General features: G+C 48.6%; 3 protein-coding genes across 3 annotated transcripts; 2 read left to right on the top strand and 1 right to left on the bottom strand.

Annotated features, from left to right (window-relative positions):
* Positions 1-51,612: 51,612 nt before the first annotated feature.
* Positions 51,613-88,417, top strand: KIZ (kizuna centrosomal protein). Its single transcript, XM_065631987.1, has 13 exons — positions 51,613-51,698; positions 55,920-55,979; positions 57,201-57,357; positions 58,756-58,848; positions 62,405-62,723; positions 65,086-65,290; positions 69,167-69,298; positions 70,367-70,531; positions 71,845-71,989; positions 73,196-73,358; positions 80,860-80,959; positions 87,948-87,991; positions 88,202-88,417. Exons 1-13 carry the CDS (start codon positions 51,616-51,618, stop codon positions 88,303-88,305), a joined length of 1,770 nt encoding a protein of 589 aa, XP_065488059.1. The 5' UTR covers positions 51,613-51,615; the 3' UTR covers positions 88,306-88,417.
* A 4,003-nt stretch (positions 88,418-92,420) lies between these two features.
* XRN2 (5'-3' exoribonuclease 2) lies at positions 92,421-130,878 on the top strand. Its single transcript, XM_065630967.1, has 30 exons — positions 92,421-92,547; positions 97,187-97,314; positions 97,397-97,508; positions 98,250-98,361; positions 99,451-99,509; positions 99,589-99,678; positions 100,762-100,834; positions 100,932-100,982; positions 101,318-101,475; positions 101,920-101,994; positions 102,090-102,223; positions 102,312-102,369; positions 102,460-102,567; positions 103,647-103,691; positions 104,407-104,538; positions 104,918-105,036; positions 107,743-107,878; positions 110,769-110,876; positions 110,952-111,041; positions 111,562-111,634; positions 112,275-112,358; positions 112,533-112,630; positions 112,721-112,800; positions 114,414-114,470; positions 116,432-116,500; positions 116,599-116,733; positions 117,513-117,640; positions 121,130-121,190; positions 126,064-126,205; positions 130,087-130,878. The coding sequence occupies exons 1-30, from the start codon at positions 92,473-92,475 to the stop codon at positions 130,147-130,149; spliced, it is 2,853 nt and encodes a 950-aa protein (XP_065487039.1). The 5' UTR covers positions 92,421-92,472; the 3' UTR covers positions 130,150-130,878.
* A 2,642-nt stretch (positions 130,879-133,520) lies between these two features.
* Positions 133,521-134,659, bottom strand: NKX2-4 (NK2 homeobox 4). Its single transcript, XM_065632371.1, has 2 exons — positions 134,287-134,659; positions 133,521-134,179 (listed from the first exon to the last, which is right to left on the bottom strand). The coding sequence occupies exons 1-2, from the start codon at positions 134,657-134,659 to the stop codon at positions 133,521-133,523; spliced, it is 1,032 nt and encodes a 343-aa protein (XP_065488443.1).
* Positions 134,660-141,036: the final 6,377 nt, after the last annotated feature.

The raw sequence follows: 141,036 nt of genomic DNA, 5'->3' as shown, positions 1-141,036 counted from the left end.
AAGCACTTTCAATAGCTGTAATCCTTGACATGCAAGGACAAATAGGAATGCTTTTGTTCTCAAATTCAGATTAACTTTCCGCTCAGGAGTAAAACTCCAAGTAAGTTGGTGCGCCCACACCTCCTGGTGCCCCACCATACACCAGTCGGTAGTTCATTGCCACTGACCTCCCAAAGTGCTCCCTACTCAACGGCCAAGGAAACGGCGCAGGCAGCGGCATGGGGCTCAAATGTGAAGCACAAAATGGTTTTCAAAATTATCTTTTCCTCCAATTCGTATTGGGGTGGCTCTTCCTCAGCTGCAGTGTCCCCAGCCTGGCTGTTTGCACCGAGCAGAACTGGAAGCATCGTTTAATACATTTCTTAGTGCACTTATGGGAAGGCAGGCTTCAACGAGAGGGCTTTGCAAATCAGGCAGTTTGTATGGGCACAGGGCTCCTCAGGACAGTCTGAGGCAAAGGGAAAAGGGACTTGTGTGGAGTGGTGACATTTTTATGATAATTACAGATGTTACGGGGAGTAACAGTAAAGAGAACTGCATAAAATAAAAATAGAATCCCTTCAAATACAACTTATTTTTGTCCAAATGGCTTTCTGATAGAATTGCAATACTATGCTGCAGTGCTACAGACACTTTAATCAGCTTTTCTTGCCTGCTGACAGGCCAGAATAAATGTCTGTTTACCTGTGCTTGGGTGTTTGGAGTGCGAACAAGGGCCTGGAGAGGAAAAAATGCTCCCCGGATGGCAAGAAGCGGGGTGTTTGAGATCTTCAGAGCAAACTGGGGAGAGGAGGAGGGTCAATTCACTAAAAATCCCTCTGAAGGTAACCAAGTGCTGCTGGGAATACCGAGCACGGCTTCTCCCCACGGCTGCGAAATAAACCGCGGCAGAAATGGGCTGTGTTCCACCCGGGAGCAGAGGAGGATGCTGGGGGGCTGGCCGGGGGTCCAAGGCGGGGGCCGGCCGGGGTGCGTGTCCGCGGGTGGGCTCACAGCGGCTCATCCGCCCGGGGCACGCAGCACGAGCTGCTTTGCCTCCGTGAAAATATTACCGCTTTTTTACTGGCCTCTCACAAGATAAGGTTGAAACATGCGGTCCTGCAGTTGAGAAGAGAAAATAAAGAGGATCAGACACAACCCCCATGTACACATGATAATTTCTAGCCTTGGCTTATCTTGTAGGAATTACAAGATACCGAGTAGGAAATAAATCATAATGTCAGGACCATTTTCTTTCTTGGTGCGATTTGAGGCACCCCAGTCAAACAGATTTCATTCCCTCTCATAGGATTCTCTCCCTTAATTGAATTATGCCCCGACTAGCAAGTGGGATTCATTCTTTGCGATACAGGGAAATTGCCATTTGCCGAAACAATGCTTCACTCCTTTCTCACCTGCACGAACATCCTTCAGGAAAACTATTATGCAGATATCCTTGATTATAGACTATTGTTCCTTTTGATCTCTGGCTTTGTTTATCATAATCAACAACAATGTAATACCGCATCAATATTATACAGCGAGTGCACAGATGCATTTGAACTGTCCTCGACAATTGTTTGCTGGCTATTTTCTTAGAACTTCAAAAGAGTTTTTTGGTTCTGTTTAATTAAAATGCTCTCTGCTGCAGACAGCTAATTGACAGGCAGACAGAGCATCAGTGAACCGCTTGGTGTATCGTGGCATCTTTATTCACTTCTCAGGGTGGGGCATTCCAGAATATTAATGCTAACGACCACCAGGAACCTGATTTCCTGATAAATGATGGATTTCAGTAATCTGAAGTGATAGATATTTCTATGCCTAGGTCTGCGTTGCTGCCACCAGTGAAATGGTGAGTATTACAGCTGGAGATTTGGACTATTGCCTCGTAACTACAGCCATAGCCCTTTTGACGTAGTTTTTTCAGATTTGTAGTGTTAAGTGATCTTTGTCTTGAATTCAGACTTCCTCTTGATTCTCCAAGTGGAGAAGTTGAGTGCTTTGAGTTTAAACAGCAGAAGGCAAGTGAGAGAGGCCAGCCTGTGTAGTTGTTAGTTGTCAGCTGATGTGGGTTTGGGGGGTAAGGCTGGTCCGAGCCTGGTGTTCCTGGGGCCGGCAACGTGGGGTGGCTCTGCAGGAGCCGTCCTGCTCTCAGCTGGTTTGCGGGGGAAACAGGGGAGGCAAGGGGAGAGACTTGGTAAGTTTGCACTTCTTAATCTTTGTAATTAACTCCGTAGTGCAACTTCTTAAACTTGCTGGAGTGTGTTTCTAACGGAGTTTGAAAAATGAGCCGGCAAACCTGGCAGGGTTGGTAACAAAATCTGTCTCAATCTGCAAGGTGAAGGGATGGTAACTAATCTGATTACAGTAGTGCCGTTTCTAATTAATTTCCTTGAAGCAGCGGCTGTTGATCTGCGCTGTTATTAGCGAGCTGATGCTGTTTGCAGGAGCTGCAGTAATTACGCAGAAATGGGCCTGTGCGGTACCGGTTGGAGCGGTGTGCGCTGTGATCCCCGTGGAAAGCGCCCGAGCTCGAGGAGCTGCCCGTTCCGCGAAGGTTGGTTCACCCGCCCCGGAATTACTGCCTCTGTAATTCCTAAGATGGATTTGTTCTTTAAGACGTTCAGGCAGTGAATTTACCAGCCGAGTACGAAGCGTTACAAGGAGCTTTGAAGCACAAGCTCTTTCCGCGGCGCTCTGGGCCCCGGGGTGCGCTGCAGGTCGCCGTTCCTCGCGCACCTCCCAGCACCCGCGCTGAGCCCGCGGCCCCGCGCTCTCCCAAACCAGATGATGCCATTTCATTCCAAGCATAAAATCGATGCTTACTCTAGCAATATGAGAACCAAGAGGAAGAAAGCAGAAAAATAATTATTTACTGACTCAGTGGCCAGTTCCGTTTATTAGTTTCACATCTCTTGCAGGGCTAATTACGGTGAATCTCATTAAGTGCATGGAGTGGGTTGCAGAGTGGCTTTCCCGTGGCTGGCTGCTGACGCAGGCTCAGTGCCTCTGTACCCGTGGCCGTCATCAAGAAATCCTGATTTCCCGAGGCAACAGCTTGGTGCTGATTTCCGTGGTCCCTTGTAGCACGTGCTGGTGTTCAGTGGTGAAGAGTTAGAACTTTGCTTGTCCTGTCGGGTGAATTCTGTGTGCTCCTCTAGCAATCCACCCTTCCTGAAGCGCAAATCAAGCACCTCCTGGTGACGCCAGTGTTGCATCGGGAATGAATCCGAGCTGATTTGGCCGCTCGGGGAGCGGGTCTGGCCGGGCTGCCAGCCCCCGACAAGCTGTTTTGATTCAAACCAAGGTGTCTGTGCCTTCCAGGAGCCGCGTGGCGGGTGCAAGATAGCGCAGTGCTGTGGGAAGGCTTTGATTGCCGCCGCTCGCCGCACATGCCCACGGCTCTGTTTGATTCCCCACAATAACACCCGTGTTTGACTTCCAGTCTAGAAACCACCTTTGGCGAGAGATCGGGCTTTGCCTGGGGGCCAGAACATGAATAGCAGCTCCAACCAGCCTTCCAAGTGAGGAAATTACATTTTGAGGCTGGATGGGATTACAGTAACAGCCTCTTTGCAGCCTGTACTCTCACAGAACTCAGGCAAACTTTCATTTATGCTCCTTGCCTTGACTAAAGCTTAAGGGCTTGTCGCTGCTCACTCCTCTAGTGCCTTTTCGTGCTGACAGGGAGAGAAGCTGCTGCAGAAGGACTGTTGTTTTCTAGCTGTGCAGCGGGCATGCAACTTACAGTAGGTAGCTTATTTTCTTATTTTTATCTGACACAAGTAAAGACTACATTTTGGCTGGATGCACAAGTCCTGCAATTAATCTTTCAAATTAATCCGAGATCAGTAAGGGCTGATCAGCCAAGGGTGAGTCCACTTCATTTGATCCCAGAACCCAGGTCCGGACTCAGAAAATTTCATGTCTCCCTTCCTATCAATGCCTGCCGAGCGTGACAATGTCTGCAAGGGTCTGGGCCGTAAGTAGTTTGTAAATGACTTAGCGAGTTGCCATGTAGCAAAACCCGTAGTCAAAGCCCTGCCGGCTGTGGCCAGGGGACGCTGGGCTGGCACGGCAGCCCCTGCTCGCAAAAAGCCGTGTTTTCCTTCAAGGCTTTTGGTGGCCGTGGAAGAGGCGAAGCCCGCGGCTTGGCCCTCGGCTGCGGCTGCATTTGCATGTTGCGATGGCTCCCAAGACTTGGGGCGCTGGAAGCGCTGCATGTTAATGGCAGCAGAGCAGCCATTTCACAAGCAAGGTCTGTTCAGCAAGGAGTGCGTTTCGGAAGGAATACAAATTGTTCTGCTGCCAGGTTGGTTTTTTTCTTGACCGTACAGTAACTTTGTAATTAATCTGGTAGCTGGTTGCCAATTAACAAGCAAAATTGTCTGGGCTGCTGAATGCTTTCCCACTCCCAATATATTCCCTTTTTCTCTCCTGCCTTTCATCTCCGTAGCACCGCTCGAGCCATCTGCCCTTCGCTCTGGGAGTCGCTGCCGCAGCTTGGCTCCCTCCCCGTGTCAGACCCAGGGCTCTGTGCTTGCCGTGCTGCTCCCGATTCTCTGCCCCCCGTCCGACCCTGCTCTTCTCCCCCTGGGCTGCCAGCCTGGCTCTCCGGGGCCCTTTCCCTGCACCCGAACCCGGGTGCTCCCTCCCGGCCTCTCCCCCCGCTGCCTTTCCAAGCAGCCTCCCGTGCAGTGGTGGTGCTTGAGGTGGGTCTGGTGTTTTCCCTGCTGCTCCACGGGCATTCCGAGCTCTTGGGGGACGTTTCTCTGGTAGGCAGATAGCTGCCGGCTCTGCTGCGGGTTTGGGGGGGGCGGTGGGGAGGGGACTGTCCCCAAAAGAGGTGACGCAAGCAGATCAGGTGAGTTGTGCCCAGAGAAGGGCTCTGTGGGTGCCGCTCCCCACGGCTCGGGCTGAGCTCAGTGCAGGAGCCACCCTGGTCCCCCCACCAGCCCCCTGGGGACACCCCGAGCCCTCCAGCTCTGCTCTCCGCTTGATCACGACACTGACAAAATTCCCTCAGTGCGTCTCATTCGGTTACCTATTTATTCTCTCCATACGTGTTGTGTGTGTCTCTGGCGTGTGTATTTATATAAATTCTTATTTGCCAGCTTCATAAAATACCGGTTAGGAGTGGGGCTGGGTGGGGTGACCCAGATGCACAAGAGGAAATGTTTCATATCTCGAGGAGCGCCGTATGTGCCCCCCGGCAGCCCCTCCCGCCCGCCTATCAGATGTAGGGCTTAATGGGCTTAAGAATTAGAGCAGCTGCTTGGTGCAGAATTTATTGACTGCCTGTGCATAACAAGGGGAATTAAAACCCTAATTGGCTGAGCTGTTCCCTGTCAGCTTGAGAATTTTTACTTCTCTCGTGGCTTGATGTTTTTATCCAGGCTCCTGGACTCTTCCCTTCCTCTCCAGTCCTCGATTGATGGTACCTGACTGGCATGCAGCACTGCTCATCAGCGTGCGTGGGGGGCTTCACCCTCAGATCTGCTCTGAGACTGGGTGCCCTGGCTTTCCGTGGCGAGGCTGGTGTTGCGGGACCGCTCCCAGGCGCCCTCGCTGCCTAAACGCTGCGGGACGTCGCTGCGAGACGTCGCTCCCTCGAGGGACGGACGGGGTGTTTGAGATTGGAAGGAACTGCTTTGCTTTCTAACAGGGTTCTTCCTGGGCTGTCTCTGGGGGCGAATGGCGTGGTGGTGCAGAGGAGGCTTTAGTTAATTCTGGTGGTGCTCCAAGGGCTGTTCTGGTAAGGCAGTATTGCAGTAAGACAAGTGCGTGTGGTGTCGCTGCGGGCACGGGGCCCCCCCTGCACCCCGAGGCAGCCGCAGCTCTGCCGCCCGGCTCCAGCTGACGGCGGCCAGGGACGCTTTTCCTCCTGCGTCTCTGGCAGGCTGAATGGGCACGGAAACAGCCTCACTTAAGGCCACGTCTCATTACTACATTAAGTCAACAACCACTTGAGTATCCGAGGATTTTGATCAAAGCTAGATATTGAAAGGAGGGACAAAGAGCGGCAAACTTATTTGACTTCCACTTATTTCCAGAGCCTGTTGAGCGCGGGGCTGTGCTCCCCGCGGGTGAAGTGTGTTCTGGCAGAGCAGCCGTCTGTTCCTGCGTCCCGCGGGGCCCCAGAGCCGGGACAGCCACCGCCTTGGCGCTGGCACCGAGAGGTGGGCACAGTCCCCTCCCTGGGACAGGGACCCTCTGGTGCGGCCATCGGGACCCGGTGGGCACGTAGGGATGTACTTGGGACAGGCATCGATGCTGCTGCGAGCTTGGGTGCAAAGAGTCAGAAAGAAGCAAACCCGCGTTACTGGTTGCTGCTGGCGTTTTGTTCAGGTCTCTGTAATTCGCTTTTTGTAGCCTGAGGAGCGCACTACAGCTCTCTGGCTTTCTGTGGCCTTTTTGAAATGTGGAGAGTAGAGTTCAAGGTATTTCCCAGGGTGAGCCTCAAAGCCCAGGTCCAACACAGAATCCTCGGGTGACCCGTTGCTTCCTAAATTTGGGGGTTTCAGGCCTTTGTGTTGCCCAGTTCCCCCATCTTTAATACGGATCCTCCAGGGGACAGCCCTGCTTGGTGAGACTGCGTAGTGATGCAAGGTGTGGGTACAGCCCCACGTACCACAAAGCTGCCAGCATAGCAGCAAAAAGACTTTGCGTTTTTTACGTGGAAATTATGTCAGTGTCTCACTTTCTAGTGGAGGCGAGACCGAGGGTTTTACTGCAGCCGGGCTGCTCGTGGTCACCCCTGCATCCTCAGTTCTCTGTACCTAACGATGCTGTAGTAAAAATAAAAGTAATCTACAGTAAATGTATCCTGGGTACCTATTTTGTGATAAAAACACCACAGTGCAATGAAAATAAAGTGTTAGTGAGTCTCAGTAGTGTCTACAAAGAGGGTACTGTCTCTTGAATTAATTTTAAGTCCCCTCCAACAGTTCTCAGCATTATTTGCAGAAGGCTGGAGCACAGTAGGAGCAGCAGCAGCTTTGATGCAATGTTTTTTCTCTTGCAGACGTGTCTGTGGGCATCATCACTTGGGGCCGAACGAGACCTGTCTGGCTGCTCATGCTCCTCTTGCAGAAGAAGCGAGGGATGTAACAGCGCTGAGAGGTACTTGCATTAAAAACCACTGTTGTTAACATCCTAGTAACCCTTTGGAAATCCAAAAGCAGAAGCAGAAACCCGTTTTTGCTGTGGCTGAAAGGGTGTTGAAACCCCCAGAAACCCCAAGTTTCATATGGGAAGTCATGGTGAAGGAAGAGCCGAGCATGGGAATTTGCATTCAAGAGGGAGGAAAATGAGGGATTTGGGCAGAGAATAACTGATAGGTGCTGTGAATTCATTAAAAATAGGCTATAAAAGATACACTACAAGGTTCTGGTGACAGACCAACAAAGCTCTTTCTTCCCCTTCATTGTTTATATTGTCACAGGATCCTCACAATAGCTGATACTTTAGCCTTGTACTCCATGGTTCATTATCTATTATTCTATTTATTAATGCATTCTTGGGTCTTAGTGATGTGATAAACCATCCGTGCTTTTCTTTTATGGTTTAATAAGATTCTTCTAAACCCCCCTCCATGTTTACATAACCTTGCAATTCACAGTTATCTATCATTTATTTCCTACTTTACATACACTCCATCAAGCCAAGGCAGGCGAGGGGTGTTCCGGCCACGGTGCGTTGCCGGTTCGTGTTCTTCATAACAAACCTTTCCGTGAAATCAAGTTCAGGGTGCTTGTTTTGGGAGGGCGAGGGGATTTGCTCACTGCAGACTTGGGGCAGAAACCCCTGTTTTAGGCACTGGAGTGGTGTCCAGAACTCTCTTTTTTTTTGAGAATGGAGTGACCAGCATCACTGTGGGGCCGCTCTCCATCAGAGGCAGAAAATCATCTAAATATGACACCGAACCTTTATTAACAATACCGGGGAACGGGATGCAAGACCTCATTTATGATTTCATTCATAATCCCTTCAAAATGAGTTGGTACCAGTATGTGATAAGTGGATTATGTGTTAGGCCCAAGTAAAGCCAGACACAATTAGTGCTTTAATAAACCGGTTGTATGCATTACTAACAACTAAGTCATAAGGGAATTGGTGTATTTACAAACCCTAATTAGTAGTTTGTTACTGTGATACCAAATTTAAACAAATCTGTAGCATCACTGACCATCTGGGTTAGAAATCTCTGTTTTGAATTTAATTAGGAAATAGTTGTGACAGAAAATTGGTCCTTATTAGTTAGCTAACGATCAGCATTCCCCTAATTGAAATGAAGAACTGGCTGTCGGGTTTGTGAAATGTTTAGGTACAAGCAGAGACAATCAAAAAATATTCTCTCACCTAGGACTTTGTAAGCTGCGGCGATTGATTAAGTACCGCCCCCCTCTATTTTAACAACAAAAATGCAAATGGCAACTATGAATGTGCATGATAAAAAACTGGCAATTAGAATGAGAAGCGTGCATTTCTGGTTTGCTTTTCAAAATGATGTTGCTTTTGGCAGCAGTCAGGAGGAGCTGGGCAGGGTGGGCACGGGCCCCTCCTGAGCATCCCTGCAAAGGATGTTCCCCATCCCACTTTGCTTGGGGAAACCCTTTAAAACTCACTGCAGTTCTTAATTAATTTTCACTTCCTCCCTTTACTCGATGTTGTAATAGGATTCCTGGTAAACTTTCCAGGTTAAGGAAAACGCAGCCTGGCAATAATAACCAGCCCGCCTGCTGCTGTTCTAGCATGGCTTGGTGCTGGGAAACTCTTTATGTATTGGAACAGACAGGGAAGTTTCTGTAGGGGCTTTAAATCACTTAATGTTGAAAGGAATTCCCAGACGGCTTTATCAGTCACTGTGTAAAATTGTTAGAGATCTCCACCAGCTAATAAATTTGATTTGGGGTTTGTTTTGCTGACATTTGCACAAACCCTCTGAGAACTATAGTTACTGTATTCCTATACAGTATTTGAATTCAAAATTGAAATGCCTGGTTCCCTCTCCTCTGGGACGGGAAATAAAACTTTGCAATAGAATATGAATGTCGGTTGTTTTTCTTTTGAGCCGGTGCATTATTATTTGAGGAGATATAGTGTTTGACAAAACCATTTATTTTGCTTCAAATATTTTATTGAGTAATAAAACTAGTTTACATTGCTGCCACATATGGGGATTTGTGCCTGTTAATATGTAAGGGAGGTGAGTGAAGCATTGGGTACCCGGCCGTGCCGTTTTTCGCTTTATGGCCCTGGCGTCCCTGCCCCGTGCCTGCAGTGCCGAGCCAACGCGACTGATAAAAACACGGCTGATAAAGCTGAGCCCTGGCTGGGGCTGCCGCGGGAGCTGCCCAAAAAATAAAGGCAATGCTGTTTTCTGGGCTGATTTCCGCCCACCTCCCCAGCACTCACAAATTTATCATGAATGACCCCTTTTCATGGATGTTCCCATTTGGAATGGGAGAGAAGCAGCGTTTTCCTCCAGCAAAGCCCGCGTCAGTGGGTCCCTCCCAGTGCATCGCCACTGGGGTTCAACAAGTCTCGCTTCAAGCCCCGGGTTGTTTTGCTCCTTGCTTGGGCGCCTGCCCTGGCACCTCCCGGGTCAGAGCTGCTCCTCTGGGAACCGGGCCCACACCGCTTCTCCTCGTGCCGCTCGGGGAACCCGGGCAGGGCTGGCAGCAGGAGCCGGGCTGCCCGAGGTACGAACTGCCAGGAGGAACCGGCAGCACCCACACACTGATTTTGCAGCGCTTTGCGGCTTTATCACGTTGTTTTACGGAAAGGTGCTATTTGAAGGGGTCAGCACGTGTCGGAAGGCCCGAGTTCAGTTGTTTAAAGCAATCCGAAGTGTCCTTTCCTTGAGCCTCCCCACGACAGCGCATGGGAAGCCGTGTGAGCCCGTACAGATGTGCACACACAGCTGTGCTGCTGTAGCTCTGCACAGCGGGGCCCGGTGCTGCTCTCGCAGCCGTGTTTTGGGCAGAGGCTGGCCCACGCGTGTCACCACCGTGTCACCTTTCCTCAGACCTTGGTCTCAACCCCGATAACATGACACGTCCTTGTCCTGCCAAGTGTCGCTCGTGCCGTTTATTTCTGGGAGCTGCATTCAGACACTGGGGAATGCACACGTGTTTCTGCTAATGATGAGTCCAGCCACAAATGTTGCTCAAGTCATTTCAGTGTTCCTATTGTATACATTCAGCCTCATTTTTAGGTTGGTGAACTAGCTTAGTAAACTAGTGTTTGCTTCAAAGTTGGTTTAGCTTGCCGTATGATGCGCAAATGTGAGCGAACGGGGCTATGCCATCTGGGCAGCCACTCATCCTTTTTGGTGGATTTTGTTGTTTAGTTTGTTTGTTTTTCTTGTTTTAAGAACATTCCTCTAAAGGGGAGGTTTGGAATTGCTTCCTCGGTTGGCGCCCTGGGCAGTGTGCGTCCCCTCGGTACCTCCCTGCCCGCGGAGGTGGCCGGGGGCACGTTGCGGCACCGGGGGCACGTCCCGGCACCGGGGGCTCTCATGGTTGTCACCGGCGGGCGCAGGGACCCGCGGCTCGCCCTGGAGATGGATGGAGGCGCAGGTTTCCCTCAGCTCGTCATTAGTCCTTGCTCTGGAAAGGCTGAGCGATTCCTACCCGGTAAATTATGTGCCATTCCTCAAAAAAGTGGGTTAAATAAATGGGGCTAGAGCATGTCTTTTTTGCTCTTAGCTTTAGCGTATTGATTTGGACATATTTTCAGGCTGAGAGGAATCAATTCTCGGGTAGATGGGCAGAATAAAATCATTTCCGGCAAACTCTTTGAACGACTTGTCATTAATTTGCCTTTTGCCGGCGCCGTTTGGGGCCCGGCGCGGTGCGCTCGGCTCCTCGGGGCGCTGGGGAGCCGAGCCGGGATCCCCCGGGGCTGCGGGGCTAATGAATGCGCTGTGTTTGCTCATCTTTACAGAGTCACTTATTACCGCTAATTGGGAGGGACAGTTCAAACACGCACAGAGGAGCAGTCGAGCAGAGCGTGCCGCGGGTGTAAAGCAGCGCCGGGGAGGCCGCGCTGCCCCGGCCCCTGCGCCTGGCGTGTCCTGCCGGCGCGGGGACCCCTGGAGCTGCTGCTCCCCGCGCTCCGGGCAGGACGGGCAGCGATGGGTGCAGCCAGGGAGCGGAGAAGATGGTGCGTTCCAGGGGAAGTCCGGGGCTGCTGGAGGTGACGTGGTCCTTTGCTCACCCTTGGCTGCTGCCTTGTTTTGAGAAACAGGGTCAGGTTTGAGTCGGTGTTTCTAGTTTCACTTTTGCCTTTTTTTTTTTTTTTTTCTTTAAATGTAAAAACGAAGGTTGCCAAAGTGAAACTGAAAGGCTCGGTTTTTTTCTCTGAATAATTCCTCTCCCTTGTAAAAAATCCAGCCCTCCATGTCTCCTGTTTGTAATGCAGGAAGACAGAGATTATGTGCATCTGCAGCCCAATTTTAAATATGCTCTAAAGGCGTATTGTACACACATTGTCACTGAAGAGGACAAACCTAAGGAAACAATCTTCATCGAAGAAGTTAGCATCAACTGCTAGAGCACCGGCAAAAAACTCTCCATGTGTGGCTTGAATTGTAAGCGCCAGTCAAGAGGCATGTGAGCCAAAGCCGCGGTCAAAGAACGCTCTAAGCAGAACAGCTAACAAGAGAATTTTTTTCTTTTGCATGTGTGGCGAAGATAAATCGAGTTTGTTTTGCAGCCTATTCTGTTTTAGATTTCCTGTGTCATAACAGAATGAATTTGTTGTTCATTGATACCTTAATGTATAGGTTGTTGGGGATTTTTTTTTTTTTCCCCGAGGAGGAAAACAATGTCCCCTTCACTTTTGCATGAATGAATTCATTTATTCCCTGCAGCCTCCGGAAGTCATTTATTTCTGCCCGCGGCAGCTGCGGGGTCTGTTTGTGTCGGAGGCTGCGGGTGCTGGGCCAGACCCCGGCCCTCCCGCTCCCCAGCGCTGCTTTTTGGAGGATCTCGCAAGAAAAGGGCACTTTGGGTCTCAGAAGGGCTCTGCGGTGCAGCGGCCCCGCGCGATGCTGCGCTCCGCTCCCGGCGATGCGCCTGAGCCCGCGTCGGTTCCTCTCCGTGGACTGTGAATCACTGATGGCTTCTAATCAACAGCAGGCTAATTAATATACATGCTTTTGCAGTTCCTTGTAACCCAGCGGTAGCCAAGGTCTGTGTGATGGGTACCTGGGTGTTTTCCCTTTGTTCAAGAGGGAAGGAGCTGACTTCAGTGTTGGTCCAGTGCAGCCCACAGCGAGTTCAGTGAAACTCAGCACACGGGTTTATGTATTTAAACAGTCAAAATCAACAGAGTCTCTCACTTCCCCCAAAACCCTTCCAAACACCCCAAAGCAATTTCGTAAGAGAAACTCTATGTTTTTGCAGGCTTGCGCGACGCCATGGCCCGTGGGTTATCCTCCCCAGCTTGTACCCAGCTGTCGGATTTGATGGAGCGATGGGGAGGGAGGGACTGGCGCCGTGTCAGGCGCAGCAAGGCGTCTTCTGCTCTCCTCACACACCCTAAAAGCACCTCTTAGCATCTCTTCTGCGACTGCAGTTCAAGGTAAGAAATGCTACAGTAGTCATATTAAAGTATGGAAATGAAGAGGAGGCTCACTAGCTGTGACAGACTCAAAGCCACGGGTCCCTAGTGGGCGCAGCGGGTGACACCTGCCGGGCAGGAGATGCTCCCTGGGCTCTCCCATCCCAGTGGGACCCTCAGCACGCGGCCGGCTGCCCCGAAAGCGGGGTGCAAGGCGGGCGTGCGCCAAGCGGCCAGCCACACTGAGACATAGTTCCTCCCGAGGTACAAGGCGGCAAATCACCCACAGCCCAACCAAAATCACCTTCCTTCCCCCCGACAGCTCCTCCCCTGGCGCCCGGGAGAAAGCCCAGGCTGCTGGCGTCTGGGCTTGTGTTGCCAAATTCAGAGCAAACTCCTCTCGTGGTGTTTTTCCCCACCCGTGTCCCGGTTGGTGCACCGCGGTGTCTCCTCCAGCCTCCCGCCGCCCCCGGGGTGCTCAGGGCTGCTCTTGTTTTCCCGGGGCAGGGCGGTTTGGGGGCTGCCCCCGGCCCCCATGGCGGTGCGGTGCGGTTCGGTTCGGGTCCGCGCGGCTGGCGGAGCTGGGTGGGCTCGGCCGTGCCTCTTCCCCTCCTGCGTGGCCGGGCTGCCGGCGCAGCAGCACTTACGGCCGTGCTAATCAGAAGTAACGCCTGGCTTAATAGAACTTCTCCATTAAAAGGTTTTGGCCATAATGTAGGAAATGAATGGTTTCAAAGGGCTGGGGAGGGAGCGAGCCCCGCAGGCCTCCGCACCACGCCTAAAACCGAGGCTGGGAATCGGGTTTGATTTTTATTTAAAATTCAAATGTCTGATGTTCTTAAATTGAACAAATGATATTTTAAAAAAATATATCAGGCTCCAACATCTGCAGATTATGATTTGCATTTTGAAATTGGCTGCTTGAATTGAACAAGGATGAATACTGTCACTCTTCTTTTATTCGCCAGTTTGTTTAATGAAATGCTAGAGGTCAACCCTTTGTCCTTAAATTAGTTACTATAAAAATCTTTTTGTACTTTTCTGCTTGTTATGATGTCTTCTAAGCAGAAGAAAAGGTTGCCATTAATTATGTCTTTGTTGAATATGGATATCTATTCATAGTTAGTTAAACAGTTTCAAACAAAATTAGCATTGAGCAACTCTAAGGCCAGCTTTAGGTTGGTTATCAAGAATTTTTTGCTAAGAGAATGCTCTTCTGCAAGTGTGCATTATCTAATATATTCAGCTTTCAGTTGCTAATTTTTTTTCCAGATGAAGATGGGCTTAATTGAGGTTGTGCTTTTAAGTTTGTAGAGCTCTTCAGCATCTCATACAAAAGCATCTAGAGGCTTTTCATTTGTCTTGAGTATGTTTTAGATGTACAAATATTATTTACTTTAAACTCTAAATCAAAAGGCGCACTGTAACTATTTTAAATAAAACATTATTCTCTGCTGAAATATATATAAATTCAAAGCTGGGACTTTTTTCGTTATCACTTAATAATTTATTTGAAAGCCGCTATTAACAAATTTTAGGATAATATTGAAATAGCGGTTTAGTAGCTGGTCTCAAACAGGCATTTAGTAATGTAATTTACTTGTCAAAGCCAGAGGATGTATATTACCGTTAAGATATAGCTCCGGTCTCATGTCTAACTCTTAGCTAAGTGCTATTTGGAATAGAGCTTCAGAGATTAATCCGCGGTGGTTTTTGGGAAGGTCTCGGTATGACGATAAAGCTGAATTTTTCACTAGTGCCCGTCTCATTTGCAACAGGCTTGGGTTGATCTGATTGTGGTGTGCTCCGGCCCCGGTGGGTGGTGTCACCCACAGTTACCGGGGCAGCGACGCGGGGGTGCGCCCGTGTTTTGGGGCTGCACCCCCGTTTTTGGGGGCTGCAGGGAGTGGCTGGACCAGCGTCGGCCCTTGGTCGTCCGGCCCCAAGCCGGACAATAACGTGCTGGGTATTTGGCAACGGGGAGGAGCAGGGGATGGAGAGAGGAGAAAAAGCCATGAGCGGAAAAAAAAAAGAAGATAATTAGAAAAAATATTAAGAAAATATAAATGTGGTAGCGGAGGATTAGTCCTAGTCATTGGAAATGCAAATGAACTCCGTGCTCGCTCCCAACGTCTTTTTTGTAAGCTTGTGTTTCAGACAGGATTTTTGTCTCTTTTTTTCTTTTTTTCTCCCCCCTTTTCCCTCCTCCTCAGCGCATCAGCATTGCTTTCCCAGCAGCATTAAATATTCTTGGAGACGAGACTGTAACCTTGTAACGCTTTTAGGTATAATATACATATTTTTTCATTTTAAATGCTAGCTCATAATGACATTGTGAAGTAGGGATCCCGAGTCAGCCTTATTATCATGGTGTCTCCTTGAGCTGAACCTCTGAGAAATGTGAAGGGGAGACCTTTTGGAATGAACAAATCCTTTAGCTGCCTATAATTATTTATTAAAATAGACGAGCAGGATAAAGGCCGGGGAGAGGGAGGGAGGAGCAGCATTCCTTTCTCTGTACATCCCTCCGTGCAGACGGACGGATGGATACGGATCCAGCCGCCAAGCGAAGCTACTGCAGCGTCCGCGCCCGGTAGCTTAGAAATATAAAATACGGGTGTGCAGAAAGCAAAGATAAAACGTGAGCAGGCCAGGCTTTCTTTTTTTTTTAAATGAACTGAAAGACAAGTGCTGCATCCTGAGGCCGGGGAGAGCATCCCTGGTGTGGGGCTGGCGCGCAGCAAAAGGGAGCAGGAGGATGCGATCCACGGTTCTCCCACAGAAACCAGCCTGCTTCCTTTGCTGGGCTGGGAAAAGGGGAAAAAAAAAATATATGCATATGTAGCCCGAGCTAGCAAACAAATGAAACAAACACAACCCAAACAAACAAACAAAACACCACCAGAGGAAAAAAAATAATATCCCGAACACAAACCTGGCTGTCATTTGTCTCTGTCATTTTGTTTAATGAATTGCGCTGATTGCTGCGGATTCGCCTGACTTCATTAAGTGGCCGCAGCAGCACGTGTTAGCTGTGTGCTGTCGCTGGTACGGCCGGACCGTAACCCTCTCTACAGCTGCAGAAATTTTATAAACTTAGCAGGCTGTTAAAGAAAAAAAAAAAATATCTTTGGGGTCAACTTTCCACTTGTGCCTTTAGCTCTTGAACAAGTACTTTTATGGTTTCTTCTAATATATAGGATTTATCTGCAGCTCTGTGAAGAGCTTTTAAATTTAATCCAGCGTTGAAGTAGTAATTTGTTGCCGGTGCTTTATAACCGGCTTTTCTTTTAAGTTCCCCGGCGCCGGGCTCTGTGTGCGGGCTGGTCCGCGGCACACAGTGGATCCCGGTGCGGGGATCGGGGCTGCGATGGGATCTCCCGGGTCTGTGGGACGGTGTCCCCAGGGGACGGGTGTCCCCGCACCGTTGCGGCCCCTTCGCATGGTGTCCCCGTCCCCGCTTGGGGCTGAGCTTTGTTCACGTGTGTGCGCGGAGCTGTCGCTGGATGGGATTTATAGGGGCTCCCGCTGCTTTGCTGGAAAGTCCGTGATTTTTTTTTTTTTTTTCCAGTCCACTTGGATAATCGTTTGTTAAATCCATTTTTAAATTCCTCTTACCTTACCTCTTCTTACCTTAGTAACATGCTTGGGGTTTTTTTCTTTTTTTTGAGGAAACAGTAGTGTAGACTGTCCTTATTTTTTTTTGTTTTTTCAGAGAGGGGAAAAAAATCATTACAGTAGAAAAGTATCTTTTACCAACTGTTTATTTTAATTGAAGTATACGCAACTTTAAAAATAATTTTTAGAGCAAGACTTTCATCGTTCTGCCTTACAGATGCAAGTCATTATCTTTTTTAAAAATTAAAACCTGTATTTTTTGATCCCAGATGGTTGATGTATATTTTATTCCAGATACAAAACCGTATTGGGGATATGTTGGGACACAGTACAAGCATGTGAAATAGCGCACAACAACTATGCAATAGTCTCTCATAAAGATAGCGAAGGCACAATATTAAAATGGGAGCGGCTCTGCCCGCCTCCCCTTATCGGGAACATTTCTAAACTAGACTGATGCTACTTTTTGGCAGCTGTGGCTCAGGCAGAAAAATGCTGGTGCATTTACCCGAATTATATTTGTGCTTTATGCTTTTGTCTCGGGAAAAACGGATCCCTTGTGCACATGGTGTAGCTGTGTTCCTGAGGCGCGACGCACCTCGGCAGCTCTTGCTTCTCCTACGGTGCTGTTAAAAAACCCCCTTTTGGGAGCTCCGTGCACCCCGGTCGGTCCTGGTCCCTCCGAACGGGGACAGTCACCTGTCGTCGCCAGGCCCTTCTGCCTTTTTCCTGCAGCTGCCGTTGCACGGGCGCTAATTAATTACGGCCCAACCCGTGCGTTTCCAGCAGGACGAGCCGCAGCCCAGGGATGTTTCCGAGCCGTAAAGCGGGAGCTCGCAGGTACGGCAGCACGTGCGGAGCTTTGCAGGGTGATTTAGTGGATATGAGAACATATTTTGTGCTCCATTGTTTAGACTCAAGAAGGCATAAAATCTTTAACATCTATTTATCATGTAGCTATTTTAATGTAAACATTTGTCTATTTGGATGAAGTGTTTTCATTATTAAGCTAATTTCCACATGTTTCAGATAGACTGATGAGTTGGAAGCAGAGCACTTGCTGATGAGAAACGAAATTCTGCCTCGGCTCAGCCTGCTGTCAGATACATCTTCATTAGTTTTTGTCATTCACCGATGGCAAATGCTCTATAAATGAGATGACGATCAGGTCCGCCTTGATAACTTGCCTTATCTCATTAGTTTTCACATCAAAGTTAATCAGCAATGTGAATTGTAATTGCTGGAAGAGACAATGCAATAGATCACTCGGCCTTTTTTTTCTGTATGGCATCTTGAAACATCAGCAGGCTGGTGTGAGTAGATAGGCTCAGAAAGAAAATGATGTGGAAAGCATAATAAGCAAGCTGCTCAGAATTAATGAGCTTACCCAATAAGAAAAGAATAACCAATCAATGTGAGTTGGGCAAATATAATTTAGGAATAATTGCTTGATTGGTTGTCTATAGTAGGCTGATTTGACCACACAAAAGGATTAAGAATTAAGATGTCAAGGCAAAAAAATAATTTGGCAACTGAGGGCATGTAATTTTTTGTTTCTGTCCCTTTATGACCAAAAGCGATTGCTGTTTGATATGTTATTCCCCAAGAATGAAAACATTAGACAGACACACACTGGTGGGTGGGTGTTTTTTTTTTTTCCTTTATGCTTCTTTTGTAATACAAGCTCTTTTAAACCTCAGTGGGGGTATTTCAGTATGGGACATTAAAAATGAATAAAGTTTAAAACCAATAACCCCCCCAAATGTCTCCGTTTGTAGGCGTTGCATTGCAGAGAGCTGGAGCGGAAGGTGCTGCGCACACGGCGCTGGTTTCTGGCCCAGGGCTGCCGGTGTTCGCAGAGCCCGGCCGGTACGTGGTCCCAATCCCACCGGCAATTCTTGCCGTACGCACGCTTTTAATATAATTTTCCCCACAGCCATTGGCCCATTAGTAAAGAACCCTTATATTCTTCTATCTAAACTATGGGGAAGGTTTAGCCAGAAGGTAAATTTGCTTTGATCTACATTACACCTAATTGAGTCACCACCAATGTCTCTATCCCAACATCAAGAAATGTGAAAATGTTAGATTATTTCACTGGGGATTAAACCTAATTTTCGCGTGTTCTGCATTAACCTATTAGGCTGACTCATCTGCATTGCTAATGCGGCTCAGGCAGCTGTCACCGCTAAAGAAAAACATGATCATGCAATCCTTGAATGAATGATTCCAGCTCTGATTAGTGTTGCTGAAGTTAGCTGAGCCCTGGTGATAAGGCAGGAAAATTCCCAGGTTGCCAATAGCTTTGAAAATTATCAGACTGTGGGCAAAAATGTACCTCGCGGCCCACGGGCCTCCCTCCTAAGGCCACGTTATTTAAGGCCGGCTTTTTTGGCGGCTGGTGTAAACGCGCTTGCTGCTTCTGAGGGGCCTGGGCTGGGTGCGGATCGAAATGCTAATGGGAAGGACCTGTGGAGAGCGGGGTTTGGATCAGCCCTGCCTGGAAACGCCGTTTCCAGTGGGGAGGTGCCGGCCCGGGCAGCATCGCCCATCGCACCGTGGCCGTCCCCGTCATCTCGAGCCCTTCCTCATTTCAGAATTAAACAGCAAAAAAAGAAAAAGCAACGGTGACACCTCCCCTTGAGATGGGAAAAATTTGAGAGTGAGTTAGCCTGCTAGCAACAGAGCCAGGAGCCAATTTAATCCGATTAGTGCCTGCCAACAATAGATGCTCCTCACCCATTGTGGACAGAAGCTTTCACTTTGTTTGTTTCTATTAGCCAAGGATCCCAGCTATCAGTAAAGTGGAATTTGGCCCCATCGGATTGCTCGGACAATCAGCAAAAAAACAAATTGAGGAAAATAGTCTAATGTGTCAATATTTATCTTTTGGCCCCGATTGTGCGCGGAGAGGACTTGTCGAGTGGGCGCAGCGTGGGGCTGGTGCGCTCCCCCTCGGCGTGGGCGCAGCGGCACCTCCGCACAATGAGCCGCGCGAGAGGGGCAGGAGCCGCCAGCACAATAGAGGCGCCGAATGGGAAGAGCCGTGCAGCCGTCGACCAAGCCGCAGTGCTTGAGAGAAATTGCAGAAGGGCTTTAAACTGATATCCCTGTTTGTGTAAATTTACAGTTCCTGTGTGAATACGCTTGCTGCTGGTTTAGGCAGAGCTCCTGTCCAATGTGATGGCAAGAAACTCATTTTCCAATACTTTTGAGTGCGTTCTGGTCTGTCGCAGCCCGAAGCCCATCACGGCGTTGATGTCATTCACTGTGAATCGGCGTCGCCGGTGGCTCCTGTCCCCGCGTGCGTGTCTGTGGCACCCCTGGGCGAGGAAAGGCTGGGATCCCAGCGCGGCTGCCGCGATTTCGGGATGCTGGGCTCCAGGGAAGCGCCGAGCATCCCCACGCCACACTGCGATTTCATCCCTCCCGTCCCGCCACAGGCACCCCTGCACGTCAAACAACAACCGGCCTGCCGCGCGGAAAGCACCGAGGTCCGAGGCTTTAAAGGAAACCACTTCTGTATGGCAGCAATTCGCTTGTGATGCTCACACGGTATCTCTGGAGCAGAGTTTTGTAGGATTTTTAAAAAAAAAGGATTAGATTGTTGTACTAGATAGAGTTAAAAGCGTTACAAAACCGCATTGTTCTGGCAGTCAAGCAGCCAGCAATCTCCTTCGGGTGGCTTATTTTATAATTGTCCTCTGTGGAATCTGTCACGGCTTTAGCCTGTTCTGGCGGGTGTTTCCACAGTGGGATGTCCCCCTGCCCTCGCCCCACGCCCTGCTCAGTCCTTGATTCTGCGGGTGGATGGTGGATGTACCGCGGGTCCGCACCTTCCCTCTCCTCCCACGGGGATGCTGCCTGGGGAACAGGCTCGGTGTGAATGGCTCCCTGTAGCTGCCCCAGGAAAAAGCTCCAGAGGCAGGTACCCTTACCCTAAAATGGGATTTTTTCCCCACACCTCTGTTACAGGGATTGGCTCCAAGTGTCGACTGAGCAAACTCAGGAAGAGCTGCCATTACTCCAGAGTTACGTGTCCACGTGCAGAATATTCTGGAACAGGTATTTCACTTTAAATTCGTGCCCCATCTTATTCCAGAATATTTTCCCATGTGGAGGAGCACTTAGCTGGGGTCTCCGCTTGCTGCCGTACCGGTGATAAGATGGATTGGCTGATCTAATAGGTCTTTTCAATCTCTGATTTTGAAAGCTAAGATTGGGAAATTAATTTCAGCGAGGTCAAAACAGAGCAAGGCTATCCTGCCGCTGTGTGATGGATCCTGGGCTTTTTAAAATCTGTCTATTGAAGAAAAGGTTAGTTATTCAGCATCCTGAAAAAAAAAAAAAAGAAAGAAATAAACGCGGCGGAGGGAACACAAAAAGTGTGTAGATCTGCTGACCCGTTCGCAATCTTCAGTTAATGAACCTGCCGGGGAAGGGGAGCGGGGAGAGCCCGCGGAGTGTGCCGAGGGGCTGGGGGGTCCGCGCTGTCCCCATGGTGTCCCCGTGGTGTCCCCATGGCGTCCCCCCACTGCTGGGGGGTCCCAGGGGCTGCGCAGGCCCTGGGCAGACACAGGGAGCAACTCCAGTGGCCTCGACTGGAAAATCCAGCTGGAGACATCGGGCTGTTGGGAGCGCTTGGGGCGACATTCGGGGTTCGTTCAAGTCGTGGGGAGGTTCAGAGAGTCCTGTCGTGTGTTAGCGGAAAGCTGGTCCTGTTTTTTGGAGAGAAACAAAAGAAAAGGGGGAAAAAGTCAAAACCAAAGGCTTCCCATAGGTATTTCCCTTCTTTTTATTTGCTTTCCTCCAGTGCGCAAACAAACCAGTAAAATTACAAATAAATTGCTTCGGGGTTTTTTTAAAAACAGGAAATCATGGAGAGAGAAAGTGGGTCACTCGTGGGGGTAATCACTTCTTAATTAAAAAGAAAATAGATTTTTTCATTTATTGGCCCTTTTTTTCTTTCCTCTGCACCTGGTGTATTCAGTAAACTGCTGAGCTGGCCCTTCCTCTGCCCACTCTTCTCATGATGAGTAGGTGACGCTGCAGGTTTTGGAAGGAGGAGAGACGGATTGGTTTTGGTAGCACTGATTACCCCTGTCCCGTCCTGTCCTGATGACACGTGGTACGTCGCACCGCAGCCACAGTCCTTAGCCACGGCAACGGGAATTAACACGCACTCCTCAGATTTAATTCACCCTCGAACCTGTATAGGCTAGTCTCATTTTAAAGTTCGCTCTTTACAGACAAATATTGAACCCATTTCTGTTTGGGCTTGGACCCATCTGGTAGCATTTCACAGCCGTTATTGAAACTCTCCATTTCTATCTCTTGCATTTTCCTGTTGCTTTCTGCAGTCAGTTATACAAAAACAATACAGCAATACATGGGGAAAATAAACAAGTATCTCCAGTTGAGGATTATGTTAACAAGTTCAGTAATAAATGACAATTATTAGTCAATATATACAAATGACTTAATTCTTTTAACACACCAGGCAGCGCTGGAGATAAAGTATAACTTGGGAAATTGGTTGCGTATTTCATTCTGAACAGAAGATGTGAAGAAAAATGTCAGAGCAAGCAAACACATCTGGCTCATTAGCGCGATTATCTTTTCCCAGTAAAGAATCTCAAGCAGATTTGAATGGACACCAGAGCATCCCTATAAATCAGATTTAGCTCCTGCAGCAAGTGCTGGGGAAGCTGCCAGGCATCAGGTAACCCGTCCCTCGCAACGCCTCTCTCCCTGCTCATTCCAAAAACGCTGGCGCCGTTCACGTGGAAAGACGTTTCCATGGTCCCAGATACATCCTGCTTCCCCAGCCTGACACTGGAATTAAGCACGGCTTAATCTTCTGGTGCCTGGTGAAAAATTAGAAACTTGAGTCTCTGGAAGGAGAAAACCAGGTATTTTACTGTATGTTGGCTTCAGGGGAGGAATCTGCCTCCTAGGAGGAATGAGGGCACACACGTGTTGGTATATCTGGTATATATGGTACCGTGTAGGGCCCTGGTGCCGCGCTGGCGTGGGAGCCGCGGGTCTGTCACCTCCACAGACCCCGGGAACGCCGGGGAATAGCGCCAAACCCCGTTTAAACAGGGAGTGCGGGGGGAGAGGGGAACATTTATTAACATCTAATCCTGTTAAGATTTTCTACACCATATGTCTGAGCAACAGAACATGTGAAATGTGTACTAATTACTCCTGCCTGTCATGTGTGTATATTTTATATGCAGTCCCTGACCTTTTTGTTAATAACTTCACATTATATTCATTGACCTGAAACAAATTGAATTCAGTGGCACTCACTCAAGAATTGAATTACATAGTCTTCTTAATTGGTCTCTTATTTAAATGTGGAAAAGTAACAGTTTACCACCTGTAATTTTTTTTTCCTTAAGAAATTCCTGTGTGTGTGCGCACATGCGGGGGTCGTGTCCGGGGGGGAATTATGCCAAACCCGAGCCTGGCGTGCGCCGCAGAGTGGAGCTGCCCTGCGGAGAAGTTTTGTCGCTTGGAACCAAAACCACTTGTAAAGGCAGGTAAAAGCACCGAATAATCTCTGCTCCTGGGGGCAAGGGAGCCCCCCGGCCTGGGCCAGGTGCTGTCATGCGGTTGCCTTGGTGTCCGTCTGTCCGTCCGGGGAACGCCGGCCTGCCGAGGGTCCTCGCCCACCACGGAGCAGACGGGCCAGCTGGAATTTCTCCTTTGCTGTTACTCTGCCAGCGCCGAGTTAATTGCCAAAGCTGCCAAGAGGAGACTTACTCTTTACTTACTATATTTAACTTAAAAATGCAAATGTTATTAGCGTCCCGATGGCGGGTAAGAGAGCCGGCGTGCCATGCTTTAACCTCCATTAGGGGGATTAGGAGAACAGCTCCACATTGGCATTTTCCGAGCGTCACTGTGACAGCACTTGCTGCACAAATGCCTGGCTGTCACACTGAGGTTTATCACCGGGTTTTTTCCTCCGAATGCAGACTAATAAGCCCAGAAATTACAATTGCCTCCCTGCCGAATCTGTGATAGGCGGAAATAATGATATCAGTGCCCTGCTAATCTCCTTGCCTCCGCGCTTGGCACCATCCTATTGAGTCACCTGTCACACGCCGCTTTGATGAGGCGAATTCAATCTCTCCGCTATAATGACAATGGAGCCATTTTAATGTTTGGAAATGATTATGTGAAGGTTTCTCTTTGCTGTGCCTTGGCAAGCAAACCAGGTCACTGTTCAGGCTGTGTCTCCCGCCGCCGCTAACGACTCAGAAGGAGCCGGGCTGTATTAAGTGAATATGCCAAGTTATTAGAGAGGAGGCGCCGGAGCCAGTTGTGTGGCAGGAGACTCTTTTTATTTCCTTTTCCACAGCAAAGCCTGAGCCGGAGAAGGTGCTTTATACACGTGAGCATCCCACTCACCGGCGTGGTCCCAGCGCACGTGCCCCGCGGCCGCTGGTGGTGTCCCTGGCACCTCTGGCCGGGCCCTGTGGGCCGTGGGGCGCGGACGTGTCCCCGCGCTGCAGACGCTGCCTCTCGCGCGGTCCCCGGCGCTGTGCCCCCGCGGTGGCGTCCCCAGGTCCCAGCCCGGGCGAGGGGACGCTGCACCCGCGGGCCGGGGGCTTCTCCTCGTCCTCCTGCTGGCGCTCGCTGCCGGGTTATTAGTATTTATTAATATGACATTAATTTTCTGAAATCTTGATCAACTCCTTGATAAGAGAGGAATAAAGAAGTAGAATTTCAGATGTCAAGCTTTTATTAACGACCGTGTTCAAGGCCATCTCTGGATGGATATTACAGGCTGCTTTCACTCTGCTCTCCAGTTTATGAAAAGCAATTGTTTAGCTGTATAGAGAGGATAGAGCAGAATCAAATTGACCTGTGGGATACAGAAAGTAGCACTGAGCCCATTTAACTAAGGGTCCTTTGAAAGAAATCTTTTTTATTATAGATGAGTGCTGAAATTATTTCAAGGAAGTGATTATCTGTCTAATAATTTTAAATGCCTGAGTGACTTCCACACATGAAATTAAGGCAGCCCAAGGCAGCAGGTTTGGAGCCAGGCTTAGCAGGGGCGAGCAGCATGGTGACATGGTGACACCAACGCTCACAGCTGTGCCCCCAGGACTTGTTTTGAGGGATGCTCCTGGTACGAGCCTGCTCTGCGCAGGCAGCCGGGGCGGGATGATGCTGGGGGGATGATGTTGGAGGGGATGGACGCTTGGATGGGATCAATGGTTGGATGGGATGGAGGTCTGGACGAGATGGACGCTTGGAGGGGATGGATGTTTGAATGGGATGGGTGCTTGGATGGGATGGAGGTTTGGACAAGATGGATGCTTGGAGGGGATGGACGCTTGGATGGGATGGATGCTTGGAGGGGATGGATGCTTGGATGGGATGGAGGTTTGGATGAGATGGGTGCTTGGAGGGGATGGATGCTTGGATGAGATGGACGCTTGGAGCTGATGGACACTTGGATGGGATGGATGGTTGGATGGGATGAAGGTTTGGACGAGATGTACACTTGGAGGGGATGGATGCTTGGATGGGATGGACGCTTGGATGGGATGGATGGTTGGATGGGATGGAGGTTTGGATGAGATGGACGCTTGGATGGGATGGATGGTTGGATGGGATAGAGGTTTGGACGAGATGGACACTTGGAGGGGGTGGATGCTTGGATGGGATGGACGCTTGGATGGGATGGACGCTTGGATGGGGTGGACGCTTGGATGGGATGGATGGCTGGATGGGATGGAGGTTTGGACGAGATGGACGCTTGGAGCTGATGGATGCTTGGAGCTGATGGACACCTGGATGGGATGGAGACTTGGAGGAGATGGACACAGGTCTGGGCAGGCCCAGGACCCACGAGCCCCACTCTTGCCTGTGTAACAAGGGGCTCAGCACCCCCAGGCATCCCCACATCTCCCTTAATTAAGGCAGCCAAGCTAATTAGGGCGGCGCCCGGTGCAGCCGCCCCGTGGGGGTGCATCAAAGCCCGCGTGGGGCGTGCGTGGGGGCGGCGCGCGGGCAGCGCAATTACCCCAGTTAAGAAAACATCCCTGTAATTAGCCAGGCAACTCTGAGCACAAGGAATGGAAATTAGTCACAGCGCAATAAATTAGTCGGTGCATACATTACGTGGCGCGAGCGCCCCGGGGGCCGCCTGCTTGCAGGCTTTGGTGTGCAGCCCCATGCCTCTCCATCAAGCAGCCGTCCCCAGGTGATTATGTTTCAGCAAAAGGAGTTTTTAACTGAATTACAAATTTTCTTTTCTAATTCTTTTGTAGGCAGAATTGGGATCCCTCACTTTTTTCTCCTTTTGTTTTTTATTTTTTTGTTTTCCGAAGGTCCAGGGAGCAAAGCCACTTCCCTCCCCCTTCAGCTAATAATTAATTTTCCGCTTTTCAGGGTGCTTCAAGACCCTGCATTGTTTGCTTTAATTAGGAGCAGTAGTTAAGGAACTATTTCAAAATCCCTCCCCAATTTTGAACTATTTTAGCTGTCGTTTCTTTACTGGGGGAAGAAAAGGGGGGGCCGAAGCAGGAAATTGGACTGCACCAGCACATAACATTTGCATCAAAATAATACAGCCGGCAACAGAAAATCACAATCACATCACTCAGAAGGAAGGAACGGAATACAAATTAAAGGAATAATGTAAATTTTTTGCCATTAAGCTTCAATGACCATTTGAAATGGTGCAAGGCACAAAGGTTTTGATGAGCATCATCCAGTTTGATTATTCATACTTGTGCTTCTGCTTGAATTAAAGTAGGAGTGCTAGAGCCTGTTAAAGCAAAATATTTGAATTGGTAGTGAACTCTCACCTTTACTTGCATCCATTTACTTTTCAAATGAATACCAGATAAGTTAGTGCATTTTATAATCGGCCTGTTTTCCAGTGAGTGCTGTCATTACATACCAATTTCTTTTAGAAGTGCTTCCTAAGAAACATTAAATACTCACAAATCAGGCCATGTCCGTCCCCGGCAGCAGCGCGGTGCGAGCGGCGCGGGCGGCCCGGGTTCCGTGCCCTCCCTGGGGGGCTGTGGGCACCACAGCCCCGGCCCCGAGTGACGCCGGCTCGGGGCAGCTGCGGTGGGCTCCGTGCGCACAGACACTGCTCTGCAGACAGACAGACACCTGCCCTGCAAACAGGCAGACAGACACCCGCTCTGCAGACAGACACCTGCCCTGCAAACAGGCAGACAGACACCCGCTCTGCAGACAGACACCTGCCCTGCAAACAGGCAGACAGACACCCGCTCTGCAGACAGACACCTGCCCTGCAAACAGACAGACAGACACCCGCTCTGCAGACAGACACACACCCAGCCTGGCCAACGCCTGCCCTTGCCTTGCTGCTTGGGGGAAGACCTACTTTCAATCCGTAGTGATTTTTATTTTATTTTATTTTATTTTATTTTATTTTATTTTATTTTTATTTTTTATTTTGTTTTATTTTATTATTTTATTTTATTATTTTATTGTATTTTATTTCATTATTTTATTTATTTATTTTAAAATTTTTATTTTAAAATTTTTTAAATTTTCATTTATTTTATTTTGATTTTAATTTATCTTTATTCTATTTTATTCTATGTTTTGTTGTACTTTATTCTATTCTATTTTACTCTCTTTCATTCTGTTTCCTTAGGCGGCATCAGCACCCGCTCTGAGCCCAGCCCCGGCGGATGCCGCTCTCCGAGGGCCGAGCCGCGCGGGCTCGGGGCGGCCCCGGCGGAGGCTGCGCAGCCGGTGCCGCTGCCGCACGTGCAGGTGTTGCTGAGCCGCGCACAGGAACATCCCTGGCTGGAGCCAGCCGGGTTTCCCGTCAGCAGGTCTGAGAAGAAAGGGGGTTTTGTCCCGCGGGTCAGGTCTCTGGTTCTTGTCGCGGGGGTGGCACAGCGCGGGGACGGGGACAGCGCTGGCAGCGTGGGCAGCGTCACCCTCCCTCCCGCTTTGCTGCCCTTCCTCCCTTCCACCTTTCCTCCCTGCGCCATCGCTGCTCTGTCCCGGTTCTAGCGCTCGTCATCGAGCGACACCGACCCTCTGCAGTGGGCAAGAGCAAATTTAGTGTGGATTTGAGGCACTGGGGGGTGAGCAGAGCCCCGCGGGGCAGCAGAACCAGCGCAGGGACACTGCCCGGGGGCTGGCGCTGGCGGGAGAGCTGGCGAGTGGGCTGCTGGCCCAAACCACAGCACAGCTGGCCCAAACCACAGCACAGCTGGCCCAAACCACAGCACAGCTGGCCAGCTGCTGCGTAACCATGACCTAAGGAGATACGGCAGGTTCGTAACATCGAGCTGTTTGTAAAAGGAACGTATTTTAAATTAACTCGGGATCTCTCCTTTAAGAAAAATCCGACTGGGTGTATTCCAGTGCTCAGATTTCAGGTTGCCCGTGTACAAATACTGGTCAGGGTTTACAGGGAGACACGCCAGCCCCGGGAGTGTTCTCGCTTTGTGCGTTAGGTGCACGCACACATCTAGCAGCAAAGCAAAGGCCTAGGGGATGTGTTGGGTTTCCCAGGGGGCCGCAGGGGCCGCGGGGACCCGCTGCTGCGTCCCACGTTTGCACCTGCACCGGGAACACACCGGCTCCTGCACAGGCAGCTGCTGAGAGCCAGCCCAGCTAACGCCTCTGCCTGCCCGCAGTGCCCAGCAGCGGAACGACCTGAGGGAATTCTAGTATTCTGAGGCACTTTTTCACTGCGGGAGGGTGCTGTTGGCCAGGGGCTTTGGGAAAGCCCAGGGGTTTGGGGACAGCCTGGGGGTTTTGGCACAGCCCGCTGCCGCAGGGAGCAAAGCCCCGGGTCCCTGTTTGCCCGTCGGTGTTGGCAGTCCCGTGCTGGTGCCGTTATTTGGGTTGTTTGCTGTTCTGCCCTGGTGCAGCACGAGGAGCCCTCAGGCCGCGGCGCCCGCTGCACGGTTGGGGCGCAGCCGCCAACGCGGGGTCTGGCTGCCTGAACTCTGGGCTGTGGGGAGCGTGTCTGCCCCTCCGTGGGGTTCGCAAACACCCCGCTGTCCGACAGAGCTGCGCTTGGCTGGGGCGCTCTGTAAAATGCCTTTTATTCGAATGAGGAGGGGGAAAAAAAAAAAATCAATGCAACTACACATCAAAAACAAACAAGGCTCCGTTTTAGCGATTTTAAAGCAATCCATCAGAAGCTAATGAAGGCCAGGTTATTTAAATGAGAAAAGACAGGGAGTGAATGCATGCCATTGTCCCTGCTGCTTTTTCCAAGGTGATCTGGGTTAAAACTGTGCTCTCGGGGTTAATTTTGAGCTGCTTCTCTTTTAAAAATGTTTTTTCCCTTATTGACAGAGGGGGTTTGATTTATGTAACATCCATCATAATTCCCAGATTTCTATAGATTACAAGGTTATCCCCGTGAATGGCTGTGCTGGCAGAGGGACAGGGTTTTCCTGGCTCGCCTGGGGGGAGAGCGGGGGCTGGACACCCCCACTTCCCTCCCTCATTAAGGACCCTTAATGCACAGTGCTCTGGGGTGCAGTTAAAAACAAAAAAAATTAAAAAACAGCATGGAAAAGTGCAGCCCTGTTCTTTCCCTTCCACTTTTTCCTCTTCTCTGTCTGACCCGGGAACATCCCGAGATCTGAAACACATCTGTAAGAACTGAGGTGTCCCCGAATGCATCTGTAAGAACTGGAGATGTCCCCGAATGCATCTGTAAGAACTGGGGTGTCCCCGAATACATCTGTAAGAACTGGGGTGTCCTCAAATGCATCTGTAAGAACTGGAGATGTCCCCAAACGTGTCCGTAAGAACTGGGGATGTCCCCAAATGCATCTGTAAGAACTGGGGTGTCCCCGAATGCATCTGTAAGAACTGGGGTGTCCCCGAATGCATCTGTAAGAACTGGGGTGTCCTCAAATGCATCTGTAAGAACTGGAGATGTCCCCAAACGTGTCCGTAAGAACTGGGGTGTCCCCGAATGCGTCTGTAAGAACTGGGGATGTCCCCAAATGCATTTGTAAGAACTGGGGTGTCCCCGAATGCATCTGTAAGAACTGGGGTGTCCCCGAATGCGTCTGTAAGAACTGGGGATGTCCCCAAATGCATCTGTAAGAACTGGGGTGTCCCCGAATGCATCTGTAAGAACTGGGGTGTCCCCGAATGCGTCCGTAAGAACTGGGGATGTCCCCAAATGCATCTGTAAGAACTGGGGTGTCCCCGAATGCATCTGTAAGAACTGGGGTGTCCTCGAATGCATCTGTGAGAACTGGGGATGTCCCCAAACGCGTCCGTAAGAACTGGGGTGTCCCCGACACATCTGTAAGAGCCGGGGGTGTCCCTGTGGCCGGGTGGAGGGGAGCAGGCACAGGGTGGGACCCGCAGGGTGGGTGCCAGCCATGGGAACAGGCTTTTGGGAAGCTGTGTCACCCTGGGCTTGGCCGCTCCAGAGCAGTTCTCTCTGTATTTTGGGTATTTTCCTGCTGCTCCTGGGTTTCTGCTCCGCCAGCCCTGCGGGCGCTGCAGCAGGTGGGTTTGTGGGGACCGAGCCTGCGTGTGGGCAGTCGCGGGGTGTGATGGTGCCGAGGCTCCGCGGGAGGAAGCCGGGCGCGTTTCTGCCGCAAACCGCTGCTTTCAGGGATCATTCCACTCGACTGGCTGCGAAGAAAACCGCTCTGATAGAAACTATGTTGTAATAGTTGGGAACGGGGTGACAATGCCCGCGCGGCATAGCGTTCTTGTACGCCAGCGCAGGGAATTGGTATGCACCAAAGCAGAAAATGGAGCTGGCTTTTCAGAAGCGTTCAAGATCAAGCAGCTCCGGAGTCACCAACGGATTATTTCAGTAACCTTTCAGCAGCCCAGCCACCCCGTTTCGTTAAGGGCGGTGCCGCTCTGCAAAGCAAATACTGCACAGGACGGAGGTGAAGCCGCTGCCTCTGCCCCGTCGCCCCGCTAAACGTTAACTTTGCTCGTCAGCTCCCTGCAAGAGCTGCCGGTACGGGAGTACTGGGGGCACTGGGGGAAACTGGGGAAGCTAAGTTCAGTGGCCTGCGGGATGGTGAGAGGGATAACATATGCTCTGGATTCACTCAGAAATTAAGAACATCTGCCTAGGTTCGCTTTGGGAAGGAAGAAGTGAGGGCTGGGTGACAGCGAGGGATGGGTGACAGTGTGGGCTGGGTGACAGTGAGGGATGGGTGACAGTGTGGGATGGGTGACAGCAAGGGCTGGGTGACAGCGAGGGATGGGCGACAGTGTGGGATGGGTGACAGTGAGGGCTGGGTGACAGCGAGGGATGGGTGACAGCGAGGGATGGGTGACAGTGTGGGATGGGTGACAGCAAGGGCTGGGTGACAGCAAGGGCTGGGTGACAGCGAGGGATGGGCGACAATGTGGGATGGGTGACAGTGAGGGATGGGTGACAGCGAGGGATGGGTGACAGTGTGGGATGGGTGACAGCGACGGATGGGTGACAGAGAGGGATGGGTGACAGCGAGGGATGGGTGACAGCGAGGGATGGGTGACAGTGTGGGATGGGTGACAGCGAGGGATGGGTGACAGCGAGGGATGGGTGACAGTGTGGGATGGGTGACAGCAAGGGCTGGGTGACAGCGAGAGATGGGTGACAGCGAGAGATGGGTGACAGTGAGGGATGGGTGACAGCAAGGGCTGGGTGACAGCAAGGGCTGGGTGACAGCGAGAGATGGGTGACAGCGAGAGATGGGTGACAGTGAGGGATGGGTGACAGCGAGAGATGGGTGACAGCGAGGGCTGGGTGACAGCGAGGGATGGGTGACAGCGAGGGATGGGTGACAGCGAGAGATGGGTGACAGCGAGGGATGGGTGACAGTGAGGGATGGGTGACAGCAAGGGCTGGGTGACAGCGAGGGATGGGTGACAGCAAGGGATGGGTGACAGTGTGGGATGGGTGACAGCGAGGGATGGGTGACAGCGAGAGATGGGTGACAGCGAGGGATGGGTGACAGCGAGGGATGGGTGACAGCAAGGGCTGGGTGACAGTGAGGGATGGGTGACAGCGAGGGCTGGGTGACAGCGAGGGATGGGTGACAGCGAGGGATGGGTGACAGTGTGGGATGGGTGACAGTGAGGGATGGGTGACAGCGAGGGATGGGTGACAGTGTGGGATGGGTGACAGTGAGGGATGGGTGACAGTGAGGGATGGGTGTCCTGAGGAGCTGAGCGGGGACGATGTGACGGTGCGTGCTGGGAAGGGCTGAGGGATGTCACGGACACGTCCTGGCAGGACTGCATGTCGGGTTTTGTTCGCCATAATACGTTTTGACAGGTCTGAAATTGGTCCTAGGGAGGCCAACAATGAGGGCGAGGAGAAAATCCCGCCGGCCCCGCCTGCCATGGTCCTGCCGCTCAGCCAAGCTGTCACTGCCGGCCCGGCGCTTCGGCTCAGCGCGACAGGAGCGGGGGGGTCACCTCCCTTGGGAATGGGGAGAATCGGGTTAATTCTGGGTCTCCGGTTTGGTTTTCTAGGGGAGGAGGTGATGTCCATCGCACCGTGGACCTCCCAAAGGCAGCGCAAAGCACACATGTCCCCGTGCGTCCCGCCAGCGTCCCAGCCGGGTGCTGCTCTGACAAGCTGCGGTTTGCAATTCTTCAGGCGCCAATTCACCCGGATGCTAAAAAGCAATTATTGCATAGTTTTTTGCAACTCTGTTTTCCCCGGCGTACTTTGTGCAGCTGGAGTTGGCTTAGGCGATAAGTGGACGAGGTTCAAAAATATGACTCCTCTGAACTTTTTAACCTTACACGAAAGGGAGGAATTCTGAGAGCAATGGATAAAATTCAATTAACTGAGATGACAGAAAATAATCTACTAAGCGAATACATCAGGCAATTGGAAGCTTTCATACCTTTCAAAAAGGAAATAACCTATTTCTTTCCTTGTTATCTAATGACACAGGAGTTTATTTCTCTGGAAGCGGTTACAAATCTACCTAATGGGGCCTAAACGCTGTTGCCAGGCAATTAGGGGTTTATTGTGTGGCTAATTCTTTCATTTCCGTCGCTGGTGATTGCCACCACGAGACGCGGGGCGCGAGCTGTCCCCTCGCCGAGAGCCCGCGTTTGCACGAGGGCACACGCGCGTGCAGCTCTGTGTCCATCCATGTACCTGTCTGTGCGTCCGTGCTCATGTCTGTGCGTCCATCCGTGCACACGTGTGTGTGTCCATCCGTGCATCCGTCTGTGCGTCCATCCGTGCACACGTGTGTGTGTCCATCCGTGCATCCGTCTGTGCGTCCATCCGTGCACACGTCTGTGTGTCCATCCATGCACACGTGCGTGCTGGGCGAGCTGGGGGGCACAGCCCCTGTCCCCACGCAGACTGGACCCGCTCTCCTTTGCCCCACTTGTGCACGTATGTTTTCATCCCGTACTCGCAGCCGCCGCGTCTGTAGGGGCATCGAAACCCCGTGGAGCTGACCCTGCAAACCCTGTCCAGCGCAGGGAGGGGTTCCTGAGCTCAGGCCCGTGGTATTGACAATGACGATTGCAAATAATCCTCTGAGTCAGTCTTAGGGTCAGGCCTTCTGTGTAAATCTTCATTTAGGCACCAGGGACATCTCCTTTTCAATGCCATAGGCTGCAGTAGCTCTTTTATAATGCACAGGGACTGTTAAGTCACTGGATTGAGGCTGTCACCCGTACACACCGAGTCTGCCCAATCTAAACCTTCCTGAAACTTCCATTAAAAAATGAATGTGAACGTTCAGACTGGGCTGTTTGAAATGCAGCTTTGCCCTGCACAAAGCCGCCGGGCACCGGGGCCCAGCCAGCAGCGCGGGGCCCCGAGCGGCCCCCGGCCCGTGGCGTTTGGCCATGGTTTCAGAGTCGCGTGGCAGAGCGGGTCCCTTGGGTCACCCTGTGCGGGCAGCGGGGACGGGGACCCTCCCAGGAGCTGGGGTGCTCCGAGTGTCCCTTGGGTCACCCTGTGGGCAGCAGGGACAGGGACCCTCCCAGGAGCTGGGGTGCTCCGAGTGTCCCTTGGGTCACCCTGTGGGCAGCGGGGACAGGGACCCTCCCAGGAGCTGGGGTGCTCCGAGTGTCGCTTGGGTCACCCTGTGGGCAGCGGGGACAGGGACCCTCCCAGGAGCTGGGGTGCTCTGAGCGTCCCTTGGGTCACCCTGTGGGCAGCGGGGACAGGGACCCTCCCAGGAGCTGGGGTGCTCCGAGTGTCCCTTGGGTCACCCTGTGGGCAGCGGGGACAGGGACCCTCCCAGGAGCTGGGGTGCTCCGAGTGTCCCTTGGGTCACCCTGTGGGCAGCGGGGACAGGGACCCTCCCAGGAGCTGGGGTGCTCTGAGCGTCCCTTGGGTCACCCTGTGGGCAGCGGGGACAGGGACCCTCCCAGGAGCTGGGGTGCTCCGAGTGTCCCTTGGGTCACCCTGTGGGCAGCAGGGACAGGGACCCTCCCAGGAGCTGGGGTGCTCCGAGTGTCCCTTGGGTCACCCTGTGGGCAGCGGGGACAGGGACCCTCCCAGGAGCTGGGGTGCTCTGAGCGTCCCTTGGGTCACCCTGTGGGCAGCAGGGACAGGGACCCTCCCAGGAGCTGGGGTGCTCTGAGTGTCCCTTGGGTCACCCTGTGGGCAGCAGGGATGGGGACCCTCCCAGGAGCTGGGGTGCTCCGAGTGTCCCTTGGGTCACCCTGTGGGCAGCGGGGACAGGGACCCTCCCAGGAGCTGGGGTGCTCCGAGTGTCCCTTGGGTCACCCTGTGGGCAGCGGGGACAGGGACCCTCCCAGGAGCTGGGGTGCTCTGAGCGTCCCTTGGGTCACCCTGTGTGGGCAGCAGGGACAGGGACCCTCCCAGGAGCTGGGGTGCTCCCAGCGCCGCAGGAACCTGCACCCGTCGCCCCGTGTCAGCACACACGACATTGCGCAGCTGTCAGAGAGCGCTCGCAGTCCCCTTATCAGCTGCAAACGTTTAATGCACCCAGGTAAATTAAGAGCGTGCTTAATTTCTTATCATACTTTTCACTTCTGATTTTTGATTGAGGAACTTTCTTTTGTGGGAGTTTTTGTTTTGTGTTCCTTTGTTGTGCCAGTCTGCTGATAAAAGTGTGGCGTGGATTGCATTGTGCTGTTAATTTTCCTTTTGGTATGCTTGCAACAATGACTTATTTTGTGTCTGATATATTAGTTATCCAATTTTTGTAAGCTGATTTTAAATATCTTACTAGGCAAACTCTTTTTTACAGCCTGTGCAGCTTTTGATTATGAATGAGTGCAGAGATACACGCAGGAGTATTATTTATATAAAATATATAAGCAGGAAGAATCTTCATAAATCACAAAATGCTATTATCCTCAGGGTTCACGACAGCCATATCTTTTTTTTTTTTTACTGAAAACAAGAATACATTAAACACCCCGGGCATTCGAAAGGGATGTTTCAAAAACTGTACAATTGCTGTATTTATTCCATTCATTTAGTAGGTAGCATTTAATATCTAAAGTCTGGTTTACACAAATAAATCTTAACATTAAGATTTAGGTAGGAATTTATTGAGGAAGGCTACTGTATCTGCCTGTAGTAATATTATGGTTTACGACCTCAGGAACACGGTATTTAATCCTGGAGGGAGAGCTGTCAGAAAGCTATTTTACATACAGCTCCGCCAGCGATCTCAGGCCTGTTCGGGAACATCCACATGTTGGGGGGCGTGCATGGAGCCCCCCTCGCCCAGAGGCTCTGCTGAGGCCGTGCCCAGCCTGGGATGCAGTGGGATGCCCGGGATGCTGTGAGATACCCGGGATGCCCGGGATGCAGTGGGATGCCCGGGATGCTGTGGGATGCCCGAGATGCAGCGGAATGCCCGGGATGCTGTGAGATACCCGGGATGCAGCGGGATGCCCGGGATGCAGTGGGATGCCCGGGATGCTGTGAGATACCCGGGATGCAGTGGGATGCCCGGGATGCAGCGGGATGCCCGGGATGCTGTGAGATACCCGGGATGCAGTGGGATGCCCGGGATGCAGCGGGATGCCCGGGATGCTGTGAGATACCCGGGATGCAGTGGGATGCCCAGGATGCAGTGGGATGCCTGGGGATGCAGTGGGATACCTGGGATGCTGTGAGATGCCCGGGATACAGCGGGATGCCCAGGATGATGCAGCAGGATGCCCAGGATGATGCAGCGGGATGCCCGGGATGCTGTCAGATACCCAGGATGCAGCGGGATACCCAGGATGCAGCAGGAGCATCGCTGCCCTGCAGCAGCACCTCACTAGATCCATTACAGAAAAGCTTGGCTTGGGTTGCGCTAATCAATAGCTGCGCCTAACAGTTTGCTATACCGTTTAATTAAACAAATTTACCTTTTGAAGGAAAATCCATTGCAAGCAATTTAGATGCTGGTGTATCGCAACCTTTTTTGAGGTTACTAGTGCTTTTAACCACTGTCTAAAGTGCATACAGTGTTAATTAGCATATTTAGGATTAAGTAGATTTACCATGCAGTAATCATTCTCTAATTCAGTAAGAACTATCTCTGGTGAATAGTGGACATTAATGACAGTTGCAAGAGCTCAGATATTACATAATCACTAATTACATTCTGCACAATTAGCGGAGACTCCTCAATGTGAATCGCTAATGGCTGATTCATGTCAGCAGCCTGTTCTGGCTGTAAAGAAATATAAACAGGCTGCATAATTTTCGGAGGGCATGGGGAAGGAGGTTGTTAAGGAAGCTGGGTGGACGGGGCGAGCCCCAAAACGGCGTCACCGTCTGCACCCTGCCCTGGCACACGCCTGCGCTGCTGCCTCCCCTGCTCCGCGGGGGCTGTTCTGTTCGGCACCGAGTCCGGGGGTGCAGAACCGGCTCCTGCACCCAGAGCTCGTGTCGGGAGAGCCGGGGCTCGGGCGGCTGCGCGGAGCTGGGAGCGGCACGCACCAGCTGCGTGAGAGCAGAGGAGGACCGGCTGGCGTGGAAGCGCTCGTTGGCTTGTTTTGGGGAGTTTTTGGAAAATAAAACTGTGGTGGTTTCTTGCATTGCTGCGTTTAGCAGTTCCTTACTTTTAAGCATTTTCTAAGACGATGAAAAAATAGAAAAAGCTGAATTTTGCATTTACCCCCATCTTGCATAATAAAATTGACCACACAGGGAGAGAACCTTTCTTGTAAGTTGAGGATGATGAAGGTTTGGACCAAAGCGAGGTGGCAGGCAGGCTGCACTTCTTTAAAGAAATAAATCTTTGCTCAATTGATTTTTAGTGATGTTTGGATCAGGTCCACGGTTTCTTACAAGCGGAATTCAGCCTCCCACATTTGTTGTGTGATTAAAATGAGGAATCGTGGTATTAAGCCCGTGGAATTGCTTTGGACAAATCCCAAGCTGGAGACCAGCGTTGAGACCAGCCCCTATACCTTTAGGTATTAGGTATTTTAAATTAAGATTGCATGTGGTTTTAAAAGGCATTGTCAGAGCAAAAGCAATTTAACAAAAGGCAATGTATCTGGCAACTACTCTTCTGCCTGCCAAGTGCTCTTCTCCACGAGCGCATTGTAGGGATGGCAGATAACATCTCCTGAATATTTTTGTCTGTTGCTTGGTTCATTTTCATAATAATAACTTGCATCCTTCTATATCCTTTCATGTTGAAGGGTTGCAAACTATTACACAAACAGAGCCACTCCTGAGCTGCCGCCGCCTCCGCAGGGAAAGACGAGGCTTTCGGGGAGCGGAAGCGGCAGCTCCGGTGGGCTGCGGGGGGATGCCGAGCGCGGTGCCCGCTGGACAGGGTGCCCGGGAGCCCCTGTCTGCTCCGCACCCCCCGGACACCCCAGCGTGACCCGGAGCTGCCCGGGCTCGGGGGCAGCCACCCGCACAGGGGCCGGGCTGCCAGCTCTGCGCTCGCTGCTGGGCCAGCACCTGGCTGGGAAAAAATGGAAATATTGTTAAAAAAGAAAAAGAAATCCAAAGCGTAAGTAGCCCTTATTTCCCATGTTGCGTATGAACCATTCTGGATGGGTGGAAGTATGGGCTTGGCAGTGCTGTGGAATGTGTGCTGAAGCATCCTCCCCTGCTTGTTCAGACCCATGCGCGTCATTGCGGATGTGCCTTTGTTAACGATTCATTATTGAACAGTCGTGTCCCACCAGTGACACCTCAAAGCCCCAAACACCCTGGCGAGGCTGCCGGGCTGGCTCTGCCCCGGCAAACAAGTTGCTTTGCTCGGTTTCCCAACACCAGGTAGGATTTGGAAAGGGCTCATAACGTGTTTAGTGTTATTTCCCAACAGCTAGGATGGCAGAGCGTTCATATTCAACTCTGAAAATACCGGCCTTTAAGTGCCTCGTCTAGAAAGTCCATTTTTCATCTCTCCGGGGCCGGCGGCGGGGCTGACGTGAATTAGGGCCAGCTCAGTGAGCAGCGGCGAGGACGAGGCCAGCAGGCTTTCTGCTAAATGTGCTGGGGAAGAGCAATTAACCGGTGCAGATGCAGCGCGGTAAGCGTCGCTTTTCGTGACGGATTCTTCAAAAAGGCATTTTCGGCGCGGCTGATGTGAGCGGCGCTGTGACCCGGCGAGCGCGGTGCGCGCCGCTCGGACCGGGCTGGAGGTGAACCCCAGCCCCCGGTGGGCCGGCATTTCCATAAGTGCTGTTCGCCAAGGCAGGTGCTATTCCTTACATTATCGCCAGAACATTTAAACCTTAATGACTGGCATTGTTGTCTCAAAGACGGTGTTTTTCCTGCTGAGAAACTGCATTAGATTGGCGAAAGGGAGCTCATTTCCATTCACTCAGCAGTCTCTCTAGAAATGACATGCAGTGCTTGAAACTGTTTATTTCCAAATTCAGGCCTCCTCCGCATCAGTCATCAGCTTCAATTACCAGTTTTCCGGAGCCGAGCCATCAGGCAGTCTGACACGAGGGTCCAACCTAATTCCCACCTTCTCCAAAGTCAAGAGCATAATGTGCAGATGAAAAGGTGGAAAATAGCCTGGACTTCATTAGCATGCAGAGCCCGGCTGTTCATTTGCTTGCTGCGAATGGAAGTTCTGACACTCGGCGCCTTGTGCAATATGAGAAAAGTCCTCTTCAGAGTATGTGATGTCCTTACCAGCCAGGAAAGGTCATCAAAAAGGCAGGCGCTGACCTTGCTCCCTGCTCTTCATGACTAGTTTATTGATTCCAGGAACACCTCATTACATGCCGGATCAACATATTATTGCCATGTTCAGCGGCTGAATTGTTTACAAGTGTCTTTATAACCAGCAAAAGCCTTCCGGATGATGCATGACTACACTCATTTGGATGTGACCTGCCAATTAGATGTTATCCGATCCGGTGCCGTGTGCCGTGCTCCCTGACCGGGCCCGCTGCCCTGCATCAGCGTGGGCCCATTTACTACTTCTTTCTAACCGCTCTTTGGGAAAGTGTCCATTAGCCTGTCAGTCTGTAAATATTTTATTTTTTTTTTTTACCCCTGCTGCAGGCGACGCGAGCGTTATTGCTCTGTCATTTGCTATGCATGAGGTTCATAATCAGCTGGGGAAGAGGGTGTTTTTATGGCGGCGGCTGATAACCCAGCCCATTTGCAGTCGGCGTGCGCAGCGCGCAGGGCGGCTGGTTACGGAGCCGCGCCGGCCCTGCCACAGAGACCTGGCATATTTTATTCAGGTGCAGGCGCTGCGAGGCTGCTGATTTATTTGCAGGAGGGAAGGCAGGAGCAAACCCCATCCCAGCCTCTCCCTTCTCTGCCTCTGAAGGTCCGATAACTTACCACCCAGCAAATGCATTTTCCTCTCCTACATATTTTTCTGCGGTTCGCATTCTCTAAATATATTGCAATGCATTATTTATCCTCGGTCTGCAGCCGGGTGGCTTTGTGTAGTTTACATGCATGTAGACACAAGAATTTAAAAAAATAAATCACGGGGCACGACTACTATTTTAATCTCTCATTATAGACTCTTCTATGGCTCAATAAAGAGAGAGAAAAAAAAAAAAGAGTGGCACAGCAAGTCTGTAAAGAGAGACCACTCCAAAAAGTGGCTCTGAGGAGGTGACCCAGAGCCCCAGGGACCCGACGCTGGGTTTGGTTTGTGCTTTGGTGCAGAATGATGGAGTTGTGTGAGTGAGAGGCAGCGTGTCCCATGGTATCATCCCATGGTGCGTCCCTGCAGCATCCTATCCCAACTTCACAGGGTATGAGTACTGCTTTCTTCGAAAACAAACCAAACCCCCCCCCACACCACCACAAAATACGCAGCCAGCATCACCTGAAGCTGTTTGGATTTGCAGGGCTTGTGGCCTGGCTGGAGTAATACAAAATTTATGCAGGTACAGGCTGTTCGCTCTAAGCTCTGCAAACATTAATTAAGTTGCCTAGCGCCGCTTGGCAAGTGTTAGTGTTGAAATCCTCTCGCTGTGGTTAAATCGAGGGACCAAAGGGGCTTAAGAGCTTCAAGGGCGCGCTGGTGGCGGTGATGACGCAGGGTCTGCAGCGTCCTGTGTCTCCAGAGCCAGCCTGGCACCTTCCTGGCTCGGAAAACCAGCGTGTCGCGGTGAGGCCGCCTGAGCCCTCCCGGCCGTCGGGAGTGGTGAGGAGCTGGGGGTGTCCCTGGCTGGGCTGACAGAGCAGGTGGGGGTCCCGTTCCCTCCTCGCAACATGGAGCGGTTGGGTTTGGGGGCTGCAGAAAGGGGATTTGAACTCTTCGAAGCAGCCCATTTAGCTTCGAAAATAAAAACTGGGTTTGCGTGTGTTTTTTTAATTACAGCTGGGGCAAAACACAGTCTAAGGTCAGAACAGCCTCAGGCTCTGGAGACAGCACAGTGCATTGATGTGAATCTGAATTTTGGAAAGGAGAAAAAAGGCGTCTATTTACTAGCAAACCCCTGGGGCTGAGCAGCCCTGGAGCTGCAGGTGCTGAGTGTTCAAAGGGCTGGTTCGCCGCGGTGAGCTCTGGGGTCGGTGCTGCTGCGATGCTGCCGAACCCAGCGCTGCAGGAATCGAGTCTGCGACCGCTGCGTCTCGGTGCGGGGTCTCCAGCACCTCCCTCCCCAGCTGAACCTCGGCTAATTCACCGTTTGGCCTGTCCCGCACAGCTGGGCAGTGTCACGGTGAGCCTGGTGGTATTTATGCTGGGATAAGCCTGCGCTGGTTTATCAAGCCCCAGCATCCGTCCCAGTTTGGCACTCGATCCTTTCATTTCTGTTGATGTCGCTATTCCTGGATTCCTATTCCTCGAATAAATTTTCTCTTCAAAATGGAGAGAAAAATCAACTCGACAGCAAACACGAAAGTTGCGTGACGACAGAGCGGAGCATTAACCTGTCCTTCAGCCTGAAGAAATCCATCATCTTTTTAAAATCAACTTTTTTATTAATTTTGGAGTGATGCTTAATGCCTGGTGGAAGTGAGTCACGGTGGCATCGCCAGGGGAACTCTCTGCAACTTCCCAGGTGTGAGTTCAGGTCACCCCTAAGCTGAGTGTGCCCAGGGGTGCTGTGGGACCGTGGCACTGCCCAACCGGGCCACATCCCCGTTAAACTTGCACGCTAACGCCTTCAGTAGGGGCCGAACCAGTGAGTTCGCAGCCGCCCATGTCCCACCTTCAGTTTTCTGCCCTTCAGCAGCTTCCCTGGGCTGGGGGCAGAGGGGAGAAGCTGAGACACGCCAGGACGCCACAGCACCACCCTTGGTGGTCTTGCCAGGAGGTTCCTTAGCAGAAAAATGAGCTGCCCACTGGATTTTTAATTTATACAGATCAGTGCTGGGCACTCCTGTTGTGGTGCACAGACGCTGAGCCCACTCAGAACTTCCTTGTGGTTCTCAATTGCTTCGAGCACTTTTGTCACGCGTGTGGCATTAACCAGAAAAAGGGATCCTTCTGCACATTCAATTTAGCCCTGGGAATGCAGGAGCATTCACTTTCTACACATATTCGCTCATGTTTATTATTAATAGTAGGTACCAGAAGTAAGGCTGAAAGTACAAGCCGTGCGGAGGAGGAAATTAGTGAGGGCTGTCCGCGCCTGCGCAAGGTTATTGTCCCGATGGCACCGCAGAGCGCCGAGCGTTTGGCTCTTACCCTGTAATTATTGCTGTTGGTTGTGCATTACATGTGTGCGTTTAAAAATAAACCAGGCGAGTCTGGCGCTATCCCAGCGGATTGATTCCTCACCGTGGGCTGTATGCGAAGAAGTGGTGGAGCTGGACCTCTGCGACCCTGCTAGCATGGGTGGCTGAAGGAGCCACCGCAGCTTTGTAAGGCTGGATTTCCCCTGGAAATCAGCGGGTGGCAATCAGGACGCCCTCCTTAGGCTGAGGTTTGGATTTAGCAGGGCTCCAGAGCAGCTGTCCCCTCTGAGAATCCCACCGCCGGGGGGGCCCACGCCGAACCCCCCAAGATGTCCCTCTGGTTGGTGTGGCCCCCACACCAACTGCAGAACCGTCCCCAGGCCCACGGGGCGCAGAGCTGGAGCCGGGGGAGCCCGGCCCCCCGCAGCCCCCGGCGCTGGGCTGGCACCCCTGCACCTCCTCTGCAAGGCTGTGATTAATTACTGGTAATTACCGATTTCACGTACTGTTATTGATGGGTTTTTGTTGCAAGTGGCTGATGATATTTAAGAGATCGGGGGGAAACTGTCTGCCCGGGCAGCTAAATCGGGGGGACCAGGCTGCCCAGCCCCGACCGCACGGCACAGACGCGCCAAGTGCTTCCAAACTGAATAGTCATCGGGTTGGCAGATAATTCAGAAACTATTTGTATGAGCTGTTTATCAAATTATTAACTGCACAGATGTTGTTTGGTTGAAGAGCAGCTGAACCTTCTCTCTGCCAGCCGTGGAGACAAAGGTCTGCAGGAATAATTGGAGATGTGCATGGAATATTAAATTAATTTACTGCTCTTAATTCTTATGCAAATCCTGACCTCTGATAGAGCCTATCAATTACCCTGCATACAGGGAAAAGAAAGGAGAACAGTTTCTTTCTTTTCTTCCTCCCCCCCTTTTTTTTTGCTGTTGTTCTTCAGTTTGGGTTTTGTGTTTCTTTTTTTTTTTTTTTCTTCCCCTTTTTGAAAGGGGAACTTGGAAATATTTGGGGCAGGAAAAAAGCCATTTGTGGGAGAAGCAAAGGCCCGGGATTATTTAATTGAATGTCCCGGCTGCGGCGGTGTCCCCTGGGAGCCCGGAGGCAGTTTTTAGCACGGGGGGGTGCGCGGGGGCCAGGCTGACATAGCTGCACAGCCCGGGCTCGGCTCGGAGGCCGCACTGGGATGGACTGGGCCGGACTGGCCCCGCCGCTCCGGGGGTCCTGGGGGTGGAAGGGGCCCCTCGGGGGGTGCCGGGGGGGCTCTGGGGAGGCTCCCCGGCGCTGGGAGCGTGGCCGAGCCCGCCGGTAATTACCAGGGAAGAAGAAAGGCAATTTGTTGTCAAGTCTATTGTGAGATCCCAGGTAAAATGAAGTACGATTTAATTGGTCCTCGTTAAAAAGAGCTATTTTTCTAATATGGAGAAAAGGCCTCATCTCGGGCACTTTTTTTTAATTGGGGTTGTGTATGCGCTGTTTAGTCAATGTTTAAAAAAGACTCCGGGCCTTATTCTTTCATCATATTTTCTAATAAGGATAAATAAATAGGATGAATAATGCTATCGGTCTATCCCTCGACCTCTGGAAGACCTCAGCAGCGAAATGATGTTTCAAGCTCCTTTCGTCACATCCAATATGCGCTGCCTTTCAGCTCTGCGCAGCCCAAACAAAAGCCATACAACAATATCAATTAATCATGCAGCAGGCAAACAAGGAGATTTATTCCACTACAAATAGCCTCACAGAGAGATGCTGAATGGGCTTGATTAGCATGAGAAAAGAGGAGCAAAACTCCACAGTTCAACAGCTAAAGAGCAATTTGATGGGGCTGGGATTGGGAAATTACTTGATTAGTGTCTGTCGGAGGAGAACACGATTAGGACGCGAGTCCCAGCCCCGGCGGGGGCGGCCTGGCCGGGGGGTAAAAATAAAAAGGGGGGGGGAAATCAAAGGATTTTTTCCTTCTCCCCCCACCCCGTAAATCCCGGGAAGCGCCGGGAGACTCCGCTCCCCCTCCCCCGCAGCCCATTCGGGTAATTTCATTTATCCCGCAAATCTAATTAGTAATCCGCGGATGACATTAATACCGATATAATGAAGCCTGTGATGACCAGATTAGCAGGCGCGCACCGAGAGCCTTAAAGGCACATCGCACCTTGGCATCGCGGGTCCGGCCCGGAACAGGGAAACCTGGCTCTAAAAAAGAAGAGAAGGAAAAAAAAAAAAAAAAGAAAAAAGAAAAAAAAAGCTGGAGGGGGAGAAAAGACGAGCAAAGCCCTCTTAGGTCGGGTTTAGCGGTTCCAGCGCCTAGTGAGGGAGCCGGCGCTTTGCTGAGCCGGGCCTATCTTTAGCACCGGCCCGGCCGCCCTCTTCCCGAGTTATTCCCATAATATTGTTCGGGAAAGGAGAAGGAGAAGGGGAGAAAAGGAAAGGAAAAAAAAAAAAAAAAAGAAAGAAAAAAGAGAAGAAGCCAGAGCCAAAAGACTCGCTGTGCAATTTATTCCAATGGGTGGCTTTTAAGAAGCTGGCAATTTGAGACGGCTGGGTGTTATTTAGTGCAATATGAAATCAAATGATCCTATTTCTCAAATAACAGTGTCTGGGAGGAGAAGTGAATGCTCTGAAAAGGTAATTGTCTCCTGATGATATTTCCATTACACCCCAGTCCCGGCCTAAGCGCTGCCGGCGCCGGGCTGGGCTCGGGCAGGACGAGGATGAGGAGGGAGGAAGGACGGGCAGGGGGGGCCGAGGCCGGGGCTGGGGCTGGGCGGGGGGCGCACCCCGCACTGACACCCCGCGGCCTTGGCGGAACATCCTCGCTCTTTACCCCTGTGATTTTCCCTCGGCGGAGCGGCGGGGCAGCCGGTGCGGGCACCGGGACCTGCCCTGCGGTGGCACCGGCCCCGCCGCGGCGGAGCCCAGGTAAGGAGCGCGGAGGGGGGGCAAACGGACCCGTTCTCTATCGTTTTCCCCCGGAAACACAGCCTGTCGGGCGTCACCCCCCCGGGAGCAGCTTTCGGGGTGCTCTGACCCCCGCTGCCCTCGCACCCACCCGAGTTCCAAGCCCCGCAGTCACGTACGACGCTGCCCCGGTTATCGGCAGCGATTGTCGGTCCCGTCCGCTGCCGCTGGAAAAGCTGCGGGGATCAGCCCGGATCGCTGCAGCGTCCGGCGACGCTCCCCCGGGATGCCGCGGCGCTTGAATTTTGTGAAATACCCTAATTTTTGAACGGGACGGAGCGTCCCTTTCGCTGGCTGCTGTGTGCCCGCGGTAAAATCGGCAGAGTTCAATCACTCGAGGGAAAAGACGTGGGGAAAATAAAGAAGAAAAAAAAAAATAAAGAGGAAGGAAGGCGGGGAGCAGGAGGAAGAGGCAGAGCGAGCGGGACGTACCTGAGTCCGGCCCGGCGGGCACCGCTCCCGCTCCGGGGCGGCCGCCGATGTCCGCTGTCCGGTGCCCGCCGGTGGCCGCCGGTGCCCGGTGCCCGCAGCAGCGGCGGGGCCGGGCCGGTCCTGGCTGCCGCACCCCGAGCCCGAGGGAGCCGAGGGGCGGACGGGGCTTGTGCAGCAGCTCCCGAAAACTCCCTCGGCTATTTCCCCCTCGTCGCCTTTCGGGTGAAGGAGATTTTGATTTTCGTCCGGTTGCTTGGAGCTGGGGCGGCTGTTGGGTTGCTTGCCTTTTTTTTTTTTTTTTTTTTTCTCTCCCCCCTCCCTTTTTTCTTTCTTTTTGAGCCCCTCGGCCCGGGCAGCGGCGGGGCTCGGTGCGGAGCGACGAGCCACGATTTCGCCCCGGCCGTGGGCTAATTTAATTGCCGCATAATTGCTGGAAAGGGCCGGGCGGGCTGGCAGTGCGTCCCGGGGCACCGCGGGGCGCGGCGGATAAATGCACTTCTGCAAAGGGAGGGGGAAAAAAAAAAGTGCACCCAGAGTGTATTAATTGCTCAAAAATAAAGGCTTGCTCGTTAAGTTTACTGGATGGTTGCGGTTGTCTGTGCTGCTCCGGAGGGCAGGACTTGCCCGTGGGGTTGTACCACCGGCGTGACTCCGGGCACGGCTCGGGGGACGCTGGGGACCACAGTCGGATGCTCGAGTTCCCCCAGGGTCTGATCCCCCCAGGCCACCCCCAGACACCGACCTGCGCCTGGAGAGGTCGGGACGGTGCGTGCGGCTGCGAACGAGCAGAACGCTCTGGAGAGCTCTGCTCTCCCAGACCCCACCTGCTCACCCCAGTGACATGAGCATTGCCGCAAAAGTCCACCTGAAACCAATTTTTGAGCACTATCTAAATGCGCTGTTGGAATATTTTCCATCTATTCTCAAGCCTTTTTGCCAGCTTGCACTTCAGGTTCCTGTTTAGGTTTGGCACGATTATTTACTGTTGCATATACTAAACAGAGTGCGGAGGGCAGGGCCCAGTGATGCTGTGCTCTGAGCAGACACAGTTTAATTAATTTAATAGTCTTATGTTTGTTCTCCTGCTTTTCAAATTAGTGAACGGTTTGTATGTATGGCTCTCTTAATTCAGTGCCAGAACAATCTTCTGCCCAGAACAGAGGGGAAAATGCTTAATGAATCACAGCAGAACAGCACAGTGGTTTAGGACGGGAAGTGAAAAATACCGTGTCCACGTGAAACTGGGTTTTGAAGAAACAGAGAATTGGGAGAAGCCGCGTGTAGTAGTTATCTCAGGTGAGATGTGGCCTGGCTCTGCAGGTGGCACTGCTGACAACCAACCAGCCTCTCCGGCACCCTGGAGGGTCCAGATGTTCAGCTCTAAGCCTCGGGCAGAGGTAAAAATAACAGGGAAACAACGATCAAACGGTGACCGGAAATCAGTTCAGGTTCACACGTAATTCTAGCTCAGGGCAACGCGTGTATTTTCCACGTGTGCTACCACTGCTGCTTTGCTGGTTTGCTCACTTTTGTTTTACAGAGTCACCGATGACTCGCAAACATTCATGCTGAAGCGAAGAGGTCTTTAAGAGGGTTTAAATATTTTGGTTTAGGGTATGGAGGGATTCTCAAGAGCCCGTCTGTTTGCCGGTGCCCTGGCAGCGCCTTCCCTCGCCCGGCATTGCTGAGCCGCAGGGCTCGCCCAAGTGCCTCCCTTTGTTTCAAACCCTTGTCGCCTGGAGCACTTGTTGAACCTGACGACAAGTGCATCAAAGTGGCTGACAATTATGAAATAAACAAATATCATTTGAGGCATTTTTGAGCAGAATCCAGTAATACATAGATTAGCTTATTGATGTCGTTATCATATTGAATATTATTCATACTTCTGATACTTCTGCTGTGCAGCAGCATTCACTGCTCAGTAAACATCATATTATCTCACTATGCAAAAGGCTTCATTAATCAAAACAGACAATAGGCCAGACGCTCTCCCTTTGAGTCTGGGGTTTTGGATCTTCCAGGCTTTTTACCTTGTCAAAATGCCTCGTCCCTGGCAGTGCAGAAAGCAACTCTTCAAAACAGATTGCTATAAAATATGGTGCTAAAAGGAAAACATTATCTAATTCAGTTAAAAGAATTTCCCAGTTATTTTATATTTTCCCTTTAATTTTTCATGACTTGCAGGGGAAAAAACTTTTTAAATTATTTCAGGCAGTGCGTGAGATTAATCCACTCATTTGTTAAAATGCTAATGAAGGAGGCTGAGAGATCTCTGTCCTTTAGGACAGCAGCAGCAAGTGGTAAGATCGAGAGAGATGGAGCCGAGTGGCGAGAGATGGAGCCGAGTGGCCAGAGATGGAGTTGAGTGGCCAGCCCATGGTTGTACTGCCTGTCTGGGGACGGGGAATGGATGGAGAGCTGGGAACAATGCGGATAGGGAGCTGGGAACAACACGGATGGGGAGCTGGGAATAACATGGCCATGAAGCTGCTGCTCTCCAGAAAGAGGATCCTGGCAAAGCCACGGCACGATGCTGACCGGGTACGAAGGCCCAGGCACTGGAGGCGAGGTGGGACATTTTTGTGGCAGGTGGGTGCAGGATCCCTGCTTGGGCTCTGCGGGCTCCCTGCAGCACGACAAACGTCCTGCCATGGACTTTGGCTGCGGACCTGTGAGCTCTCTTCTTCCTGCATCCTTTCTGGTTACTGCAGGACATTCCGTGATGATTTGAAATAGCACAGAATAAACACACCAGTGCTGTTTCAGACTGAGCAACAGAACTGAAAGCAGCGGTGGTGCAGGGCACGCCGGCGTGTAAGGCGTGGGGATTTCAGAGGAGACGGGAATGGAGCCTTTTGACGGTTTGCTCTGAGTGGTCTCCTTCAAATCCAGCCTCTCGTCTCGCATCTCAGGAAACCTAAACTCGGTTCTCATTTCTCCAGGGACAGGGAAACTCAACGCCGTCAATCTCTTTCCTCTTCAGACAACAGCAGGCACTTAAATGGAGACTGGTTAACTCCTCGTGTCTACGTCTCAGGACCAGAAGTGACTCTGAGCTATTGGGGAAGCAGAGAGCCGAGCTCTCCCAGACATCCCCTCCAGGTCCCTGGCCTTGCAGAGCCTGAGGCAGGTCACACCTGATCCCTCTGGTCTTGGAGCCTCACGAGCCACGTAGGAGACAAGAAAAGCCCTTGGAGGTGGCCGGGGAGGAGGGACACTCCTGGCAAATGGCTCTAACCAGTCCCCTCCCTGTGCCACGGCACTGCTGCTGCTCATCAACAGCCCGGGCTGTAAACAACGGCCTGCGCTTGTGTCTAAATTCTCCGGGATTCATTCAAAACCCATTGACAATGACGTTGCTAGAGACTTCTCAATTATGTCAGCAGGCTTTGGATAAGGCCCTTACATCCTTAATAAACGTTATATAGTTTTAAACGCTGTAGTCTTGTTCTGAAGTTTTTTATTTAATCAGCCATTATCGTTGGCTTCCATGTTAACACGTTCTTGCTGCAGGAACTCATTTCATCTGTCCTGGTGACAGCAAAACCCACTTTCTTCAGTAAGACAATGTATTTTCTATTTATGCATCAGAAATTAGTAATAATAGGTTTCAAGGAACTGTAACATTTAATAAAAGCATTTTATTACATTTAAATTTATTAAAATTTAAACATTAAATTCAACATGTTAATTACTATTTCCGTGCATTGACACTGACAGTCGGAAATGGATCCACACAACTGCTCTGCTGAGATATGTTCACTGGTGTTATTTGTTCTTTGATTACTAATGTATTATTAGTGCTTTTCATTCGGGACTTGATTCATTAACAAAAAGACTTATATGGGCATTATGTAAATTTTTTTTATGTCCTTTATATAGCTACCAGGGAATGTATTATGAATCTAATTGGAGGGGGGAAAAAAAAAAAAAGAGAGAGAAGAAAATGTATTCAGTTCTGTCCTGACCTGAGGGCAAGCTCTGGTTAAATGTACAGTTGCTCTCAGAAATCAAATAAGTGCAGAGAGGAAAAACCTCTTTTCAGTCCAGCTCAGCCCGTGTTTCTGCAAATCTCTTCCCGGAGAAACCCGGCGCCACCCCAGCCCACTGCCATTGGCACAAACAGCAAAATGGTGCTGCTGAAACGTTCAGGCTCTCGCGTCTCGTCTCTTCCTGTGTCTGCTCTGCACGTCGGAGCTCCCCGCTCGTCACCCCCTTTGTATTTCATCAGCCATTTCTCTGCAGTGCTTCTGAAGTCGTGATTTGGTTCATTCCAATCCAGACGTGGTCGAGCAATCTTTGTATTTCTCACGTTAAGTGAAACTCCGCTAAAATCAGAGAGGGCCCTTGATCTGTGGAAGCTCGTCGCTGTCGTTAGCCTCTGCGTAACCCTACCCGACACGAGGACACCAACCGCTTCTGCTTTCTGTGAAGAGTTTCCCAGCTCTCTGGGACTCTCCCTTGGTGTCACCCCCCTCTGATAGATTCTTTTTCACTTTCTTCTCTTTCCTTCATCCCATTTTTCCCCCGCAGGGGAGTGCCCTGCGGCCAGATGCTGCTCACAAGGAGGCGAATTCTGCACCTTCTGGGATGCTGCCACATCTCCAGAGCAAAGCAGGATGCTAAACGCACACTTGGTTTCCTCTCTAAATTAAAAAGAGTGCAAAGCTGTTAAGATTAGTGCACATCAATCCCTGCATTCGAATCAAGAGATACTTTTGTTTGGCAGCTATTGGGAAAAAAAACCCATAATTTCATTCAAAGCGTATTTAATAAGACAGAAGGAGGCAGATTTCTTTGACAGTTTTACCGCTCTTATCAGATTACATTAAAATTAAATTAATCTAAAAGAAGTGTTAAGCACTGAAGGGAGAACACAAACAGAACACTCCTCTTTGTAGGCTTTCGGGGAGGGGGTGCCCGTGTTAGTTATCGGGGATGTCAGCAATAAGATTATTCTTGAGTCAGTTATGAGCAGACATGGAGCAAGGCAGGGGGTGCTGAGCCCCCCAGCTCCTCCTGCGACGAGGAGACACCCCTGGCCCCCCGTCTGCTCCTCTGTGTCCCCAGGTGAGGAAAACCAGCAGGGCTGCAAAGATCCGCTAAAGAAACAAACTGTGGGACCTCAGGGGTCTCCCCTCCCTTTCAGCTGGAACCGGGAGATCGCTGTTTGGGAATAAGGGTTTCCAGTATGTACGGATAATATATGCTGGTAACTCTAGATAGCACCAGGAGCACTTGGGAGCTCTGATATTATGTTAGCAAGCACAAATATTTTCGAAAGCAGTTTAGTCTTCCAGAACCAAAGCTGGTATGCCAACGGTGCAGGCTTAAGAAAGCCAGATTCTTCGCCTGTTTTGAAAAATAACAAAATTGTACTATATGAAAGTATTTTCTTGTTGGAGTGCCATACAGCATTTGACAGTTTTCTGCACTGACAATCAGCGATGCGTTCAAAATACATGTCAGCCCGACAGAGCGTGGTTCATGGCTGACATTCCGAAATATCAGGTTTTTAGTGTCTCACCTCAGTGTCAAAGGGGAGACTATTTATTTTGATGTAGATATTAGCAATGAGAGCTGTTATGAGGGACCTTCTTGGAGAAAAAAAGGAAATTTAACTATGAAGCACCCATGAAAACCTTTTTATCTGCCCCTGTGTCTGGGCAGAACATCGTGCTGGCACAAAGGCCCCAGAGAAGCGTGAGCACTACGAGTAACTCCCAAGGAGGGCAGGCGATGGTGTCTGCAGCCGAGGTGCCAAAGCTCCAGTTTTTCCATTGCGTATTTTCAAAGGACAGGGCAGGCGATGGTGAACCTGAGTGGCAAAGTCAGAATCCGGGTAAGAAACACCCAACTTTGGAAATGTAGAGAAGCTCAGAGCCTGGTTTCACCCATCGGTTCCGAGGAGGAGGTGAACTTGTGCTGCGATGGAGCTCTCCATAACACATCTTTGATGCAGTAAACAGAAGAGAAATAACAGTACGTCTTTTATTATGGGTGTTTTATGTGAAACCAATGACAAAATGCTCCCAAATCTGCAGATCACTTGCCGTGCGTGTGCTGAGCAGGTGAGCTCTCAGGAGCCATCGCCTTCACAGCTATTTACAGGGGAGCAGCGATGACGTTCAAGTGGCAGCAGCTGATTTGGGGACAGCTAATTGTGTCCTGATTGCTGTTCTTATTACGCTTACGCGTTTAACAGCTATCTGCAATTTTGTCTATTGATGTCGCGTTTCTCCTCCCGAAATTCAAATACTCTCGTGGTTATTTGAACTTTCTTTATTGTGACCCTGGGGTCTAAGCGCTGATTTGGTGACTCCCGTTCAAAGGGATCCCGGTTTTTGTCTGAAAATGAAAGCTCCTGGTTTTGTTTTGTACTTTGTTCGCCGGGCGCTCGCTGGAGGTGCTGTGGCTGTTCGCAGCGGCGGATTTCGGTGAGGGGACATCAGCCAGCTCTGCCCACCAAGTGTCGGTTCAGAGGAACACGAATCGGGAATTTAATTGAGATGTTTGATTTCTGCACAAATGGAAAGAAAACATTTGCATTTTCTGGTTTGTTGTTTTTTTTTTTTTTCTGGAAAACACAGTGTACAATAAACTCAGTTACACAGGCTGTTAAAGGGGGGCCCTGTTCCCATAGCAGTCGGTGGCTGGTGAGTATTTTTGGAATTAACATCCTAGCACCTCACTAAGTCCCCGTTTCCCCCCTTTTCCAGAGGCAGGGAGATTAACTAGCGCCTCGCCCTGGGCTAGGGAGCAGGCCGGGGCCCAGCTGCCCTCAGCAGGGCTCTGCAGACCCGCTGCCCCCTGCTGTGGCTGTGTGTACGTGTCGATCTATAGGCGCACACATAGGCGGCTGCTGGCCCTTTAGGCCCAGCCCGTCCCCATGGCAACGCGGGGAACTTCCGGGGCGGGGCTTCCGGGGCGGGCCCGGCGCGGTGCAGGGCGGGAGGCGTCGCTCTGGTCACCGCCGTAAACAGGGCGGCATGAGCGGGCCCGGCGCGGCGGCCGCGGGCTCCTCCGGGCCGGGGCTGCCCCCGGGCACCCACCGGCGCCGCCTCCGCCACAGGTGAGACACCGCACCGACCCCGCTCCCGGGGAGCGGCCCCCCCCGCCCGCCGGGCCCCTGCGGGCCTCACCCCGCCCGGGCTCTGGGGCCCTGAGGGGCCGCGTCCCCGCCCTGAGGGGCCAGCCCGCCGGGGCGGCCCCGGGTCTCTGCCCCGGGCAGGGGGAGCGGAGCGGGAGTCCCGGCTGCAGCTGGGGGCTCTCGGAGGGTCTGCGCAGGGCCCGTCTGGCACCTCCGCTTTGTCACGTCCTTTGCCTGGTCGTGCGTGGGGGGATGTTTAACTGCTGTGTTTGCAGTCACTGTGCCGTGTGGATTCTGCGTTAGCGCTTCGGGTGACTCCTGGCCTGGGGCCGCTTCTCCCGAAGCACTTCTGGCAGTATTTACAAAATTACTTGCCACTTTAAGCAAACGGTTGATATTTCAGAGCTGGCTAGCTGATGAATGGACCTATACAGATGTCTCTCCTTTAATCCTTAAAAAAAAGCTAATGTAGGTGTTTCAGTGTATGGGTGCTTCAGGGGGATCTGATTTCGGGACAAAAGCAAGTGGCGCTGGGAGCTTTGGGAAGGGGCTCTGGCCTGGGGGAGCAGCCCCCGGCAGCTCCTCTGCAGCTATGCACAGTTAGGGATGCTCCCAGCTTGTGGAATTCTGTCAATTAGCACTTGTTTTTTTTCTGGCCAGGGAAGGTCTCTGGAGGCCATGGGTGCTATACTGTTATGAAGCTGCTTTTTAGGCAGTGCCTGTTGTCTGTCTAGTACATAAGACTTTGATTGCTGGGTGTCATGCTGGCACCTCAGACACCCAGTGTAGTGGAAATAATAACACCACGGCCTTGGGCTTTTACAAAAATGCTGTGTAGATTTTCACTAATATCCTCCTCTGGTCTGGAAGACCACTGGCAAACAAAACAGGGAATACCATGCTGTTTAAATGACTAGGTTAGAATATACAAAGTATGCTTTTGTTGTGTAGAAATTATTAAAGATGTCGGCCCCAGATAGAGAAGGCACTTTATCTAAATTGCGGCATTAGAAAATGGAGAGGGCAGATTAAAATCTGAGCGTTCTAGACTGCGTGCTGCATTAAACTGAGTGGTTGTGTGCAGGCGTCCCTCGTGCTGCGGGTACAGGTGCCTCCCGAGGGCCTCAGGCCGCACTTGTGCTTGAGCAAACAGCGAGTCACGACTCCTAAGCCGTATGTACAAGAGCTTGAACGTGGTGGAGGAAGCTGCTGCTTGGTTATGTCCCCGTCTGACTTGTGGGGAGCTAGGAGGGAGTTCTCATGAATGTTTCTTTTCCACCTGTTCTCATAAGTCTGTTTTTTCTTCAAATACTCAAACTCTGAAGTGCTTGAGAAATCAGCTGCCAGATATGAAGCTTCTGATGAACAGTCAGCACGGACTGCCTTGAGACTTGTGCAAAAAACCCTGTAACTGTACCTTAAATTACACATTTAACTTTATTGGCCGTATTCTGTTTCCTGATGCTGGTACTTTGCCCAATCTAAATCTAAAAATTACTGCATGCATAGGTCTCTGTACAGAGGTCAGTGGTATCTCTACTGTGTGCAGAATTATAAAGAATTAGGTTTGAGGTGTCTAATAAGTGAAATGGGGCAGACAGTTTACCTTGTGTGCTTTTTATAGACCTGACCGTGTTGTGGTTGCTCAGCACTTACTCTTCAGGGGTGGCTGGTGAGAAAGGCAGAGTTGGAGCACTGTGGGCGATGAAGTAGATAAATTATGTAGTTAAGTGCTGTACTTAACACTGGGACTAACTTTGCAATTAGCTTGGCTTTTCAGTGAGGCCAGCTGCTTCACACTAAGGGTGATTTGCCCTAAACGCGTACAAATACCGAGATGTCTCGAGCAGCGAATACAAACCAGGTAGGGTGACCAGAATGCAAACCAGGTAGGGGGACGGTCCCAGAAACACCCGCTGGTACCAGTGGCATGTAGAAGATGGTGCTGAACAGGCCCCTCTAACCCAGGGGACTCAGCACCATCGCCTGGGGCTCAAGCAGCCTCTGCCCAGGCTCCAGGATAGCGAGGTGGATCCAGCTCGGCGCTCAACAGTTGATTTAATGTCAGACTGGTGTAGAAAAACAACAGTAAAAATAATATTTCTTAGTTGTATGGGAAGATTGCATTGTGCCCAAGTGTTGCGCAATTTCCTATGTACTTATCTCAACAGGGTGTCATGACAGGAGTGCCGCTATTCCTGCATTATGGATGCGGAGCTGAAGCACAAAGAGAACTGGTATCTCAGAAAATACTGAGGCTTCTTAGTCCTGCTGGTTTAAATGGGAGGTGAGGGATCAAATACCACTGTGGATCAATGCCTGGTGAAATGCCAAAGATTAGAGAGAGCTTGTGGCTGGCCAGGGAATTTAATTCTGCTCTCAAATCCCAAACTAACACACTTTCTCTGTAGACTGAAGATTCAGGCTTCTTTGAAAATGAGCCACCCGGATCCTTAAAAAGTTCTGAAGTGTGCTATTTTTGCCCATTTAAGAAAAAGTCGATAATGGACTGTTTGCACCATTTTAACCTAATGCGAAACTGCGTGAACAAATAAAATTTTCAGGCCAAGCACTTTGGTTTTTCATGTAAAAAAAGGAGGTGGTGGTGCAATGGGGCAGCCAGAATGATCCCTGTACGGCTTCAGGCTTCACTGCTGGCGCTGACACAAGGGAAGTGCTGGAACCTGCAGAAGCTGGGCGGGCAGAGCTACATGTGAAGTCTTGATCCCCTAGAGCTCAGCACCTGGACAGAGCTGTGTCGCAAAACACTGCAAGCTGTGCGGTGACCCTTTTGGGCATCCGTAAGGATGATACCCAGGCGCTGAGAGGCTCTGACCTGATGTTTTGATGCTGCTGTGCCTTGCCTTGAGAACAGCTTGCTTATATGTTCACGTGCTGCCTAAATAGCTGTAGCACAGACTAATGACCGGGACACCAAAAAACCCCGCTGGCAGAGAGGGAATGATCTTCCAGGAGCTGAGGAGTGTGATGTGCGACCTGTGGTATCGGAGGATGGGAAATACGGTGGGAGCCAATGGCTGTTTGCATCCTTCGGCTCTTACGTCCATCAGGATATCAGTGTTCTTCATTGAGTCATGAAAATTACTTCTAGAAGTGTAAAAACAAGATCTTGAAATCTGCTTTTGCTTAGCTGTCCATCATGTAAAAGGAAATTGAAAGGATGAGATCCCAGATGAAGCGTGGCTTTTAAATTGCATACATGACATGAAAACCTAATCTTGTTTCAGCCGGTGGCAGATCAGATGGTAAAATGGAAGCCTTGATCTGCCAGGCTAAGAAGCAGAAAGGGTTTTCCTTGCTCTGCTCTGTGCGGGCAGCTGGGAGGAGGTGGGGGTGACACGGACAGTTTGTGGGCAGCGCACACATCCCCCGATAAGCGTCCCTGGCCGTGTGGGTGCACGTGGTCTTGGGGATATGCCCATATCACTCACATGTGCAGCCTGCCTGGCTAATAACAATTTGAGATTATTTTTTAATAAGCGACTGGGGGTACTTGCTTTGATTGTTGCAAGGTTTGTAATGGGAATCTACTGGAAGCCTCTGCCTTATCAGTTGATTTCCGTTGTTGTTGTTATTGCTTATCTTCAGATGCCATTTGTAATTATTCAATAATATCAGCCTTACTCATTTCCCTTCCTGAAAACAGATTCTCTTTGCAGGTGAGGGGTGGAGTTTGTTCTGATCATCCCCATGGGCCTGTACCCCTGCGTTGCTTTCAGCAGATACTCGGAGCCTTGTAGAGTTTTCACCGCTCTAACTATTTTCGTTGGTTACTTCTATTTGCTCCCCTTTAGTGAGTTCTGGCAGGCAGTGCTTGCACATCTCCAGAGGTACTTGGCTTTAATGCTGAATTGTGAAGTGGCTATTTTGGTGAGTCGTGTGGATATAGACATGTCGAGCAGCTTCTCCCTTTGAAAAAACCCAGCTCTTGTCCCTGTGAGAAACAAAGAGAAGTAAAAGCTTTGAGGGTTGTGTGGTTTTGTTGGTGTTGTGTGGTTTGGTTGTTTTGGTTCTTAGTGGTGAGTTTGGCTGGCAGATCAATCTGTAAGACTACCAGTCTAGCAGAAATGTGCTCTCTGCTCTGGAAAGGCTATGCTCTGTACAATGATTTATTTCCTGTATTTTGAGAATTTAAATTGTGAAGTAGTTCTATCTTGCTATATGTTGTTTGTTCTCTTCCAGCGAAGCCAAAAGGCTGGAATTAGAACGAAAACTGATGGAATGCATACAGTCTGCCTACCAGTAAGCCTGCTTAAAAGTTTCTTATAGGTTATTTTCCTTCTTTGCAAAGACTTGGGTATTGTGGAATGCTTCTAGAATGTTGTCCAGAAGTTGGTTTAGAACAATACATTTAAATTCATATGCTAAGTGTAAGATTCATGTCTCTAAGATATGGATGAAATAACTTCAGCAGTAACATAACTACCTTCTTCTGTTAATACTGAAATCTTATTAAAGTAGTTAGTAATAATTAGTAATAGTAGTAGTTAGTAAAAACTAACATGCAAGTTGGTTTTATGCAACTTTTACAAAATCACTGTAGCATAGTTTGTGCTAGAAAGTCCGAGGGTCGTAGTCTGACAGTTTTAGGATCTGCTAGAGGATGTTCTAGGTTGTGGTCCTGCTCCTCGAACTGTTCCTGCACCATCTATTTAATGTAAATTGCCTAGATAGTCTGCACCAAAAAAAACCCCAAACAAACAAAAAAACCCCAACCACCAAAAAAAAAACCCCACACCAAAATGAAACAAAACCCCACCAAACCTAAACAACAAACCAACCAACCAAACCCCAAGCGTCTCAGACCTGTAGGCAGGATGAGACCAAAAGGTGCCCCTGGCTGCCCTGGTTCCCGTCTTCCCTTTGGCACCAGCACTTGCGTGGCTGTCCTGGCATCAGATGAGAAAATAGGTCTGGCTGGAAGCACGTCTGGTTTGGGGTGAGTGGGAACTGGTTTAGATGGATTTTCAACTGTATTACTCTTGGCCTAATTTGCTGTGTGGCCACACAACAGACAGTGTTGGCCCAAAAAAGGCTTGGAGCGCGGTGCCCCTTTCGGTGGGAGCATGGATTTGGGTTGGCTTAAAGGGATTGTGAAACCCCAGCCTTAATGGCACAGTTTGTATGACTGTCAGGGCACGTTCTTCTGAACACCATTATCATTTTGATTTAATGTTATATGAGTGACTAAAACATTATCCATTTAAAACAAGTTTGCAAGAGTTTAACGTACTTATCGTTTTGAATACCAACCCCCTGATTTAAATCTGCAGTTCCACAGTTCCTGTCAGTTGTACAGCGGAGCTTTGGGCGGTGGTGCAGAGGAATGTCTGGTCCTTTTGGGGCTGGGGGGCAGCTCCTGCATGAGTGTCGGTCTGTGCGTGCCTGAAGAAAAGCTATTGTCATACAGGTGTTTGGTTTAGTTTCATACTCTTTAAGTGCAGTGTATTTTTTCCCCTGTAGAAATAAAATGAAATGCATGAAGCTGAAAAAATACTGGAAAGAAATAGATGAACGACAAAAAGGAGCTCTTGTGCGAAACCAGACCTTTTTAAAGGAATTCGACCAATTTGAAGCTCATTTGAAAACTTCGAGTTTGGAGACGATTCAGAAGATGGAAGTAACTTTCTATAAGACTTAATTTATTGGTGCTTACTGCTGTTTCCAGGTTGTTAAATTGGTTTTGTCCAAGTATTATGCACATCAAGAATTCAGATAATGGTGAAACCACATCGAATGTTTTGGAGCGCTTAAAGCGGTAACATTTGGGAATTTGAAATGAACCCAGACTCTGCTCTATGTGATGTAACAGACCCTGCTGCAGCTGCAGAGGTAGCCAGCAGCACTGCACACAACTCCCATTTTGGTGTTTCTGTGCCATCCATTTTATTTTTACCAGGTTAGACTGGTATTTCTGAGCTGTTGGACAAAACGCTGATTACACATCCTCTATGTTACCTTTAGGAAAAGCCCCCTTGTTGTGGATTGCATAAGAATTATGGAGCATGTGATCATTTAATCTATCATGGGAGTACACAGAAAGAAATTACTATTTTCTCTTTATATTTTTTGAACAGAGGGAGAATGCCCTTTAGGAGTGTTTTATCATAGCTATGTGCACAGTTTATTAGGTGACTGTAGCTGGCAAAATGTCTTTTGTTTTTGAAAGATTCACTTTTTCTTTTTTCCCCCCTGTGTTTGTGTGTCTGCAACTTGTACAGTAATTTTGGGCAGTATAAGTAAATTCACTTCAGCTTTCAGGAAAATCCAGTGGTTATATTTGAGTTCGTTTTGAGCATCTCTAATTCTCATGTGGTTAGTTTTTGTTTCTTAAAACGTTGTGTGTACGATTTTGGGAGCAGCCTCCATGGGTAATGGGAAATAGCAGCCTTGCTGCGCGCACCACTGGAGTGAAGTGCCGAGCTGGTTAAGTTAATTGTTTTAAAGATTTATTTTCATGCATATTACCTGATGCAGAATAGGTACTGAAGTGCTTTCATTCAGGGCCTGTGTAACTTGTTATTGGGGTTTACAATTACTAACGAACAGGATTAATTATAGGTGCTGCCTGTGCGTGGCTCTTAAGCAGGAGTCCGACTCTGAATGCATTACATTCGGTCAATTAACCAGTGGAGTGGAGGTGAAGGCGGTTTCTGCAGTTGTTTGTTAGGAACACCGCAGCAAGTTGCCTTTCATGCTGGGTTGCTCTTTAGAACATCTGCCATATGTTTTTCCTTGCAATGGCTCAGTGAGTTGTAAGGTGATGTATGGAAACCAAAACCAAATTCTAAATGTGTATTAAAAACCTGCAGAAGATTGTGTACAGGCCACGTCATTTGTTCAGGGGAACAGAAAAATGAGGAGGAAATAGGATCTCTGGCTTTTAGAGTATTGTCCAAGTGAAAAATGCTGCTAGGATGTTACATTTAAATGTGCACAATTTGCAAAGTAATATTTGTTGATTTGTGGTGGGGTTTTCTTGCCTTCAGTTTTATGTAACAGATTTGTTCCCATTTAGGCATGGTATGGAAGAGAAATTAAAAGGGCATTATCACTTCAAGAGGGCAACTTGTCAGCAGCGGGTGACAAGGAAGAAGCAGCCAAGGAGCAGGTAATGCGAAGCAAGGGGGAGAGATGTGGTGGTTGCGTTGCTGTGCTCGGCGCTGAGCTCTGCCTGAAGAGGCAGGCGCTGCTAAGCGCTCTTGGCCTGGGGAACCTTGTCGTGGCAGTTCTAGTGTGAAATAGTGTTTAGTGCCTGAGTGAAGTAGAATAACCTGGGTAGGAAGTGGAACTAGAATTAAAAAGTGGGGAGCTCTAAATGTTTAATTTAATCTTTGTGTTGGTTTTTATAGCTACTGTGCCAAATAGCGTGAAAATAGTCTTGACCGAGGAGGAAATATTCTTAATGAATGATTTTTTTGTTTTGTTTTTTTAATGCAACACCCGATTCCTACAGCATATTTATAATTTTGTGCATTTTGACCTTTTCTCAGAAGAAGCAAAAAGATCGCGTATCTGAGTAACAGACAAAAAGACTGACAAGGAATACTTAAATATATTCCGCTATATATCTGCAGTAATGCAGGCTTCTAATCCCTCCTCCTATCTCCATATAAATGATACAGTTCAAGACCACGGCTGTTTTCTTCACTAAAAGCGGTAAAGCTCTTTCAGATGAAATGTCTAAAAACATCTTGTAATAACTTGGAGCATGCTGGCAAGAGTAGTCACTTGTGACTGTGTGTGAAACCCCCTCAGCCGGTGATATTGTAATGGCAGGACGGCCACGCCGCTCCATTATTCAGAGGAGCAAACAGCGCGCTGGTCCCTGAGGCTGCCGCATTCATTAAGGAAAGCTTACGGGGCTGAAAGCTGGGAACAGATGATAACGGGATATGATTTTCATATTTAATGCATTCCTTGGAAGAGTATGTGTGCTGCAGATTGATAGAAGAATCAACCGCTACTTTACTAAAAGACTTTCTAGTTTGCCCTATAGCTACCGATGGAATCATTCAGCCAAGAAATTAACTTTTTCTCCTTTTACCTGCTTTATGTATCTGCTAAGCAGGCTGCCTGGCTGCCAGTAAATGTTATTATGCAGTTAAATGTTTGGTATTTAAGACTCTTATCAGAAAAGAAACAGAGGCCACACTATTTTGTTTTTATAGTAGGAGGAAGGTTTTTGGTTTTCTTTCTTCAGTGCATTAGCAGTCGTTAATCTGAGTTTATAGCAAGTTTCCCCCATAGATTAAAAAGTTAAAAACCTTGAATTTAGAGCATTCTTTAAACTGTAATATACAAAGCAATGAACCCGAGCAACCTTAACCTATATAACCAGGCCTCCAGCAGTTTGCCAATTATGTTTTTAATTTAAATGTTCATGAAAAGGTGAGTTTATTTTTGAATGCTAGATTCTGCAATTAAAAGCTGTCGGTGTAGGAGATGTGATTTCTAACCTATGGAAAAGTTCACATAAATAATAGAATATCAAAGGCTCACGATGTGACTTAGATTTTTAGAAACTGTTAGCAGGTTTGGGCAGTACAAGAACTTGGTGCGTACCCAAATATGTCACTTTGTGTTGCATTACAGTTAGTAGCTTGATTGTGAATTCTTTCCTCCTCTGTCCCCTTCTTTCTCCTTCTTGTCTCCCTCCATAAATGCAAGGTAACTTCAACTGAATTTTGTATACTTTTGCCTTGTCTATGTGCTGTGTCTAAAATCTTATCCCGTAACTCCTTTTTTAAATTTTGGCCTGGTTGTGCCTGTTTCCCACCACCTTCGCCACCAGTGTGAATGTTTGTGGATAGCAGAGCATCCTTGCCAAAAAGGGGTCTCGGCAGGTGACAGTAACACCTGGTGCCCGCAGGAGACAAGCCCCTGGTTCTGCCTCCCCTGGTTCTACCTCCCCTGCCTTCACGTGGGACTCTGCTGCTGGGGAGACCAGGCCCTTGTGTAACTCCTAACGGGAGGGGTTTTATTTCTTATCTTGGTTCTCTTCAAACCACTTTAATGACAAGAAGACAGTAGTTGTTAGTGGAGGAAGTGGGGACCCTGCACTCCACAACCAAAGAGGGTTGTGAGAGTGCTTTGTGCAGAGGCTTCACTTCACCCCCGGCTGGTAACATTCAGTAACTCTGACTGTTTTAGGTAAGTCATCTACGTGTTTTTACTGGTTTGGTTTTGGTGGTAAAGCAGTACCTAGATCAACGTTACCTGTCATACTTTTGCTTTGACAATGCAAAGGCGGTGAAGAGATTCTTTTCCTGCAGGCAAAGAGGAGCTTGTTAGAGATGTGTGTCTGCTATGACTCTGCCAGGCACTTGTACCTGTCTCAATTGCGTTTGTTTTGGAACACTACGTCCAGGAGCTGTGACATCCAGAAAGTACTTGCCAGCTGCATTTTAAAGCAGCAAATCCAAGGCCCGGAAAGTAATTAGGAGGAACCCGGGAGCAGTGGAGATGGAATAAGCCGTGAACTTAATCTGAGTAGTAAACCTTTACTCTTTCTTAAAATAACTTCACGGCTTTTTGTTCTGCTTCTTGTTACGTGGAATTTGAGCTTTTTTTAATGAAACTTGGTCACAGACTAGACAAGATGCCTTTGTTTCCTTTAAGCTGGGCTTGGCAGCTGACTTTGTGTGGTAAGAAGAGGTCAGGCAATGAAAGAGAGGAGAGAGGTGTGGAGGTGACTGTAAATTGTCCTGCTGTGATTTGGGGCTGAAAAGTAAGCCCTGCTTAGTATGAACAATGGTATTACGGTAGCTAATTTTGGCTTTGCATAAACTGGCGGTGACCTTTTAGTAGTAGTGGTGGCAGTAGCTACTCCTAAATTGTTCTGATTGAGTAGGTTTACAAAGAAAAAAAGGCAAGTATGAAAACACTGGCATTCAGAACCAGAGTGGTTATACTGTTGCAACTGTTTTTATGCGGGTTCAACAGTTTTTGGATGAAAGTGCCATTCAAAACTTTTCTGCTTGGTGCCCACAGTTTCCTCATGGAAAATGCGATTTCATCTCCGTGGTGTTAGCTGAGTAGTCGTTCTTCCTCTTTGGTGTGATTCAACAGAGAGGAAAGCGCAGAAGGAAAGCAATGAATACAGTGATTTTTGCCCCGTTCTTATGGCTTCCCAGCTGTGCCGTGGGCACTGCGGTGGGTCCCGATGCTCGTGTTTGGCTTCAGGGCGCTGTGGCACCAAAACTACGGGCACAGTTGCCCACAGGGTTCCACTCCAGTCGGGAACTTTGAAGTGTTTTCAGTGATTTCAGTGGGTAGATCTAAATATCGTGGTTTGGCCCAGGGTCTTTTTAAGCCTTTGCAGGAATCTAATGCTACAAGTTTGCCTGTTTCTAAAAACCAACTACAGATTAGATTAGTTTCAGTCCTTTGTGTATTTCGGTCCCTGCTAGCTGCGTTGGGGGTCCAGTGTGCTTTTGCAACCGGCTGTTTTGGCTCATGGAGCTTCAGTTGAGGTCCAGGCCTTTGTTTTCACACTGGGATGCAAGAAATGCATGTCAAGTGTTTGTGTAATAGTAATAATATGCAAAATAATTGAAGTCTCTGACATTTTTCTCCCCAGAAGCCAACCCGTGATCCTCTAGAAGTTCCATTTGCAACACAGTGCCTGTTTGTTCCCTAAGCTATCTCCTGCCTGTGTTTTCCAGGTGCCGCAGGTTGGGAGACCGTCAGGAGTTAGCACCAGGGCAGCCGTCTTGGCCACCGGAGCTTTGGGCACGCTGCAGAAACCCCTCCAGCCCACAGAGAGCCGCTCAGCGCCCGACCTGTCCTTGTGCTCTCCATCACTCGAAGGGCTCGGTCCAGACAGCAGAAGTGCTGATTTAGAGAGTGGCGCATCAGCAGAGGGAGCAGCGAGTTGTGGGGACCCGGCAGCTGGTGAGGAAGGCTCTGAGCAGCTCATCTCCTCAGCATCCAACCCCAAACCAGCCGCCCTGGAGGAGGAGCGGCCGCGGGGAAGCGTCCCAGGTACAGCAGCGCATGTGCCCGTGCCTCTGCCCGGCACTGGGCCACACTCATCCCAACCCACATGCTTTCCCTGTGTGTGTTGCACCCTGGTTAAAGCATGGCAGCACTCTCTTTTCCCCTTTTTTTACTTTTCTTTTGACTATGTTTCCTCCCAGGCTGCTCATCTGGAGAGGCAAGGGCTTGCTGGGGGCTGCGCCTGTTCAGGTTCCCTCTCAGAAAGTGAAGATTTCTTCAGTGCTGTGCCCACAGCTGTCCTGAAGTATTCTGAGCCTCATTTTAAGAGCTTTAATGTGAACCTGCTTCACTGGCGGAGTCGGTCACTTCTGTTTTGAATTGATTTCCTTTTCCCTCAAATGCTCGTGCACAATAATTCATCCATTTCTGAAAGGGGATTTGGCATTGCCAGCTGAGGGTCGATTGGTGTGTCCCCGTCCGTGGCTGGATTGTCTCTGGTGCTGGTTCTCTGCTGCTCCCAGCATTGCCCAGGAAGGCGGTGCAGACCTCACAGCCCAGACGCTACTGCTCTGGGACAACACACACTTCCCTCCGAGGCTGCATCCCAACTTCCCAGCCTTCTTTTTTTTTTTTTTCTGTTTCCCCATCTTGACAAAATGTGTTCTCTCCCATTTTACTGGCCTGGTTACTTCCTTTGAAGTAAGCTAATGGGTGTGTTTTTGAAGTCACAGTGACAAAATTTGTTGCTAAGTAACAGTTTATTCCTTTTTTTTTTTTTTTTAAGACCTTGCAGAAATACTCTCCCCTGCCTTGACAGTTAACATAGCAATTTTCAACTTAAGCTAGTTTTCCAAGCCCCATAACAATTGTGAAAATGGAGCTCTTTATAATGGAAACTGGTGACAACCCTAATGATGCAGGGAGTCCGACGGTCCTGTAATGATGGTGGGTTTTTTATAGAGGAAAGCTGGCATCCCCATCAGATGATCTTCTGTGCTACATCTTGGGGTTTTTCTGGCATCCTCTTCCTTGAGTTCTTTTTCCGTTTGTTTTTCTTTCCCTGAGGAATTTATTTGCCTCTCATTTTCTTTCATCTGCTGCATTTGCCATTTTTCCGTTTTGATGAAAGCTGGAAGGAGCCCAGCCGAGCCCCGGGCTGCACAGCGCCGGTTCCTCCCCGTGGGGAGGGCTGAGGTGACCAGCATCGTGCCTGGGAAAGAAATACACATTTAATTTCTGGAATGTGGTATCTCTGCCTTCAGAGGAGCTCTGCAGTTGGGTTCAAAATCAAAACGAGCTTTTTTCAAACGGCACGGTAATCACCTCAGACCGCCTGGAGGGCTTTTTATGTCTGTGTGCTGCCAAGCGCGTGTTGTGTGGCTGGATGTGCGCAGGGACCGGCTCGTTCAGCCCTGCACAGCCTGACCTTCATGGTGCAAACGCTGGCAGCTGCTGGAGGTGCTCGGCTGTGCCGTACCTGGAGCGGCAGCGCTAGCACAACGTGTAGCAGGGAATAAATCCCATTCCCCCAGGTTAACGAAGCAAGGAAACGGTCCTTTCTTCCCACCCCTCAAGGTGGAGAAAAAAGACCCTGTTCCTCTCCATCCTGGTTCCCAGCAAGTGGAGCAGTGACATTTCTTTTGCACAAACTTCCTTCACAAATTGGGAAACGGGTCTAAGAGAGCCCATCCTGGCAGCAGCTGCTTTTTGGCATAAACCATAAGTGATTCAGTTCCAGTGAAACTCCATGACCAGGACATGCAGAAATGCTGGTGCTGTAGTGCTAGCAGGTGTGTGAATGCTGGTCAATTTAAACCCATGGTGAATTTTATTCAAAACTGGGAATTTCTGTAGCAGCACTAATTTGTTACAGCACTAGCTGGTCCATTAACTTTTGGCATTCTATAAAAAGATAAGTAGCATGTATCTGTCGTCTTAGAAGCATGATTCAGCCCCGTACTCTCCTCTTTTAGAGGAGGCAATTAATGTGCAGAGTTTGAAAGCCTCCAGGCATGCATTTCTTCTGCAAGGTTTAAAAACTGTGTATGGCAGTAGCCTTTTCAGATGCACTCTTTTCCCTTAAGAAAAGCTTTTTCCATCTTCCCTGTTCCATCGTTCCTCCAGAGATGATTTAGCGAAGTAGCTGGTGTTCCCTCCGATGCTGATGTTTTGGGGAGTGCCGGGTTTGTCTCCCAGCGCCGCAGATGCTGAGCCTCCCCAGACTCCCCCTTGCGAGAGCAGCGCAGAAGGACAAGGGGCCCTGGGCAGGGAAGCCCACCCTGAAGGGAGAGCACAGGGATAGATGCTCCTTCTTCACTCTTGGTTTAATTCCCCGCGCTGTGATGTACTCCTTGGTCCTGTTGATGTTTTGGAAATAATTTTTCTTTTGGTATTATTAATTTTCCAGGACCAAAGCCTCTCCTGAGTACCTGGTGGCCTCGTGAGGAGGCAAGCAGCGCTGAACCCTCTGTCCCCGTGAGCGTGGAGGACGTGATACCGTGGGGAACAGCCTCGCCAGCGGCCGGCGGGGAGCGGGGCAGGGATGTCTGTGCTGCGCAGGGCTCCCCGCTGCACCCCCCGAGCCTGCCCTCGGCCAGCTCAGCGCCAGATGGGTATGTCCGGCTGTATTTTGTCTCTGCCAGCACTCATTTGTTAGTGGTGGGAGGCCCTTTTCACTAAAACTCACACACAGCTGGGCAAACTTCTTGTTTATTTAGTATCTCGCTACCTCTGTGCTAGTGCTTAAACGGCTTCAGGTAACTCGGTCAGACTTGGGGAAGGTAAGTATGCTTGTTGAAATGCAATCAACATCCTTTAAATGTAAACCCATCTTATTTCAGCAAGTTGATTTAATAGTACCTATAACTTACTGAACAGCATATTTTGTGAGTATTAAAATTGCTAGTCAGATAAATTACTTGAGCTTTTTGTTTGGAAATAGCAGAGAGAGAATGGGGGAAGCACAACACAGAGATGCTCATCTTGTCCCTTGCAGCCACATGAAAGCAGTGGGGTTTAGTGACAACTGCAATACCGGAGTAGCAGCTGCAGGATCAATCACAGCTGGATTTTCATTCTTGCGATGCCCTCGGCAGACAGGGCAGCGTGTCCCCACCCCAGCAGGGCAGGGCTGTGCCCACCGTGGAACGGTGTGGGGTTTGCCCAGGTCGCACGGGAGCTCCGGCTTTGCTCCCGTGCCAAATGCCGTCACCCCTCCCATTGCAGCGGGACCATCCCTCCCGCCTCATCCCTGTGTGCTGGGGACTGACCGCGGATGAAAGAAGCCAGCGGTTCTGCCCTGGAGAATGAGGAGTATTCTTTTGCTGGTTGGGTTTTGGTTGTTTGCAGCTTTTTAGTCTGCTTAATGCATCTATTCTTCCTGCATTCATGTGCACGTTGTATTAGATACTGATTTCAACATTAGTTTGTATTTTAATAGATGACAGTTGAGCACAGTTGAGCAGAAACTAGTAGTCATCAATATACACTTTGCAACTTTATCATTTTGCATTTGCATTGGACTGTTTGCTATGGAAACATCATCTAATTTACATCCAAATAGCTTTTACCCAGGTTTTCTTTGTGTAACACCTGTTAATCATAACACTTTGTGGGGAAGTTGCATAGAGTACCTGCCTTTGCGAGAGAAGTCAGAGCTGAGCGATGGTATTTTAACCTTTTGTTCGCTCCCTGGCGATGCCTCGCGGTTTGTAAACTGATGAAAATATTGTGCAATGCTCTTGAAGCCCAGCTAAATTATATGAAAGATTTCGCTGCTTGCATTATCCGCGGAGCACGACTGCAACCAGAACGCGGAGGTTTCCTCTCGCAATGTGCCAGGCTCAATACCTCCTTTTCTCAAGGCCATGCAAGTGGGATTGCCACTGATATCTGTCTCTGCAGAAAAGATATGAATTTAAATTTGTTTTACCTGAAAATTAAAATGCAGATAAACTTTCCAAGGTGGCAGGTGTGGAAGGTCTCGTGGAGGGATAAGCAGCCTTTGTGCTGTCGCGCTTGTAACCAGGTGGGCTTTCCACGGCCTCTTTCCAGTGCCTGTGAGATGCAATGTGCACACTTGTGTCTTGCCAAGACACATGAGCTGAAAATGTTGGGGAAAGTTTCCAAGTTATTAGTATGCAAATTTCAATTACAGAAACTGCACAAACTATGAGAATGCAACTTTTTTGAGTCTGAAGATGTGCCACAGATTCACAAAATTAATAATACCACAGGTCTTGCGATGTGCCTTCGGTCCGTGTGGTTTTCTCTCATGAAATTCCTGTGCTGGCTGAAGAAATACGCTGAATTAGGCAAAACTCTGCATATTTGTTGTCTTAAATTGAAATATCTGTAGTTTGGACTTTCCCAGTGCAGCAGAGTCGCTGCCGTGGCATCTGAACGCAGCACCGTTCCCTCGCCTATCATCTTTGGGCCATTCAGATGCTTTTAGTGCCCTATTTGATGTTAGTCTGAGTGGTGAAAGGGGAAGGAGCTCCGGTGTGCAGGAATCGAAGCTCACTCGAAAGGTAAAACAAAATCCTTGTTGCATGTCAGGAAGTCACAAGTTTATATTTTTGGATAAAATCTCTTTCCCACGTTACTGCAGAAATACCATTGTCTTTTCTTTTTTCTTTTTTCTTTCTTTTTCTGGGTTTTTTTCCCCTACAGTGTTCGCAGGTCGTGTTAGTATTTTGCCTCTGGGTGAGTTCAGCCTAATTTCAAATGGCCTTTTCCAGCCAGAAGAATGGTCATCATGATAACATCATCAGGTTATTAACCAAAGAAAGGTGAAGTTGCTGTGAGAGGTTGTTTACTATAAGCTTTGCGCCTTGGTCACAATTCACAGCAGGGTGCTGTGATTTTGCTGCCTTATTTTCTAAAATAGTCATTTTCAGTGGCTCAGCTCAATGTTTTGGAGTGCTGCTGGCGACTGCGTTGGTCAGGGGCTGTACATGCACCCATCAGAGCTGTGCAAGAGCCTGGCTGTGTATTTTCTGTTCAGCCTGCGTTGATCAGCGGCAGTACACGCACCTCTCAGAGCTGTGCAAGAGCCCGATTGTGTATTTTCCATCCATCCTGCAGCCCAGGAGCCCGCTGGCGAGCAGAGGCTTGCCCGCCTTTCTCGAGGGCACCCCGAGGACACCCCATTCCGCGCTGTGCCAAGTGAATTCACCCAGTAGCTCTGGTCCTCGGCTGCTTGTTGCTGCTCTGAGCTGCTGAACCGGAGGTGAAAGGCTCCGTATCCTCTTACCATTCCTTGCAGCACCCGGCCCTTTCTTTAAGGGCTTAAACCCGGGGGGAGCGAGGGTCTGGGAGCATTAGTGCAGAGAAAGATGATGACTATTTTAAGGCCTGTGCTGAGGGGGTGGAAAAAGGCAGAGCTTATGCCTGTGCTGCTTCAGCTGCATTGAAGAGGACTTAGCACAGATGGATTGTGCATTACAAAATGTAACACATAATTCAAGCTGTCAGCTTAATCAGACTGTTTCCAGGAAGCAACCTGTAAAAGAGAAGGACCTCTTGTTTGCTGACCTCTGATCCGTAGCCTGCTGCAGATTGTCATACATTTTGTTTTTCTTTATGTTGGTGTCCCTTCCTTCCCCTTCCCTTTTTATTATTGTATCCCTCTCGAGTGGCACCCTGGAAGGACCACCCAGTGGGAGGAAAACAATGGGAAACGAGCCGACCACTAAAATACAGGGTTTGTGAGACTGGGGGAAAAGAAAAAGCACTGTTTAACTGCATATGTGATCTCCCTGGTATTGTTTTGCTTATTAAATGTCTAGGAAACTCGACTAAATGCACGGCGGCTCCCACTTAATTGTTCGCTGTTGCCCAACAGTCTGATGGAAAACACAACTTTTGGTGTAGCTTAACACGGCCGTAAAAATTACACACGTTTTTGTGCACAGAGACTTTCACTTGAGGGAGTGTAAACCAAGATTAACTGCATAAATGTGTCAGCTTCTGCATACAGGGGAAAAAAAAAAAAAATCTTTATTTTGGCTGTGGGGGCGCAGGCCCAGCTGGGCATTGCTGGTGAGACCTGGCCTGGGAAGTCCCCACAAAGCAGGCAGGGCTGGGCCTGAATAGCCATTTACACCTCTGTTGGAGGATTAGCCTGCAGATTGTTTCAGTGGTTAAGTCCTCATTTGCATCATTATAGAGGTGCAGCTTCATCAGAACCCCTCTGAGGTCCCCGTTATGTCCCTGTACCTGTAGGTGGTCACCAGATTTATTCCAATTGTGGAGGTGAAGGAATTAAACTACTGGGCACAGGGGTAATTTCAATGCACTGTCGCGGGCCCTGGCTGATTTTGGGGTGATCTGTTTGCTCGTGTGCTCTTCTCTTTCTACAGAGCTTAGGCAGCGCGATTTTTGCAGTTGGCTCTGAAAAGCTGAAGCGAGGGTGTGTGTTTTTGCAGGCGGCGGGGTGGGTTGTGGCAGCCGGATCCCCTCCAGCCCGCTGTGCTGTGTGTCCGCAGGCTCCCCGGGACGCTGGCGGGACTGGTCCGGGCGCTGCAGCGCATCGAGGACGCGGCGCTGAGGAGCCCCCAGCGCCGGGCGCTGTACCAGGGCGGACACGCGGGGACCGTGGGGACGGCGGAGCTGCTCAGGTTAATGTGCTTCCCCGCGAGCTGCCACCTTTCTGCTGCCCGTGCCTTTACCCTGTCCCCTTTATTCTTGCTTGCTGCTGTACATCCGATGTGGTGCTTGTGATAATTTTGTTGTTGATTGCTTACACGCTTCTAATTGGATTTGGGTCAGCGATGGCGAGAGGCCGTTACCGAGCAGCTTTGCAGGAGCCTGTTGAGATTTGAGCTGGGGTCCTCGCTCTCGCGGTGACAAATGGCCGGTGCAAAGAGCAAGCGGGCTCCTGCAAACAAACAGTGCCGGCTGCTGAGAGGCCTCCCTCCCCTTCCACCATTCTAATGGCATTGGAGAGCTGAAATATGGCACTTAGAAACGCGTACGCAAATTACTCCAACAAATACTCGTTCCTAAATGTAACACTTTTTGCGGTCTCGCTCTGCAGATCCCTTAGGTGAAATAAATACTTCTTTCCAAGAATGAGAGCATCCTCTTAGCTAGTGATGCTGTTATGATTTACAGAAGTAGACAGGAAAAAACCAAAAAATTTCTTCTTTGAGGTGAAAGAGCAAAGAGAATTGCCAAAACCCGTGTGTTAACAAAACTGGGGTCAGAGTGCCCTCGCTGTCACTCTGCAGCAGGGGCTCTCAATTACAAGAACTGGGAAAGTCTTTGTAATTTTATTTAAAATTATATGTCGATCTCCATAAACTGGGATTCTCATAAGCACGTGATGGTTTGAGGATTTCCAGAGAATTAGGAGGAAGGGTTCCCAAACCGACCTGGCCCCTCCAGCCCACCTGGAGATGGTTCCTGGGACAGCAGGGCCAGGCCAAGTGGCAGTGTCACTGAGCGCACGTGTGCGGGTTCCCCTCTCCCTGTCAAAAAGCAAAGGCGTGACGTTAAACCTGGCGTTTGACCTCCCTGTCCTGTCCGCACCTTTTGCAGAAAACATCGCGGATGTTGGTTCCCCTGGGCTGTCCCAGCGCTTACCCCATTAGCCAGGAGAAGTGTTAGAGATTCTGCCTCCAAACTGCTGCTGGCTGTCTGGGCTTTAAATAAACGTTGCATGTAATACCTGCTTCATTTTGTAGCTTTTGTAACCGGGATGGCAGTCTGAAAGACGACGACCTTGAAGCATGCGAGGCAGCCGTCCTTCATCAGCTTCGGGCTTTATTCCTGAGTGCGCTGAATGGCTGCCTCCCACCTGAGAAAACACTCCATGCCGAAGGTAGAGCAGTGGATGAAAAGCAAACCAGGTACTGCAGACACAGAACTTGCCCGTGGGTGTGATTAACATTCTTTTCTTTTCTTTCCTCCCCCCGCCGGCTCTGCCTCTCTGGTGCAGAGAACACAGACCTGGGGCCAGACCTTGGATCGCACTGCAAAATAAAGATGTCTGAGTGCTGATCTTTATGCATCTTGGCAGCAGCTGTGCGACTCAAAATGAGAACATTAAGCAAGTTCATTTATTTTCTGTTCCCTCCACTGATGGTGAATCTTATTCTGCTGGGCAGCACTGGGGCTGGGTCCTCCCATCTCACCCAGTCTGCAGCATCTCCCACCTCAGGCAGGGAGGGAAACGTATTAACTTCGGAGACCTCTTAACCAGTGATTTCTGTGATGATTATTTTTTTTTCTACGCAAGTCACAGGCATGTAAGGATGGGGAATGTAATTTTGAGAAGCAAATTATTTTTCTGTGAAGCAGAAGATGCATATGGCCTTTAAAAACAGTAAGCTGCAGTTATTCAAAACGTTTTGTTGGGTTTTTTTTCTTTCCTGTGCGTATGCCACAAGGACAAGTGAGAATTGATTTTTTTTTTTTAAGGTCTGTTTAATGCAGTAATGAAAACAATTTCCATTCTTTTTTACTTAGCTTCTGTCTAGACCTTCTTCTGTATTACAGGCTCAGCAGCGCTCGAGTGTTAGCAGGATCGGGGCACTTGTGAGTGCTGAAGAATGGTCTATTTAACTATACCTGGTTCTCCTCGCGAGAATGATATGCCTGTGAGCACTAATACGTTCTTGTATTTCCTGAATGGCTTCTTGGGGACAAACACTTGTGGAGTTAATTGGAATTCACTCCTCTGTCAGTGAAACTTCATTGGAGCAACTGGAAAAACAAACATCTTTGGCAAACAAGATTTTAGTATTTATATTTTCTGCTTTAGAAGAGAAGGCACTTTTGCTGAAGAAAAATAATAACAAGAATTCTGGGAGGAAAAAGAAAAAAAGACAAACCTGGAGTATCTGATGTATGCCCGAGGCTGAGACAAGGGGCTGCAGAAAAGGTTTAATGTCCCCTGACCCCGAGTCTCGGGACGACCCAGGGGACAGATGTGACTGCGGTCACCCCACCCATCCTCCCTGCGTTTGCGGGAGTCACAAGTGACTTCTTGCATTTTCCACTCTGGACATTTTCAAAAGAAAAAGCGTGAATCAAGAACAAAATGTGCAATGGCTTTTCCCACTGCACGCTGACCCCCTTGCCCAGATAAACGAGTCCCCCAACACTCGCACGAGTCCCGTGTGCGTGGGTGTCCCGCTGACCGTGCTCGCGTTCCTTTCAGGCTGGGGCAGCGGGAGGCGGCTGTGCTGCAGACCTGCTTGAGCAACCACGCGCTGTTCTTGAAGAAGCACCAGGTTCAGCTCCCGGCGGAGGTGGCGGAGATGTTCGAGCGCCTGCTGCTTTCCGAGAGGGCGCAGGACGGCCAGGTTGGCACTTGCATCTGATAACCTCTGCATCAGTGACGCCTAGAGATGAATTTGCACCCTGGAGGCGAGACAGGCCCTGCGCTGCTCTTGCGGTCCGGCCTGTGGGCTGTGAGGGGACCGACAAGCGGGTTGCGTTCGTTAATCAGCCCTGGGGATGGCTGGGAGGGGGTTCGGGAGAATACGAGTTCTGCAGTTGTCTCGGGGCAAACACGTACCGCGCTTCAGGCAGCAAAGGTCTCCAGGAGGATGTCTGTTTTTCACCCTTCAAACCAGTTATTTATTTAAACAAGTTCGTACATTCACTGTGGTGCAAATTTATCACAAGGCTTATATCATCTGTCTCCGTGGCTTAGTAGCTTTTTATCATGAATGATGTATTTTAATTTTTTTTTTTAAACAGAGTTATGTTTGGTACACTGAATACATAAAACAGTTTAAAAAATGAGCACACTATTTGTAAAATGTTAATGCAAAAGGTTATAATCTAACTTTAAAAAAAAAAAAAGTTGGCGTTCTGCAGACGTGCTGCGGGTACCCTGACCTCTTTACTGCAAGCCCTGGGCGGTCGTGTGGGGAGGGAGGGCAGGGTCCTGTCCCCGCTGCCAGGGGACGTGGATGTGGATAAGCAATTTGTATTCTGTACTTACAACTCTCAGTTGAGTAGAAGAGATGAGCAAGGAATGTATCACTGCGCTGGTGACAGATAAACAAATACCGTACATAAATTTATAATTGCTTGTAAAAACTTTTACAAAGTCAAAGCTCAGTAACACCAGCTTTACAAGTGAATATATGCAGTAATAATCTGTATTGCTACATCTTGCTGTGGCCCACACGTGTGCATTTAACGTTTATATTGCTTATTAAGTGGATCCAGTCAATTAACGTAACGCATAATGCATCCTCTACTGTGAAACACCTTGTTTCCAAGCAGGCTTTGCTTATCCTGAATGTGTGAGGCAGGGAATACTGAGAATGTCCAGAAAATCTAGCGATTAAAAGAATAAGTCAAAGTTTGTGTTACTTCAATGCAGAATGCAATTCCTGAGCTGGTGCTGATTTATCTTGGAGGTAATTTAACATGTAACAAAACCACTCTGGAAATAGATGACACCGTGAAGCATAGATTAGCCTAAATGTATGTTGGCGAACGCTTGAGATGAAGGGTAACAGGGCTGTGGTTGTTTTTATTTTTTAACGCTGCAGGCTGTACCGGTGTTGCGAGAGGTCCTGCCAGAGGAGCACGGGGACAGGTCATCTGCGCAGAGTGCCGAATCCTGTCGCGGCTCGCCATCCATCCCGCAGGACGGTGGGGAACCGGCGGCAGCAAAGCAGGCACCCCGCCTCGCCGGCAGTGCGGGGGAACGAGGTAACACGTGCGCAGGGGTCCGGCTGCGCTCACAGTTATTGTCCTTCTCTCTGGGGATGGATTCGCCATCCAGATCTGCAGGGGACTGTGTTACAGCGACTGGCGGATTAATGTGTATTTGTAATGAACTTGAAGGGATTTTGCTGAGTGTCTCAGTGTCGTTTGTCCTTCTTGTTACCTCTTAAAATGAGTGATACCTATTGTCACAAGTCTTTTCCTGCAGGAGTAGCAAAGCAAGCCTTGTGGCCATTATTAAAAGTGGATCTATAGGTGTGCGCATACTTAAAAACTGTCTGCCATTTAAAAATCGTGGAATATCTTCGTTGCCTTTTATCATAAAGCCAGACTGCAGAATAACTTTTCAAAACCAGAAGGGTTCGTTTTGAGAAAGGTGTACTGTGCCTTTTCAGAGCTTAGAAGGTGAACGCGTCCATGAAAACCCAGTTAATTTCTTTAGATAAGGAACTAATATATTAGTCTGGCGTAACAACTGGCGACAGCAACTTGCTCGGTCTGCTCTGGGAGCATCCCTTACATCAAAGTCGGGAAGAGACAGGCAATTAGGTTGCAGCGCTCTTTACACAGCAAATGTAAACTAACTGCGTTAGGCCTCCTAAATTCATGCCACTTTCATCCACGGAGGAGACGGAGACTTTGATTTAAACTAATTTTCTGCAGCCGGTATGATATACGCTGTGGCTGTCGGGCTGCCGGACGAGATCGCAGAGTTACTGTGGGCTGTTTGTTTCCTAAATCCCATCGGGTCTTAAATAATTTAAGACATTTGGTTAGCTTGTCCTTTTCTCTGGCAGCTACAGAGGGGCAGGCCAGCCTCGCCTGCGAGGAAAGTTCACAGTAGGCGCCTCTTTCAAGAACGGTAATGGATAGTTTAGATCAATAAACAAGAGATAACAAAAGTGAGAAATTAAAGGGAGTAGGGCTTAAAAGCAAACAAACCGGTCTGATCACTGCAGCTTTGAAATGGGTTTCATTATGGTGTGTTCACATCCAGAAGTCACAAGCTGGTGTGAAGATGAGAGCAAGGAAGAAAGCACGGTCGAAAAGATTCCTATTACAGGTAGAAGTCACGGCTGCATATTAACCTCGAATCCAGTATTCAACTTTATTATATAATCAAAACATGGCATTTTAGTGGTTTGGGTCCACTAATAGTGAGTAAATTCAGCTACTACATACTGAGCGCAAAGATTAAACATAAGATCATAAAGTCCACGCTTAACGTTAACATAAACCAAGATGGAAAATAACAGTGCCTATTTAATTCCTTGTAATCATGTTATACATTTAAACCGTGTGAATATCCTGTCATTGAGCCTTTCAGGTCCCGGTATCGGTGTTACAAAGGTCAGCCTCCGTGGGGAAGATGCAGTAATTATACAGCAAACTACAGATGTTTCTGATTTGATTCTTTTATTTTCTCGAGTAATTGAATGTGTATCATTAGAATAAGCACGGGGAAAAGCCCCGCTAGCCGGGGAGCCGTGCCTTTGCCTCGCTCACAAAAGCCGCCTGATAACACGACGTTTTCCGCAATCAGGTTTTCCCAACGCGCAGGATCCCGAGGTGCCGCCGCTCTTCGGGCCGGGTGTCAGTAACGCATCAGTATTCAGGGCAGGGCTCTTGCAACGAGTCCCAATTTGCTTTTCCCTGATTTTGGAAAGTGCCGGGCTGCTTCCTTATGAATTTTGATGTTTGGCTAAATGTTTATTTATGCAGGTGTGCCCCGACAGAAAGGTGCGGGGGCAGCTGCTTATGCAATGCTTGCTGCTGCTTTTGGCTCTTTACGGCTTCAGAATAGCCTGTCTGTCGGAGAGCAATTCATTTCTCTATAGAGGTTTTCCTCTGCTGCTTTTTGAGCCTCATTTGCAGCTGAAATATAAAGGTGTGCTGCTTGTGTTCCTGAATTATACTGCAGCAATAATATTCCTATGTTAGTCCAATAAAACTTAATTTTTTTTCTAGAGAGTAGAATGCATTCCATTTTGCTGCTTCTTAAAACGTTCTTCAGTCACACATGACAACATATTTTAAAATGTGGATTGCATTGATTTTTTTTTTTTTCAGAGGAATTAAAAGCTACTTATATCTGTTTCATGAAACAACACACTTCTCATTTGAAAATTAATCTAAAATGTGGCAAATCTTGGGATTGGCTTCATTTTGTTTGTAAGTTAAGAGGATTCACGTTTGAGGGTTGGGGTTTAAGCTCTCTGAACTGCAGAGCGCCAGCGAGAACAGCGTCAGGAATGGTGGCTCCTCCAGTTCTTGTTGTTCAGGAGGATGCTGGCTCCCGAGTTCCGATCTCCCAGATGCCAACGCCTTTGCTTTGCGTCTCCCCACCTGCAATTTTGACTCGTCAGTGCTGGGTTTAGCGATGGTTTTTCATACAGATCTGGTGGAAGCCACAGTCGTGGCTTTTCCTGCTGGGGACCCCGAGGGTCTGTGCAGCCGGTGCCTGCGGCGGATGTCACTCAGACACCCCCCTTCTCCCGTGGATTTCTGACCCCGTGGCTGTGCAAACACCAACGCTTGTGTTTGTGCCGGTGCTGAGGAGCTCTCCCCAACCTCACGCTGACACCCATCACTCCCGTTTCAAGCCCGCTCTCTCGGAATGTGCTGTATTTACAGTTCGCTGCAGTGTGTTTTCGGGAGGCAGTGGTCGCGCTGTCTCTAGGAGTGAGGCTTTTCATATCTCACTTGAAAGCAAAGTTGCTCCTTTCAGCTGTGATTCATCTGCAGCCCGTGATCTTCTCCAGGCTGCTTGTTCTCTTCTGGCTCCTCGCCCTTCCAGCCTGTTGCTTTTTTCCCTTTTGCTCATCATTATTTGCTGTAGACTCTGGCCCTGGAGCTCTGAAATTGTTCGGTGCCTAAAACGGAGGCAGCATCTCTGTGCGTTGTCTTTTAGGCTCAGATGACTTGTTTGGAGGTTTGGCTTTGTGTGTTTAGATGAACTGATATTTAATGTCCGTTCTATACGTGACCATTTTGCTGTACAACTTTTTCTGAGCTTAAGGGGTACAAACTTTGGGGTTTTTTTCAGTACTTGCTGCATTCTTTAAGGGCTTTAAGTGTTGGTTTGAAAGCCTGGAAGCCTTGGGGCTCTTGGGTTTTGATGGACTTCATCCCCTCACAGTGAGGGATGTGCTTCCAAACAGTCACTGTGCTGGCACTTTACAAATGCTTCTGCGGGCTTGGTTTCTTTTTCTTCTCCTACAGAAGAAAGGAACTGGAATATGTATTGATTTGGCTGTTCCGCGCGTGCTGCAGCAGTGTTTGTGTGTTGTGGCTGGGGAGGGCTGTGGGGTGAGCCGGCGTGGGGCCAGGCTGTGTGCCACAGCGCAGGATGACGCAAGGTCCTGTCCCGGAGCCGTTCCCCGGGCCGCGCCGGGCAAACGGGCTGCGGAAGGACTGGGTTTGGGGGACGCTCCCACCCGGAGACGAGCTGGCCATTAATAGCAGTCTCATTTTACACCAGGTTGTGTGGGGATAGAGGAGGATATGTGGACTCGTTCTCTTCATGGATGCTTTGTTTTTTTGCCTTGGGAAGACATGTAAAAGAGATTGTTCAGCTTTTTTTCTCTTCCTGAGGTAGGTGAATAAGTGCAATATTAAATAGAAAGGATAAAAATACATTGCTGTTTTGCTGGATGACTCTTTAAGACTCTCATTTATGAGTAGGAAACTGCTGATTTTATTGAAGGGGCAGGTTTGTTAAATGTAACAAAACCAGATTCTCTCCCCCTTCATTTATGTCATTGATTTAATTAGATGTTAAAGCTACAAAGCATTTTAATAAAAATGCTGTTACTTCTCCACTCATCAGGCTTCACTTTCACAACATCTTGAATGTCACCTTCCATCTGCTCTCCAGGTATAAAATCTATTATGTTGAAGGAGGAAAAACCCTCTTAAGAAGAGGGAAAAAAAAAATCAGCCCTTCTTTATATATCATAGGGGAACATGAAAGGGCACAACTCCAATTCTGCTTTCCTTTTTAGGTCACCAGTAATGAGCCAATAATCCTGGCAATGCTTTTCCCGTACCCACGCGTCCTTCCCGGTGAGGTCTTGCTTTGAGCTTCAAGTTAAAAGGTTCCCGAGGTTCCACTTGGAGTGCACTAATAAAGGCATTAATAAGTCCACCCAACTTTTCGCTTCATTTGATATCAACCCATTCGCAGCTGCTGTTACAAGAAAAGTTCATCCGCGCAGGATTAATCGCTGCTGCTGTTGTGGTCTTGCAGAACGACTGTGGGACAGTGTAAAATTGCACGTTTTGCTTAAATTAGTTTGGATTGCATACTCCTGTAGGTGATATTTTACACTGCTCAACTGAAGTTCCTGGAAGACCTTACCTCAGTCTTTTGATAGCGATGAGTTCTGGGTGAAAATTCTTCTCTGTTTAAGCAGAGGCAGCAGCTCTGGCAGTATTCTCGCTCCGTGGGGATTTCCCATGTCTGCTGGTCATCCCAGTGTCTGCTCTTGAGAGGACAGCATCGTATGTTGGTGTATTATTACAATAAGAGTATTTTATCCTTTTTTTCATTTAAAGGAAGGGAGGAGATACTTGTTGGTATTTGACCTACCTCTGGATACCGGTTGCTGCAGCGTTTGGCTCAGGTTTTAATTTGGAGGTTTTTCCCTTTCTTTGCTCTCCAAAGAGCACGTCCTTCTATGGGGTTTGCAGGTTGCCCTTCTCCTCTCTCGGGATGCACGTTCTTTGCTTTCTGGCAAGGGAATTCGGCGTGTCCCGAGGCGCGGGCTGCACAGCGGCACCGGGGCTGACGGCCCACCCCGATCCCGCACAGCTCTTGGCAGGTTATCGGCAGGTGCGGTGATGAGTGTTAACGTGCTTGTTCGTGTTCGAAGCTCCGCTGGGTGGGAGCTGTGGTTAGTGTTCTGGTTTGGTACAGGCCCCAGACCTGCCGGGACTTGTGGATGTGAGCGTGGTGACTAAACCCACACAGCTGGCAGGCCCAGCCCAGCCCCATCCTGTCCCTTTCAAGGCATTGCTGACTCTGAAGGCTAGTGACAGCTGAAATACCCAACCTGCTAACTACTTTATTGTTGATAAAAGCAAAGTTCCTCTCACTTGCATATGCGAGGAAGATGCAGGGACATGTCTGGGCTGAGTCTGCAAAAGCACTGGGGTCTCTTGCCCCCCAGCTACCTCTGTTTGCATACGGGATTATTGATTGTTATTTGAAATAATGGATGATGGCTCTTTATAGCTCCCGAGTGGCGTACCGAGAGCTCTTGTTCCTCTCCTGGTAGAGCAGCACCTACTGCTTCTGCCGCTTGCTTACGTGCTTTGTCACTTGGGTTGAAGATTTCAGTTTTGCTCACAAACTGCGCAGGCTGCGCATGAACCCTGTGATGAGCACAGCAGGATCTCTGTTCCCAGTCTGCTGGTGAAAAACCAGCAACCTTACAAGTTTCCTTTCCCATCTCCGGATGTGCAGAGTCAAGCAGCTGGAGATTGTTCGTAGAAAGACAATTTGGTGTCTGCGGGTGACTTCTCTGTGCTGAGGCTTTAAATGCAGCCAAGGCCCTAGTGCTGGTTTTGGTGTTTGAACAGTGTGGGACTCTTCGTCATGAGAGGGGCAGCACAGTTAGCAAAATGGAAATGCTCCAAGTACAAGGCCAAGAGCTGCCTTCTCTCTTCGTTTGCAGAAAATTACATCATATCACTTCTTTTGCTGCTGAAATGGTTGACTGTAGATTAATAGATGCTGCAACCTAAGCCGTAGGGGGGACGCATGGAGAAAATTCCATCTCTTCTGTGCTGATCCAGTACAATCTGGGTCAAAGATCACTTCAGCTCTTCGGCAGAAGAAGATAATAGTGGTTCATTATGCAATGACAGTGTTTCTTTTCCTGGAATTGGTCACTGATGAAGAAAACCACACCCATTTTGTTCAGAACAAAATTGTATAAGCCGACATGAAAGCAGCTTTGACCTGTGCCGACTGCACAATGAGCTCAAAGCTGGAAAGTGTGGAGTGTGTTTAATTCAGAGTGGTATCTGGGGTCCTGTGCTGGTCTGAGCGGGCAGAACGGTGCACGGGGAGAAGGGTGCCAGGAGAGCTGTGGTGTGTGGGACGCACCGCTTCCCATTCTGCTGCAGCTTTGCTGGAGCAGCTGGGTGAAGGACTTGTCATTAGGAACACCCCAACTGGAGTTTGGAGCCTGGGTTTGATGGAGTTTGTTCAGCCTGGGTCAATGCTCGGGATGCCCTGCTCGGGGTGTCCCCAGAACACGAGAGCCGGTGGTTCCCAACACCGGCGAGGAGCAGAACGTCAAGCAGGCAGCGTCTCTTTGCTGTAACGAGAACTGACAGCCGTCCCTCCTGAACCAGGAGCTTCTCTGGGATCCCCGTAGCCCCTGTTCCCCTGCACGTGCACACTGTGGGAAAGGAGCCGGCATCCTTTTTTCCCTCTGTTGTTGGCTTTTCTCCGGGCAGCGGTCAGACTGTTCTGCAGCCCCGGTGCCCGAGCTGTGCCTGAGCTGAGCAGGTTTTGCTGCTGAAATCCAGGCGCAGGGTGGTGGGATCTGCCGGTGCGGGCTGGGAACCTGCACGGCCAGCTCGAGCATCCCGCACGGACAGAAATACACATTGTCCTGGCTCTGAATGACGCTGGTAACAATTAGGGCTTGTTTATAATTTCACTAATGTATATATCTCTATATGCAAAGTAGCCTTTTAAGTGGGATCTGTACTTGAGCATCGTGTTCTTTGGAAATGAGTACAAAGATGAGCAATTGTACAATTCCAGTGAATGAATTAATTTGCCTCCTTTTTGTTTTTCAAATCAATCTCTACAGAATGGAAATGAGATACACAGGGTGGGGAGGGAAGAAAAGAAAAACGTGGATAAAAGAGTTTGGAATAGTTGAGTGTTTGGCTGTTTAAGGCATAAAAATCCCAAGATTTGTGTCTCCCAAATGCAGCTCTATTGCAAGATAATGGTTGAAAATACTGATGTGTCAAATAATACTACAAGAACTGTAACTACCTGAAAAAAAAGTATGTTTAAGGGGAAGGAGAATAAAAATAGCCTGGCTTCCCAATTAAGTAAATGAGAACTTGAGCATTAAAAAAACTAGTAGAAATCCTTTAGAAATCCTTCAGAAATCCTTTAAGTTTTGGTTAGAGTTGCCATGATGCAATACAGCATGTAAGAGCATCTCTGTGTTTGCTCTTTTTTCCCCAAATGAGGTAAAACATACAAAACCATCACTATTCACCAGAAATCATCATCAGATAACTTGATCAGCAGCAAGGGCAGCTTGTTTTCCTCTGTTTTTTCCCCCGATTTCCACCTGGCGTTGTGCAGACAGCTGTGCAGCTGCTGGGGACTGGGGCTGGGGCTGGTTCTGGGGACTGGGGCTGGTTCTGGTGCTGGGGACTGGACTGGGCACTGCGGCAGCTCCAGCCACCCCTGCTGGAAAACTTAACAGTTCTCGCTCTCACTTCCCAGGGTGGGGTGCTGGCGATAATGGCTCCAAAGCAAAAGAAAGCCAAGAAATGCGTTTGGAAACCAGTTCTTCCTCGAATGAAAGGAGTCCTCCCTTCCCAAGGTAAAGCTGTTAAATCCTTTAACACTTGAAATGCTGCTATAGAATGAGAAACACACAGAGAAAATGACCGAAGCTCCAATTATTTTATTTTTTTTTTTACTTCTTGTGGGGTTAAGGTTCATATTTGTTTATCTAATGAAACATCTTAAACTTTGGTACACCTCAGAAAATATTTATGCCAAAGCCAAGTATTGTTTTGCAGCTGTTGTTTTCTCATTTTCAGACTCAATTGACATGTCAGTGAACCACAAATTAGCGTGTACAGCTGCTCTCAGTAGGGCGGCTCAGGGGCCACACAATGGGACTTGTCAGGAGAGGGGCAGACAGAAAACACTGAGGCTCCAAGAAATAAAGTGCTGGGTTTCTCCAACGGCCTGCGACTGGAGAACGCTTTTCACGGGCTGGGGGGTTATATTTGATACGGGGATATTTATAATGCATCTTTGTTGTTTTCAGAGTATGTTTGATTAATGGCCTTGCACGTACCAAAGGGTGCAGTTCTTATTTTTTTTTAAAAACAGAAAAAATATAAAGGTTTGGGGTTTTTTTGAGGGGTTGTTGTGTATGTTTTAAAGTGCAGCAGTTCCCTTTGGGTCCCGGAGCGGTTCTGTTGGACGTTCTCTGTATTCATCAGCAGGCCGCGGTGTTCGGACAGCAGCAGTGGGGTCTGTGGGCTGTACCGCAGGCACCCGGGAGGCGCTGCTGCTGCTGCGGGGACCTCTTTAACCCGTTCCGCTTACACGGCATCGCTCCCGTTCTGTGGCTTTTTTACACTGTTACTGATGACGTCAGTTTTGATATGAGACACAACTCCATTTTTGCAAATGTTATCTAAAAATCAGTGTTTCTATAATTCTTCCAGTACCATAAATAAAGTGAAGCTGTGATATGGTATTGATGAATGACATTCATGCTTTTGTTTAGGATTAATTCTTACAGTTTTATGTTCAAGCTAGTTTTGTTTTTTCTTTTTTTTTTTCCAGTTTGTCCAGAACTTTCTTTGTTGCAAATCATACTACCTTACGCTATGAAATGCGAGAGTACTCCTATATATGTATTTTTAAATGTTCAGATTTTAGCCATTGACTGGAGGCCCAGGACAGCAGGAGGAGAAGGGTCAGGTCCTGAAGAACTTGCTTACAGGATCACTGTTAAGCATCTGAATAAAATATGTATAGTTTAAAATGAAGTAATTTTTTTATTTTTAAAAAAAGTCTCCAAGCTTTTTTCCCCCTTGGATGTTACAGTGCTTGCTAATAATGCGTTCGGTGCCTTCTGCATTTTTCAGATTCTGGTCGTATGGTGTATGTGGTTTTCTGCTGGTTTTTTTTTTTTCAAATTCTTATTTGCGATACATTTTAAAATAATTCAGTCTGCCCTGTAATTTCGTGCCTTTCAGCACTGAGAAGCCAGCGTGCTTCATGCGCTGATACACAACGATGCTGCTTTAAAAAAGGAAATCTCTTCAAACGGCTCGAAGTTGGTTTTCCTGAATGAGTCCCCAAGCCCCGCGGGCTCGTGGAGCCGCCGTTGGGTGACGGCCCCGGCCGTGGGACGCGGAGCGGGACGGAGCGGGGCAGAGGTTCGCAGGACACAGCGCGGTTCCCTCGCTCGCGCTGCGCCCGCTGCGGTCGCTCCTGGGCTTTATTGCTTTTACAAGTGGTCTCGAAACGCGCTACTTGAGAATAAACATAACTGCGCGGTGCTGCGCCGGTACTTTTTATAAATTCTTCTTTGCCGCGTTTTGTCACTGAGCTGATGAGTGACCCCGGCAAAGACCCCGCTGGACCTAAATACAAAACATGGCTCCTCTGATGTCCTCCAGACAATAATTATGATGTGCCAGTTAAGCCCAAACTACAGCTGAGGGATTTTACTTTAAAGCGGAGGCTCGGGCGCAAAAATGCATTTATAGCTCTTTGTCTGGCACCTCATTATGTGTGGGCCTGATTCATTAAGTAATTGGTTTGCAGTTGTTTACATGAGTATTAAGGCTTTCTATTCAGCAGCCTTTGAGAGATACATTGTGCAAATGTTGCATGTTATGAATGCGCAATGAGGGGCCGGGGCCCGGTCCCATTGGCCAAACACTGCGCTCTCTTGAAAAGCCGGAGAAAGAGATTGGGTGCTGCTTTGCATAGCAATGACTTTCTTAATAAGCTTTACAGATTAATACACACAAGCTATAAAAGATGCAAAGAGATACTCTTAGCACATTTATACATGCTCATTTCACTATTATGGTACTGGAGACGGGAAGAATTGAGGGCTTTCATATTCACTTTTTCAGTGCATGTCTTCAGTGCATGAGACTTAATAGAATCCGATGTTTATTGTATTATAAATCATGGGGAAGTAGGCAGATCTGCAACAGTTTATTATTAAAGATTCTTTCAATGTAAATCTTTTTCTGCCATTGTATTTGCTACAGCAAAATCATTTTGTGGTTGAGTGGGGATGAAAGGCATAATGTACGAAGGAGTGAGTCTTAATAGGAAGCTGCTCTCCGAGTAAAGACCACTTGTTCCCTTTTGTTCGGCGGTGCATGCCAGAGCTTCCTCTTCTCAGCAATGTCCTCCTGCTCTGCTTCAGCTGCAAAAACACTTTTCCTGCCTTTACTTTACCGAGAGAATATTTACGCGCACGGAGACGCAGCTCTGGTTGGAGGAGTTAGGGTTTTGCAGCAGTAAAGAGCGCCCTAAATGACACAGTTGCTCGGGGAAGGTCTCAGAAGTCAGGAGCGGGTGTCCCCGGGCGCTGTGTGTGGCATTGCCCGGTTGTAGCGATGGCTGCAGCCAGTGGAGGTCACTCGCTTGCTGGGTAATTCCTCATTTTTGAGGCAAGCAGTTTATTTTTTATTTTATTTTTTTTTACTTGTTTGCGCTGTCTCATTTCAGAATAATCTGGAGATTAAAGTTGCATCATCAACTGAGAACCAAGGAACAATTTTAATTTGCGAGGACATAAACATGGTGTAAAGTATTTTAAACTTTGATTAATCAGTTTTCTGGAAGTAATCCGGCCTGGTCTCTGAAGGCTGTGTTTTAGTCAAAAGCCGCTCTTACCAAACACAGATTTAATGATATGCAAATAAAAATTGGCAGATTATCATTCATCCTCTTAATTATTCTTGGGGGCGATGTTTTGCAGCGGGCGCGCCGAGGTGTGCTGGCCATCGGGGGGCACTCCGGCTCTGTGTATTCCCAGCAAAACCAGTCCGGCTCTGTGCATTCCCAGCAAAACCAGTCCGACACCGCGCATCCCCCAGTAAAACCAGTCTGACACTGTGCATCCCCAGCAAAACCAGTCCCACACCGCTGAGCTGACTGGGCCCAGTCTGCCCCGGACGGGGCTTTGGGAGCGCTCAGGGGATGCACTGCCGGGGATGCAGGGGAGCGGCAGAGATGCACCCAGAAACCAGCCATGTCCGATGGGTTTATCCTCCTGCCGCGCCTCAGCTGTCTGAGTGCTTCTGGAAGAAGCTGGCTGTAAATTCAGGCGTTTTTCTGGTGTTATGGATGTTTCTGTGCACTTTGTTTCCTGAACCTTAACATGCAGTTGGTGCAGGAACAGTAACGTTGCAGCAGGGATGCTCTGAATGTCGGTGAGGAATGGATGGATTGTGGGGAGATGCTGTTGCCTCTCCCCAAACCCGCTGCCTTTGCTGTGGAGAGGAAATCAAGTGTACTTCTGCAGCAAGGTATAGCTAAATAGAGAATGGTCTGAAACGTAACTCAATCTATATATTTGTATCCTAAACCAAACATATTTACAGTGTAATTACTTAAATTCAATACTGTTACTCCAATTCTGGCATGGTGAATGGAGTGGTTGGTCTGTCCTGACTTGCCAGGCTGGGGAGCACTTCTGTGACACCCCATTTCCAGCAAATCTCACCCTGATCTGCGACTCTGTGTCCTCACGGATTGCTGGGGAGAAGCTTCTCTCGCTGAGGTTAATTAGCAATTAGCACCACCCTGCACAAAAGAGGCACCAGGTTTGTGTTGGGGGTCTTGGCAGCGTGTGCGGGACAGAGGAGCCAGGCGTCCGTGTTCCCCAGGCTGCTGCACTCTGCGTTTTCTGTTTTTTCTGATAAAATTTGGCATTTGGGTGGTGTTATTTTATCCTGGTGCTTGGTTTGGGTTTGGTTGGGTTGGTTTGGTTCCCCCCTCCCCTCAATGTTTGATTAGTTTTCTTTGTGTCTTTTTTTTTTTTTTTTTTTTGGCAATTGGCTTTTTTAGGTTTTTTTCAATGGTGTTTGGGTGTCTTTTTTCACTTGACACTAAAACATAAAGGTTCAACAGGTGCTTTAGCAAAAAGCTACTCAGGCTAAAGTAAACATTCTCTGCTGCCTTCAGTGAGCCACCTCTAGTAACTTGGCTCTTGTTGCTCTGGCATTTTCCTCTTAATATTAATTTTCTTTGCAGAGGGAAAAATATTTTCTTGGAGCTTTCATTGCTGCAGCATCTCCAATACAAAAAGGCTGTTTCATCAGAGTAAAGGAGAGATTAAAAGGCCCTTTGAAGTTAAACTGGTTTGGGTTTTTTCTTTGTTAGAGCCTAGGTTCAGTTTGGAATTATTTTAGGGAAGAAGCAAATGTGTAAATGGATATGGAAGGGTCACGGCGGGGGATTAGTCGAGGCAGTGGAACTGGCCTTCTTCATTTATACCCCTCCAATTTCTCCGCGGAGGTCTGTGCGGTCATTGTGTGCTCAGCACACCAGATGATAACTTCCATGATTGAATTTGCCCATTTCTGAATACAAATGCTGTGCAGCGCAGGGCTCGTCTTGCATCTTATCAGCCGTGACTAACACTTCAGACGTCATTCCAGGATTCTACTCCCTGTTACAAAGCTGTCTCGCAGCACTTTCTAGGCGTGCTTTGGCGGAGCTGTGATTTCCAACGTCCGAGCTCCGTTCTCCGCGTCTCCCCAGGCATTTCTCTGGTGCCGACAGCCTTTGTGCCAAACCTCTGCTGACGTAGAATCCACAGCTCCGTGCTGCTCGGGGAGCGAATCCGGAGCATGGTGGGTGAACCCCGACAAACGGATGGGGTTTGGTAGAGCACAAACATCCACCTTCCCCTCTCCTGTCAGCACTGACCTTTTTTTTTTTTGTGGGAAGGTGTCCAGACCTTCCTACAGCCATGGTGGCCCTTGTCCACCACCCGATGACCAGCCCTCTCGTGTTCGATGTGGGCTGGAACCGCGGGGAAAAGCGGAGCAAACCTTTCCTTGCCAGGACCTGCTGCGGCTGCACAAGAGGCCCCATCACCTCCGTTCTCAACGAGGGGAGATGGTGGAAGCGGCAGCCGCCCGATCTCATTCTGTGGAGCTCCTGGGAGATGTGCACTCTGCCACATGAGTCACCTCGCAATCTGTAGCTCAGCAACAAGCGTTTGTCGCTCTGCGCCCGCGGGAGGAGCGGAGCGGCGCGGCCGCCGGAGCCGCAGCCTCTCGAGCGCGCTTGGCCGGGCCGGGGCGCGCGGGCAGCTCCGGGAGGTGCCGGCGGGCGCGGGGTCCCACCAAAGCCGGCAGCGGTTCAGGGACTCAACCCAGAGGCTCTGATTTAACACGCTTGCTGGAAATACCGTCAAGTATGTGTGTTTGAAGGAGAAGCTGGAGTGTAACGCGGTGCAAGGTCTGACTCAGAATAAAACGGAAAGGCGTTTGGAGGGGGTGCAAACAAACCAGATAAACACTGGAAGGCTAACACTTTAAAGTTCTGTATTTTGGGAAGTAATAAGTTAATAATTACTTACGTCACACCATTAATACTCAGCTGGTACTGTAACTTGTTACTAGTGATTAAGCCTCAGTTTGGTACCTTGGTTGAACTTTGGCTGTGTTTAATATTCTATTTCTGGGAATTTTTGTGTATCTGCAAAGAGGGAGATTGTGTGCTAATGGTGTTCACAGCTTGTAGAAAGGAATATGGTTTAAACAGTGGGAGCTTTCTGTTCTGTAAAAGTTTCTGTATCGTACTGAAAGTACAGCTCTCCAGCTGCACCCACAGGCTCGCTGAATACACTGGCACAAGGCAGGCAGTGAATCAGCTCTGTCTGTGCTTTGGGTTTTTGTATCGCCTTCACAAATGCCTCCACAATAGCAGTCAGGATATTTTTAACTCCCCGCTTTAAGCAATTATGTATTAGCTGCCATGTCTTTACATGAAATGCAGCAAACTGCATGAAATTGTTGACAGCTGATTGAGTCCTGTTTTGACTGTGGCAACAGCTTCAAATTGCGGGTTGACATTTACTTATATTTTACTAGTTCGCGCAGTAATGTCACAAATCTCTCCTATTTGATCTTCCTTATTAAAATCTGCTGGAGCTCTAGTTTTAGAGCTTATTGCAGGACTGTTAATATAACAGTTAATTCTCCTCCATCATTGCCCCTACACGATTATTTCCCAGCACCAACACAATACGCACGCCGCACACAAAAGATCAAAATGATTCCAGCTTGTTTGAGGGGCTCAAAAGGGCCTGTGCGGCTCAGACACAAGAGCGGGCGTTTAGCAGAACAGCGGCGCGGCCGGAGCCGGCAAGGTAGATCAAAGGCGGGGGAGGCTGCACGCTTCCCCGGGCGGGTGACACAGGGCGCAGGGAGGTGCGCTGACTGTTCTGGGCTGCTTTGAGTGCTCTTGGGGTTGTTTCTTTACTTTCTTGGTGTTACCTGACAGGCTGCAAAGGATAGACAGAGCTCTCATCATTTGTACCCTCAATTCCCTACTGGTGTGAACCAAGGGGTGACTGGGTCACCCCAACACCTGGAGAGGGTCCCTCCCGCATGCTCTTTTCTCCACCTTTTAGAAGACAGAAAGGTGAAGAAGCCCATGATAAAAAAGTAGTCACAGGAGTTATTGATATTTTTTTAAAAAGCATCTCACAATTGTGTTGTTTGGTTTTTTTTAAAGTTGACTTACACTCTTTTTAATTCTGTGACATTGTGCTGATTATTTGAAATCTTTCTCTTTTACAGGACTGAAACCAGGAAAGGAATGGTCACTGCTATAAAATCCAAAGGTAAGAACCCAGTGTCATGCTGGTTAAAACTAGACGCCTTTGTAAGCAGGTCACGAGTTACTGTATTGAGGAAACACATCTTGCGCTCCTCAAGCGCGCCCTGCTCCGTGTGCCGTGGTGGGGAGCTGCAGAGCAGTTGTGTCTGTGACATAAATGACATCCACATGGAAAAGCTCTTGTAATTTATTTTTTTTCTCTCCTCACCCTCAGCTTTCTGGGGTGAATCCGACGACAGCAGCTCCGAGATCGAGGCCGCTTTGCGCCCACAAAGCCACAGAGCAGAAGCAGACGAGTTTGATGACTTCTATGATTAAGATTCCCCCGCTTGCTTTGGGGAAGAAATAACCAGTCTCATCATGTACGTGTTGAGAGTGCTGCTGTCTGAAATGCGGCTCATAACCAAGACAATGTAAATACAAAATAAATATTTGGTACAATACGTGGCCTCCTATGTGTGTTCTCCTGGTCTGACGGCAACCCTGCTCCGAGAGACTGAGCCTTTCTGTGGCATGTTCGGTTTTGGGGAATAAATGATGTGTTCCGAGATGTCCCCTCTGTCACCTCAGGGCTGGGGCTGCCCGTGACCTCCCCCGGGCAGGGAGCTGGTCCCTCCCTGTGCGCTGCTGCTGCTGCTGCCACAGAGCTTGCCGGGGTTCTGCGAAAAGCGAGCGAGCATTGTGGGTATGCATACATCTGCCGGCATGTTTGATCTTTATCTGCTTCTGCAATAGATCAAGAAGAAGAAATGCATAAAATGTACATTTCTAATTCGGCACACTTTGGAACAGAGCGGCATTTACATGTGGCGAGCCCCAGTGCTTTTCCGCTTTTACTTGCTTTGTAAAAATCCGTGCTGGCGTTGCTGTACGGACATCACAGCAACTGGATGGCTCTAGGAGATTCATGCATTTTTAATTTCCTTCTTTTAATTCCTTTTATCTAAAATTAAGTTCATTAAACATGAGATTTTCTTCCTAAGGGAGAAACCAGGAGACATATTAAAAAAAAATAAAAATCTATTCATCAATACTCTAAGTTCAAAGCAGAAACCAGCACCCCAATTAAACTTGGGTGCAAAGCAGAGCTGCAGCTTTGAATGCAGGCACCAATCTTCAGGCCCAGTCCATCAGAAACCATTTTAAAATGGTAAAGATATTCAGTTTAATAAAAAGAGCTCAAGAACATGAAATAAAGCCACTGGTGCAGCTGTGTGCCGGCTCAGGCCGGGGGTTCGGTCTGTGGGCGATGCTGCAGTGTTGAGTGTTCCCACAACTGGGACATCAGCTGCGGAAGGACGGAGCTGGGTGAGCGTGTGACCAGGCCTGATGGCACCCAAAACTCGACTAAAGCCGGACTTTACAGAAGGCTTTAACGCCCTCCCCGCTGTGCCAGGGTTCCTGTGCCCACTCAGCCACAGGCTGGTTTGGGCTCCTGCGATCCCTCCTGTGTAATATCACCTGTGTGTCAACCCACGGGACTCTGCGTGTCAGACCGAGGTTCGTCCGGAAAAATGCTCCCCAAAGCCCGGCTGGGTCGCACCGCAGCAAACCCGCCATGCCCCTGCAGCGCTGAGTGACGCCGGTTCCCGACGTCAGCCCGGTTTGTGTCCCCGTGCGCGACACGAGGCGCCCGCCACCGTCCCCTCGGCCCAGCCGCAGACACGGCCCTGACGGGTGACAGATGGCAGGAGCTCCGCGCTCTCAGAGCCGCCGCGATCGCCGAGTTCCTCCGGAGCAGCGCCGATTATCCCCGCATTGTGCACAGGCTCATTAGACGCAGAGCATCCTGCCACTCAACTTCATTCTGCTCCTTCACAGCTGTCACCCCGGCAGCCCGGAGATGGTGACAGATGACGGTGACGGACAGGGGACTGTCGCCCATCCAGCCGTCACAGATTGACATCAGCACGCCGCTCAGCTGGGAAATACTCTAAGGAAAAGGATTTTTATTCCCACCGTGTACCTGCAACCACTTGCTGCTGCGTTCTTTTTTCGTGCATTGTACACGCGCGTCATGAGGTGAAACTCCAGCTCGTGACCCCGTACGTCTGCAGGAAAAACGCGCTGGCACCTGGGGGCGGACAGAAAAACGCCAGATAAGATGTTTATAAGGGTTTTATTTTTTTAGCAAAATGTAGGTTGACTTTTCAAGAGAATGTTTGTTGCAGTATTAATTTTTTCAGCGCTTGTTTACGCAAGTGATTATAAGATGAGATGATCGCGATTCTTTTGCTACTGCCACCATTTTCTGTGGGTTGTTTTGGGGATTTTGTTTGGTTGGGTTTTTTTAGCATTGTCAGACAAACAACGGGTTGCCCATAAATACAACCAGGTATGTTGATGCTAAGTTACCTTACTCTACATGAAATTCCAGGGGGAGCAGCAGTACAGTAGGAAACTTCAAGCAGGGTGCATTTTGTGAGGAACAGATAAAGGACAATCTTTAGCGCCAATACAAAGTTGCTGGGGAAATTTATTCAAGTCACAGATTTTATTAAGAGGGGTGACAGCAGAAAATGGCTTAACAACAGCTAAGTGAGGCTAAGAATAATGAGAAATACAATATTGGGTTAATTTGTTCTACAGCAAACGAGCAAGGCAGCAAGGTTCCTGCCCGCTCCCCAAACCGGCGGCTTTGACTCGGTAAGCGCTGCTGAGATTTTGTTATTTTTGTTAATGATTCCCGGGCTGCTTTCCCATGTCCTCGCCCCCTCGGTGCCGTCCTAGCGAGGCTGGTGCCCAGTGACAGGACACAGCAGAGCACGAAACCTGCCTCCCGCTAATCCCCGCTAATACCTGAACGTTTAATTCCATTTCAACGTCGTCAAATGGTGGCGAACTTAATAGTATTTGCTTATGCAGCCGGCAAAGCCACGGGACGGGGTTTCTCCATGCTGTCTCTTAGATTCGCAGAATCGTTTTGGTTGGAAAAGCCCCTCAAGATGATCGAGTCCAAGCATAGCCCACCCCTGGCACTGCCCCGTGTCCTGAGAACCTCATCTACGTGTATTTTAAACCTCTCCAGGGATGGCGACTCCAGCACTGCCCTGGGCAGCCTGTTCCAATGCCCCACAGCCCTTTGGGGAAGAAATTTGTAGTAAATGTTAGAGCAAGTTAGTGATTCCTGTTGCTAGTTAAATGAGATGGCAGATGGCTCATGTTATTGATAAGGATGTTCTGAGTCTATTTTGAGGAAACCAGACGTAGCGAAACACAGGAGCAGATAAATCGTGGACTGAAGGACAAGAAGATGACCAAATGGGGGAGATAAGAGGTTCTCCTTCCCCTCTACTCTGCCCTGGTGAGACCTCATCTGGAATATTGTGTCCAGTTCTGGGCCCCTCAGTTCCAGCAGGACAGGGAACTGCTGGAGAGAGTCCAGCGCAGCCACGGAGATGATTAAGGGAGGGGAGCATCTCCCGTGTGAGGAAAGGCTGAGGAGCTGGGGCTCTTTAGCTTGGAGAAGAGGAGACTGAGGGGTGACCTCATCAATGTTTATACATATATAAAGGGTGGGTGTCACGAGGATGGAGCCAGGCTCTTCTCGGTGACAACCAACAGTAAGACAAGGGGTAATGGGTTCAAGCTGGAACACAAGAGGTTCCACTTAAATTTGAGAAGAAACTTCTTCTCAGTGAGGGTGACGGAACACTGGAACAGGCTGCCCAGGGGGGTTGTGGAGTCTCCTTCTCTGGAGACATTCGAAACCCGCCTGGACGCCTTCCTGTGTAACCTCACCTGGGTGTTCCTGCTCCGGCGGGGGGGTTGGACTGGATGAGCTTTCGAGGTCCCTTCCAATCCCTGACATTCTGTGATTCTGTGGTAACAGAAACGTCATTCAGAGCCAGGAGGACAGTGATTTTTTTCTACAAGGCCCCCCGAGTTCAGATGAAGGACAAACTGAGGAAGAGGAGAGCCTTCGTCCTGACGACCACCAGATGGGGAGAGAAGGCCCTGACACCACGACAGAGCACGCGCATCTATTAGTGTGAGTACGTATTAGTAGGTGGGATAATTCCCAAAAATAGAGAATTGTAATAATGAAGGGGGGTATGTAACGGCCACTAAAAACTTTGTGAGGCGTGCGTGTAGGCCGAACGCAGGTTCCCCACGCACCCCGCGCCGCTTCGCTTCTCTCTCCTACAATAAACTTCTCTTGAGCATTGACTCTGCCTGCGGCGAGCGAGTTCATCTATCACAAAATTGTTCCCCAGACCCGACCTCACCCCGCCCCCCGGCTCCAAGCTCCTCTCGGGCAGCTCAGAGACCAGAAAGCCTCCCCTCAGCCCCTGCCCTCCAGCCCGCGTTTGTCACTGCCCCCAACCGCCCTCCGCCCCGCCCGCCTCCAAGATGGCGGCGCCGGCGCCGCCTCCGCCTCACGTGACCGCGCCCCATGGTGCCCCGCGCCGCCCTGTGCCCCCGGAAGCGCCGCTGCCGCCGCCGTCCCGCCCGGTGCCGCCCGCAGGCCGCGGGGCCGCCGCCATGGGGGTGCCGGCCTTCTTCCGCTGGCTCAGCCGCAAGTACCCCTCCATCATCGTCAGCTGCGTGGAGGAGAAGGTGAGGGGAGGCGGGACGGGCCCCCCCGCCCCGCACCGGCCAGGCCCGGCGCCGCCGAGGGAGCGCGGGGGGTCATGGCGGCTCAGGGAGCGGCGCCTGCTGCGGCCGGTAATTAGTGCCCGAGCCGTGACTGATGAGTGCCCGGCCAGCCCGCGCTGCGCCCCTGCCGCCGCCCCCCTGCGCCTTCGGGTACTCCGAGCGCCTTTTCGGGGGGCTCGAGGGGATTTTTTTGGTTTGTTTTCGGCTTTATTTGCTTTCTCGGCCTGGCTGCTCTTGCTCTGTGGAAGCGCCGGCTGAGGGGAACCGGGGCTTTTGGGGCAGGGACCGGGGCTTTTGGGGCAGGGACCGGGGCGTTTGGGGCAGGGACCGGGGTTTTGGGGAAAAAATCTGGGGGTTTTGGGGTAGGGACTGGGGGCTTTGGGGCAGGGACCGGGGGTTTTGGGGCAGGGAATGGAGTTTTGAGGAAAAAATTTGGGGGTTTTGGGGCAGGGAACGGGGGTTTTGGGAGCAAGGAACAAAGGGTTTGAGGCAGGGAATGGGGTTTTGGGGAAGGGAACAGGGGTTTGGGGCAGGGACTGGGGGGTTTGAGGAAGGGACAGGGAGTTCTAGGGGCAGGGAACAGGGGTTTGGGGCAGGGAACGGGGGTTTTAGGGGAGGGGAACGGGGTTTTAGGGCAGGGAATTGGGTTTTTCCTGCAATCCTCCAGTTTTCAGCCGGTTCAGTGAAACGCGCCCCCCTTCCTGGCGGGGCAGGCTCTGCCTGTGTGCCGCTTCGGGCAAAAAGAGCGGATTTTGTGAAAGCGTTGGGTAAACTCAGGGTGAAGAGGGAGCAACCGAGCTACTTCGTGCCATTTCTTGTTTTGGTTCTGTGCGTGTTCTTTTCAGCCACTTTTTTGTAAACGACAAGCTGCAGCAAGCTCTGGGGCTCCCTGAAAACAAAAGTGAGACTGCCTGTGTCGAAAAGAGCGAGGAAATGCAAGTGGCAGGGTTAGAAGTACCTTGTGGGGCTGGAAGCTCACGGAGCAGCCTGTTGTGGAGCGGATCAGCTCCGTGATCCTGCTCGGGAGGGCAGGGCCGAGGTGTTTGGGAAGAAACTGGGCTGTCCTTTGTAGCCAGTGGGTTTTATGGAAGATTAAAATGATATCTTGGTGTAGGTGTGGTGATGAGGGAGAAGAGAGCAAAGCAGTGGAATCATGTATAGACACTGGGGTTTTTTGGTTGCATTATGACCTGCAATCAGCAAGATTTCGGTGTACGTGGACGGATCAGGTTTAGTATTCAGTTCCTGTTACAGTCGGGATGTTCTTGCGTTTCAGATTCAGGCAGCGCAACAGAATAATGGATTTGGATTAATCAAACGCTGCCCAGTTAAAACTATGAGTTGCTCTTTTGCTTTTCTTACACTCATGGTTTCCATTAGCCTTGGCATGATGTGTGAAGTTTATTTCACCTGTAGCTGCAAGAAGTGAATTTTTTGCTCCAGCGGGTAGGTAAGATTTGAGGATTTGTGTGCCTGGGGGAACTGTCGCAGAAGCAGCTGGTTTGTGGGTTTACAGGTATGTGTTTACAGCTGAGCTGACGCTGGGCTGAGCTGTCGGCAGCTCGCAGGGGTTGTTCTGGTCGCTTTACCAAACTCCTGGGGTTTGTGTGGTCTCTGGTGTGACCTGTTCTGAGGATCGGGGCAACCCGCAGTTCAGGGGGCTGTCAGGTACGGGTGTCATGTTTGCATCTGCCAGAGAAAAGTGAGTATTAGGGGGGAACTGGAGAACAATGTGTCTGTACCAGCGTCTCCCGGCTGGGGCTGCGGGTCTGCAGATCACTGATGTCTGAAGGATGGGGTTTGTGTGTCCTGCCTGTTGTCTCAGCTCTGTGCTGGTTGATTTGCTTCATCCCCTTTCACGCAAGCGGGGAACTCACGAAGAGCAACGGTTTGGTCTTTTGCATACAGCCAGCATCCCGTCCGGCTGTGCGGGCCAAGCCGCTCACCCACCAAATCCCCTTCCTTACCTCCAAAGTTCATTTCCATGAACAAACGTCTGTTTCGGCAGCAGAGTCAGACTGCAGAGACAGCAGCTTTAATACTTCTGTGTCGTATTCATACTCGCGCTGGCAAGAGAGCCTCGGCGCTCCGTGAGCACGCGGTGATGTTTGCAGCGCTGTTCTTGAGATCTAAAGGATGCAGGTGGAGTTTTGACAATGTAAAGCAGATTCTTTTACAGGCTCGTCTTTACTGTGAATGGGTGTTCTCTGGTTTTGTCTTACAAGCTTGTGCAGCTGTTTCTGGATAACGCTTTAAGATCTGTCTTATTTAAGAGCAGTCACAAGTTAGACAGCAGACGTGTCTGCAATCTGTAACAATTAAGCACAGTTATCACTAAGAGCAGAAGACTTTTTCCTCACATCTGTAAACGTTTACATTCATCTTCATGTAATCAAAACTGCTCTAATAGTTAGGTGAAATAAAGGTTTGTGTAGTCTTGGTTTGACTGAGTTTGTGACTGTATGACCCTTTTTTGTGTTTAATAATTGAGCTCGTAACAGTGAGTGTTCTGTAGTAAAAGAAATGGGAAGACAGGACAAATTCCATTGGGCCAGGCTGGATTTACCGTAACTGGAGTGTCACATTCTGATGTCCTCGTCCACATTGCTTTGTTCCAACTTACGAGCGCGTTGTAATTACAGTAAGGACAGCGCATGGATAAATCATATTCATTACATTTTTTTATATTCAAATCTGGCCATAAATGTGAGAGCAGACTGGGCCAGTAGTGAGAAGCTGTAGTTTATCTTACTGTAGGTGAATTTAAACTTCTCTCACGATGTAATCAGCTCTGTGTGTATTTTAGGATTGCTATAAATCTCTCTAATCAGAAATTTTGTATCTCCTGGTAGCTTGTCTCTTTGAAATACTAAAAAGTTGATCCTTGTTCTCTTACCTTGCTCGATTATTTCTTTTTCTTAAATCTGATTAATCTTCTTCTTAAGCCGAGCAAGAAGAATAAGAGGAAGATCTTGAAGATAATATAAAATCCAGGAGAGAATATTCTTAATCAAATTCATCTGAATTAATAAAGCTGCAACTAAAGTATCATATTTGAAGATCTATTTTCAATGGTTTCAAAAGAGGCTGCAGATTAAAAGCGAACAGTTTAGTTGTATCACAAGAGATATCACTCCCAGATACTTAAACCTTTTACAAGGCTGTTACATTAAAAATCTGATAGGTTTATGAGGATGTAGCGCTGAAGTTGCTGACATGACGGTATGCAGATGAAAACTGGATGGCTTTTGAGGCCATCTGAACGAGATCATGCTTATTTTGCTTTACCTTCGAGACTGAAAGTGAGATCTGTGGCGGGGACGATTTTATTTTCCATATCCCATAGCCGTAAGCCTTTGATACCTTCTGATCGGCGTCAGCTCCGGCGGAAGGTTTGACAGAGGATCAGGTGGAACGCGGGGCAAGCTTCTCGTGCCGTGGCTGATGGAAACCAGAAAGATACTCTTTCTTTTAAATAATCGTAGTTCTTGGTTGCCCAGAGCTACTTCATTAGAACTGCACGATGCAGCTCAGTGTTTGCACCTGACGGTTTCTGCTAAAAACATGTGATTTGTGTGTGTTCTGGAAGGTTCTGTAAAGGAAGCAAACAGCGGTCAGGGTTTCGTCTGTCGGGATCTGGCTGGTTTGGATGAATAGTATCAGAAAGATGTGAATTAGCGGAAATGTCATCTGTTTTAAAGAAGCGAAATAGAGGGACTTAGTGTTCAGTTATTTAAAAATGACTTCCCAAAATTGCCATGAAAGAATTCTGTGCACCTGTAACCATGAAAACATGTCAATACCAAATAAAGGCTTATTTTGCTTTAGAGGTTTTAATTTTTGCCATTTACGAGTGGGGTAAGTGCAGCTAGTTCTGCTGCTACTCTAAGGAAAATTGTAAGAAAGTCGATGGTACGGTCTGTTAGTGTAATGGGTTTTTTCCCTTTGAGTCCGATAGTTCGAGCTTTGTATCAGAGGTGGGGGAAACTCCGTTAATGAGCGGTGGGCAGCAAGTCTGCGGATGGAAGTTCAGGGGAAACGATCAATGTGGGCTCATCAGCTACCGATGAGTTTCACGTGAATGAGAGAACCAGCAACAACAATTCCCAACAAAGTTCCTTCAGATGTGTCAATCTGGGGAACTGAGTGTTTAAAGAAGAAAGGGTTTGATGCTTTCTGTTTGTCAAGATAAAGTTATAGCATTGCATTATAAACTTGGAAGGCCTTTTGCTAAATCGTGAGGGGTCGGTATGATCCCGGCTGTAAAAGGAATCACTTTATTGAATAACATGAGGTTTGGAAACTTCTCGTTTACAATACATGCCGACCCACAGAAAAGAACTAACTCTGCTTTAACTCATCATAGTAGTTGTGCTAGTTTGTAAAAAATTTTTTTTTTTTAAATTTTTTTAAAGCTCTGTTTTAGCAATACAAGCACACATCTACAGGTAATTATGTGGGTAGCTTGTTGCTCTCTTTTTTTTTTTTTACTGCCATTGAAAAAAACCAAACTTTGACCCTGTACATTAATACCTCTGTTGGTTATTTGCGATACTGCTCTAACCAAGTACTGAAATACCTGTTTCGACGGCATTTGCAGGCTAAAGAGTGCAATGGTGTCAAGGTTCCAATCGATACCAGCAAACCTAACCCTAACGAGGTGGAGTTCGATAACCTCTATCTGGACATGAATGGCATCATTCACCCTTGTACGCATCCAGAGGACAAGTAAGGCTGGTTTTTTTGTCTCTTTACAAATAGGATTTATTGATAGCATTTCAGATGTTAAATTGAATGCTCTACATTTTAGGCCAGCACCCAAAAATGAAGATGAAATGATGGTTGCGATTTTTGAGTATATCGACAGGATCTTCAACATTGTAAGACCACGGCGACTTCTTTACATGGCTATCGATGGAGTAGTAAGTATTGATATATTTAGTTCCCTATAACAGCTGTTTGTCAAGTTAGGTTAGATGCTGGCTGCTCTCATGAGGTGCTTTGGGAAGTAATTTTCTAAAATGGAAAACTACAGGTAAAATATACTGTTAATTTAATTTTGACGAGGGTAACTAAAAATATTCATGGATTTCATTGTCCACAGGGTTATATGAGCTGGCTAATGTAGTCCACTGCGGTCTGAGCTTGGCTTCTGAAAAGCAGAAAACTTCCCCAAAACAGTAACACTCTGAAACTATTAATGTTCTGTGTCTTCGGTAGTAATCTATGCCGTAGGCTGAGAAAAAATAGAGCACATTTAAGCAGATGCACTTAGAATGGGCAGTGGCTGAATTTCACTGTGGCTGTTTTTCTAGGCTTTCCAGTTTCTCAAAGGTAAAATGAATATCGTTAAGTAAAAAGATTTTTCACCTGAATTCAGGTGCAGGAATTCCTAACATATGTGCGTATATGGCAATAATCCCAACTAAATGTTGATGTAGCCTTTTAAAAACCCACACACACACCTACCGTAAGTAGTAGCGAACTACTGTCTGCTGCAGTCTTTTTATTTTCAAGAGAGTTATGACTGATGTCTTGTTAAATGCTCATATAATCGCAGACTGGCCCATCTCAAAATGTCTTGGCTGCCAAAAACAACTAGCAGAAAGGAAGCTATTGTCCAGGTGCAATAACTGAACCAAACATTATGGCACTCCTTTTAGGCTCCACGTGCAAAAATGAATCAACAGCGGTCCAGGAGATTCAGAGCATCAAAGGAGGGCATGGAAGCTGCTGAAGAGAAGCAAAAAATCCGACAAGAAATCCTGGCAAAAGGTAGAGCTTGGCTGTATCTGAGGTCATTCAAGTGAGAGTCACCTTGTTTGTTTTGGGTGCTTTGGAAAGGGTTGGAAAAGGGATGTCTTACTCAGTGGATACTTGTCTGTACGTTACTAGGAGGAGGGACCAGCAAGCCTACAAAGCTACAGAGCAAGCCTTCCAGAGTTAAAAACTAAGATAAAACCAAATGTCACTTTTTTCCTTCTTCTGTCTCCTGCCTGAAATGGATTTGTGTTGAGTATTCTTAATTCCTTTAAAAAAAAAAAAAAAAAAAAAAAAAAAAAAGGAGGAGAAAAGCAGGGATAAAGGTAGCAGTGGGAAACTAACCAAAACCTTTATGGAGACAAGTATGAACTTGTAGGGCTTGATGAGAGGAGAGCTGAGGCTTAAAACCGGGGATCAAATGCAAATACTACAGCACAGGAATAATGAACCGTGAGCAAGGGCAGTTACGTGACAGTGGAAACCGTAAAGTTGGTGGACGAACCAAGTCGGTGCGAGTTTGGCAGGGTGTTGGTGGCGTGGCCGCAGTGCGCAGGGCGCGTGTGCAGCTGCAGGACGCGGGCTGGGCTGGAGCAGCGGGAGGCATCTGCCCTGGACCCCAGTAGAGAGGGAAAGGGAGCACAAAGACTTGTTTAACGTTTCTTCCTGTAGCATTTCTAGACTGCGAAGACCCTTTATGAAGCTCAGAGATGAGAGAAGTTGGTGTAACCCTCTTTGTGAGCCCAAGTGAATAGATAGTGGAAACGTAGGGGAGAATATGTAAGAAAATAATTATTTCCTAATGTTTTATCTCGTTTAGCAAGCTTAGTTTCTTTGAGATTTCTTTCACAGTCTTTTGACAGAATAGGTAGCGAAATCGCTTCTCTGAAATAACAACAACGTTTGTAAATGTACTAATACCTTATTTTAAGATGGAGATAATATAATGGTAAAAGCTGTTTTAATTTGTTGTGTTTTTTTTAACAAACTAACTTCCAATGAGTATTAATTGTTACCAGGGGAGCCATCCTGGTTTTTATCATGCAAAAATGTTTTTAATGTTCCGTATTGATCTACTTCTGTTAAATGTTTTTATTGCTCTAGGTGGCATTCTTCCTCCAGAAGAAGTGAAAGAGAGATTTGACAGCAACTGTATTACGCCAGTAAGTAATCCTGCACTTTAACCAGCAATTGCCAGCGTCTGAATGAAGGTTTAATTTATTTTCTTCCGTCACTTTTTAGGGAACTGAGTTTATGGACAATCTTGCTAAATGTCTCCGCTATTACATTGCTGACCGCTTGAACAGTGACCCTGGGTGGAAAAATTTGACAGTAAGTTTCAGTTTCATACTTGAGGAAAATTAAGGTGATCTGTTAGGCTGGGTTGGGATATGATTGAAGAGTATGAATTTAACAGTTCACTCATCTCCTGGCACTGTCCTGTTATTAATAACAGACCCGCCTGCGCATTCTGCTGGCAGTTCAGAGGTACATTTCATCCTAATAACACGGTCCAACAGCACCATTTGTTTGGATTTCATTTAAGAGCAATGAAAAGATTTGATAGTAGAAGCCACAGTTTGATATAACGGGAGGCAGGGTTTTAGGAACACTTTTTTTCTTCTTTTGGGGAAATGCGTCAAGATACGCTGTACATGTATTATTTTCACTATTTCTTTTTTAACTTGTTTGCTACCTCAGGTAGACTGCGTTTTCTCTGTTATTCTAATGATGGATGACAGTAGATGACAGGCAATGAAAATAATACATATCAGCTTTTTGGACTTGGAAATTCTCTCCTCCCATCCCTCAACCGCTCCACTGCCACCCGGTTTTGTGTCTCTCAACCCTGTGTTTGCTCCGTACAAGAGGGCAGAACAGTCAGTGTTCTCAGATGCAGCTGGTTTATTTTCCATAAGTTGACTGTTAAAGTGGTCTAATTAGAGGGCAGTTGACTCTGCTTAATTCCCTCCATTAGCCGTGAGTTTACGAACGGTAATGCTCAGCTGGACGTGGGTGTAAGGAAGTGTATAATGTGATAATGTGTCGGCGTATCCAAAGATCCAAGGGGGAGCGGGCATATGGCTGCTTTAGCTGGTAGTCCTTCAGTGCAGATTTCGATCGCCCTCAGCATTTATCAGGAAACTTCAAATATGTTGGTTAATGACGTGATCATTTCAGTGGTGTTTGGATCAATGCATCAGCTTCATCCTAGAAAATGAGTAGAGAAAAATGGAAGTCTCTTCATTGGTTCCAAACTCTCAAATAATTTCATTTTGAATCATAATATTTTAGTTGAAACTACGGATTAGAATTTCAGGTATTCGTAAGTGAGATTCAGTATATGAATTCCATAAGTTGTGGTTTTTTAACCGTGGTGGCATACATTTTTTACATAATTTAAATGTTTTGCAGGTTATTTTGTCTGATGCTAGTGCTCCTGGTGAAGGCGAACATAAAATCATGGATTACATTAGGAGACAAAGAGGTACAATTCAAATAAATGTGAACATTTTGTTTGAAATTAAGAGACGGTCAGTTTGACATGACTTTGGTTGTCTAAATGTGATTTTTCTTTCGTATAGCTCAACCAAACCATGACCCAAACACTCATCACTGCCTGTGTGGGGCTGACGGTGAGTTCTGTTTTGCTGCCAATACCTCCTGGTCACCTCGCTTGAGCTGCTTTGTGATTGAGTTGAGCTGTAGGTTTTGAGCTTTCACTTGGACTTGTGTAAATAATCCAGCATACTTTTTAGTTTTTGAAAGCTCAGTGTAATATATGGGGAGATATCCAGCACTGTCCATAGCTGAAGATCTAATTTTAGCTTAATTGTGCTGTCCGGGTAGTTTGTGGGTAAGCACATCTGGGTGTTTGCACTGGCTTACGGTAGAATGTACTTTTTTTTTTTTTTAAAGCTTAATAATGTTTATCCTTCATTATATTTTATTTTTCTCTTTTGATTGGTAGCTGATCTGATTATGCTTGGATTAGCCACACATGAACCAAACTTCACTATAATTAGGGAAGAGTTTAAACCAAATAAGCCCAAGCCATGTGCTCTTTGTAACCAGATGGGTCATGAGGTCAAGGATTGCCAAGGTTTGCCCAGAGAAAAACAAGGCAAGGTAAGGATTTTACTATTTCTAGAAATTCTTTTCATCTACAAGCTGATTTATGTTTTGATGAGATCGTCAAGTTGTTCTCGCTGTTGGTTTTGGTTGAAATATGATACAAATTATATTACTGGAATTGCCTAGGTTTCCTCTTTATTAATACATAAAAATTGTACTTCTATAACGCAAAAATACTATGTCAAACCTAACATCCTCACCTGTGGTGTTTGGTTGTGTTGTGGGGTTTGTGTGGGTTTTTTTGTTGTTGTTCCACTGGTGAGGGAAAATGATTTGTAACTCGACAGACTTGCAAAGCAGCAACATGCCTGCTTGGCATAAGAGCCTGAGCAGCTGTACCTGTATATCTGTTAACTCTTCCCAAAATGAGCCCTGAAAATTGCGCTGGGGAAACTGAGGTGAGCTTGGATGTAATGCGGCTCTTCCCTTCCCTTTTAGCACGACCAGTTTGCAGACAGCCTTCCTGTCGCGGAACAAGAGTTTATCTTCATCCGACTCTGTGTTTTGCGAGAAGTAAGCTGAAGGGTTCCTATATCTGCTTTACAGAAATAATATTTCTAAACTCCGTACACAGTGTTTTCTGATGTCCTCTCTCGCGTGTGTTGCAGTATTTGGAAAGAGAGCTCACTATGGCCAGTCTGCCTTTCACTTTTGATTTTGAAAGAAGTGTTGACGACTGGGTCTTCATGTGCTTCTTTGTGGGAAATGACTTTCTCCCTCATCTGCCCTCCTTGGAGATCAGGTAGATGAGAATGTGTGTTTTCTTTTCCTGCAAGTATACCCACTGTGGTTTTCACTAAAAAGAATCTCATGCTTTTGTTTGTTTTTAGGGAGGGAGCAATTGATCGCTTGGTTAACATATATAAAAATGTGGTGCACAAAACTGGGGTAATTTTTTTTACTTTTTCTTTAAAAATATCTGTGTGCTTGCTATAAAAATATGCTTGTTTTTCAACTATATTATTTTCTAATTTTCAGGGCTACCTCACAGAAAGTGGTTTTGTCAACCTCCAGCGGGTCCAGATGATCATGTTAGCTGTAGGAGAAGTTGAAGACAGCATTTTCAAAAAGAGAAAAGATGATGATGTAATTTTTGTTACATTCTTGGAGTCTGGTTTAAACAACGCGTTACTGTTAGACTGTGACACTCCTTTAACAGAATAAGAAAAAAAAACCAAAACAAACAACAAACTCCGTACTTTCTTGTTATAGTCTCTAGCAAATTCCTCTGTGCTCGAGAAAGAATTGCGTGCTTCCCGTTGATTTTCCTTTCCTGTTTTTCTGATTGTTATCCCAAGTAACAGCAAAATGAAAACCGTGTGTGAGTCGTGTTACTGCCTGCAGCTTGTTCGACAGCTGCTGTGGAAACTGCAGAAGGAATTGGTTTGTACTGTGCTGCAACCTGTGGAAGCGCAAGCCACAAGTCGGGGTGAAACACTCGATTTGAATTCCCTGCGCGTTCTCTCCTCGCAGTACCTCCTGCCCTTCGAAATGTGGCCATTAATTGTTCTTTTGGTCTGTCTCTGCAGTTTGTGCATTTTTTTTGCAGCTATATTCCAGTTTACTCATTAAATACAGGGGATAAAACCCCTTGTGAATGAAAGAGCAGAATTGTATTTACTTTCCAGTCGAAAACTACTGTGCCAGTGCTGGCAAAATGTTTGGTTTATAGTTGCCCCAGCCTGGACCTCTCTGAAAGTGGAAATGCCAGTTCAAGTTTTCAGTTTCTGTGGCCCAAGAAGAAGAAATATCTTTTCTTGGGTCTCTTCTTTTCCTGTTTCTAGGACTTTATTGTCGTTCCTACATTTTTAAATTATTTTTTTGGGGATGGCCGTTCCAGGTTAGGCAAGGAGCCCGTGTCGTTTGGCACTGCTGTCACCTTGCAGCAGGGCTGTAGCTAAACTTAGTGGATGATAAAAGCCATAACTGAAATTGTAGGGCTTTGAATACGCAGCTGCTTTTTTCCCCTGTAGGTTTTCAGGATAGGGTTGAAAATTTTACCCCATTTCTGTTGGGTTTACAGATGCAAGAATTGACCTATGTCTTATTCAAAACATTATGTAAAAACCTTTCGGCCTTCTGGTCAGTAGAGGGTTATAATGAAATATTTTTTCCAAGAACTCTCTATGCTTGACTGACTTCATTTCTCTTTGTTCTCTATTTAGGATAATTTTAAAAGACGGCAAAAAGAAAAAAGAAAAAGAATGAAGGTAAATTAATTCCCTTCACAATGCAAAAACTAGCAAGAATTAAAATGTTTACTGTAGCTTTCAGCAAGTGTGTTGGTTGAAACTGCAGTTGTAACCATTGTATTTTCTGGTCTGTGTGTCAACCATTTTAAAGGGTTTTTCATGGCTTTTTGTAGACTGGAGCTTTGAAAGAAGGAATTGCATATTAAAGGTTTCTTAAAAGGGAATGGAGGGAGGGCGTTGAATGTGCTGGATGATCTCTGTGTGTGGTGTCCCTCATATCTACACATCTGCACTTGCATGATTATTTGGTGGCCCTTCAGGACATGTAGGAATTGCTTTTCCATGCGTTGACACAAGGCTCAGCAAAGAACACCTTCTTCCCAGTGAGTTAGGTAAAGTCTGACTTCCCCAAAAAACTGCCTTGCAGCCCACGTAGAAAGAACGTGAGCACAGAATGCAGGGTTGGTTTGTTTGGGGTTGGTTGGTTTTGGCGGGTTTTGTTTGGATGCGGTTTTTTAAAGTTTAATAAATTATAGGAATATAAGAGTCTCACTTTTTAAGTGTCATCTTATGCCTGGTTGAGATTGTTAGACATACCTAAGCTGAGCTGAGTGAATGAGTAAATTATGCTCGTTTTATATAACATGTTAATCTGAAAATTGCGAGCGTGCGTCATCACGCTGCCCTGGAGATTACATATCTTTCAGTACACTCGTATGTGTTTATCTTTCAGAGGGATCAGCCTTCTTTCATTCCCGGTGGACAGTTTTCCCCTCAAGCACTGGGCAATCGATCCAGTCCTCAGGCAATCAGCAACCCTAGACAGGCCGCCTTTGAGATGAGAATGCACGACAGACAGAATGCTGTAAGTGCATGTTCAAAGGTATTTTTACACATGGCGGGGGAAATAATCACATCCCGTGTTACTCTGGGCACCTTTTTCTGTGCCCTATCATGCTTGCTTGAAAAGCAGACACCAAAAAATTTATTTTTCAAGGAAGTGGCTTTTAATAACCTATTTTCGTGAGACTACTTGAATAAAATTGTGTTCTTTATTTTAGTGTTTGGTATGACACTGCTACTTGACTTAGTAGTTTAAGGGTTGTGTAGCTTTTGCCTTGAGTTTTTGGGGAACTGAAACTAATGTGTGTGATTATAACAAAGCTGTTAATTTTAACTAGAATTTACAATGCTTAATAAATCCTTTTCCCCCCTCTATTTATCTGCAATAATTCTGACCCCAGACACCTTCGTCATCTCCAAATACCAGCCTCGCTTCTGATGGCAGCCCGTCCTTAGCGGGAGGAATTAAGCGAAAAGCTGAAGACAGTGACAGTGAACCTGAGCCAGAGGATAATATCAGGTGAAGCCATTTTTTTGTAGCACTTTGTTAGCAAATTGCTCGAATAGATGCAGTCTAATTAATGCCATTTAGCTCAGAGCAGCAGTGCCTTCAGATGCTTTTCTATGATCTTTTTATCCACCGGTAATTAATGTGGAGGGTTAGAATATTCAGTAAATTCCGGCGAGATGTGTAAGCTATCGCTGTTAAATCTGAGTACCCAGATTAGTATGCGTGCGGGTTTTCATCACCCGAGCCACTGCTCCCTTTGAGACCGAGCACTAGATTGGCGAGACGTTCGCTGTTCAGCTCTGATTATGTGAGCTGAATGCCGCTGTTCTGCAGCCCAATTTTTGAGCTGTTTAACCCATAAAATTCAGTTACCTTCACGTGCGCAGCATTATTTATCTTGGCTATCGCGGTATGTTTTTTCTCCATCTTTGATTTGTAGCAGGCCCTGTTGTGTCTGTGACGAGTTCTTTAAATGTCTTAGGATAGCCAATCCCTAGATGATTAAAGGATAGAAATTTTATGAGAATCAACTGTCAGTGAATTACCAGTGAGGCTGCATTTATCAAAGGTGTAAATCAAGCTATTGCCCTTTAAATGGGGGCTGAAGACCCTTACAGTTTTTTGGTAAAGGTTCTGCTCTGACAAAAGCAACCAGTTTGGTTTTGTTTTCTGTGGAGTCAGGGGCCGTAGGTGGACTTGGGAAAACAGTAGGGGTTGCTTCAGTGTGAAGTGCTGAGCGCTGCTGTTGTGACGTGTTTGTCATATGTGGCCCATCAGGTATTCCAATATCGGAAATTCTAGCTCTCCTGCTGCTTTTCTTTCCTATATGTGCAGATCTGAATGAATTAGGTTTTTGGTTGGTGATTTTTTTTTTTTAATCAAGTAAGCAGAATTTTTGTCTAAAATCAGGATAAATTTTAATGTTGCTTTCCATTTGAATTTCAGCAAAGGTTCTAAAAAGAAGCTTTAACAGTTTTATAGCAACTAGTGGGAATGACCCGTGGTGATTTACAAGTGGCAATAGTTTTGACAGGGCTGGTATTGTCAAGCAAAAGGATTTGCTACATTTGTCCACAGTTATTTAAGTTCTTTCGTAGCTCATAATATTTATTCAGATCCTTTTCTGAGTGGAAAATGATATTATGCTTCTCATTGTAAGTAAAACCAGCCGCATAAATGTACTAGATGCAACGAAGTTGTTCTCGAAAATATATTTTGTACTTAGAATGACTTTAAAACGAGAACAACTGGTTGTAGTCAGCTAGCAGATGGGGTTTTGTTGTCTTACAGGAAAGGTTTGTGGAGTTTCTGCACGTGTCCGGCTGCCAGGAGCTCCTGGCTCAGCTGCTCTGTGCCTGCAGGCGTTCTTGGCTCTGTCCTTCGAGACTCCAGCACAAGTAGCTCTGTCCTTGCTCCCCAGCTTGCTTAAACCCTCAAACATCTCCTGAGTTCTCTGCCTCCTCGGCAGCTGGAACCGTCTCTGGACTAGCTCAGGTCAGGCTTTAAGAAGTATCCCTGCACTGGGCAACTGACTTGGCATAGAAGCAAACGGAGAACCTTTTTGCAAAACCGGAAGGACATGCATCATGTGAAAAAGCATAAATGGATCTTTGCACCCTCTTAAAGGCCTCACACGGTGTATTTACTGCTCTGTGCCGTTCTGACAAGTGCCAGTTTTGAACTGGCCTCACAGGTTACTCGTGTGCTTCAGATTCTCTATGTAATTTGAAGTGGTCGCAGCCTTTGTGGAAAGGGGTCTTGCATGGCAGCTTTCAGATGTGATAATCAATGGCAAGTTTTGAATTCTTGAGAAACAAAATTCTATTTTAAGAAGTCATTATTAAGGGATCATCTGATTTAAGCAGTTTCTGAATCAGATTTGTAATTTGCTTTACCCCAGTTGGCTTGAATACCAGAATTCACGTGAACTTTGAGATAAATGTGTATAAAATGCATGCACTGTGGTGAATAATATGTTTAAATAACTAAAAAAAAACAACCAAAAAAAAAATCCACCACAAAACTCAAACAAACCGAAAACCACCCAAACCCAAGGCAGATAGTTTTGTGAGGGAAGCCAGTTCTGAAGCTTGATACCAGGATTGAACCAAATGTTAAGTAGAGCTTAATGAAGGTGCTGCTGCCTGTAATTGATTTACTGAGTTTGTATTTCGAGTAGCAGGGAAACAATACCACTTTTCTGCTGGAGAGGGGCATTAAGAACAGAGGAATGAACTTGGTGTCTCAAGGTATTCCAGTAAGAAAAAGGTGTTTGGCCTACAGTAGATTAAACAAAATAAGGAAGGGGGAGAGCTGCTTCTCTTTCTAGTGGTTGGAAGAGTTAAAGAACGAAATTCAAATGGCAGTTTTGGTAGTAGGTTCCTGATAAGGAAGATGAAATTGCTGACTAGAAACAATACTGTTGTGGAAAATCCTGCCAGCAGCGGGCACGCGTTGAGTATCTGCCCTGCTCCTAACGAGTACTTTGAAGACGTGTTTATCAGGATGGCGGCTTCAGAATTTCGTCTGGATTTTCTATGATGCCAACCGTCAAATTTCATTCTCTTGCTGTTGAGTATCAGGTTTTACGCTTTCATTTAAATTGTATTGAAATGGGAATTGAAGTAGCAAGCGACTTTGGCTTATATTTTAATACAGATATGTAAATGTGCATATATTAACATGTATTGACATCTATTTGTGTTTGTTACACAGGTTATGGGAAACTGGTTGGAAACAGCGCTACTACAAAAACAAATTTGATGTTGATGCATCTGATGAGAAATTCCGTCGTAAAGTTGTACAGTCCTATGTGGAAGGGCTTTGCTGGGTTCTCAGATATTATTATCAGGTACTTAAAAGTGTCTTTCATAAACTCTAGTTTTCTTTTGTGTCTGCACCCTATTTCTTTTTGGGAAATAATAATTATCTGTTGCTCATTTGTGAAAAGCAGGGCTTGTTTTTAAAGATATAAAATCAGAGGCTGCACATTCTATTTGACACTAGAGATTTGAATGCAGTTTTTGTTTCTCGCATACAGTAACGACACTTGTTAGTTTATTGAGGACTGATGCATATTTTCCTTTGCCATACATAGCCCTGCATAATGAAATCACAGATGACTAAATGAGTGAACAAAGGACAAAGCCTCTGAAATGCCAGTAAGAATTGGAAAGGAACAGAGTTGTCAGTCTCCTGCATAGATTGTAATGATGTTCTATGAAGTGCATTGTGATTGAAGTAATCTGGATCCGATTTAAATCTTTTGATAATTGAGATGTCAGATTGGCAAGAGATTAGTTAGGCATATTGGGGTTTGTTGCACCGATGGTTAATAACTAGCTTCGTGCCCTGCAGACAAAGTCGGTCGCGCTTGGTGTGTGACCTGGAGCCGATGCAGTGTCTGTGCTCAGCAGGGCTCTGCGCCTGCATAAAACAGCACGTTCTTCGTAGGGCTTAAAACAGATACCTTGCATGCCCCTAAAAACCTCTGCAGTCTTGAAGTTATTTTATTTTAACGTGTGCTCCTTTTTTTAAATTATTATTTATTTTTTGCCCCTTGGAACAAAAAGTGAGCGTGTTCCCTTCCACTGTATTGATTAGTTGAGTTTGGGCTCTGACCCGCGTGTTATGGTGGATAAAAGTCATGGAGTTTAAGGTTTGCAAGTCTGGTGCAGTTGATGTGCAGGGGAGCTGGGCTTTCCACATCCTTGAGGAGCTCCTTTGGCAGAGGACAAATGTCACCAGGACACCTTGGCAGGTGGAAATTGCCGTGATCCTGCGCACTGTTAAACTCTGCTGGAAGCAAACCATGGTCCTATCAGCCCTGGCAAAGCGTGTTCCTGGAGCTCTAAACAGTCCTGAGGGAAACTGAAGGGCTTAGAGGAAGGGAGCGTTTTTACGAGGTGACCAAAATATTTCTACTCGTTTGAAGGCTGAAACGAAGTTTGTTTTATTCAAAGAAGTGTGCGTTCATTGCTTTGTGGTCAGTGGCCATGACCTCGTGCAGACATCGGATGCGTTTACAGCCGTTCAAACCGGGGTGGCGTTTGCATGTGCACTGTTGAGAGATTTGTGGTTTTAAATGTATAGGAGCTGGAAGACGGGCATATACCGCACTTAAACCAATACGGGCAAGTCCCTGTGCAACACACACTGGTTTAGCTTGTAAAACCAATTTAATTATTGCGTGTGTAGGTGACTCCTTGTCCTTCTGGGTTTGTAGACGTTGAGCCTGAAGTGACTGGTGCATATAGAAGTGGCAGATTATTACAGTTGCAAAGAAAATAAATGGGTGAGGTTGACAACAACTTCAGGCAGGACCATAGTGCTCTCGAGAAAATCGAGGAGGAGTGCCAATTAGACCTCAAGGAAAAGTGAAGGTACAGAAAATAGTCTCTAGTTCAGAAATGTTCCAAAGGAAGGTACACAAACCTTTAGAGCTTTGTTTTTCCCGTTTTGCTTCATACTCAGATTGCTGTAAAAGAAAGCGAGTCTCTCTCCAGACCTTATAAAAAGGACATTTAGACTTAGGGCAGCGCAGCAATGAAGTACTTGGACGTGCTGCGGTTTGTACGTGCGTTACGGAACGATGGGCAAGAGAGCGTCACCTGCCGTGCATGGGCGGTGTGCAGGGGTGCGGAGCAGCAGCCACAGCGGCTTCTGCCCTCCTGGAACCTGGGTTAGGAGCTATTGGGCTGGGGAATTTCAAATAGCTTTGCTTGAGGTTTTGTGTTCGGTTTGTTGGTTTTTTTTTTTCTTTTTACCATAATAAGAATTGCTTCCAATAACTACTGCTCGCTGTCCGTAAAACTTCTGACAGAATACATTATGTGCTTTTCTATTCTTATAAAAACCTAATAATGCAGAGCGTGTTCCACTAGTGGGAACATCTGTTTCAAGAGGGGAAAAAAAAAGAGAGAGAGAAGAAAAAAAAAAAAAAAGAAGAAAGACACCAATCCACCTGGCTTTTGAAACATACTGAAACCATGTGAAGAATTGCATCTAATAATTATGGTCTCTGTAATTTTATACTAAAAATATCACTGCAGGAGCCTCATTGACATTTACTTATTGAGAACTGGAAGTCAAAATAGTGGGCTTTTGTTTCAAGTGGTACTGCAAAGAAAAATAGCTGAGGAGGTGAAAACTTGACTTAGACCTTCTAGAGCCACGTTTCTTTTACAAAGTGCATTGTGTTCCGATGTGTTTGTTTACTTTATTTTCTCCTTTTTGAGGATTATTTTGCCTCTTTCAAGTGAATGCACTTTATATTTCCCAGTATTTGATACAGAAGAAAAAGAGGGGGGGAAGCAAAATGTTTCTCAAAGTGTGTATTAGTGCTTGTACTGAGCAGAAAAGTAACAGTTAAAACCAGAATACATTTCAACGTGGAGGTTTTCCCACCTTGCAGAGCGGATCACATCAGGGCTCTCTGGTCCCTGCGTTCCCAGGGTGGTGGTGGGATTTAGCATTGGAAAACAACAGTACAAACCGTGCTGCCAAAAGAATCCTGCTCTGTGCCATCGAAACCCCTGTAAGAGCTTTCTGACCGGCACAGTTCTGCTGCTCGTACAGTTACAGAGAACTTGGAAACTCCAGTGGTGTCAACACTGTTTCCAGCATGAACACGAAACATAGCCCCGTACTAGCTACCGTGAGGAAAATTAGCTGTCCCAGACCAAACCAGCACGTTCTCTTATTTTTCGAATTTGTCCACTTTTTTTGTTTCTCTCTCCTAGGGCTGCGCATCCTGGAACTGGTATTACCCTTTTCACTATGCTCCCTTCGCTTCTGACTTTGAGGGGATTGCAGACATGCCGTCCGATTTTGAGAAAGGCTCAAAACCGGTAGGGCATACTTATTTATTTCTGTTTTAACAGCTCATTAGAAGTGTCCTACACCTGCTTGTTTAATTTCAACAGTTCAAGCCTCTTGAACAACTGATGGGAGTGTTTCCAGCTGCCAGTGGAAATTTTCTGCCGCCCACGTGGAGGAAGCTCATGACAGACCCGGTAAGAACCCTCGGTTTGCTCCTCTCTGTAAGGTTATGTCGTCTTGCAGTTGTGCGAGCACGACTTGCTGCTCCCTTCAGGCAGAAACCCAGCAGAGACCAGCAGGGAACATTTTGGGTAGATCACAGACGTTCTTCAAACATCCTTAAAAGTGATTCTTCTGAATTCTGAGGTTTCAATGTGAAAAATCAGTTCCTGGCTCTTTTACACTTTGATAAGAGTCTTCAGTTTCTTACAGAAACCTTGCAAAACTTAATCGGGGAGCAGATACCTTAACCTGGTTACCTCGAATTATTCTATCCTGCTTAATTTCTTGTGTCGATACTCTAAGTAATGGAAGTGCCCTACCACGCTGTGTGTTTAAGTGGCATTTAATAAAAGATGTTCTGTCAGTCAAAGTTCCTTGTGTCCTCCTTAGCTTGGTGTTTGCTCACGCTCTCTGAAGTGCAGCACTATGTGGCATTCTGAGTCAATTTCATAATTGGCTTTAATATTTTTTTTAAAATTTTCTCAAATACAGGAATCAAGCATAATTGACTTCTACCCTGAAGATTTTGCTATTGATTTAAATGGGAAGAAATATGCTTGGCAAGGTGAAATTTCAACTTTTTTTTTTTTTGAGCTACAATATACTGACTTTAGTTTTAAGAGTCTATATAAAAATAGGAAGAAAATGGAAAGTTATCTTAGTGAGATAATTACACACCAAGTCACGCAGGTAACTTGTATTACTTGGTGTGGGGAGAAGTATTTTGCAGCAGGTATATTTTTGAAAAGAAATTTGTATGAACAAATTATGGTTCAGTAACTGATTTAGAATTGGCAATGATTAGTAGTAATTTCAGCAGTCATTCTAGATTTGTTAATTTATCCTGAACTAGATTAATCATTTTTCTATTTTTATCAGCCTTACTGTGTAATTGTCTTTTGTCTCCTTTGCATTTAATTAATAGATCTTGTTCTGTTCAATCAGCGGCTCGTTAGTAGCTTGTAAAAAACGCTTCAGGGAATACAGAAATATTTGGATGCATACAAAGAATGAGAAAACAGTAACAGTATTTAATGCAGCTGCCTCTTACTTCAGAGAATATGAAAATATAGGGTTTTCTTTTCTGTGACTGATGCAACAGTTGTTTCTTGGGTAAAAAATCTATTGAAGCTTTCCACGCTAGTGTCTTTCTTCCTCGCCCTGCCCCGAACAAGTGTGAAAAAATACGGTTTTGGTTGCACTAGGTGTTGCGTTACTGCCGTTCGTTGATGAGCGTCGCCTCAGAGCTGCGCTGGAAGAAGTCTACCCTGACCTCACTCCCGAAGAAAGTAAGAATTGTGGTATTCTGTTACAACTTGTTATTACTGCTGTGTTTCACCCCGAATGAGCTTTCTCCTCAGTTGCAGTGCGGTTTTCCCTTAGTGGAGGTGTCAGCAGGATGGTGCGTTCCTTCCTCCCCGCTCAGCTCTGAGCTCTCGTCCCGCTCTCCTCATCTCTTCTAGGCAGGAGAAACAGCCTTGGTGGTGATGTTCTCTTTGTTGGAAAGCACCACCCGCTTTGTGACTTTATTGTAGAACAGTACAAGACCAAAAATACAGAGGTGGGTTGTACTTGTTCTCAAGGGATGGTGCAAATGGGGAGGGCAGGGGTCTCATCAAGGGATTCAGCTGAAGAATTCTTTCTTTCCTAGCCAGTGGACATACCCCCCGAGCTGTGCCATGGAATCCAGGGCAAGCTGACGCTGAATGAAAACGCTGTTCTTCCAGACCAGTGAGTATGGCCGGGGTGTGGTGGTTGGTGCTGGAGGACATCTGCATTTAAATAAACATATCTTGGTGCCAGAAATGGGAAACCTCAAACTCCTGCCGAGGCAATGCGTTCGCTCTCGGCTAAACATGCTTTCCGCTAGGTTTCATAGTAGGCGTGTATTATTATCACGTATGTAAAGAAACCAAAACTTTCATTCTGTGGCCCTATTTTTTTAATTTCAGGACTAGGCTTTTAAAGCAGCATCAGAAATCTTTAAAGCACTCTAATGTGTTTGTTTCATTGCTGATGTATCACTTGTTTGAATGTTTGTCATTTCATCTGTGGAAGAGTGATTTTTCTGTATTTAGTAATGTTTGAACTCTAATAGGTAAGCAGGGCCCCTATAATAAAAGTAGTGATCAGTGAGGTCATGTTGTCTTGGAGTCTTTGCGTTTGTATGAATGTTAATTTCATGCAGTCTGATGTAACTTTCAATAGCACATGCTGTTTAAAAAACACCCAACAACTCTGCTTTTTATATGCTAATCTTAATTGCATTAAAGAAAAATCCAGATAGAGATATACTAGATATATTTTGCCATTTTTCATTTATGCTATAGCATTAAATTCAGTACTGTTACCATCTACACAGACAAAAAAATGCTAATATTTTTTGTTTTCTAGATAATGCATTTAGTTTGAGAAATTATCAGTGTAATCTTCGCATTGTAGGATATGCATTCATTTATCTAACTTTGCTTAGAGGCATAAGCAGGTGTTCAGTAACTCATTTGCATTAAATGCACAAACACTCCGATTTTGTTGGCCAGATAATGTATCCTAGGTCACACTCACTAATATACATTCATCTATTCTTGTCATGGCTTGTGAAGAACATGAGCAAGTCAGAGCTGTTCTTGGAGGGAATAGCAATGCAGGAAAAAGAAAACTCTTCTGCCATTGTCTTCCCTTGCTAAGGTGTGAGAGATGGGTGGTTTTTTACCTAGAGAAGCAGTCGGCCAGGAATTCTGTGAAGATGAGCAGGCGTTTGTATCGCCACTTCGAAATAAGTCTTGCTTTGCTGAAAAGATTTGGCTCACATTTGGCAGCGGTTTGTGACCTCTGTTCATGACACGGGTCTGTGCAGTTGTGCACTGTAGGGTGAGCAAAAAATCCCATTTCTGATTGATAAAAGTAATTTTCCCGAGGGCGGCGTTTGCTCGAATGGAAGGGGTGAGGTTTCTGCAGAAAAGGAGGAAAGGGTTAAGATGCAACTGCATGTCAGCTTATTAAATCTCAGTTACAAAGGAGAGTCCTTAAGTGCTGTGTAAAACAGCTGGTTTTTTGTTCGTTTGTTACTTCAAAGCCTTTTTCTTCCTAGTGAAGCAGGTTTGTGTCTACATGTGTGTCTGTCTGGTCTTCTCCTGCCCTCCTAGAACCCGCTGGTGTGTTCTAACCAAACCTTGCTTATAGAAATATTTGATTTAGGGGAAAGGGAAGTCAATTTTGAAATCGCTTTTATGTGTTGCGGACTCAGTTGACAGGAGAACAGGACTGGTAGCAACAGAGAAAGTGGAGCAAATGGTGAGAAATACGTTACATGATGTTTTGACAGAGGTTTTTCTCTTTACCAGGACAGTGGAGTCTCCTGTTCCGATGCTGCGTGATCTTACACAAAATTCTGCAGTCAGGTAGGTAAACGCAGGGTTTTAATGGCATACAAAATACAGCAATCAAAACTTAGTTTATTCTGGTGCTTTGTGTTGTCAAATTTCCAATAGAATCCATCTCTTAATAAAATTGAAGCTTTTACTTTGAACGCTTCTGGTTTTCTGTGAGAGCTGAATCCAAGCTGTTGCTGTAACGCAGCGGGCTTGGGCAAGGGCGCTTGAGCCGAGTGCGCAGTGCTGAGCCCGGCAAAGAGCGGCACCTGCAGAACTTGGTGGTCGGTATCGAGCCTTTTAAATTAAAGAAAACCAAAAGTTCGTGAGAGCAAGCCTCCAAGGCAGAATTGGGTATTGACTGAAAGCTCTCCAGCTCTTGATTTTTGCCTCTTGGGTTTTTACCCATTTTTATTCCTAGCAATTCCCAGACGATGCCTGAGAATATAAAGTTTCACGTCTTTAAGAAGTAAAGGAGTAATACTAACTTCGCCTGAATGCGATGTTTGGGAGAGCAATAAGACACTGCGTAATGAATAAAAAACAATGCAGAGTCTCCAAAAGTAAATGTTGTGGTCACAGAAGATTCTAATTACTCTTGCACTTGACAGCAAATTTCTGTAGATCTGGTGTGTTGTGTGTCATTCTCACTTAATTTGGCACAGTATAAAAGGTATGTAATCCTTGAGCCTATAACCTTTCACTTCTTGAGCTACATAAGATACTTGAGACACTGAAAATCACTTGTGACCTGTGTGCAGATTTTTTTCCCCCAAGAAGGCATGAGTTGGTTCAGCAGAACTGTCTCCAGGCAGGGAGGAATGCGAAGCTGTGGCTTGTCAGGATATTGCAGAAAGGATGTTCTGAAATGGAGATCTAGTTACTTTGAGCGATGAGTTAAAGGTAGTTCTTGGCTTTCCATCTGCCGCTGTCGGGAGGTTTGAATTGTTTTACGCTTCTGTCCATTTCTCTATTGCAAGGATTTTTCTTCCTGTCCTTTGAGATAGTATGAGCAGTCATGATTCTGCTCTTCAGTTCTTGTCACTTGGGCTGAATTTTCCAAGGGACCATTCCTCTCTTTCCTTCCAGTCTCATGCATTCTCTGCTGAAAACCAGACGTATTTCAGCTGGAGGATTGAGATTATTCCACTTAGTTGTTTGCCTTTATCTTTCTTGGCATCCCAAGCGTTCTTCTGCATCAAATGGTGAGAGAACAGAAAGCAGGTTGATGCCGTGTACTTCAAACACAGCCCTGGCGGGACCTACCTGAGCCCTGGATCCCTGCACCAGGAGACTGCAATTGCTAGGACTGTGGAGGAATTTTCCTGGAGCAAACCTGAACTGCTGTATGATGCGTTGTCCCAGCAGAAATTAAGCTTTTGGCCACTTTTTGCTCTATTACTGTTTAGTTCGTCTAACACTGGACAGCTCAAAACGCAGGGTCTGTGAGAGGTCACTGAAAATAGGTGTATATCCCCCCATGGGAACTGCGCACAACTGCAGAGCCGCCTTTCGAGGTAAAACCTCCCTGGCCCAGCAAATCCCACTTGCCAGTTTTGCCCGGGTTTGCCTAGGCTGCACAGCAAGCTTATCTCCCGCCTGCTTAGGCTGCACAGCGAGCTTATCTCCTGCTTGCCCGCGCTGCGCAGCCTTGGAGCTTAACGGGTACAGTCAGCGCTTTGTACTGCAGGGTCTGCAGAGGTACTTTTTTTGCCGTACACGGCCCCAACTGTTTGCTGGACATTAAACTTTCTTTCAGACTGGCTGTTGATACAGAGGAGGAAAAACATCACCCTGTGCAAAGTAATTGAGACATCCAAGTTCAATGTAGTCAGTATATCCACGTGCAAGAAATGCACTTTGCAGTTTAAGTCATGGGTTCTTTAATCTTTTCTGTTGGGTACATCACTGTTAATGAAGCAGCAGTAACTTTTAAAATCTTGCTTGACTTAATTATCATGTAGACCTAATCCTCAAATACTTTCTCCTAGTATCTCTTTCAAAGATCCACAATTTGATGAAGAATTCGTTTTCAAGGCTAACGTGTTACCTGGCGCGAAGTAAGTATCATTTGTCAGTTTTCAAATAATTCCATTGTCTTTCATTAATCTGAGAATTTACTCTGATAAGTATTTATGGAACTATTTTTAATATTAAGGAAACCTGCTCCAGTTCTGAAGCCAGGAGACTGGGAAAAAACCAACAACGATGGCAGGCCTTGGAGACCACAGCTTGGCTTTAACCGAGACAGAAAACCCGTCCATTTGGACCAGTCAGCATTTAGAACTTTAGGGTAAGAGTGGCAGCGTTGTCACTGACTGCCTTGCTGAGATGAACATTCTCCTTTATTGCTTTTTTAATTAAAAAAAACAAGGGAGTGGGGATGGACTGTCAGAGATCAGGTGCTGGTATTTTTATGTTGGAAACTTTGGCATGTGATGTTTAAATTCAGCATTGATGAAAACTATATTGCAATGATTGTGCCATAATGCGTTGCGTTCATCTTGATTTTTGGGTTTGTTTGGGGTTTTTTTTCTACTAAATATTTCTGTCTAACTTTCCCGTTGGGTTTTTTCAACTTGTTTGGTGGATACTCACTTGAAGTGCAGAAGGTACAATGAGAATATTGCACACAAGCGACAATTAATATTATTATGAAGACAGTAGTGTCTTTTATGCTTTTAAAAATGGGTTTTAAAAACCCTTGTTTGAAGGACACATATTACACCTTACAATCTGTTTGATTGTCATTTTTCAAGGCATTGCCACAGGCGGTTTCTCTCGGTTCTCCAAAATCCAAGTAAATTTTTCAGGTTCTGCAGTGCAGTACAAGAATGCTGCTGAGTGCAGGATGAGAGAATGAGCTGGGTTTCTGTATTACAGATAAAGTGATATGTTTTTTCTTACTGGGAAGAGATCTGTGAAGGAGTCGCTGTGTCATGTTCGTGTCCATCTCCACGGGCGCCCCGGAGAGCGCGGGGGTATTTGGTGGGCTGGGCAGCAGCCGTGCTGTAAGATGACATTCATAAAAACATCCTATTCTTTGTCCTTTCCATTTCTCGCGTGTGACAGCCACATGATGCCAAGGGAACGAGGGATGCCAGGGATGTACGCCAACGCCGTGCCTCTCGGAACCTACGGGAGCCCATACGCCCGGCCGCTGCTGGGCGGGCAGCAGCAGATTCCTAAGCTGTTGTCAAGTAAGTTGCTTCTGCTTTCTACATTTCCCAGTTTGAAAAATATTTTGGTTTCGTTTTGGTCTGTTGCACTATTACAAATAAAAAGTGGATTCAGGCATCCGTCTGCATTCACCTTGTGTTGCTCTTCTCTGTTGCTCTTCCTTTGCACAGTCGCTGTAGTGAAAGGTAGTAAAATGTAGTTCTGTGCCTGGAAGCGCGATCCCATTTTGAAAACTGTGCCCAGTACTCAAATGCAATAGGAAAAATGGCACTTTGTCTACTAGGGGCTCCTAGTGTCTGTTATCTGGAATGTATTCGAGTACATGGCTGACTTGCAACACCGCCAGCATCAGCTGGCTTGGCAGCAGCTCGGTGCTTTGTGTTTGGAGAGAACAAGAGGAGAACGCTGCCCACAGAAAATACTGAATGCCCAAGGCATGGTGGCAGACCAGGAGAGACGGTGGGACTGTCAGATAAGCCGTGGTTGGTGCTGAGGTGCCAGACTGAACCCAAATTGCTAATTCACAGTCCCGCATCGGCTCCTCCTGCCTGTGTCGGTGTTGTGCCCGCAGCACAGCCGTCTCCTGGCCTTCTGCAGCCACCCCTGTGCTTCAGGCACAGGTATCGCTGTCAGAGCACAGGTATCTTCAGCTGGAAAAGCCAAATGGGAAGGCGTATGCTGAGCTTTATTAATGGGGCGATTTATCTCTTGTGTCAAAGTCACATTCATCGGGTGTCTAATCGTGGGAGAACAGCTGTGTGTTGTGGCATAATTGGATTGGGAAGCGTCTGGAACCCACACAGTCATGAAAAACTAGTGCTGATGTGGATAAAATTCCCGCATTTCGTGGGATTTCTGCAGAACAACTTTTCATTTTATGTATGATGTTTTTATATGTATGATGAAGTGAAATTAGACTCTAGAAGGGCAACGCGGTCACCCGAAGTGCCATCTCTTCCTCAAGAGCCTGCTGTGGGTGTTCCTCACTGCTGTGCTCTGATTTGACTTTGATGTGCCAATTTTCAGCTGATGAATAATTGTCTGTGCTGATAACTTGCGAAGTCAAGTGCAGCATGGCAGTACGCTGTGAATGGCACATTTGGTTTCTGCAGCACAGGATATCTGATTTATGACTTTCATTTCAGTCAGTAAACTTGTCAATTAGCTGCATTTGAAAAGTGATTTTGATTAGTGCAATCAGTAAACACAAAATCTCGTCTTTGATTGCCACACTGATTAGATAAATTGTTACTTGAGGAGCTGCTAGAGAAGGCAGTTTATTTGGCCTTATAGCTCTAGGAAATGCCTAAGTTTTGAAGATTAAAGAAAATATTAATTGTCACTTCTCCGATTTTGTACCTTTTTGAAGTGCAATTCACTGCTCTGAGATTTTTCCCTTCAAAGATTGTTCTCCATCAGAGCTATACAAATGAATAGTAGTAAGGTGGCTTTAAATGTTTTTATGATGATTTCATTAGACTGTTCCCTAGGGCTGCAGAAAGATGTGGTTACAGCAGCAGAGCTGGCTCCTTTCTTTTTGCCGTGGAAAGACAGTGATTAAGTAGGACACGTGTTTTTATCGAGCCTGTAAGCAGGAGTCTGCGTGGATGAGAAACGCTGTACTGGGATGAGACCAGCGTCATCTCACTGGGTTTCTCACCACAGCAGCGGGATGGAAAATGTGCTAACAAACTTCAATTAAAACGTGAAGTTCTGAGCAGGGAGGGACTGCGTTAGTCTGTATTGTCCGGGGACTTGGGGTCTTGCCCAGCTCAGCCTGTGCACAGGGGAGGGGGGGAAGCATCACCTCTGTGGAATAGAGGGGTTTGTCTGGAAGCTTGTGTCTCCCAGCAAGCCAGAGGAGAGCTGAGCCGGGCTTAGGGGAGCTGAGCCAGGCTTAGGGGAGCTGCAGGTCTGGCTGTGGTGCAGGTGTCTGTGAAACCTTGAAGTTGTTAGACATAAAAAGACATTTCAGGACATTTTTGGGTTGAAAGTAGTGACGCTTTTTGGTCTTTACCAATTTTTTTTTTATTTTTTTTTTGCAATTTCATCTTTGTACTCTTTTTTTTCAAGCCTTCGTTTAGCATTGTGTCTCAGTTGCTCGTTTCCCCCAAAGCAGCTGAAGGCAGTGTGATGGGCATGGGTGACACACACCCATCTGTAGTCCTGGGATTTATTTCCTCCAATTAAATGATGTTCTCTTTGCTCCAGCGCTGCCCTGGAAGGTTTCTGTCCATCAGACCATCACAGCTGCTGGCAATCAGAGTTAGGAGAGGTGCCGATTTTTCCTCTGTTTGGTTTGTTTTGTGTTTTTCTCCGTTTTTTTCAAATGATTGCAGAGCTTTAAGGTACTCGAATACTGGCAGCGTAACAGGGCGTTGCTGTCCCATCGCGGTGCAGCCATTAGACAACTTCTGGAACCAGCTGTTGAAATTAGGTCACACTTAAACACCATTGAAAATAATCAAAGGTGTCACTGAAGCTGGGGCTTTTGATGGATGCACAATTCGAGTGTTGTGGCCTGACCGGGGAGCCATTGATTAGCTGTTGCTTTTATCCTGTTTACTGACCAGTTTATTTAGCAGAACAACAAGCATTTAATTGTGTGTCCCGTTAAAGCAATGTTGTTACTGCTACATCTTTGTAAAGAGTTAATTTGGGTAGAAGAAACAATTGAGAAGTGGGTGGTCTTTTCCACTGCGGTTTCTGATAACTGCGGTGCTGGGGCTGTGGCCAAGTTCTTCCCCAAAAAAGCTTAATTCACCCTGATTACGCTATCTGAGAGGTCATTAACACAGTTTTATTATTATATTATCATTGTCTGGGGTTAACTTTTAAATATATTTTTGCTATCTTTAAATATATCCTAAATATAACTATATATATATTTAAACATGAGTAAAGTAGAACTGTTGCTTTATTATGTGCTGTGGTTATTCTTTTAATTTGCTTTATAGAATAACTTAATCAAAAGGAAACTTGCACATATTTTAAGTATTAAATAGTTGTTGCTCGCATACTTGGTGTGTTGTGATGATGACATAATGTGTGTGTATATATGTATCCGTATTTTTTCGTATAGTGTAGTGATGAATGTACTTACAAAAAATAGAATAAGTGAAGTCTTCAGTTGTGATGGTAACAGACATGGTTTTGCATTTTTTAAAATGTGAGAAAAGATACCTGTGAAGTGTCCAAGTGCTAACCAATGCTAGTTCTAGCAAGTAAAATTCATTTTTTTAATAACTCAAAGCTTATTGGACATATTAAAAAAAATTAAGTTGCCTTTTATTTATTAATATTAAGTGTTCCACTGATGGACATAAGGGCGCTATCAAAATCAGCAGCAGTAACCAGCAACTTGCTGAAACGTATTTGGCGGTATATCCAGTTCGACTTTTTCTGTTTAACTTCTTAAAACAAGTCTCGGGCACGCGTAAGAGGAAGCGGAGCCGGGCTCCTTAACTCTGCTTGCTGTTCTTTGCCATAACGTGTTGTTTCCCCTGCAGATCTGCGGCCGCAGGAGTCCTGGCGAGGCCCCACGCCCCTGTTCCAGCAGACCCCGCAGAGGTGAGGCAGGAGGGACCCACCTTTTGGAAAATGTGCCCAGGAGGGTGTACTTGCTTCTGCTTTTTTCATTTTTTTTTTTTCCCCCCCTCTGTGTTTTGAGCCTTGTTTGTTGAAATCATGCTGTACAGCAGGTTTTTTAAAGTTGATTAACGACCATGATTTATTTATATTTTGAGAGTGCACTGTGTGGTGTTCATCCTTTAAAAGGCTCGAGTACTTTGTATTAAAAAAAGAAGGAAAAAAACACTTTCCCTTAAAACTCAGACTTCAAAATTAACTTTACTGTTGGTGCTTTGGTACCGTTCTTGGTTCTTTGGCCTTTATCTTATTGAAGCTTTTGAGATACTATGAAATTGAACACAGAGAGCTTAAAACTGCATTAGATTTTGGACAGGCTAAACAAATTTCTTTTTAGGAGGGCTGTGGAGCTTAATGAGGCATAACTAATGGTGTTCCACTTTTATCATTTCTGTGCCGCAGCCGCAGCATTAGTACAGACCAGCCATTGATTCTTGCTACAAACCTCTTGAAGTCCTAATCAGCTTCTTTGGTACAAGTTTTTCAGGGCTGACAAGCCTATTGTAGGGCAGTGTCACTGTAGGTCAGTAGTTATTAGTTGCCACTGAAAACAGTTTCTTTAACTACTTAAGACTGAACTGAATTAAATGCAGAAGGGACTCAGGGAAGGATTATGGAATCCGCAGTCCAATAAGTGCCATCGAATAGAAGGAATGTGACATGGTTTGATAATAAGGGATGTTTTACGTGCGTTCCTTCATTGATAGGTTGTATGTCCTTAAGTCAGATGGACTTCAGAAACTCGGCGTACCTGCGAAAGCTATGAATAATGATATTTATTTATATTATGGAGGAATGAGAGCCTATGTGAGATCTTTGAAGTTTCTGCTCTGAGGCACAACTTTTTTTTTTTTTTTTTTCATGGTTTTATTTGCAAATGTTAACCATTGAAAATATCTGCTTTGGGGGAATTTATTGAGCGCTCTGCAGTCACGTTTTCCATGGCAACCATTTTGATCCCTATTGAAATAAGTCCGGCTCCCTTGTCCTGTGCCATGTCAGTGTGGAATATTGCATTATAAATGAATCTGGCATTGCAAACTTTAATATTGCTTTGTCCATGGGAATGGCTTTTCCCACACCTTAATTAAATACAATTTGTGTAGTACCATTTTGTGAAATACTGTCATTTCACCAGGCTGTTTATTTTTGAAAAGTGGAAGAGTTTCCTAATTCACATATAAATAACTTCTTTCAGCCAGAAATTCTGTTTGTTTCTCACGTGAAAACAGGTTTTTGTTGCAATTGTAGTAATCAGCTCTAATGAGAATGCTACCGTGAGGCTCCTGGGCTTGGTTTGTGCTGGTATTTTAGCAGTGCCTGCACCGTGCCCAGGCACTTCAGAGCGTTTTTGCGGCTGGACGGTGCTCGTGATTCGATCCTCACCTCTCCAGCTGCTTCTAGTGCTGCAGCATTGACCCCACTGTTCAGTTCCAAAACTGGAGGAAACTGGTGTCCCCTGAGGTGACTTCACATTGAAGATGTTCCATCTTCACCTAGAAAATAAGCTTTGGAGAAGCTCGGAGAATGCTGTCGTAGCTTTGGACTGACAGCAGTGTATTCGCGATGCCTCCCCTCCCTGGTGGGGCTTGCTTGTCCCTCTGATGGTTTATGGACATCATGGACTTGCCCGTGTCGGTGCTGAGGATAAGGAGTTTTGCCGTGTTCTTGGACGCTTAGGGCTGACGTTGGGTTCATTGCCATGCAGAGGTGAGCATGGAGCCCTACACAAAAGGCCAAACAGAAACACAGAGATGTAGTGATACAGTTCAGTGTGCAGCAGGTAAAACACCATCACCGAGCTGCTCTTGAACAGGACACCTCTCAGCATGGCCCTTCAGGTGCCGGGCTGCGGTGCTGGGCGCTGCAGAGGCTTATTTCATGCTCTTGCCTTCAGTGCTGGTGGCCTGATGTGTTTCAGAGGTTATATATATATATATATATATATATATTTGCTACCTGGTTTCCTGGCTGATGGAAGTTTGTCATCTGGTTAAGCAAATGCTTTGGCTTAACCTGCTCATGGAAGAGATTTCCAAAGAGGCTGAGGTTGCAATACAGAAATGTTCTACTGGATAAAGTTTCCTGGAGTTGTATTTTAGCTATCTGGTATTTGCTTTAGTTTAATCTGAAGTTGACATAACTCTGGATGGTGCATTTGAGTAACTCTGCCAGTGTGAACTCATGTGATATTCCAAGGGGCACAATTATTTTTTTGTTACCCGTGAGGCACAGCTTTGCTGCGTACAAATCTCTACCCTCAGGTAATTTGAATCGCCAATTACTACATCCAGTAGATAAACACAAAGTCAAGTGCTGTGAGGACTACAATTTCCTGAGTTCTGTTTACCAGATAAAAATCTAAGATTTTATTTTTTAAAAATAGTGCATAGCTCTGTGAATTCAGAGCAGCAAAAAGGTGTAAGCTGCTTTTCTGGCTTTAAGATCAGAAAATGCATTGCAGGTGTGTTTTTCTTTTCCTACTAGGTTTTTCCTCTAGAATATGTAGTGGTTCTAACTGAAAATCACCCGTTTCACTCTTTCAGAGAGCCTCAAAGCAAAAACGCCCCAACATAATAGTGATACTAATGTCTCTCATTTGTTAAATATCCCAACTTTTCACTAAGCAGCGCTTTATTAAAATAAAAAGTTTAAACTCTGTGCCCAATCCATGTTACTGCCCAACGGGATTTGTGCCCAGCTGCCCGTTGCAGGCGTGCAGCGAGAGCTGGCCCGTGACCATCCGGCACCCAGGGGGTTTGTCGCAAGCACGACGGCGAAGCCGCGGAGACGGAGTGGCTGCTGGTGCGGGTCCTGGGGCTGGGGCTGCATGGACAATTCCCTGCAGTTTTCCTGAAGGCCGAGCGGTGTATTCTTCCTGGAGAGCCTGCTAGTTTCTAGGAATAGTGGGGGGAAAAAGTACTCAAAGTACTTAATCAAAAGGAATATCATACTTAGAATAGTGATTTAGAGTGTTTAGTCGCTGGAAGTGTAATGTGCTATTAACTTCAAATACAGTATGGCCTCTCGTAATGAGTGACTGAGATAACACTGCGTGTTACTAGACATTACCTCCGAAGCTAAAAATAAGACCGCACAGTTCAGTATATTACCACTTAGCTTTTGTGCGTGTTTGGTTTTGGCACATGTATTGCACGTTGTGTTTAACGAATGTGTTTTTACCAGGCAAGACTCCTATTTCTGTAAACAGGAATCAAGTTATTTCCTTTCTAGAGACGGTGGGAGATTCTTTTGCCTTTCTGAAATCAGGCAGGCTTTTGCGTGAGCAGGTGGAGCAGCTGGCTTGCAGGCGCTAGTGTGAAACCCAAAGCATCCCAACCCAGACAGCCTTCACGGCCGGAGTACCTGGTTTAATTCATTTTCTTATGTTTAGCTGTCTGGGCTTCAGCTCTGTTCAGCCGGTGGAGTGTGTTTAAAAGTCCTTCCTCCCCCAGCATGGCTTCCTCAGAGCTCAGTTTGCCCAACGCCGCGCAGCTGCCCGTGCATCCTGCCTCCTCCCTGGGCCGCGTGTGCCTTTTTAAAACACACCAAGCAGCCCCGGGGCTGGGTTACTCCTCCAGGGCCGGAGTCCCACCAGCTGAACCCCGCCAAGCCAGGCACAGGCTCTCCGGAGGCGTTCAGAGCGTCTGTGGGCGCAGCAGGTCAACGCGAAACCGCCCCTGTCCCTCGGCAGGCTGGGCACACGCCGTTCCACCGAATCACTCTTAAACAGGGGGCGGACGATATTAACTGTCTCAGCCAGCCAGTGTTTTCCCCTTACAACAATATATTGTACTGCAAAACTATAACTGCTGTCAATTCTGTAAGGATTTGTACCCTTCCCCGTGCTGTTTTAAAGACTATATAATCGCTATATCGTTTTTCTAAATATTTTTATTCAAACAATGATTTGATGTATTATACGTGTTGCTTTATAATTGTAATGTTAGAATAGGTACTCGAAGGCAATTAAAACATTTCTTGCTGTTAGTAATCTGGGATGGCAAACTAGGTTGTAATGGATGTTGAATTTGTGTTCCCATATAAACTGTACACCAAATGTCAGTCAGTCCACGCCAATTAGTGCTTATGTTGCTAGGTCACCGTGGTCAATTGAAAACGGCATCAATAGGACTTGAAAAGGTTTCTTCCCGATCAGACCTTCTGACATATTGAGCAGAATAATGGATGGGAAAAAGCAGCCAAGGCCCCTACCCTAGATTCAGAATACTCGCAGTAAGAATTCATTTGCAACCTGCAATTAACTAGAAAGAATGGACTCCCAGAAAGAGTCTGGACATTTAGAAAAGAAAGCCTCATTCTCCTGTATCGCACATGTTTTACTCTTTGGATGGTGCGGTATGTTTAGCTAACTTGGTGATATCTGGGGTTTAATCTGTGTTCAAGATCAGTGCGGATGAATTGGCAAATTTGCCCCTAAAATAAAAGATGGACGGAATCCTTCCAGGAATCTGAGAAATCTGTGATTTGTAAAGTGGAGTTTGCTGCTTGTGGCGGTACCTGGTTCTGTGGCTTTCAAGCTGTGATGAAGGAAGCAGGAAGGAAATGTGGCCTTTGGTAGGAGAATGTTGGAAGATATTCCCCCCTCCCCAGTTTATCTCCAATGACTTGGCTGTCATTAGCACCACCGCGGGCATAGCTGGCTGTGCCAGTGCTTAACTCCGAGACAAATCGAATCGTTCATCGAGCGAGACTACAGAAATTTGGATTTTGTGCTGCAAAGCTCCCTGCAGGAGCTGTGTTCACGCTGCCGTGTGTTCTGTTCTCTCTGCAGAACGGCCGGGGCCGCCCCTCTCCTGGCCTGGAACCGCATGCTGCAAGCGCAGAGCCAGTACCAGCCCGGCCAGTACCAGGCGCTGGGCGGGCCCATGGGCTACCCGCAGCGACCCGAGGATCGCATGGACCGGGGAAGGCAGGTATGGAAACCTTGCCCTGTTTTGTGTGGTTCGTTCCCCTCCTGAGCCAGGCGCCGTTCACGTGGGGCTGTGGGGAGCGGACGCAGCGTGGGCGGCTGCTCCTGGCTGGTTTTAGCCCAGCAGCGAAAGCACGGACAGGTGAGTGTCCCCGCGTTGCCCAGCCCTCTGTGTGCGCCCTGGCAAGAGGTCACTGCCATGGCTCTGCCGCCGCTGCTTCTCCTTACAAGTAAATCAAGCGTGCTACCAGGTCACGCGCTTCTTGCAGCCTGAGGAATCTGAGGAAAAGTATTTCAGCCAGAGTCATCATCCTCTGTAAGGAAACCCATCAGCTACACTTTTTGGGGATACAAGGCTTTCTCCCCAATATGTTTAAAATATAGATTCTTACGACTTCATTAATTTTTCCTTTCAAATGTTTCTTGGCTTTCTCTTAGCTGAAAAACTACTTAAACACAAATGTTAGAATCTAGTAGCCAGAGAAATAAACGTCTGTGAAAGCACACGTGAAAACACCTTTGCATGGATAAATGAAAACAAGTGAATGCGATAGGAGAACCTCATCCAAAATTATAGGCGACTTTGTCGTCCACTTATGAAAATGCCACAGAATGAAAACGCTTCAGCAGCAGGTGATGTTCTGTGTGTGCGTTCCCAGCAAACACATAATCTGCATATACTCTTGTATTAGAAATTTTGAGTATTTGCAATGCTATATACTAGCTTAAAGTACCCTTCAGATATCTATATTAAACTTTAAGTTCTGTTGCTGTTTTGGTAAGTCAGAACTATAACTCAGCTACCGGTGATGGGGAAAGAGGAGGAAGAGCGCTCAGCTGCTTGGTAACAGCATTATTTCCCAGTCCTTTATATGGAAACTGAGGCACAAACTGATGAAATTTGCTGCCTGTTGGGACCTGGTTCAGCTGCCTCTCATAAACGTGCTCGCGACACGTCACCTTTTGGTGTACGCTCTTAGTTCTTCTTTTCTTCTTCCCCGCCTGCCGTGTGCCCCGTACACAAACCCTGGTGTTACACGGTGCAGCACACACAGTTTGTGTTTGATTGCTGGGCCTCTCTGGGTGCCGTGGGCAGCACAGTCGTTTTCACGTGGTGCAAACCCTGCCCTCAGCGTGCGTGTTGGGTAACGTCCTGGTCTCTGGTGTGCAGCAGGGACCGCAGGTACCGTCTATTTGAACCGCAACGTCAGCGGTGTATGTGAAACCCTTGCCATTGCACTTTTACCACTTCTCTGATTCTTTGTCTGCTTTATGTTTTATTTTCTGTTCTGGTTGGGAGGCTCAGGTAGCGCTATCTATCACAACTGCTTCTGCACCGTGATGTTGTTATGCTGTGTGGGTTTTCATGCAGCTAATACAGTAAACCCGTGTCCTGTCGAACCGCATTGGTGGGAGAAGAGCCTTGGGGCGTTGCTGGGGGAGGTTTTTGCAGGGTGCCGTGTGCTCCCCTGCCTGGTGCAGCCCGGGAGCTGCTGGCGCCGTCCCGGGCATTGTCTGCGGCCACGGGATTACGCAGCGCTGCTGAAAAGCTCTGTAGCTCGGGAACTCGTGTCCGGCTGAGCCCTCGGCAGCAGCCAGACCCCCTTCTGCCCCAGCTCCTGCCCCGGAGCTCCTGGTGCAGAGCAGGCTCGCTGGGCTGAGAACCGCCAAGAATTGTCCTTGGCTCCTTCAGTTGTTGTGGGGATGCTGCAGCAAGAAACGGGGTGAGAAGAGAGGCGAGCGTGCCACCGAGCTCTGTTGCTCCAGGTGTGACGGGGAGGCGTTCCCAGTACAAACCCTTCCAGGACTGGTTTTGGCTGTAGGCAGAACCGGGCTGCATGGGCTGAGATCACACGAGGCTTCACGGGGGATCGGTGGGGGATCCTGGCTGTGCCGCCCGACCGATCCCGGGCGGTTTTTCAGGTATATTGTAAATTTGGATGAGGTGCATTGATAGGATCAGCTTTCCGAAATCTTTCATTTTGTGTTACGCAGATTTACCCCCCAAAAAAACCCAGAGACACAGGAATAAAAGCATAATTGCACTAATCCGTACCAGGGGCTGCCGTGACAATGCAGAAAAACCAGTGGGGGATTTTGGTGCTGGTGGAGTCTGGGTGGTGTTTAATTAGGGCTGGAAAAGAGATACTTGAAAAAAGTCTGTCTGCTGTACCCTTGATCCTGGGTGGCGTAGGCGGACGCATTTGCAAAAGGAATCGGTGCTTAAACGAGTTCATTCCCAACCTTCGATCTCCGAGTGTAACAGCTACAGCCTGGCAGGGACAACTGCAGCTGTTTGTCACCCGGATGGTTCAATATCACTGTGGGGTAACGTTGCAGTCTTGCCCAAACCTGAGTCACCTGTCGCCAGCACGGGATGTCTCGTCTGGGTCATGAATCCAAGTTAAAACGGGGTGGTGACAATGCTTTTATTTGTAGTCACCTATGAGGTGGTTATTAAGAACAAATCTTTCAGCTCAAGTAAATTTGCTTCCTTGAAAAATGTCCTTTTCAGTTGCTTCGCTTTCCAACTGGTTTTTATCTCCTGTTAAATTTTTGTTGCCTTTCTTATTCTTTTGTTGTTGTTGTTGTTATTTTAAAATGAACTTTCAGATGTCATTATTTCCTCAGGGCTGACAGCACTGGAGTAAAATTAGAGGCTACCTTAAAGGGTTTAGGGTGCAACACCGATAATTGAATCCAGCATTGCTGCCTGAAAATTTCAAAGCTTTAAAGCCTTGAAAAGGGATTCAAGTGGAAGTGGTGACACATAGCAGCATAAATAATTATCTTTGGTCCCTTTCACCTCTGAATTCTTTTTTTACAGCATACAGAACATGGTCTGAAGAGGTTAATAAACGCGCTGCTACAAAGTGCTTACGAAATTAATGCAACTGCCATGGATATGGGTTGCTCTCTGGGACTGGGTATTTGTTGGTGTCTTCCAGCTGTTCTAGAAAACTAAAGAATGAACTCGATTGTGTTGTGCAGGTGTTTGACATTTTTATTTTAGTCTGAAAGTCCAGATAAACGTCTGGTGTGGCTGTTCCAGGACATGAAAATGGTAGTTGTGTGCAGGGCTTGCTGCTGTCCGTGTCACTGGAAGGATTTTTCAGGGGATGCCGTTGACTCGTTCCCTTTTTAATCGATCACAATCAAATCCAAAAACAAACGTAAAACCTTCCTGATGGTGGGAACGGCGTATTCTGTTCAGGGTCCTTCAGAAACGGGGGTAACAAATGGGTTTCAGCTCAGAACGTGGGTTTTGCCGGACCTGCCCAGTGCGGGTTTGCTCTTCTGTCCTCGGTCCCGGCTCCCTGACCCCGTGGGACGGGGAAGGTGCATTTTGCTGTTAAAGACCTGGAGGGAAGCCCCTGCCCGCCAAAAAACCCTCCAGGAAACAAATGAACAAAGGCCAGAGCTGGCGTCAGCGCATCGCCTTTTGTTACCTTTCTGCTCTCTGCGATATGTCAGGGTTTGAAATAATTTTAAATGTTTCAAGGCGACTTTTTATGAAACTTTCCAACAGATTTTTCACCGGATAATTGATGTACAGAACGCCCTGTCTAAATACAAAAACGTTTGGTTTCCAAGGTGGGATTTAGGCGTCGTTATTTAAAATGAACGAGTGCTGAAAAACGCGGCTTCTGCAACAAATGCTTTTTTTTTTTTTCTTTAAAATATCAATGTGTACAAATATGGCCTGTGGTGGTGATGAGGAGCGCTGAGGCCGGGGCGCTCGGAGCCGGCGGTGCAGGGGGAGGCAGCGCAGCCCGCCTACCTTGCTCTGCATTGTCTCATTTTCCTGTGGCGCCGGGAGCTCGCCCCACTTGTTTACTGGGATCTTAATCCAAAAAATAAATGCTTGCTTTTGTTTATTTGCAGGGATATGGCCCCGGGAGGCCCTACCCGCTACCACCTCCTTCAGGAAGATACAGCTGGAATTAGCTCTCGACTCTTTTATTTTCTTTCCTTTTATTTTATTTTTTTTTTTTAAAGTATAGAAAATGTCTGGGGTTTGTTTTGTTCTTTTATTAATTGGGGGGGAGGGGGAAATGGAATCCTTCAGAAACATCCCTGTAGTTTTTAAACTATGTGCACATTTCTTACCAAACTGATTATTTTTTTTGTCGCGGGGCTTGGAAATAGCGCTTTGCAAAATCCCAGTGAGCTAGACCTGCTAATTTGAGCCGTTTGATGAGGTGGGAGAGGTGGTTTGTCTTTATTACGTGTACGAGCTGTGCTTTGCTGCGCCTGTCACTCCAAACACCCTTCACTCCACACAGAAGAGCCTGAAAACAGACCCGGAGTTTTAAAGAATGCATAGAAATTGGATTTTATGAACTCTCGGGAAGACACGGCGGGCACGGCGCTTCAAGATACGTCTGTCGCTTTTCCTTGTCAGATGCTTCCTGGAATTTCTCGCAGAGAGGAGACTTTTTGGACTTTGAAGTAAAACATTTCAACTTCAACAACTTCTGCCTGTTTTTGACTTTGTTATTGTAACATAAACAAGCACGAGGAGTGTATTTGTCTGTTTTGGTATGTAATTTAAAATAGCCGCGAAGTACAGAGTTTCCATTCATTTTTAGCACTCTTTCTAGGGATTTTCTGTGTGAGTGTACCAAATCAGTAAATATTTTTATTTGCTTTATAAAGTGGCTTTTGAAATTCTGAGCAGTGTCATGTGTTTTATTTCCAGACCCTCCAAAACGGGTTCGTATCTTTTATCTATACCTGCGTGCACACATTTATAGTCATTTCTTGGAATTATTTCCCACACAGCCTGTATAATAGTGTTTAAAATCTTAGTTTAGTTAAAAAAAAAATTATGGGAGCATTCAGTTGAATGAGAAGCATTAATGCTAATATAACATCTTTCTGTTGTGCCCCACTTGGACTTTTCCATTAAATGTACGTATCACATACATCAGTAAACTTCCCAGCACTGCTGTTGCCCCTATGCAGGGTTGCAAAGCCCGGCGCTCCCGGGAGTGGGTTTGTTCAGGTTCTTCCTTCAAGGGCCCGGATTTTAATCACCAGCAATGAGGAGAAAGACCAAGACCACTGTAACCTTGGGAGGAAGAAATCATGAAACTGGATTCATTATTTTCAAGTGACTGAGGGTGGAGCGGAGTCCCCCATTATGATGCAAAGGGTCACCATCCTGCCTGGAGCTGCGAGACCAATGGCCTGCTCCCTCCACTGGGAGAATATTTGGGTCTCAAAAAAGTAATTTTGCTTTTCGAGCAGAACAAAACCAGCAGCCAAGGTGAATTTTCATGCAAATGCAGCGGTTGAGTGCGAGGCCGGAGGAAGGAGCGGGGCGGCTCGTCCTCACGGGCTTTTGTCCCTCTCTCCGTGCCTTTGGGGGTGGAGGGCACCAAAACGGGGCTGGATGAACACTCTGGGGGGCTGCGTTGGGAAGGGCTGGTCCGTGCGGCTTCCCCCGTGTCCGAGGGTCTCGGAGCGGCCGGTGCTCCCCAGCAGAGCCCGCGCTGGGCCCCGGGGCTGCGGTTCCCCTGCCGGGGCGCAGGGCCTGGCCCTGGAGCAGCCTCCGGGCCGGCTGTTTGTTTGCTGGGTGGCCCCGCTGCACCCCAGCACAACCGGGGGACGTGGGGATGGTCCTTGGGGACAGGATCCCCGTGGCCATCCTGAAACTGCTCTACTTTTCTCCATCTACGTATTTGCCAAGCTGAAGCCTCCCACCTGGCGTTACCAGGGCTGGAGGGGGGTTCGTTCACCCCACCGGGCTCAGACCCCTCCTGCAAGCCGGGGAGAAACGCTCCGTGCGAGCCCGGCCGGGGAGGGGAGCGGAGCCGCCGGGGTCGCCGCGCATCGCCCGGCGCGGGGAGCGGCAGCGCTGCGGAGCCGCCGGCAGGGGAAGGGGGTCCCGCTGCTCGCCACCCGGGAGCCGCCGGCAGGGAACCCCCTGCCCCTCCCGGCCCCCGACACGGCCCTTGGGGAGCGGGCCGGGAGCCGCTCCTTGGCCTCCCAGCAGCAGAAATGCGTTTTTTCTGCCCCAGAATCGCTCCTTCACGGCGCGGAGCCCCCGGAGGGGCTGGGGAGCAGCGGATCGGAGCAGAGGCGGGGGCCGCGGAACCAAATCCTTTTGGCGACTGAGAGGGAGGTGGAAAAACGGGGGTTTGGGGATTGTCCGGGGATGGTCCAGCCGCATCCGCACGTACACTGAGAACGAAGCAGCCAACTCTAGAGAACACCGTTTCCTTTTATTGTAAAAAAAAAAAAAAAAGGCGGAAACTTCCGAGATGCGTTTCCCGGTGTGTTGCATTTCCTCGGGGAAGAGGCGAGGGGCCGAACCCCGCGGGCCCGGCCCGGCCCAGCGCTCCCGCCGTTCCTCCTGCGGCCCCGGGCGCTGCGGGGCCCGATTCCCGCTGTCCCGGCGGGTCCCGCGCTCTCCGCTGCCCGTCGGACGCTCATCAGGTGCCGGGTTTGCGGCGCTGTCTTCGCGCGTACATTCGTTTACTGAGCAATAATTAATAATAACGATAAAAACTTTTTTTCCCCCTTAAATCAGAGCACCAGCGTTCGAGAGCTCTTCTGCCAAAACACCCTCCGCCGCCGCCGGGCTTGGATTCGTTTTATTTTCGCGCTCCAGCCGCTCCCCGTCCTCCAAAAGGCAGCTCCTGCCCGCCGCTCGCCCCGCTCGCTGCCTCCTCGACCTTGAGTTACAATTCAATTTACCTTCAATCAGATAATAATGAAATTGCACTTCAGGGGCACCCTTATAAAATTAATTCTGCTGAGATAAGTTGCACTTCAGAAGATTTATTGTTCGCCTTCAATAGGTCTGTAAGGTATACGCGGACCGGCGCGGGCTCCCGGCTGCCCGCGGCTTCGGCTGCCGGTGTCCGGCCCCAGGAGAGCGGGCCCGGGCCGGGGCCGGAGCCCCCCGCCCCGCCGGCCGCCCCCAGGTCCCCCCGGCGCCGGCCGCCCCGTCGGGGCGGTTCTCCCGGGCGGGCCCCCGCGGCCGCGCATCCCCGCACGAAGGCGGACGGGACACGAACACGCCGCGCACACACACGCACAGACACACACGCACACACACGGACACGCGGCCCCGCGCCCACGCCTGGCCGCCCGCCCGGCCGCCCGCCCCGCTGCGGCTCTGCCTTCGGGTCCAACCTTTCAAAACCCCGGAAAGTCTAAAAAAAAAAAACTAAGCGAGGGCGGAGGGGGCGCGCATAAAGCGGGGGCCCGCGGGCGGCTGTCGGGGCTCCCGCAGGCGCCTCACCGGGCCGGGGCGGCCGTCGGGGCCCGGAGCGACCGCGGGGCGGGGCGGGGGACGGAGACACGGATTACCACGTCCTGCCGTAGAGCAGGTTGGGGCTGACCATGCCGCCGTTGTAGTCGACGCCAGCCGAGTCCATGGGGGCCAGGGCGGGCACCTGGCCGTGCAGCGCCGGCGGGCTGGGCGAGAGCTCTTCCAGGTCGGCCGCCTGCCCCAGCGAGCCGGGGTGCGGGTGGGCGGCGGGGGCGGCGGCGGGGAGCGCCCCGGCGGAGGCGGCGGGGGGCGGGGGGGCGGGCTGGCCGGGGCCCGGGGTGCCGCTGCCCGGCGGCGGGCAGGGTTTGCCGTCCTTCACCAGCACGGGCACGGCGACGCGGCGCGGCGAGTGCTGCTGGCAGAGGCCGCCGTCGGGATGCAGCTGCTGGGCGGCCGCCTTGTCCTTGGCCTGGCGCTTCATCTTGTAGCGGTGGTTCTGGAACCAGATCTTCACCTGGGTGGGGGTGAGGTGGATCAGGCTGGCCAGGTGCTCCCGCTCCGGCGCCGACAGGTACTTCTGCTGCTTGAAGCGCCGCTCCAGCTCGTAGACCTGCGCCTGGGAGAAGAGCACCCTCCTCTTCCTCCGTGGGGCCGCGTGGAGCGGCACGATGGCCTTGGCGCCCTCGGCGATGCCGCTCAGGCCGCCCATCCCGGCCACGTTCATCCCCGCCGACGGGCCCATGAACCTGGAGACTGAGCGGCACAGGCGGCTCAGCGCCGGCGGCCGCCCCGTCGGGGGCAGCGACTGCCCCCGCCCGCCCGCCGCCCCTCGCCCGCCGCCGCTCCGCGCCCGCACTTACTGCTGGAGTAGCGGGGATCGCCGCCGGCCCCGTACCAGCCGCCGCCCGCCGCCGCGCCGCTCCGCATCCCCTCGGGGTAGGCGGGCAGCTCGCCCATGTTGCCCAGCCCGCCGTTGCAGTAGCCCCCGACGGCGCCGTGCGGGAACTGGGAGACGCCGTGGGGCATGTGGTAGGCGGCCGGCCCGGTGGGCCCCGCCACGACGTGCTGCGGCACGGCGGCCGCGCCGGGCACCGGCGGCTGGCGGTAGGGCCCGAGGGGCGCGCCCAGCCCGCCCGCCCCGTCCATGCCGCCGAACTTCTTGTAGCTCTCCTCCATCGGGCTGAGGATGTCGGTGACCGAGAAGGGCGTCGTGTGCTTGGGGCTCAGCGACATGGCGCGACAGGACGGGGCGGGATGGGCCGGGCCGGGCGCTGCCGCCGGCACCGGCGAGCCGTGCGCGGGCGAGGCGCGGCGCGGCGGCCACCAGCCCCGGGCGCCGGTAGCTCGCCGTTTCTTTTAGCCCGGCGCCGGGTTTACGCCAGACGCGGGGGGGCGGAGCGAGTGCGCCCGGCGGGGGAGAGCGGCGGCGGGTGGCCCCGTCCCCTCCCCGCCTCCCGCCGCCCTCCCCGGCCCCCTCCTCCCGGCCATTGTCCTGCGCCCGCCGGACGGCTCTTAAGCCCGGCGGCCCCGGGGCAGCGCCGGAGCAGCTCCGAGCGGCCCCGGCCCGGGCCGAGCCCCGCGGCCCTCGCCCGTAAGTACCTGCCCGGTCCCCCCGCGGTGCGCGGCGCGGCACGGCCGGGGGGCGCGGACCCGACGGCAGGAGCCGGGGAAGCCCCTCTCTGGCCCCGCTTCCCCCAGGGCCGGGCGGCCCCGAGCCAGGGCAAGGCAGCGGGCTGGCCTCGGCCCCTCGGGGCGGCGGGACGGGGCTCCGGGGCCGCCGCTTCCCGGCCCCGCTCCCGCGGCGGTGCGGGCCCGGGCGGGCACCCGCGCAGTGCCGGCTGCCCTTTCAGGGATGATGCTTCGTTTGCGGTTTGGTTTGGGGTTTGCTTTTTGGTCGTTGTTCGTTTGTTCGTTGGTTTTGCGACAACGAAATGCGCCCTCGGGGCTGCCCGTGTCCCCGGCTGAGGGCCGGGGCGGCCGCGGGACGCGCCCCTCCCGCCCCGGGCTGCGGCTGCGGAGATGCCTGCGGCGGGACCCATCGCGGGGCAGCGGCTGGGGCTCCCCTGCTGATGGAGCTGAGGGGGCTCTTTGACGGCCCTTTGCAGGCTGAGAGGACGCTGCGCGGCCAGACGCCGAGGCCAAACTGTTGCCCTGTGCCCCCGGGCCGGGGCAGCGGGGCTCGGGGGCGGGGGCACCCGGGCACTTGCCCGCTCTGAGGGGCCGTGGGAACCTGCGGGCGGTCCCTGCTCCTTCTGCCGCAGGGACACGCGACGGGGCGGCCGGGCGGTGCCGAGCGACGGGCGGCGGGTAGGGCTCCGCGCATCTCTGCGCGGGTATGCGCCTGTACATCGCTATAGGTGTGCGCACCGGGCGGGCGGCGCGCTCCGCAGCAGCAAGCGGATCCCGCACAAACACCGCGGGTTTGCCCCGCTGATCAATGCGCTCTCTCAGACGGGGGCTCGGGGGCTGCCCGCGCTCTCTGGCGCTGCCCCGCGACCCCGGCAGGACTGGGTGCCCTGGGGTGCCAGCCCACCCGCACAGGCTGGAGCACCCACCCGCGCACAACCCTTGCGGGTCAGGGACCAGCAAAGCTGCGATTTCCATACAGACAGATAAAACTTGGCGAGTCCGATGAGCAGCACCTGCACTGCAGCCCCCGGGCGTGTGTCTGTCCGCTCCCGGTGTGTGTCCCCGGGCCGGCCCGGGGGGCACTCTCTGCCCTTCCCCTGCCCCGCTCCGGGAGGGGCTGAGTCCCATTTTGGGGGGTCGGGTGTGCCCCACACCTCGGGACCGGACCCTTCCCCTCCCATCCCCTCTCCACAACCCATCTTTGCTCTGATCCCTTTGGTGAGAACTGCTGGGCGAAGCACCTCCAGCACTGGGGTGATTAGCAAAGAAAAATAAAGGATAACAAAATCAGAGAGAGGTCAGTTCTGCTTGTTAAAGTTTGCGCTTCCCCCCCCAAACACCCCCGGTGCAGAGCAGCAGTTAAAGACGTTCGGACCTCTGTGTGCGGTGCTGCTCCTGCTGTTCCTCTCTCCCAAACTCCCACTCCCCACCCGTTTCACCTGCAACACTTTGTTCAGTTACAATTTTCCCACAGGTCAAGCACAATTCCTGGCGCCCACATTATTTTTTCCATCGCCCGTTTCCCCCTCCCCACTTCACAAAACCATTTAACCCCCCTGCTGCCTCCCCTCTCGCAGCGCTCTGTCCCTGGGGCTGGAGGTGACCCACCTGCCTGTCCGGGGAGGGACACGGCTCTGCCCCCGCCGAGGGACAGGGCCCCCCAGCAGACCCCCCGGTGCCCCCAGCCCAGGCCCTGGCTGCACTGATCTAAGAGCATCGTCTGAGCTCAGCTCTTACTTCACTAGTCTTCCTCAAAGGGCTGATGATTATACTGTTATTTTAGTTTATTTTTTTCCTGAAGGGAGTTTTCTGTCCCTTTTGGAGCTCCTGGAAGCTCCATCCTCCCCAGACTTAGAGGTGCCTCTTTGTTGTTGGAGCAGTGGCATTGCCCTGATGGGTGGGGATCAGGCCTGGGCCCCCCCGGCCAGGCAGGAGGAGGAAGGGGGACCCTGGGCAGCCCTGGGGGGACACAGCCCTGGCGATAACCTGCACCTTGGCAAAGCAAGGACCCCACAGCAGCCCCGCTCTGTGCAGGTGAGACCCCCGGGGTGCGGATGGATGGAGATGAGCTGGGAGAGGCGGTGAGCAGCGTTCCTGCTCCTCTTTGGGGAGGGACGATCCTGGTCCTGGTGCCCTGGGGACAATTCCCTGCAAGCTGCAGGGGCAAGGAGGAGGTTTAGGATCTCGCTGAGGCCTTGGTGCTGCTTTGGTAACAAACCGGATGGAAATCAGGCGAAGGGATGAGCGGGACTGGCCCCGTGCACGTGAGCCTGGCAGGTGTCCCCTTTTTGGGGTCCAGTACAAGGAGGTGGCCCGTGGAGCGATGGGCATGGTCCCGGCACCTGTGGCCTCCGCTTGTGCTCTGGGACATTTAACTGTCCAGCCAACAAAACTGCTCGTGTTTGTTCTACACTGAAAACACCCCAGAATTTTTCCCACATGATTTTTTTTTTTTTTTGGTAAAAAGCATAACATGGTAACCAAGGCTTTCATCATTTCTTAAACCAGGCATTGTAACCGTCCTGAAAATGAACCCTTTGGCAGGGTCAGTATCAAATATTTGGTCCTTGCTGAAATGAAGTGTTGAGGTGATGTTTCCCTTTGCTGTTTCACTCCAGCAGAAACCCAACACACCCCTTTGTTCCAGTTCAACTTCAGTGGCTGCATTTTCTGACGAGGAGAAGATGTTTCATTTCATTAGAATGTGCCAGGCTGCTGGTAAAGAAAATCCTATTGATATGGCAAATGTTTCACAAGAAAAACACTAAACCTTCAAATCATTCACATTTACAGAATGTATGTTTTTCTAACCTAATCAGTCATTACGTGTGAGTGCCGTTCAAAACTGGACTGTGTCCTTCCATAGCCAGGCAAAATCAAGCTGCAGATTTCAAGCAAAGTAGTTTCAAAAGAAGATTTTCAAAAAGCACATAACAAATGCAATAGGGTTGACGGTGACAGGAAAGAACCTACCGTGAAGTCAAACTATTAGGTTTTAATTTTCTTGAATTATATTCCTAGCTCCTTGATTACACACCTTCCACAGAAGGTCACCGTTATTTAAAGCTGTGGGAGTGCAGATGTTATTTCAGAGATCAGTTTGTCTTTCTGATAATAATGACATATTTTGGCCATACGGTGCTCATTTCCACACATAAGTTGTTCTTGCTATTTGAGACCGTGCCTATTACAGTAAAGATATTGACCTTGGCAAGACACAATTGACATAAAGATAGAGGCTGATTTTTTTTTTTGCGTTTTTCAATAATCCAGTATAAATGCTAATTTATTTCTGTGGCAACCTGCCTAAAAGCAATAGTTTCTTCTAAATAATCAGCGATAGTCGCTTATTGCCCAGTTACAGTGTTGTGATCACAGCTGATGGCAGTTTGCCTTGATTCAGCTCTTACCAATAATTTGCAGAGATTAAAAGGGTCTTGCAAATGGAAGCTTAAAGTATTGCTTTCTAAAGACTTGGTTAGATTGAAAAAGGAACCTGGGGTTTCCAGTGCACTCTAAAATCGCTTTCACATAAACCCCAGATTTAGTTTTAAGTGTCACTAAATGGCCTGTTTGCGGGGAAAGAAAGGTATTTGTGCGGCGTACGGAGATCAGTGCTGCTGCTGCAGGTGTTGCTCTCGCCGCCTGCGCCCGCGTGGGCGCATGTCCCCCTTCCCAGGGGAAATCGGGCACTTCAGGACTCGTTGTGGGCAGGAACAGTGGCCGGGGGGTTGCTCGGGAGCAGCGGCGCTTGCTGCAGGAGCTGCTTCTGCACATTCGGGGTTTGCTGATCCTGAAGCCAATGGCAGCATTTTGGGGGGGATGTGTGCTACTCTCGCTGCACCTCACATGCACCCAGCTTGGGGTTCCCTGTGCGCTGCCCCTCTTTACACGATGGCAGTTACCATCACACAGCGACTCTTTGCAGCAGTTTTCCTTGTGACTGGAGGTTACGTTACTCTCTGGGCAAAGAAACACTAAACATATTGAACTCCTCCAATCCTTCCCTGAAAGTCTTGCTTGCCGGATGGGTTTCTTTCCGTGGGGCTTTGCTCCTGTCTGTGCCTGTCCCATCCTCGCTGAGGGCTTGGGGCACTGCCTATCCCATCACCTTTTGGAGATAAACTCTTCCTGTAGCCATTTACCACACTGTTCGTTTAGAGGACAGCTGAAAACACATGTGGTCCTTTCAGATTTTCTTCCGAACTGCCGCAAAAGGTGCTGAGCAGCACCAGAGCCTCTGAAAACACCTGTGGGTCAGCGGTACGTGCAGCTATGGCCCGGGATGGGTCACTGGTCCTGTTAATGAGGATGACATTGATTCAACCTGGCGCTGATTCTCTGCTCAGTGAATCCCTTGGGCATGAGTTAGACGCTACCAGCAGTCGCCTCCACCGAACGTGTTTCCCTCTCATTGAAATAACAAGATCGCTCAGCCCGATGTGTTCTGCATGCTAAGGGGCCCAGACTCCGCTGCCAGCTCCCGATTCCTGCATCCCTTGCATCAGTTTGTGCCCTGCCGGGCTGGCAGCCGCAGGATGGCTCACGCAGGTGCGGGCTGTTATCAGGAGCCTTGTTTGACTCCTGCATGGAGACACACAAGTTTGTTAAAGCCCGTGGGTGTGTGAGACGCCCCCCAGGAGCTGCTGTGGGCTCTGTCCCCTTCTGCTGCGCCTGGAGCGGGGTTTAGGAGGCAGCTCTTGTGGCTGTGGGAGCACAAGCTGTTTTTCCAGCTGTGGAAGGGGATGTTTCCGGCTACGGAGATCCCAGGTAAATGTCCTGTGTCCTCAGATGTGGTTGGGAAAAGCTCCTGGCAAGAGGAATGTGGTGGTTTGTGGGGATGCAAACAGGTGCGGGGAACACTGGTCCTCCCCGTTCAGTGAAATACCCAAGAGCTGCTTTTAACATCTTCCTAATTATTGCTGCAGTAGAAAATATTCCAGTGCTGCATGACAGTGGCATCCCGTCCATCTTTTCCTCGAATAACAGAAGGTAAATGTTTATTTGGCGTGCCAGCCCTTTCCGCAGGGTTCGCTGAACCCTGCCTTCCTCGGGCTGGCAACGGCTCGTGCCGCCGCTGGCTCCTTTGTGCTGTGCCACAGCCTCCTGGCCAGCTCCCCCGGCTCGCTTTGTTGGGATACTCTGCTTTTATTGCATATTGTTTTCCCTTCCTTTTTAATCAGCAGGGTTGAATAAAGAGGCTGGCTTTCCCCATCACTGTGGTGTGTGGGGCTCGATGGTTTCTCTGGGAGGGAACGCTGGTAAATCTGGGCTCCTGAGTTTGCTGCTCAGGTTTATTCTCTGTTGCTGTTTAAAATGTCCTCCCGATGCTCATAACTGCATCTGGCTGTGGAAGAAGAGCCTTTCACATGGAATGTGCCTGTTTGTCTGTCCACATGTGGTACCTGGGCTGTGCTTAGTGCTGATACAAAATGCTGGGGTGGATTTTAATGATGTCTCTTCTGTCCTGCTCTCTCATCCAAGAGGGATGTTTCTGCTGAGGTGGAAGCTACCCAAATCCACGTAGTTTCTTCCCTCTGTCAAAGAAGGCTCACTATTTCCCCTGGGCCCCCTTACTTAAGTATTTTACTAACTTTTTTGTCTCCCTGGATCCATCCTCTCCTGTGCCTGGGTCAGAGGGTTGAGCTCTTTGTCAGGTGGGAATTCGTTGCTGGTTTGGGGAACTCTGACCCCCGGGTTGTACTGGTGTTTGCTGCAGCTGCAGGAGGTTTCGTGGCTTCGTGTGCTGCTGTCCCTTGCGGAGCGCAGGAAAACCCTCAGGCATTGGTCCACACACATATTCAGGATTCCACATTGCAAGTAGTTTATTTCGCAAACTACAAAACGTTCTTTGTTAACAGGGAGGATTAAAGAGCCATATCCAGCCTGGACAGTAGGTTGAGAAGTTAGACAGTCTTCAGACATGGAATTGGCTCTATGCAGGACCCCTAATAGGTATTTAGCAAAACATGGGTTTTCTT

The sequence above is a fragment of the Caloenas nicobarica genome, chromosome 3 (genome assembly GCF_036013445.1).
Source record: "Caloenas nicobarica isolate bCalNic1 chromosome 3, bCalNic1.hap1, whole genome shotgun sequence".
Lineage (NCBI taxonomy): Eukaryota > Metazoa > Chordata > Aves > Columbiformes > Columbidae > Caloenas > Caloenas nicobarica.
The sequence above is the reverse complement of the archived record's forward strand: the minus strand, read 5'-3'. Positions and strand labels throughout refer to the sequence as shown.

Excerpts from the sequence above, each read along its gene's own strand:
- KIZ (XM_065631987.1), top strand. The coding sequence starts at position 51,616 with ATGAGCGGGCCCGGCGCGGCGGCCGCGGGCTCCTCCGGGCCGGGGCTG. Across the intron at positions 73,359-80,859 it reads CGGCAGTGCGGGGGAACGAG|GGTGGGGTGCTGGCGATAAT; the intron begins GTAACACGTGCG and ends CTCACTTCCCAG. Across the intron at positions 87,992-88,201 it reads CACTGCTATAAAATCCAAAG|CTTTCTGGGGTGAATCCGAC; the intron begins GTAAGAACCCAG and ends CCTCACCCTCAG.
- XRN2 (XM_065630967.1), top strand. The coding sequence starts at position 92,473 with ATGGGGGTGCCGGCCTTCTTCCGCTGGCTCAGCCGCAAGTACCCCTCC. Across the intron at positions 101,476-101,919 it reads CCAGAGAAAAACAAGGCAAG|CACGACCAGTTTGCAGACAG; the intron begins GTAAGGATTTTA and ends CTTCCCTTTTAG. Across the intron at positions 107,879-110,768 it reads TTCTCAGATATTATTATCAG|GGCTGCGCATCCTGGAACTG; the intron begins GTACTTAAAAGT and ends TCTCTCTCCTAG.
- NKX2-4 (XM_065632371.1), bottom strand. The coding sequence starts at position 134,659 with ATGTCGCTGAGCCCCAAGCACACGACGCCCTTCTCGGTCACCGACATC. Across the intron at positions 134,180-134,286 it reads CGATCCCCGCTACTCCAGCA|TCTCCAGGTTCATGGGCCCG; the intron begins GTAAGTGCGGGC and ends TGTGCCGCTCAG.